The 144,179-nt window shown below is 44.0% G+C and overlaps 1 protein-coding gene across 6 annotated transcripts; it reads left to right on the forward strand.

Annotated features, from left to right (window-relative positions):
- The first annotated feature begins 13,259 nt into the window (after nt 1-13,259).
- On the forward strand, nt 13,260-110,469 carry BCL11B (BCL11 transcription factor B). Of its 6 annotated transcripts, none has more exons than XM_074584040.1 (4): nt 13,260-15,219; nt 28,945-29,313; nt 57,207-57,422; nt 103,241-110,469. In XM_074584040.1, the coding sequence occupies exons 1-4, from the start codon at nt 15,162-15,164 to the stop codon at nt 105,250-105,252; spliced, it is 2,655 nt and encodes an 884-aa protein (XP_074440141.1). In that variant the 5' UTR covers nt 13,260-15,161; the 3' UTR covers nt 105,253-110,469. The 6 variants fall into 6 exon arrangements, with proteins under 6 accessions (XP_074440141.1, XP_074440142.1, XP_074440145.1 ...); XM_074584041.1 differs by having other exon boundaries at nt 28,948-29,313; XM_074584042.1 differs by lacking the exon at nt 13,260-15,219 and adding an exon at nt 16,971-17,913.
- Nucleotides 110,470-144,179: the final 33,710 nt, after the last annotated feature.

The raw sequence follows: 144,179 nt of genomic DNA on the forward strand, positions 1-144,179 counted from the left end.
GACATGTCTGAACGCCTACACAAGGTAGCAGAGAGATATGAATCAGGTCCAGAGCTTATATGTCCCTGTTTCACAAAGTGCACAATATACTTTACAATAGATCTTATGCTGCTAATTAACGTAATCGTCAAAATTTGTTTCTTCAGCTTGTACTTTTAAGAGATAGCTAGACTTGCGGTTTTCCTACTGTGCCAAGAGCCTGGCACGTGGCCACGTGCTTTCACACATCTCCTTGCAGATATGGGGTCAAATTCTAAAGCCAGCGGTGCCGCCCTACAGCTGAAGCAACTCCATCTACGCCAGCTCAAGTGCCATCGCAGTGGGATCAACTGCCTCTTTGTTTGGCATCAGGATGTATAAATACCTGACACTTCCTGTGCAGGTATCCATATATTTTGAAGTAACTGACATGCCGGAATTATCAATAAAAGACAGATAACTTACATAATAATCATCACTTCCTGACAGCTGAAATTTCAGAGGAATCAGCTGTGCCCTTCTTTTAAGCAAAATGAGTAACAAAACCTTACCTATGTGAAGTTTGTCTCTCACTCTCAAAATAGCTCAGCTGACCTGTGTTAAATACTGTGTAAGACTTGTTGGGAAGTAACAGGAGAGGAACAGGCAGAGATTTTAAGCGGGACATTCTCTCCAAGAGATATAAAACAGCAGAGATGACCTAGCTTTAAAACACGGCCTTGTTGAACATCCGCTTTTTTATTCCAATACATACAAGGTAAAGCATAAAACATATATTTGAACGTGTATTTCTTTTGCAAATAACAATTTTTGAAGCACAACTTGAGATAAGACATCTGTGCAACAACTGTAGGTAAAAATACAGTATTTAATTCTCTTTGAAAAGTTATGCTTCACAATCTTCTTCAGCAGGGAATTGTGGACTTTTTTGTGCTGGCAAGGTACAAGCAAGATCCAAGAAGACAATCCCTTGCCGAAAGTGCTTCCACAGCACAAATCAGTTTCTTGTGAACTGAGGACAGTCACTTCGTTCTGCTCTAAGTAACACTTAAGCTAGGAGCTAAGGGGAAAAAAAAGAGAAGTTTGTTAAGCTGGATGCTGATGCTGACAGCAGTTGTTACTACCTGCACCTGCCTCTCCTTAGTCCCTTTTGAAAGGTATGTCCCTTAAAAATGTAATTAACGCCTCAGTGGAGTCTTCAAAGGGTGGAAGCTCCTGGTTGATAGCTGTTCCAACAGAAACAGAAAAACACTGGGCATCCTCTGGTTTGAAGTGAAGCGGGGATAATAACCAAAGCAGAGGGAGGACAAGGGTAAACAGTGAAACCACCGGGATGTGAGGCAGCAGGGAGAAGGGTATGGGGGCTCTGCAGTGATGTGGCAATACCCTTAGCCTGTGGCAGGAATACCTCTGGCTGATTAGAGCTAATTAGGGAGGATGAGGCTTGGGCCTTTTTGTCCTCAGTAAATGTGCCTTTGATGCAGGCTGGTTATAGCACAGCTCTGGTTCTAAAATGGGTGTCGAATGTCCTTCCTTCACCGGTCCATTTAAATAAATACAAGCAGCTTTCTGCGTATGTTATGCACAATAAATCTATTTTGGGTCCTGATGACTGATTTCTTTGGCTCTGCGAATGAGGTGAGAACATCAGTTTTGTTTCTTTTTAGCACTGTAAAGGAAGTCTTGTGTAATTCTGTGAGTGCTGGAAAAAGTTTAGAAAAGAGGTAAGGAGGAGATTTGGATTCTGGATTCTGCACCTTTTATTGAGGGACCACAACAGATTTATTGGTGGGAAAGTTTGGAAATTTCATGAACCAGAAATTGGGAACGAGTGGTAATGGGGAAAGGATTCAGTTCTCTGTGCTAACACAGACCAGTTAGTGAGACCAGTTGGTTGGAAGCTGATGCTGGACAGGCTCAGGTTGGGCAATAACGCGCTTTGCCTTTTTAATAGAGCAAGCAATACGTTATCGAAACCAGTCACTTAAGGTTGTTGCGGACTTGGCTTTAAGTCAAGACTGAGTGGCTTTCTACCATTCAAATGGGAACTGTGGTTCAGTTGCTCGAAAGCCTGGGTGAGGTTCTGCTGCCTGCATTGTGCAAGTGGCCTCTAGCCTTCAAACCAGCTAATCCAAGTGCTCCAGAGCAATGGGCACATCTCCTGAAGTTGAAAGGGTTGAATTGCACATTCCCCAGAGATGTGTGATTTGAATACCAAACGTCCCAAATGGCTGCAAAATGAGCCTCCTTGAGGAATCCAAGCATTTCACCACATTCATCAGAAAAATTAAGATCTCAAGCCTATGGGAATGTGCCTGTGGTGATGTATGGTTATATCTGAGCAGTACCCAGCAGTGTACAAGCACACAGACACTGTGTCAGGGAGCAGCAGACACTTCTGCACACCACCATGCAATGCAACCAGCTGGAGAAGCCAAAGCCAGGTCAACACCTGGCTGCACCAGGCCAGCCTTGGGCCTCCCATCTGCTTTCCTGAACTCTGCAAGGTGAGAGGAGCACGGCTGAAGTCTGACCTCTCAGGTGATCCGTCAGGCTTTTACTGCCGTTCCGTTACTGTGCTCTTAATTGCTAGGCCCCAGAAGATGGTTTCTGGGCAGCCAAAGCCCTCCAGCTCTGCAGGCTTCTGCCTTGGTGGATGCTGGCCAGATGGGCTTCAGGGTTCATACTCTGGAAAGCACACTAAGCCTGAGCTGATACAGAAGAGCAAGATGGCAACCACAGGCACTCGGGATGCATGAGGTAAGCCTGAGCACTGTGCGTGTGACTGAAGAAGCATTTGCTGTTTTAGTTCCCTTTATTGTGTTTAGTAAAGTGTCCTTTTTTTTTCTTTTCTCTGGAATGCTGAGCCTTTTGGTTGGCACAGTTTGGGCTTTTGGCACATTTAAATTTTTTTTCCCTCTGTAGTTAGGAAAAGCTCTTTTTTTAACTGTGAACTTCTTTTCATGAAAAAAAAATGCCCAAATCTTAATAAAATCTGAAGGTGGCAGCAACGAAACAGTAGCAAGGCTATGGCTACAGCTTCTAGGGTGGGTTTGCGTCGTACAATGAAGAGATACCCAACCCACTGCTAAGCTGAGTTTGTAAGGTCTCATGGCTCGGCAGCTTGGGCTTGGAAGGGTCCGTGGCTGAGCTGGTACGCCCTGTCTCTCCAGCAGGACAGTCCACCCCTGCGTTGGGAAGAGCAGTGCTTGCCCACCACGGCTGTCTATGCAGAGCCCACAGGCATGCCCAGCCCTCCTCAGCCTGTTCCGATGCCCTTCTGCAAACACCAGGATGGTGCCTATATGGGGGTGAGAGCATTTATCATAGAATCATAGAATGGTTCGGGCTGGAAGGGACCTTAAAGATCATCTAGTTCAACCCCCTGCCATGGGCAGGGACACCTCCCACTAGACCAGGCTGCCCAAAGCTTCGTCCAGCCTGGATTTGCAGGTTTTGTCTGTGGAAAGTTGATGTGCACAGGGGCATGATGGTTTTATGGTGTTCATATTTTATATCCTTTATAATATCAGTAGGGTGTATCACGCTGAAACTGTAAATTGATTTGCAGAGCTTGGTCACCTCAGAACAATGTCCAGCCTGCAGCAAACAGATCTGCTGTACTTAGGTTCAGAGATAAGGCATCTCTTGGTTTGTCATAGCAGTAAAAGTGTTATCACTGGTGTTGCTGGCCCGTACCTGTGGTCCGGAGTACCCCACCTCCCCTCCTGCTACTCCCACGGCTCCTCCTCCGACTTTCCCCGCAGCCAGAGGGAAGCGTGAAGAAGTTCAACAAAGTTTACCCACCACCACCAGGAACTGCCTGAGCAGCATGGCCGTAATAGACGGTGATAAAGCAACACCTATCACCATGAGTGACCGGCACGGGGTTAACCACAGTGAAATCCACCCTGAAGAACCTGTCTGGGAGGTTTCATCCTGAAAAGGTCCCAGAACAGCTCAATTTCCCAGCGAGGTGCCGCAGAGGACAGGGGACAGTGGGTCCAAGTGCCTCATGGAGGCTGTTTGAGATTCCCTTCCGAATAGCCTGATCAGTCGCAGGCGTGGCAGCAGCAACAGCCTCGCTGGGGTCTTTGGAGGGGGGAGAGTATCCATCGGCTGCCTAACACCTGCGCCCTCAACCGCGGCGAGTCCAGAAGGTGCCCGAGCGCCCCGGCTGCGGTGCCGGCGCCTGACTTCCCCCAATTAGTTGCGTGATGGTCGGTGGGACAGGAGGCTGAGGGGGTGAGCAGGTCCTCCCGGACGGCACGGTGGGGGATGATTAGGCAGGGACTGGCAGCGTGCTCCTGCTGCTGCTACTGCTCCCGTACGGTGCTTCACGGAGGGGATGCAGAGGCGTAGCAGGCAAGCAGCAGGAGAGTAGGATGCCACATGGCGAGGAGGAGAAAAGAAAGAGGTGGAGGAGTAGGCAGAAGGGAGATTCAGTTTAACATGGCATGCCAGGCCTCCACTGCTGCTTCCCTCCCTCAGGCCTGCTCATCATGAATTTAATTTGCGCATGGGGTGAGGGGGATTTTGCTGGCATTGTTTTATTCTTATTCGATGTGCTCCTTTGCATGGCAAACTCTGGTAGTGTGCTCATCGCTGTGCAAATCGGCAAACGCGGCCTTGCATGTACTTTAGTCTAAGGCCCTGATTCTGCAAACACATGAATAATCTAAAAAGCAAGAGGACTTAGTGGTATACTTAAAATGACACCTGCTTTTGTCTTCATCTCTCTTTCATTCCCCCTCCCAATATTCTTTTGGCTTCTGGATAGCTAATTTGAGCCCAGTAGCTCAAATAAAATTTCATACAGGAAATATAGCAATTTTTTAAAAAATAATAATAATCTCCATTTAGAAACTGTCCTCATTTATTCAGTGAAACAAACAAAATTCACTTATGCCCTGTCTCAACTCAGATTCAACGTAAGACACCTTCTCCAGCAGGAAAGGCTCAGGAAGGGTCAGGCTTGGAATGGTGGCTGATGCGCAGGGGCATTGCCATTTGGAAAGATTTATCTTAACCTGACTCAGAGGAATGGAGGTATGTATGTGCTTCAATACATGTTTGTTTGTTTGCTTTGCTTACGGGCATTAACTTGACGCCTTAAAAAATGTATTTGGGAAAGCATCTATTGGATTTTTCAGCAATTTAGTGGAAGGCAATGCAATTACCTGTAGTTCTTGAAGGAGGATCAGAAAATTAAAAATAGTTAGAATGAGCATATATATATATATAAAAAAATATGTATCTATGCGTATATCTATGTTTAAAAAATAGATTTCTAAACGCATTCCTGGGCTTTGGTGTGGAGGCTCCAAGCAGCAGCAGCCATCTCCCTCTTCTCAGTAGCTGCAACATCATTACACAAAAATAGAGAGACACAGGAGCCACTATTCAAATGTAGCCCCTCCACTTCGTGACCACAAGTGGGTTCTATTTTGGTCCTTGCTTTTGAGGCTGCTTTTGATGAAGGGATCAGAGTTTTTCAGCTCCCTGCCATTACATGTTGCTGTTGACCTCTACCTGCTTCTAGCTCTTAGAACTTTGTTTCCATTTCCATTTCTTTAGTGTGAAGGTTGGGGATGGGAATCTGTATTTTTAAAACCTTGGTGCCAACCGCTGTGTGCTGTTGTACCGTGGCTGACTTTTACCTCCCTTATGTTTCCTCTTGTGTTATTAGAGCTGGATTGTTGTAAGTGCCTGCTGGAGTATGGCCTCCGGACCCACATATCCTGGGGACCTCAGACACAAACTGTTGTATGGCAAATCCCAACTTGATCAAATCGGCAACAGAGCCTGACAAATTATTTCGGTACCTAACAACCACTGATTTTGGTAGCGGGTAAGCCCCAAACTGAGAATCTGTGCATTAGTTTTATTATGGCTTGGTGTGTCCCCTTCAAAATCAGTCTTTCCTAGACTGCCTTTTTCTTTCCTCCCCTTTGAGCAGACCGTGGCTTTGGGATATTCCTGTGCTCTTGTCGCGTGATCCCTGGACAGTGTTTCCTGTGGGCTGTCATAAACCTTCGGTCCTCTTGTATTTCATGTTGTCTGCCGGCAGCCGGGGTTACAGCACAGGCCGTGGGGAAGCCAGCGAGGGAGAGAGACCCTGCTGTCACTGGGCATCTGCAAATTCAAGGGTGCGCGGGGACAGGCACAAGCCTCAGGTACAATCGACATTGGGGGAACTTACTCAAACCAACCCTCTTGTACAGCTCGGTAGCCCAATGCTGAGTAATAACATGACATTTTAATACTGACGTTGTTGAAAAAGAGAGGTAGCGATGCTATCGGGAGATGTTTTTTTCGCAGCTAAGAAAACTGGCTTTTAGCCTTTGTAATCTTGCACTTTTGCTTCTGTCCCACAGCTTGCCTGGGTAACCTGTCAAGGTGACGGGAACACCTCTTATGCCTCCTTTTGCTCATCACTAGGAGAAGTTTCCCAATCGTTACCCACTGTCATGAATCACCTGGAGATCCAAGTGAGACATAAATGCAAAAAAGTAATATTATTGGTATCGTATTATTATTTTTCCCAAGGAAATCGCTGTTTTCCACAAAGCGGAGCACGTGATTTCTTGTTTATTGTGTAATAATAGCCCTGTGTTGTGATGGTAAGTAGGACACAGATACAGCTTTTCAGTGATGTACAGTACTCTTTCTTATCTTTAATTAAATGCTATTCCCTTGTATTGGAACATATTCTGTGATCACACGTTTACAGTCTCTAAGTAACTTACCCTCAAATACACTAATGAAAATCAGTGCCCCAAAGCGACTTGTGCCTTTTGTCCTGTACTATCCCACACCTCTCTCATTTTGTATTTTTGTTTTATTATTACTTCCAGTTTCCATTTTAAAAATTAAAGGGTTGAATTAAACACTTTCATATGAATTTCCTCCAACCATCTCTGCTTTTGATCTAGGGACATGTACCTATCTAGCTCTCTGCCCTTCCCCAGAACAGTAACCCCTGGGGATACCATAGAGCATAGAGATGATACAATTTAATAAAGTCACAATAAAACATCCAAGGCCTTTCATACTTTTTCACTTTCTTTAACTCAATTTATTTTTCATTTCATGGACAGAGATTTAGTCCTGGTATTAGTTTATGATTTTGCTGAAAGAATTACCGAACACATACAAAAAGGAAATATTATTTTTATTATTTATTTTGTGCCATGTATACCATAGGAAAAAAAAAAGAGTTGAAATCACTTCAGTACCGCTGTGTTTTTCATTACAAAGTTATTACATATAGAAATTACTCCAAATTATCTGAAATGAATGGAAATTATGAGGTTTAAATTCCCCAGGTTACTGCAAGCACAGCACTGGAAATTTATTTTGTCATCTTGCTGAACATAATTGCTACAACAAAATTTTTTTCCATTTTACAACCGCAGCATAACTTATTTATACCAGTGTTGTTGTAATTTTACATCAATAAGTTGCATGGGAAGGAGTACACAGGTGGTAATTGAAAACAATAATTTGTGGTGGGGTCCAGGTGGAACAGTTGGCTCAGAAAGGACTTTACTTGCTGCTCTGTAAACACTTCGCATCTCGGCGGCCTTTGACTAGGGTGCTCTCAAACCTCTGGTCCACCCAGCGCCGAGGTGGCCTGGTCGTCCTAAATTACATTTCCAAGCATCAGTGGAAGCGAGAGGAACAACCGACCTACCATCGTGGCACTGTCCTGCAGCCCACGCGCAGGGGGCAAAGTGAGGTGCCTGGGGACAAGGAGAAATCTAAACCTGGGGAAAAGTGGCGAGCGCCGTCCCAGAGTCGGGAACAGCATCCCTGAAAGAACCAAGCTGGAAGGAAACGCAATCCGGGTCTGGGGCGCACATGAATGTGCTCACAAGCCACAAGCCTGTTCTCTTGGGGTGTTAAGGCCAACATCGGGGGTTGCCCCCGGCTTTTCAGCTCAACCGTCTTCAATGCGTGTGGCGATGCGTTGCCATTTGTTTATCGGAGGGAATGCTGTTATTTGATCATTTTCAATTAAGATGTGAGTAGTTGCCTGAGACACGAGCAATGACGTTCACGTTCATACTTTGCTCCACTCTTTATGAACAGGAATGTGTAATTTGGGTGCAATACACAAGCACTCCCAGGCCAGGCATCCGCACTTCTCCCTTCCGTAATTGTCAACAGGAATAATGAAACTGCAGAGGCTGGTACTGAATCCAGAAACTGATGAATTTCCCTGTTTGAGTTCCGTCACCCGAGTTCAAGCAATAAAAATAATAACAATAACATTGATAACAGGTTACTATGGATATACCCTATTTAAATAAAATAAAGTGGGAAGAACATAGAGGAATAAAGAACACGAATGAATGAGGCGCCGTTCTCTTCTGATGTTCAGATTCGGATTTTCATGATTCACAAGAGACAGGCTGGAACGTTTCTGTCATGAGTTCAAGCTGAAGATTTCATTGCCACGTTCAGAGTGAGAGGCCTTTGTTATTTTAAACAACCCAAAGATTTCAAATTCCTCTTAAAATCATCTGAGAAGGGGAAGGGAAGAAATCGGTTGAAACTCACACTTGAAAGCAGCAGAGAGCTGTATGAATCCCAAATTTCAGGTTGTGTAAGTTCTGAGGAGCACCTATGGAGGGAGGAGGGGTTCTTCGTCCCCTCCGCATGCAAACGGAGTTGCACATGAATCCCTGGAGAGATACAATGTTATGCATTTCCACAATGGAGCAAGTTTTAAAAGTAACTCTTCAGATGAAAATATCCCTCAATTTCTAGGAGTTTTTCAGGGATTTTTTTTTTTAACAGAAAAACTAGTGCTGGTTCACAAAACTCAGCTTATTGCACCAAGCAATGATGGCATCTGTTTTCCAAAGACACAAACAATCCTTGGACTGAATTCGTTAGGAAAGATGTGCCAACTTTTTTTTTTTTAAAAAAAAAGCCTCCCCAGCAACAGTGGATTTTGCCCATCTTCCTTCATTTTTTTTTTTTTTTTTTGGTAAATAGCAATCCTAACCCGGGTGTTACACGGACGCCCAAGTGGCATCCTTTGTGGGATGGCGCATATCGAGCAGATGGGATGCTTGACTCCTCTCTGGATGCTTCTAAAGCTTCTTCCCCGCTACCTTTGCCTGTCGGTGTGTGCAGGCGGATGCAGGCGGTGAGGGACGACGCTGGAGAGAACTGTTATCTGACTTTTAGAGAAACCCACAAGTTACAGATGTAGGGGCAGGACTTGCTCTTACTGTAGTCCCTGAGGGTCCTGCAAGTGATTTCAGGGGGGACACTACTACTGTCGGAAAGTTTAAAGCTTAAACAGGCCAAGCTCTGCTTTTAGGAATGCACCTTTTAAATGATGCACCTGGAAAATGAGACCAAATCCTGCATTTTATCCTATTTAAAAAAAAAATTAAAAAAAATCTGTTTTTCCTCTGCTTCTTGCTTTCTGGTTCTGTGATTATTCCTTTGGGGGGTGGGGGGAGAGGTGTTGTTTTGATTTTGTTTATTTTAATTGAAAAAAGGTGTGGGAGAAAACTGGCCCCCAGCATTTGGACTGTTATCTAGTACATTTAACACTTGGAAAGAGATGGAAAAAAGGAGGACTCTGCAGGAAAAAGAGAAAACTACCATCACACACAGAAAAAAGACCAACCCAAAACCCCACAGACCATTGACTGAGCAGGGCACTCCAGGGAAGGTTTAGAATGTAAATGTTGAGGAAATCTCGTTTTCTAAATTCGCTCCTGGAAACATGAGCAAGTGACAACCACCAAAAATAAGGGGACACCAAATGTCTTGAAAACACAACAAAAATCTGCATCTCTTTTGCCTCTCTCCAAAAAGTCTCGGGAATGGGGCAAGGGATAATACATTATCCTCTTAAGCCTTCGTTTCACTGCACTCTCAAATATACCAGTGTCATGGAAAAGAAAATCAAGTGAATAAATGTTGCAATTTATATATATTTGAATAGATAACAAGAACAATTTTACTGTTTGCCCTAAATGAAAAACCCCACCAAATCATTCCTCTGATTGAGGTTCTGAAGCTCTGTTTATGGCTGCAAAGTGATTTGATACAAAAAAAATACACATTTTGAGTTATTATATCACCCAGAAATTTGATGCCACTTAACTATGTAATTTTCAGAAATGATATAAAACCGCTGCAGAAAAATATTCAGGGAAGCCCAAAAGACCTCTTTTTATCTTTTTTTATGGGTCTAAAATGAGAACTCACAGAGATCCTTGCACTGTATGTGAAGGCTGAACTGCCACCTCGGGAGCTTTATTAATATGTATGTAAATATGATCTGGTTAGATCCTGTGTTTCTGTGTCTTTTCACAAGGTGGAGCGGCTAACTAAGCCGATCAGATCAACGCCCTGTGTTTATTCTTTTTTCTTTTTTTTTTTTTTCTTTTTCCAAGCAGCAACGTTTAAAGATTCAAAGAGAATGAGGACAGCAGCCTCATTTATGTCAACATTGTCTCAAACCTCCTTCCTTCCTTCCTTTCCTCTCTTCTCTCCTCCCCCCCCCCCCCGCAACTCCCAGATCTGTATCAAAAACAATTTACTTCTAACTTAGCATGAGCTTTCTCAGTAAAGGCTGGGGAGAAACCGAAATCACATCACACAGAATCTGCAGCTCCAATTTTTCTTCCACTGAAAAGTTATTTGAGCAAATGGGGAGAAAGTGGAAATGCATTCGAAATGTGTCCAAGTGACACATCAAGCTTATCCTCCGTGAGGATATTGGGACTTCCTCTTTACACTGAAGCCACTGTTATTTATGTATCTATATCCGTGCCAAATTTTAGCTAAAGACATTGCACGATTTAAAAAAAAAAAAAAAAAAAAAAAAAAAGAAAGAAAAGAGAAACCCAGAAGCTGAACATGTGTGCGCGGAGAGTTCTTGACTCAGCATGCCTTGTTGTATATAGGATAAAATGGAATATTTAACATCATATTAGCTTGTTTTCCCCTATGATAAGGACACTGTTTCTACATGAGAACTCCTCAAACCCCTAGTTTACTATGAAGACAGAAAAAATTATTACCTTAACACAAGATATTTTGTGCATAAGACTCCTTTCCCTCCCTAATTTAAAAGAAGGGACTATAGCACCTTCAGAACTAGTGAAAAGCTTGTTCTCTTCTTGCGGGTTATGCTCCCGTTTTGCCTGTTTCTTTCTTTCTTCGGGGAATTTTGTTTTGTTGTTGTGTATTTTTGTGAGGTTTTTTGTTGTTACGGGGAGCTGCCACCCCAGGTTTGTGGGACAGTGGCGGGAGGCCGGCGCTGTGCCGCAGCCCCCGGGACGGTGAGAGGGCGACACAGGACCCCCTTTCCCAGCTGCGGGAGCCCATCCCTCTCGCGCATCCCCGGCACAAAGCGGGGCGACGTCGGGGGCCGCCGCCGCCGCCCGGGGCAGCCCCCGGGGACCCCGGCCCCACTTGCGGGGCTGCCGCCACCGGCTGCAGCGGTGGGGGGGGGGGGGATCGAGGAGCGGGGGGACGACACAAGAGCGGGGCCAGCTGCAGATGGAGGCGGGTCGAGGGATAGGTCAAGGTTAGAAAGAGCCTGCTATTGATCTGGCTTTGAACGCGAGACAGGGAGAGCAGAGAGACTAAAGGGGGAGCTGTGAGACAAGACATTAACAGCTTTCAGTGCTAATGATCACAAGTGCCAGACAGGGGAGGAAAGAGGAGACTGAGAAATCACTTTGGAATTTTTTTTTTTAATTTTTTTTTTTTTTTCCCTCCCCCCTATTGGGATGTATTTTCGGCGGAGGAGGAGGAGGAGGCAGGCTGGGGGCTCGCCCCCCGCAGCCGGCCAAGGCGGTTACGGGCGGGAGGGGGCTCCATCGGCCCCGCCGCCCCCAGCAGCCGGGCCGGCCGCCTGGTCAATCATTGCCGGCCCTTATCTCCTGCTCTCGGTGCCCACTGGGAGCCACTGGTTAATCAACAGATGATGCCCCGTAACTTCCCGATAAGCCGCGCTCCGAAGGGGTGCAGCTTCCTGCAGCTCGCTGAGAAACGGCCTCAGCCGCTGCCAGCCGGACTTTGCACCCCCGAGCGTGGAAAGCGACACCCGTGACACCCTCGTCCCCCTTCCCCCCAACCCACCCGTGACCGCGGCCACAGATTCGCGGAGCGGCCCCCTCACCCGGGCCGGGCGGCGCTTTGCAGGGCAGGCACAGCCACACAAAGCCTCGCCAGCCGGGAGGAGAGGGGGGATCAAGGCGGGGGGAGAGAAGTGAGGGCAGCCCCCTTCCCCGCGGGTGCGGAGGCCAGCGGAGGGGAGCCCCTTCCCTCCGTGCCCCCCCCCGACAGAGTGCGGCATCCCGGCCCCCGCAGGCTCGGACAGCGCTGCCCACCCAGGGCCGGCTCCGGGGAGGACCCCAACGGGGCCCGGGGCTCCCGCACCCCCCCAGCCCCTGCCATCCCCACTCTCATTTTTCTTTGCAAACAACCCAAAACACACACGGCGAAGAATCTAAACAGCCTAAGCGCCGTTAAATGTCTTTTAGGCGTTTGCCATGCGGAAATAGAGGCGGGGGGCTGAGCCGGGGCACAGGAGGGCACTGCAAGGCTGGTCCAGCGCCTTTCGCCCGGCCTGGGAGCTGGCAGGGGTGGGGGGGGTGGAGGGGGGGTGGGGGGCGGCTGCCTTCGCTGTGCCGTCGGGCCAGGCTCCGGGGGGGGCCGGGGGCTGGCAGCGCCGAACTGGGAGCTGTGAGCGGGCGGGCGGGTGTGGGGAGGAAAAGGCAGATTTGCTGGAGGAGGCGAGAGCGTTGCTGTTTAGCCAAATTCTACTCAAAGCTGATTAAGGGCACCGAGACGAATTCTGGTCCCCCCCTCCGGGCTCTCATGCGATTTAATACCAAAAAAAAAGAAATAAATTAATGTATTCATTTAACGTGGAAAGTAAATGACACGACTGCAGAGCGGCTCTCCTAGCCTGCTCCGCGTGGAGGCTGGGGTTTCTTGGGTTTCTGCTCCATCTGCCTTCAAGCCCCCAGACACACCACATCCCCCCCCCCCCCCCCGCCCCCATTCCCCTCGCCCTGTCCAGACCTGGTGCTGAAAAGCTGTTTGCACCGAACAATTTCCTTGTCTGGGGAGAGGGGGGGGGGGGGGGGAATTAATAAATAATGGCAAGAGATGGGCTGGGAGAGCGGAGGCAGAGGGGAAAAAGTTGGTTTCCAAGAATCTCCCAAGTTAGCAGCGCACGCAGTTTGTGGGCATTTACCTGCGTGTGAAACAGGAGGAAAAGTGCACACCGAGATACGGTCCCTGGGAACTCGGCGTCTCTCGCTTCGTAGCTGAGACTTAATTCCTCCAAGGAAAAAATACTCTCTGCCAGGATTTTAAGGGAAGGGAAGAAGGGAAGGGGGGGCGGGTGTGGGAGAAGAAGGTCGGAGCATGTTGTGCGTGTGCGGATCGGGAGTGTGTGCGCGCGTGTCCCGCCACCATCACGCTGCGGGTAGGGAGAGAGGAGGGAGGGAGAGGAAAAAAAAAAAAAAAAAAAGGCACAAAACCAAACCCTCTCCCCAACCCACACAGATATTTGTGTTGTTGTAAAACTGTTCGAAAGAAATGCCGGGGGACCGTGCTTGCCGCCGAGGAGCTGCGGGAGGGAAGAGAGACACCACCCCCCCCCCTCCGTCTCGGGAGCTGCCGCTGCCGGGCTGGGACGGCGGGGAGCACGACCCGGCGCCGAGCCCGGACGGCGGAGACCGGTGGCCGCAATGAGTAACGGCGAGGCGGCGGCGGCGGCGGCAGCGGCAGCGGCGGGCAGCGCTCCGCAGCCTCCCGCCCGCGCCTCCCTCCGCCGCCGGCCGCGGAGCCCCAGCGCGGCCCCCGGCGGCCGCCCCCTCGCCGCTCCGCCGGGCGCGGGGAAGTTTGGCCGGGCGTGAGGATGCGGATTTATTCCTTTCCCCCCTCACACACACAACCCCCTCCATCCATCCATCCATCCATCCATCCATCCATCCATCCATCCATCCATCCATCCATCCATCCCCGCTTTCCTTCGCTGCCGACACTCCGCGTACCGGAGAAAGCAGCGCTGCACAAAGCGCGGAGCGGCTCCCCCAGCCCCGCATGTGCTTTAGTTTGTGTGCGAGCGTGTGTGTGTTGTATGTGTGGTGTGTGTGTGTGTGTGTGTGCGGGTGTGTGTGCGGTGTGTGCGAGTGGCGTTTCTTGTTCTCTTGCAGGGTACAATGTTAAAAAGCCACCGCTAGTCGCCCCCAGTGCTCCTACTCTCTGGGTCTTTTTGTCTCTAGTGCAGATTAAACGTCACGTCCGCACTTGAACTTGAATTTTATCCCATTGTACAGAGGCAGCCCCAGCCATAGAGAGACAGAGCGCTCCCAGAGAACCAGGACTCCGCCATCTTCACATTGCAATATATAATAGTAATAGCCAGCACCAGCCCAGCTGCACTGGGGGCTTCCTTCCTTCCAGTCCCAGTGCCAGGCGAGGGGGGAAGAGTGCAAAGTGGTGCAGGAGCACTGGCAATCCAAAAGCACCAGGGCAAAGCAGTGCCACTTGAACTGGGAAAGAGGAGACACAGTTTTGGCTACCCCTTTTCAAAAAAATTCTCTCTATATATCTACCCAGCAAGGGTCAATCTCTGAAAAACATTTTTCTTTTTTTGGCAATTTTTGTGTGTGTGGGCAATCCCAATTCCAGTACCTTTTTTTTTTTATATTACTGCTTTTTTTCTTTTTTAAATTTTTTCTATTTTTTTTTCTTTTTTTATCCTCCTGGTGGAAAAGCGCACTTGCCAATTTGCCAAGCACTCTGGAAAGAGGGAAAGAGAAAAGTGTCACTGGCGGTGCATATCCTCCTAAGTTCAAGAAGAGATCTGGAAGTCCAAGTGGCAGAAGCAGTGGAGAAAAGACAGAGTGTGTGAAAGAGAGAGAAAAAAAAGAGCGAGAAAGAGCTTCTCCTGATGATGATGATGATTTTTAATTGAGAGGAGATCCCATCCAGTGCACCACAGCAGCAGCAAAAAGGAGGCTTTTTTTTTCTTTTCTTTTTTTTTTTCGAAAGAAGAAGAACTCGATAAAGAAGAAGAAGAAGAAAGAGGAAAAAAAAAAAAGACGAGGAGGATCGCCCCCCAACACATCCCCCTAAACCAGTGCAGCTCTCCAGGCGATGCCAGTGTAAATGCCAGGGCAATGTCCCGTCGCAAGCAGGGAAACCCGCAGCACTTGTCACAAAGAGAGATTATCACACGTAAGTTTGAACTTGGAACCAGACCGAGCCGAAATCGAGGAGCAAAATTAGGGAAGGGGAGGAAGCGGTCGGGGGGGGGGGGGGGGAGACTCCAGGAGGAACCAAAGCTGGTAAATGACTTCAGAGAGAGGGAGAGGAGAAGGGAATTAAAGAGGGGAGGGGGGTGTGTGGCTAGGGGGGGGATGGGCTGGGGGTGGAGGGGGGGGGAGAAGCCCGAAGTTTGCCGTGCGTTTTTGCAGCGGTGCGGAGGTGAGGCGGGCGGCGGGGAGCGGGGAAGGCGCTGCCGGCGGGGCGAGCGCGGCGCGGCGTGGGGGGCTCTCCCCGGAGAGACGGGGTGCGTGTGCGGGGAAAGGGCCGGGGGTGGGGTGGGGGGGTGCGGCGGTGCGGGACGCGCCGCTCCGGATCGGGTGACCCCAACCGGGGCTCCGCCGCTCGCTCCCGGCCCCGCTCCTCGTTCCCCGCTCCGGGAAAAGTTGGCCGAGCGTTTCGCCTCGGCGTGACAGCCGGGCCAGGGGGCTGGGGGGGGGGGGGCGGGGGGGGAGGATCAAGGTGGGCAGCGTCGGGGGGAGAAGCGGAGCGGCCCGGGGAGGCGGGGGGAACACACACTTAACGGGAAGCACATGGTGGGCCGGACGGCCGAGCCCCCCGCTGCGGGGACGCGGGGCAGGTAGATGGGCAGGCTGCACCCTGCCCGCCCCAGGTGCATCGCCGGCGGGGGGAGAGAACTCTCCTCCAAAGCTGAGGGGAAGGCAGGCTTGGTGCAGGGCTAGAGGCAAGGGCAGGGGCTGCAGAAGGGCCAGGGGCGGGCGGGGGTGTCTGGCGGGGGGGTGTGTGTGGGGGTGTGCGGACGTGGGGGCGCGGGTAGAAGCGAGTTGGGGGAACGGGGCTGCAGGGGACGAAATGCGGCTCGGGTGGCGGGGCGGGAGCGGAGGCTGCACTTTGCCCAAGCTCCCATTGTGAAATGAAAACACACACATACACCCCAGCCCCCGCCCCCCCCCCCAAAAAAAAAATAGGGAAGGAAAAGCGGGGGGAGGGAAGGAGGCGCCCCCCCCACTCCCTTTCCAGCTCGAGCATCCCCCCTCCTCCCCGTTCCCCGCCCTAGAGCCCCGGGAGAGGGGCGAGCGCCTGCGGGCAGAGCCGGGGGCAGGTCCCCGCGCCGGGCGCCCCGCTCCGCTGCTCCCGGCCCCGCGGGGCTTATGCCGCGAGGTGGGGGGGGATGGAAGGGGGAGGGGTGTGTCGCCTCCCGGGATGCGGGGTCCCCCGCGCTCCCCGCTGCTCCGCCGCCACCGGGGTACGGGGGGTGATTCAGGGGAGTCCCCATTTCTCTCCTGTAGCATTGTACCCGTTTTGAGGGGGGGTGATGGAAAATACCCGGCGCACCATGGGGAGGTTTGGGGGGGGGCAGCGGAGGCCGGGATGTGGCCCCGCACCCCGCCGGGAAGGCCGGCCGGACATCCCACCCCCCCACCCCCCCACTTCCCTAAGAGGAGTCCGCAAGTTGCTGTGCTGCGGGGGGCGGCGGAGCGCACAGAGCCAGCCCGGGGCTGAGCCTGAGCCGCGGCGGATCCGAATATTTATGTTGAGATTTTAAAGAATTTAAATAAATAAATAAAATATTCCCCCGGCTTCTCTCCCCTCCCCTGAAAGCCAAGAATAGGAGCCATCTGCCAGGAGCATTTGGTGCTTGCGAGCTCCTCTCTTTCTTTGTTACCGGTGATAAATTTCTGTTTGTAAGATTTCCTTGGGAATCGAGATATATATGTGTATATAATTTTTCCACCTCCTGTGAGATTTTTTTTCTTTTCGTAGCGGCGGGTTGTTGGGGGACGGTTTGTGTCCCGAAATTTCAATTTCTTTCGCTCTCTCTTTCCTTTTTTTTCTCTTTTTCTTTTGGTGTGCGCTTTTATTTTTTAACCCGTTCCTCCCTCGCCCCCCTCTTCCCCCCCTCCCAGCCCATCAGCTGGTGGAACACAAATGAAGATGCATCTGGTATTCATCTCTTTCTGGGGGTTTGTTTTTAATTCATTGTTATTTTGGAGTCAGATTTGCATCACCATAAAAGGTGGATTCCCCCCCCCCCAACTCCCTCCCCTTCGTTAATTGCATTTTTGTTTTTAACCATCCGTTTTGGAAAATGCATTTCCTTTTTTTTGTTGGTGGCTTCTTAATTTTTTTCCTTTTTTTTTTTTTTTTTTTTAAGAAAAAGCAGCACCAACCTAATCCCTCTAAATCGCCCTGTGCAATTTTTCCCACTTCTTTTCTGTCTCAGTTGCGAGGAGATGTGGGGTGTTGAAAGGGGGTGTGCGGAAAATCTGGTTTGTTGCGCACGTCTGAATTTGTTTAAAGGGGTGAAACATTTTCTTTTCTCGCTGCTGTTGCTGCTGGGGGGGGGGGAGAGTTGAGGAGGGGGGGAGGTGGGGTGGAGAAGAGAGCCAGGTAGGTTTGTTCTTCCAATTTGGTCTCCTTTTCTGATGGCTTTACTTGAAAGTAAATAATGAGGCAGGAGAGCATTAAAAGGTGCCGAGGAGCTGCGTGTAGAATGGGTTTAGCGGGGAGGCTGGGGAGGAATGGAGAGCAGAGCGGTTCGCAGCTTCCCTCCCTCCCCTCTGGTCTCTATCTCTCTCTCTCCATCCCGAGGAAGCTGGCGGAGAAATCAGGCTGCATACTGAACAGTGGCAGAAAAACCCCAAGGTATCCAGGGGAGGAGGGGGTGGGAGCCGGGGGGGGGTGTGAAGCTGGGGTTGGGGCTGGGGGGGGTGAGCAGGAAGCGCAGGCATTTCAGCGCACAGGCGCTGAGCCCCAGCTGCAGGCTGTGCAGGAGCCGGGGCGGGGGGCCGCGATCCTCGCACTCCTCGGGAAGGTGTCACTCGTGTGTGTGGGGGAAAAGCAGCCAGGGAGACCGTCCATTGGCGAGGGGGAGTTTGGAAAGTAGCGGGCAACGGAATAGGAAACCAAAACACTTGCAACTAAATAAAGCCAACCCCAAGCCAAGCCCCCAAAGCGGGGATGAATTGAGACTGCTTTCTGAAGTCTTGCTTTTATGTCATGTTTAGCTTGGGCTCTTTTTTCCCCCTTTCTCTCTCCCTTTTTGGCATCTGTCAGGAGAGTTGCATTTCAGGATGGATTGGCGGTCTGTGCCAGGCAAGGAAAGAGAAACTGGGAGAGAGATGGGGAGAGAGAGAAGGGTTTTCTGACGCTGCTTAGCTGGAGTTTATTGGGTTTCATGCTCTTGGTGTTCAGAGAAACGTTTAGATCCTGAGTGTAAGACAAACAAACAAACACAAAAAGCAGAGAGGCTGCAGGGTAGTTGTGCTCCGGAGTTGCAGCCTCTCATTAGCCCAGTGGTCTTTAAGACTGCAAAGCGGAGTGGCCTGTTTGTCCTTGCCAGGCTGACCCAGGCAGCCTTGGAATGGACGGGTGTGCGGGACAAAAAGAGGGGAAGCACATGGAGAGAAGAGACCTTTCCTCGGTGGTGGTGGCCAGAACAAACTTGGTAGCTGAGCTCACTTAAATGGGTGGACAAAGCAAAAGAGGGGCTGATGGAGAGAAGAGGAGGCTGAGCTGTTGAGCTGCACTGTGCAAAGAAATGTTATTTTGGTTTGATTCAAATTGCTGATTTTCCAGCTTTAAGATCTTCTTTTTTTAACTTGAGAAATCTGCTTTCAAACTGGCCCCACATTTTGCATTTGAAGGAAATGTGAAAGGCGAGAGCATGTGAAAAGCTCGCTGATAGCAGTTTTGCAGAAGGCGGCAAAGCAAGAACATTTCTGTCGAGCAGCAGCAGCAAAGATTGGGAGGGAAAAGCACAGTAAAATCACACAATTCCAGGTAGAGAGCCAGGTTTCCCAAGCAGGCTCCTCAGTACCTGGTCAACAGGTTCCCTAGGAAGAGTAATAATTTCCTTTATCGCTTTCTATTTGTATGTAGTCATTAAAAATAATTAAAAGAAAAACCTATGATTTTTTGCATGTCAAAGTTTGGCAAATTGCTTCAAGGAGCTTCTCTTAAAATGCATTTAGATTTAGTGCAATTAATGCACTTTTTTTCCTACAGAAAAAAACCCACACCAATGTAATCCACTCTAATACAAAGAGAAGTAAGCTGTGACTGAAGAATTAGAGAGGAAATTATTATTGTTTTGGAGATGGCTGACTTTTTCATACTACCCACATAGTTGTGCACAGAACAGCTTAACGTGCTTTTAAAAGATGATACATGTGTTAGTTTTAAATAGGACAGGGAAAAAAATAATGTTGTGTGCTGTCGACTTCCAGGTTGCCTTTCATTTGAATATATTTGTATCAGACTTTACAAGATTAAAAAAAAAAATACTGGCACATTTTCATAGTTTCTGGTCTTTTAAAATATTTTTTGAAAACTGGTGCGGAGTAACTAGATTGTGGATGTAGGTTGTTCCGTCCTTTTTGGTTGATGTGCTCGGTGGCTTAAATAGAGGTACAGCGGGTGAGAAAACATTTTGCATTTTCTTTCTGGTCGGCAGATGCAGAGCATATTTTGTCAGGCTTATTTAAATATTGAGAAATAAAAGTCTTGAAGATTTTACAACCTGGCTGCCTTTAATGGGAATGGTTGGAGCCCTTGTCTTGCACGAAATGTATGTTTCTCTGCAGAACAAAGGGTTGTCTTGTGGCATATTTGACAATAATTACGACTTAGAGGAGTGCGCGCTTGTAGAAGTAGTACAAATTATTGATATCAGTTACCGACTTCAGTTGACACCTCTTCAGCGGCTCTTCCCGGGGCTGAGCTTGCTGCCAGCACATCTTTTCGCTAGAAAAAAAAAAAATAAAATGCCTCGCAAAAGACTTTATCTTCTCTTCCACACATTTCCTACCTGCATCGCTTTGCGCTTCGCGTTGTTTGCGGATGGTGGTGGTGGTGGTGGGGAATTAATACAAGCCAAAATAAACTTTGCTGGCTTTTTTTTTTTTTTTTGTGAGTCGCTTCGCCAGCCTGCTTGCCTGCCTTGTGGCCCGGCTGCCAGTGGCGGGTGTTGGCGACTAGGGGGAGCTCACAGCCTGTCGCATGGCAGGGCTGGCTCCGGCCCGGGATGCTCAGCCCGCGGAAATCACGGCCACCGCTCCCACCGCTCCCGGGGCTGCGAAACATTTTCCCTGTAAAGTTGTACTATTGATTTTCATGCGGGGATCCATGTAGCCCTAGCCGAGAGGGGCTGCGAGCGAGGCAAAGCTATTTTTAGCCAAATCGCGGTGATTAATCGACCGGGGCGGCCAGGAGTTTTTAATTAAAATTAGTTTCTAACAATGCCTTTTATTGTCAACATGCAATGTTTAAATTCTCAATTTGTTGTTGTCAGATAGCAATCGGGGTAATGATACCTGTACATGAGCGAGTCTGTGTGTGTGGGGGGAGGAAAAAAACCCAGGGAGATCCGTTTGTTTGTTCCAGTGGATGTAAAAACACGGAGGGAGGAAGCTGGAGTTCTAGGAGAAGGTGTGTACAGCAATAAAGCAGACATACACGTACATAATTTGGCATTGATTACATGTCAGAAAGCCACACGTACCCCTGCTGAGAGGATTTGATACTAGATAGTTTACCGTACTTTGATCCTCAGGTCCTTACAGCAAAAAATCTGCAGTTCCTGCAAATGAAAATAAGCATTGTTTTGGTTTTTTTTTTCTAGAGAAACAAACACAAAATCACATCTGTAATGTAGAAGTTGCTGCTGAGCAGCGCACGGGCTGCTCCGTCAGGCTTGTGCCGTTCTCTGCTGCAGTCGGCTTGCGCGTCATGGACAGACTTTAGCGGGACGCTTTCTTGCTCAAACCTATAATTTCATGGCATACACGCGGGAAGCTTTGATCAGTGCATGTTTATTTCACCCAACCTGAGAAATTCATCAGGTTATGGTATTGGTAACATCGCACAAGCGTCTTCTTATTTTTAGGGTGCATTGTGTAGACTGAGGTTATCCCGTGACAGGAAAGCTCGCTTTATTCTAACCTGAAAGAGAAGTAAATTAGGTCAGACAAAAGATCAGGGCTGTCATCAGCTGTACAAAAACCCTTCACTCTTGGGTAGAGAGGGCCAGCAATTTATCTGATGATTTCTCTACTTCATTTAATGTTTGAATTGAGCTAGTTGGAAGCATATAGATAGCAGCCAGCTCGTTTGACAGACCGGTAAGCTGAGGAGCAGAGTGCTGGGCCGCTGATGATGCCAATGTTCCCCAGCCACGGGGAAAACCTTCCCTTCTCCCCTCCCAAAACCTCAAACTTTGCCGATCGTGGCTTTCCTTCCATTCCATGACTGTTAACTTTTACCAAGAGAAACAACGCTCCCCCTTTCCTCCTCCCCACCGCCTCTGCCCACCCGGTGCACGCACACCCGTGCTCCCCTTCCTCCTGCTCCCTCCTCTGCCTCCCACCCACCCCACTCCCCCAGGATGAAGCCTGGTGGAAAAGTCTCCCCGCGGAGACCTGCTACCCCAAAATGGCTCTCTGCCTCCTTGCCGGAGCATTTCCTTCTTTTTGGTTGCAGTTGGGTTTCTCCAGGGTTGCGTTGCAGTTCTCAGTTGAATGTGGTCTCCCCTCGGCAGTCTCCAGAGAAAGTGTGCAGAAAAATAAACGGGGGCTGGGGGTTACTGCCTGCTTTAAAGTTAGCGATACCATAAAAGTGCTTGGTGAAGCATCAGCATTGGCTGTGGATGGATTTATATATATGTATCTTTTTAACGAGGGAGGGAAAAAGACACCAATAACTGCGTGCATTGATAAATGCGTGATTCATTCAGCTGCTCTTACTACAGCACCTTCCTCTTTCGTGTTTATTTACTTTCTCAAAATGTATCTGGGCAGGCTGCACACCGTTCCTCAGCACCCACGGTTACAGCCTCAGAGGCAGTTGTGTGTTCAGCTCCTGAACACCAGTTAAATTTGCTCACTTTCTGTTTTCTCTTCCAAAAAGCGGTTGCTGCCTTGGTACTGTAGACTCTTGCTGGAGCTTTAAGTAGTAGCTTCCCCCCCTCCCCCTTTTTTTTTTCTTTCCAAGGAATATATAAAAAATGCCTAAAGCAGGCTATTCGAAAACAAATTAAAGCAGAGGGACACACTTCACGCGTTGCAGGCACGCGCCAGTAGAAGGGGGTTAGAAGAATATCATCATTTTACTGGCAAAAGTGACACCAGATCGGGGATTTGATTAATGGTGCAGCATTCACAGGGACTTAGTTCTGTATTTTTGACATATGCAAGTCTTTTGTGTAGTTGCCTCAGTGCAAGAAATTCCTTTTTTTTTTTTTCGTGGAGCAGCTGATAATTTGTGTGTGTGCTGGATATGCCCAAGGTACTTTCCAAAGACTAAGCACTAGACAGCACAGTATAAAAAAGGAATCCAAAGTTAAGGGAGAGGAAAAAAACACACTGGTTTACTTAACTTTTTTATGACCCCTTTTACTAAGCCACTGGAAGAATCCATAAATTCGCTGAATGTTATAATGAATATGCTTCAATGAAAGTAAAAAAGAAAGGCTTAAGAAAATTGTATATGAGCAACAGTGTGCCATACACAATTGAGAAACACAGTCTCTTTTGAGCCTGATATTTAAGGAAAGAACAGAGCTGTTGTGTGTTTAATACATGCTCAAAACCAATTACTTAATCTTGATCATGCCTTTTAAATCCTTGGGTAAGAATCTGTGCTTCCAATATCTTTTTCTACGCCAGTTAAAAGCCGGTACCCAAATACTGCTCCTTCTCCTTTTGTGGCACTGAGCGCTCCTTTCTCTCCTTGGTTGTCGTTTAGTTTTAAATAAAACGAATGTATTCACTGGGGAACAAAGAATGCTTTTATATCACATCATCACATCCCATTTTATCTGCGGAGATTTACAGCTTCTGCAGTCTATAGAAGAGCCTATGCATTTTCCGCTCTCAAAAGCAGTAAATATTTTTTTATGAACGTATAGTTTACTTAAGAGGAGACACGCCACTCCCTTCTTTAACACTGTACATAGTTTCTGATGAAATAACATCTGACAAGTGCTGGAGATTCGTGCGGATCCTTGGATATTCCTGGCTTTTGTTCCATTTGGGTCTGGCGTGCTTATTGTCTTTTCCCTAAACCCTGCTGCATTTTCCGGCTCTTTGTGGCAGTGCCTGGGCTTGCTCCGTCTCAGGTGTGTACAGAGGGTTAAACCGCTTTCTGAGAAGATTCGGGCTACTTCTGCAAACGGTGTCTGTTGCAGGAGAGTCCTCAAACTCCCAGCCGTGCGTGGGGCTTGTTAAGGCGTTGGAGCAAAACGGGTTATTTCCCTCCACCCTCCCTCCACCGCTGGATGCTGCTCCCCTCACTGTCGGTACCCAGTGGGGGGCGGCTCGGGGAGGGGGGACGGTGGGCTCCAACGCACCGCTGCGGGTGGGTGGCGATGGCCAGCCCAGCGTGGCCACCACCATCCTCGGTGCCAGGCTGCCGTCCGGCACGCGGAGACAGCGGGCTGACGTGCGGCGGTGGATGGCCGGACGGCGGCGGCAGCTCGGCAGCTGCTCGGCGGATGAGGAGGAGGTTTGCCGCTGCTCCGGCCGCCTTTGTGCACTTTGCAGATGCCTGAGGGTGGCTGGGAAAGTGAGGCAGGGCTGCGGGCCCCTGTGCTTCTGGGGGCTTCCCCACCGAGTTGCCTCTTTTTGGCCAACTCAGCCTCAGACTTTATTTAAAAAAAAAACAAAAACCCCCAAAAAACCAAAAACTACATAAAATTGTTTTTCAGTCCTCAGAAAAATTAAAAATTGATGGTGGATAAGCAGTGCCTGGTACTGCTGAGTGTGATGCTGATGCAATACGCAGCCATAAGTTCCGCTCTGCACCTCGCAGCTGCAGGGAGCTGTGGGGGGGGCTCTGGAAACGGGTTATTGATAAACTTCGACGGTGAGGAGCCGCGCCGCCCGCTTTGAGCAGCGTTAGTCTTTGTGCAGCGAGGATCCTAACACCGATCTCGGCGATAACCCAGCTAGAGATCGTGTGATCCGAGCTATTTCCGTTAAGCATGTTGATGTTACAGTAAATGTGACATGTGGGTGTTGATTGAAGGGACATCATTTTCAGGCCTGCTTTGGGCCAACACCCTGAAGAGCGAGTCACTTCTTTGTGCTCGCTCCCCAACTGGGCTGAGCTCTTTCTGGATGTGCCTTCAAGACAGCAGCGACTGTGCGCAGAGAACAGCGGGCTCGGCGTGCTGTGGCACGCTTGCGGGTGGCTTCCCATGCCCGGGCACCATGGTGGATCTCGGGCAGCCCCAGTTCAGTCCTAGAGATGGGTGGCCCCTGGGGTAGCCCATGCTTCACCCCCTGGGGTGGGCAGCAGGGCAGGCGGTGGCTGCGGTGGGGTGCCGGGGGGCAGGCAGGGCACCCAGCAGCACCCCTGCGGCAGAGGCACTGGCGGCGCTCTCCTTAACCACCCCGTTATCGATTTGTGCAGAAACCGCCTGTGGAGGGGAGGTTTCGCACGCAGCGCTTTGGCCCGACACCAAACCGTTCCCTCTTCCCCCTTTTCTCTCTGCCGCCTTTTGGTCCTGTGGGATGGAAAAAATAAGGAAAGAGAATAGGTTGGCAACTTTTTGCTCCCTTCTTACCGTGGTTCTGCAGTGTAATGAAAAGGCAAGAAAATAAATTACTGCTGCCTGGACCCAGCCTCACCCAAACCCCGTGAACAAGCACCCACGGTTTTGTCCTTAGAGGCCTTGGAAATGATTTTGAGTAACCCAGTCTTTTTCACTGTTACTGGGTACGATTTTGAGACATCTGACAGGCAGAAAGTAGTCAGCATGTGCATTCGCTTTAATACTGGGCATGAGAATATTGTTTGCATGGGGCACATATGCTCTAATGATGTCACCGCGCTGAAGTAGGAGCGCTGGTGGTTTTGCGACAGTGCCTTTATGGAATTAAGGAGTTTGTCCGCTGTATTTTGGCGTGGTAGGCAGCCAGGGAGCTGGGAGATGCTGCTCAGACTCCAGCCAGCAAGCGTAATGCTTTTCGAAGTAAAAGAGCAAATGATTTAAATTGTCCGGCTGCATTAATTTTATGAAGCCATCGGATAACAAGAGTGTCACTCCATAGATCACCCATCCCCAACTCGCTGTGCTCCCTTGGCAGGCAATGCCAAGGCAATCCTCTTCGGAAGGAATCGCTGGGTGCAAGGAAAATGCTGGGCACACCTTAACACACCTGGAAGAACCAGGGCACGAGTCTTGGCTGGAAATAGCTCGTTTGCATTTTTTTCCTTTTCCCACGTAAGGGAGATGAGATGTTTCCCATCCTCCTTTTTTGTGTGGCTTGATTTCTCCTTCTTAAAAAAAAAGTTATAAATTAATTTTAAATAAATACTCGTGAGGAAACACCCTCCTCCCCCCCAAAACCCAGCTACCAACAAACAGCAATAAAACCACAGAGTTAAATTCAAATACTGTGAAGCGACTCATTTGAAACCCACAGACACAAGTGGAGTCAGAACTTTAGATTGAGACTGGCCTAAATTGCCCCATTGGTATTAAAGGACTCCTTAAACAGCCTAAGATCTTGGCTGCTGTATTAACTAGGCATGACCCGATGCGTTATGGGCTGGACTTGCAGGCTTTTTTCTCTTTTCCTTTGTGGGTTTTAAATCTCTCCTGTAATGTTACTTGAATGTAGGTTTTTAATGGCTTAATTGAGTTGTCAATAGGAAGCCTTTTCCTTTTTTTTTTTTTTTATTCCAGGCAAAAAAAAATAAATGTAAATTGACATGGATAAAATGCATTTGAAGATCTATTCAGCATTTTGTTTTTCATTCTTTTATGTCTGTTTTCCACATCCCGAATAAGGGGATGTTAATATAGCTTCTGCATTGTTGGGTGTACGGCTGGTCTCATGCTTGATGATTTATTAAGCTCAAATCAGAAATAGAGTCGAGTAAAAAAATCTTTTGATAGTTTGAAACCCAATTACTACTGATCATGAGGGCTCGGCGTACCAAGAAAACGAAAAGCTGATTTTCAGTAATGTGACGACTGCCAAAATATGAAGGAATACCAGATGTTATTTTAAAAAAGTGCCATTGCAGAGTCCTTGGAAAGAGAGAGCGAGGGAGTGTAAGTGAATAGGTGTATGTGGATTTAACTAATATTCAAATGAGGCGTAGAACTGAAAAGAAAGAATTCGCAACAGTTTAGCTGTTTAAACCTCCTCCATGTTTCCACAGACGCCTGGTCGGGACTCTTATCAAATGCAGCAGTTTCGCTATGTTTTCTGAAGAGCACAATTTAAATCGCAGGCAAAAAAAAATAAAAATCCTCACATCCAAAAGATAATAAAGTTGAGATCTGTGCTTTTATTTTTATTTGTTTTATATCTATAAATGCCAAAATTCAGCCTTTGTAATCGCAGAGACAGACTTTAATGTGAAGGCTTTACGGGAATGTTAGGTGAAACTGGTAACAAGCATTTTCCCTCTCTGCCCCCTTTTTTCCTTACGACCCTCGGTTCAGTTCCTGTTTTTGTGTTGTCTTTTCCAGCTCTTTGTCCCATCTCCCGCGTGTGTATCTGGGTGCCTGTGTGTGCCTCGCTGTGTGTGGGGTTGGTTTTTTTTAATATTTTGACACTCTGCTCCCCCTTAATAGGAATTCTTCCTAGAAATAGCGCGCACATTTCTAAAGGACCCTTTTCACAGTCCTTTTCTTTTGGCTCTAAAATGATGTATATGTAATTGGTAATTAAAGGTGCAAGCTCTCTTCAATATAAACAATATTGCTCAATGTTAGATCATTAAAGGGAACCGCAGCACTAAATAATTACCTTTTGCATCGTGACACGCTGTTCGCAGGCATCCGCTCCCTTCCCAGCAGTCCCTGTTCAGCACAGGGTTACGGTTACATTTTCACTAAAGCAAGGAGGCATCTTTTCGTGATATAAATCGGTGAATTAATTACGTAGTATTGTCTTCAAACTCCTTTTAAAGTTAGATTAAGGGGGGGGAAAGGTAATTAATGGTTTTCAGAACGACTATTGTGCCGTGTATTTGGTAAGCTTGGTGTGAGTTGGGAAACCGAAGCTTTCCCGTGCCCATCGTCTGCTCCAGCAGGACAGTCCGTGCTCGGGCACTTCTCGGGGGTCCTCTTCCTTTTCCTGCTGCCGCTGGTGCTGCTGCTCTCCCCTTTGCCGTTACTGAGCTGTGATGCAACTTGTAATACAGCTGGTGGATACACCGATCAATTATTTATTCTGGAAGCCAAAAGTGGGCGCGATTCTTTTTCTAAACCGCCTTTTTCAAGGCTCAGCCATTTTTGTTGCCAGGTAATACATGTCACCTCCTACCTCTTGTCCCTTTCCTATGTGTTTTGGTTTTTTTTTTTGCAATCTGGTGAAGAGCGGGACAAAACATTTGTTTTCGGCCAGGAGGAGAATCCAAATCTGGATTATAACATCTGTTTATCTCAGTCTCGCTTCTTTTGAGATATTTGTGTGACTTGCTTTGCCCAGGAAATCCGTAAGCAAACCTCTTGGGTTAATAGAGAACATTTTTCCTCCTATTCCTTTAATCCTGATTCGATTAGAGGTCTCACTCGCTGATTTACATACTGTTAGTTCCTCTGTTTTGTTCAGACCAAATCCTATAGTCCTTGCAGAGGCAAAACAGCCTTAGGCAAAAGTCAGTGGAAATTTTGCCCGAGTAAAGACCAAGGTTTGTATGATTTGGCAGTTACACGGCAGAACAAGAGAAAACAAACCAAAAAACACGTTTTGCCCCAGAAATAGATTGTGATCCGTAATTATTTTAAAATGTAAAAATTATCTTCCAATTACTATTAAAAACATACTGTGTTTTATTAATTGTGAAATGAGAAGTTACTTATTTCTTAAAAACTGATGCAGGTCACTCAGAAATGCTTTCCCAGTCTTTAGGGGTGAGGGTGTGAAATCCATCAGGTCCGAGGGCAAAATTTAAAGAAAAAACTTTTATTAACCTATAAAGCAACTGCAGGGGTATTTGAGAGCAGGCAAATGGGTGGAAGATTTCAGGCTCACCAATATTCCAATAAGTGCCTCATTCTCTTTCCCCATGTACAGACTTTTGAAACCCCTTACCTTCTGAGACTGTATCCTGCTTACCTGCCTCTTGCAAACAGGTTGCTGTAATTTGTGCTAATGGGTGGTCATTTAACCTTGCCGGTATCTTTGTAATGGGACAAGGTGGTACTAATTTTGTACACCACACGGAGCCTGATCCTGCTTGTTTGGAGAATGCAAACAATTTCCCCCCCCCTCTCCCTGAAACAGGAGAGGCTGGGGTGCATAAGCTTTGCTGGATGGGACTTTGGCCAGATGGCTGGGAGGTGCGGTGGGAATGAGAAGGTGGGATAAAAGGAGAGGAACTATTTCAGAAAGTGACTCGGGGCTCGAGCGTTTGCAAAATGGCTCTTTGCTGATATCCTTGCAGGGCTGGCAGCAGTGGGAAGGAGCTGTCAGGAAAGCTATGCCAGGTCAGCCTTTCCATTTTGTTTCAGGCAGGCTTGGTTGCAAAATATATTGAAATCATTCTGGGAGAGCGGAAGAGCTGAAAAAGAAAAGAAAGATCTAATCAGGCTTGGCTTCTTTGGGGGGGGTGAGGGGAGGCTGGGCCTCTTGTGATGTCTGTGAACATTCAAAGCAATCTCTTTCTCTTCTCCCCTCGTCCCTTTCCTCCCTCTTTCTCCTTGTCCATGTAAAGCAGAGGCTGACCATGTGGAACCGGCACTCGCCGACGAGGATGAGAGCCTGGCAATAGCAGAGCCGGGCGGCATCAGCATCGCCGCAGGCGGGACAGACCCCGACTTGTTAACCTGTGGACAGTGTCAGATGAACTTCCCGCTGGGAGACATCTTGGTTTTTATAGAGCACAAGAGAAAACAGTGCAATGGCACTGGTGGTGCCTGCTATGAAAAGAGCATGGATAAGAGCAGCCCTCCCCCCTCCTCACGCGCCGAGCTCAGGAAAGTGTCAGAGCCAGTGGAAATCGGGATCCAAGTCACACCCGATGAAGAAGACCGTCTTCTCACGCCTACAAAAGGAATTTGCCCCAAGCAGGAGAACATTGCAGGTACAGCATGTTTTACACTCAATCAACTGCCTAGGTAATCTTTTAACGAGAGCCCTCTAGAAAGTGCCATGAAACAAAGGTTTCAGTAACAGGTCTTTATAGGAGCCATCGGTCTGGAGGATCCTCACCGCTATGCAGGGCTCAGCAGGGCTGCCCACCCCACGCTTAATTCAGTGTAGCTATCTGCGCAGGGCCAGCTCCTGAAGAGCGGGGACTCTCGATCCCCCAGGAGAGGCCGGTGGCAGCCTGTACACACAGGAAAAAGCAGAAGGTTGGGGTCAGAAATTATTTCAGCAGTGTCTTTAAGCAGGTAGCAGTGGTGGAGGGATAGGGATTTTGGTGAGATGCCCAGTTCAGTTCGCTTTAGACACCCTTTGCAACATGCAGACCCTCTGGGAAGGACCAAATCCCAACCCCACTGAAGAGAGTGGAAAAATCCTCTTCTCACTGATTGCAGCAGGAAGAGGATTTGGTTGCAAGGGCTGAAGAAGGGCTTCATTAAGTCCTTGCTTGTTCTTTCTACTGGGGTAGATGTCATCTTCCTTGTCTGCGTTGCCTCCTGTGCCACCCGTGCTGGGGCTCTGCAGATGGCTGGAGTTGGGTGGGTGACACCTCCATTCACATGCACACCCCAAATGGGGCTTTGGGAAGAGGAGACAAGAGCACAGGCTAGCCCCGGTGAGCAAATTGCAGGCATTTCTTTTTCTAAAACTCTCGGAAGTGGTGCAGTTAACTCAGCGGACCCCCCCGCCCCCGGCTCAGAGGTGGGCAGGCGGGTGATGGCATCCACCTGGGCAAGCTGTGGTGCAGTGGTTTCTGCAGAGCACCTGGTGTGGGGCCGCTTCCGTCGTGCAGAGCGTTCCTCCCCTCTGCAGCAGGGAAAGGAAGGCTGCTCTCCCTGCTAGTGAGGGAGAGTTTATGTTATGCAGCAGGATCTCCCCTCAAACAGGCCTTTTTTGCTCAAATGGACTGTATCCCATACAGAAGACCAGTGGCAATTTGTCTTTGCTGCGGCTATCACAGTTTCTCTAGGAATTGTCATATGGGATTAGGTCTGACAGTCCAGGATCCTGCCTGTAGTAGAGATGTTCCCACGAGGGGCTCGTCAGAAGACTTGTTAGAGGCTCCTCTTTTTACAGTTGAAGCTTAGGAGATGCCTGCTTTTAGCATGGGAGGTCTCTGAGTCAGTCCCCAGCATCTCTGATGGGCTCGGCTATCATATAAGTAAGGATCTGGGCTTTGAACTGCTGCAGTCTTCAGATCTCCAGATGGTCTGCCGCTTAGGAGAGGGCATATGCCATCCATTGACTACCTTGTAGGCTTCTAGGAATCTTTTTTGGGTGCAGCCACTGTCTTGGCATGGGGCAGCTGGTAGCTTTGGGGGCATTAGCAGTGGCAGCCTGTGCTGTAGTGTTGTAAGCAATGCTACTGCAAGACCAGACCCCGTCCTTTCCTCATCCTTTTTCAGCTTTCCCCATCCTTTTGCAGTTGTGAACACATTTCTTGGCAGAGATGACTACCTCATGGTGTAGCAGCTTTGAAGGCTGGATTTCCTTCCCATTTGGTGGGAGCAGAAGAGAAGTATTCAGGACCTTCTCCCCCAGTCTACTGAAGGCCTCCTGAATGGTGCTGAGCACTCTCAATAGCCGTTGATCACTGCAAGCTGACGGTGCTCAGCCCCTTGCAGTGCTTAGTGATGTTGGTCCAGGAGACCTATGCTGTAGTTGCAGTCGAGATCTCATCTTTTACTAATCTCTGCCCAAATTCAGTCCACAGTGAAATACCCCAATGGCTATACCCAGCGCAGAGGGTGCCATCCCATCCCAGCTTCTGGGGATCACATCAATATAGCACTTTGGTCATGCAGAAGATCTGCTGTGGGAGGGGGTGGAGAGGATGTTCACATGTGGAAAAGACATAACAAAAAATATATAAAAGCCAATCTGGAGCACCTAATCTCTTTCAGACTAAACTGAATATCAAATGAAAATATGTAGGAAAGATTTTGAATTGAGAAAAAGAAAAGGGTTTATCGTTTGATTGGCATTTTCTCAGCAGTGCATGGAGATAGGGACATCCACTAAATAGTGCAGTAATAATGCTTTCTCAATTAGGAGCCCAGCTCCGAGATAAAAAGGTGCAGTGTCCTTCCATATTTTTTTTAATAGCAGCGGATAGTTTTCAATAGTAGGATAAAAGCCTCACATTACAGCCATGGAGGGTAGCCATGAAAAACCCACAGAAGTCATTCACTGGAAAGGCTTTAGTGGGATATACCAAACCCCTTATTTATATTTCAATAGAAAGGCTTTCTGCATTAGCCAAGAAAATCAGAATCTGCATTTAACATTAAAGGTATTTCCCAGTGAGCGGCTGTAGAGCATTGTTGTTAGATTTGTTAAAAAAAGAGACTAAATACGATTTCATAAAAGGGAAACTTAATCTCTAAGGCAGCTTTCTCCCACCCCGCCACCCCCTCCCTTTATTTTTTTATTTTTTTGGTAATAATGCAACAGCCTACAGTATTTTTACTTTAAATGTGACGAAAGATATTCTTAGCCTTTCTGTACTGCGACAGGAAGAATGAATTTCTTTATTCCACCAAGAAATATGTAAAATAATCCCTTAGAAGTATGGGGAGATATGTTTGTTCAAAGCATTTAAAATGTTATTTTAATCAAAGGCACAAAACACTCTACATGCTGTGTCAGCTAAAGGAGACCATTACATTTTAACAGCAAATCATGCTCTCTTTCCCCCTCCTAGCCAGCGCCCCCCCTTTTGAAACTAACTTTTTTTTTTTATTAAATAAAAAGGCGAAAAAGATTAAAGAATAAAAAAACTTCAGTGGCTCAAATGTATAAAGTAATTTAATATGGTGGAAGCATTAATTATTTTAGCTTAATTGAATTCTGAGGACTGCAGTAGTTGCATTTTTGTAGACAAGCTCTGTTTATTATTTCTTTGTGTAGATTAACAGTAAAGGAAACATAGATAACTTTCAGTTATTTATTGTAAAATAAATGTGTCAATTCATGTGTAAAGCAAGCTGTTCAAAGATAATTGAGTCTTTATATTTGAAGAGGGAAACCAGAAATCACCCACTCGCCACTCCGGCTCCCTGAAATATGCTGCCACCGCTGCTGCCCTCAAATAGGTTTCAGCTCCTCTCCTTGATCTTGTGTTATTTTTGTAGACCTTCTTATTTGGTCGAAATGATTTGTGTGGCCTTCTGCGGTGTGCCTAAGCTGACAAACCTTACAGCTTCCCATGGCTGAGTGTAGTGAGGGTATGTCAAGCGGCTGAGCTTGGCTCTGCTGTTGCACCTCTCTTCCCTCTGGGCGTGAGGATGCAGCACCGCGCTGAGCATTCACCCTGACGCAGGGTGCTCCGGATTCCCGAGGTCTTCCCTCCTCTCTTGCCTTTTTTTTTCTTTCTTTTTGCCTTTCTTTCTTGGTAACTCTGCTTGCTCTGGTCACGGAATGTCTCTCTTGACCACACAACACGCCTTGTGCTGCTTTGAGGGAGGCAGGTAGAGCTCAGGAGTCTGCAAGGATTTGCATGCACATAACGCAAATCTCCAACTGACATTTCTAGATACCAGTAGAGACAAAGACAACTTTATCTCTGCAAGCAGCTTTTAAAGACCACCTGATAATGAAGTCTGTCATCTTTTCCTGACTTGTAACTTGCAAATCCATGCTTTTCAAGGTGCTTTCATTTAGTTACCACTGTCCCTAAGGTGTGTGGTAGCATGTTAGCTGGCACTGGAAGGACGTGACTTGCTTAGGAGCAGTCTGTCCTGTAAAGTTGTTTTTTTTTTCAAATTGGCTGACCTGTTTGAAATCAGTTCTCGTACAGAGGGTGTGATAGTATCAAACAGATGTACCAGATTATTGCACAGCAAAACACAGCCAGGCCAATGAGTTGGCTAGGAGTTATCAGTCGCTGCTTCTTTTGCTTCACCGCTGGCAGGTATTTTGGAAACAATTAGGCCACCGTTGTATTTTATACCTCTTTTTATCTTTCATATTTATCAGATCTTGGGCGTAACCAGGTGACCTGTCCTGGCTGAAGAAGGCCCTGGGGAGGTGGCTCCTGCTGTCTTTTGAGTGATGATATCTCCTGTCCTTCTCACAGGCCCTGCTGGACTCACAGGCCACTAGGCTGTTTGTTAGCAGGGCTCTCTGAAATGATCCAGATTAAAAAAAAAGTACTGGTCAGCTTGTTCTTAACGCTGGATGGTTTCAGGGAACTGCGGCAGAGAGGAGGGAGCCTTGGTGGGGCAGGCACCACATGGACCAGACCTTCTCCAGCTTCACTGGCTGGTCTGCATGCTCCAGGCAGCGTACCCTCATGGACAGATAACCACACCAGCAGCAGAGGTTCATTAAGACAGCGTAGTTAATTTCTGCAAAGACGGTGCTAGGAAAGGGGAGGGAGTTGATTGGAATTCCTCATTCATCCCGTCCTGGCCACCAGTGCTGGGCTCCATACATTATGTACTTGAACTAGATGTGCATCGTGAAAAAAGGCTCCCTGTCAGAGGCAGGATTTAACTGCAACCCCTGCTCCATGAATGTTCATTTCAGGCTTTTGAATGGTAAAACTGCCAGTGAGAGAAACTAAATAACTCGCATGTGCTGGAAGCCAGAGATAAACACCGCCGCAGGTTGCCATGAAATAGGCTATTTGATATATTTAGAATTGTTATTTTTCTCCAAATTAAGATTAGTTAAATCCATGTGTGTTGTGTGAGTGATTGTTAACTCAATGGCATGGATTATCCTTTTTTCAAATCATGACAGCTAATTATTATTGCTGTCTACCCTGAGACATTCACTTACAATGTACCATTATGGACCCGCGCACCCATATTAACTGTAGGACTCAGACAGCCATCATGATGCCTTCGCACGTGAGGGGAGGAAAACGCAAGCTGAAACAACCCGAGGCCGGTGGCAGCGACGTTGGGCAGGCTGGGAAGAGTTGTCCTGAGCGGCGGCAATGTCGGGCAGGTTGGGAAGAGGTGTCCAGAGCAGCACTGAGCTGGCACGGGGAACGGGGGCCATCCATTCCCAAGGCCGCCATGGCGCTGGGTCCTGCTGCCGGCATCTCCCCAGGGCGCTGGGTCTGGCAGGAGTGACTTGTCAAAGCCGGCCTAGGAAAAATGCTACGTGAGGACGCAGAGGCTTCCAGAAGCGTGTGGTAACGCAGCCTGAGAAACTCAGGTTGTGGCTGAAATCCTTTTTGTGAGGCTTTTCCAGGCTTGTTTCTTCCCTTGCATCTGCCACGCTTTCCCTCAGCATGGAGGAGTTACCTGGCCGCCGCCGCCTCCTCCTCCTCCTCTGCTGCTTCACCAGGTATTTAGCAACGTGTTTTGCTAATTGGTGTGGCTGAGCAGCATGGGGGGGGGGGTCACGCACACAGGGAAGGTGTCAGCCCGGCTCCCCTGAGAGTGGGGTTAACGAGCAACCCTCCTGGCCCCGGGGACCTCAGCTGAGGTCCTGACTTGGGTCCTGGGGTGAAAAACAAGCCAGGTGATCTCACCCAGAGCCCTGCTTGCGCCGGGGGAGCCTGGCTCTCCCCCTGGGACAGGCCACCCCCAGCCCACGGCAGGGGCCTGCGATGGCAGCTGCCCTCCCCTGGCTCGCTGCGGCTTCAAGCACGGTGAAGGGCTGCCGGAAGATCGACGGCTTAAAAGTTTTAAGGCTGGCCGTGAGGCCAGGTGGAGGGGATGTGATTTTCGGGATCCTTAGTGGGGGCCATCCTGTGGTGGCTTGGTAGCCCCCCATCCTTGGCCTGCCCCCCCGGTTGGCCGTGAGGGACAGCAGGGCCATGGCTGCTGGGCGCTGCACGGCGTCTCCTGCCAAGGCCACGCTCAGCACCCTGCTAATCCCGGCAAGAGTTAAAGGTGAGAAACCTGCCGATTACAAAACCCTTTCTTCCCCTTGCTTGAACTCCACCGCACCCATGTGGCTCGGCTCCAGCGCCTGCTGCTCAGCCTGGGCCCCAGGGCCACCGGCCACCCTTTCCCCGCCGCCATCTCAGCTTGCCCCCAGCCGTGTCCTGCCCGGGGTCCGGCTGGCTTTCCCGGCATCCCTGAGAGTCAAGTGTGAAATTCATCGCACTGAGTTTTAACAGGCTAAAAAAACTCGCTGAGGAATATTATGCCCGTGGTTCTCCCTGCCGGTTTTAGCTTGTTGTTTTGTTCCTCTCACCGCCCTGTTTTTCAAAGCCGTTTTCTGGGCCCTGCGTGCGGCTAGCTGGACCCCCACCCAGCAGGCCAGTGCCGCAGGAGCAGCGGGGGGGTCCTGCTCACCCCACTCCGCCCCGGTGTCACCCCTCAAACTGGCGGTGCTATGCCACATCCATCGGGTGACACCAGAGGGGACCTGCCCACGAACACAGAGGGTGCCGGTCTGTTAAACGGGAGCTCACTGCTGCTATTTTTCTCTCGCTCTAACCTCTCTTAGTTATAGTCATCTTCGGTTTTATGTGTGACACTGCTAGGTAAAACCTTTTCGACAGAAGTGCCATTTTGCAGGCTGATGAGAGGGGATTTAAGAAGGTCATTCAGTACACGTGGCCAGAGTCTTCTCGCTCCGGGGTGGATGCCTATCAGCAGTCACTCTTTTAAGACCAAAATTTGCTCTTTTGCACCAGCTTGGCACTGCCGTTACCCTCGTTTAATTCAGTGGAAGAAGGACTCTGGACTTTCTCAGAGGTAGAGCCCAGTCAAAATGTCACACAACAAAGTGGGTTTTTGCCTTTCTTTGTGCTCTCTTGTGAAATTACTTGGGCCACGTGTGGGAGACAAGAAACCGTGTGTCTATCTGTGATTATTATTAGCATGGAAAGACTGGTAGATTTTCTAGACAACAGTAGTGGTAAATGATAAAAAGGCACCATTCAGCCAGTCATTACTCATTTTCTTTACGACTTTGCAAGCAACTGTTTAGGGGCAAAGTAAAAGTAGTGCCTAGCCAACCTATAGACTGCTTTGGCATTTGTGTGGATGTGACTAATAGCAAGAGGCTTGTGCTCGGTGGAGTATTGATTGCAAGAGAGGACTCTGTGTGGTTCGCAGGGGAGTTTTGCGCTGGGATGTGGCCGAAGGAAAGCCGGTTATGTGGAAGTACTATAAAACAGAAAAGTGCCCGTATAGATAGAAAAAGTTGCTGTTCCTCTCCGACACTGAATAAATACATAAAGGCACAGAAATGGTTCCTTTGCTTCAGCAGGACAGAAGTGCTGCTATAACATGAGGCTGCCTCCCTTCATGTCTTTTCCATAGATTGTTTTTCTTTCTCAGCCCGTGTTTGAACTGCGCTGCCTAGACACACAGTGACCAAATCGGCTGTGACATAAAGGTTGAACCTTTCTAGGGTTTTTTGGAGATTGGAACATTTTTCTATCATAACTGGAGAAAAAAAACCCTGTGAAGTAATCATACTTTTTGTACAAGAAAGGCTTGGATTTCTATGTCATGTCACATAACTTCAAAGGGCATAGATTTGGGGCTGAGTTTCAGCGCTGCCTTCAGTGGCTGAGAGGGAAGATGGGAACCTGGAGGGTGAGAAATAGAGGAGAGAGGGCAGGTACAGCAATAAAACCATGTTTCTCAGCGGACAACCCTGGAAGCCCAGAGAAACTGGGTAGCTCTCGGCTTGGGAGATGTGTGTGCTCGCTCCAAGGAGAGCATCCTTTTCAGCATGGTTCCTTCTCCCCGTTCCCTCCCACCCTCCAAATGGTAATTGGTGGGCCGTGCAGTAGAAATGTTATGAAAAAGAAAAAAAAAAAAAGAAGAAAAAGTGGGTGGGTGGGGTATCTAGGGATTTGGTGTCTAAGCTCAGGAGTTAAGCCGGAAATCCCAGAGATGTAATGAAAACAAAACGGACTTTTCACTCGCGCTGTGGCATTCTGGCAGTGAGAACGCTTTCGTGAGCCAATGTTTTCATTGTAGGTTTTCTCGAGAGAAGTAGTGGAAACGAATCGTTAACCCCTTAACAGGAACGAATGTGGTTGCTGCAGCCGGGAGAGGAGGGCCGTCTTGGCTCCTAGTTGCCACATTGGAGAGCTTGGGGGTGTGTGTATGTTTGTGTGTAGTGGGGAAGGTGGGGTAGATACCGCTTGTAAGGAGTTTAATAATCTTAATGGCAGATGTGAAGTGGTTACTTAGCGGTTGTTGTTTTTTCCTCTTTGCATGTATGCCTTTGCAGAAAGATTTGAGCGCGATCAGCATAAACCACTGTTAAGCCCAGCAGCTCTTAAATTCACTCTTTCTACTGGCATTTGGAAGCATATTTCTTGAGCGAGAAAAGGGGGACACTGCTCGCCGGTCCCTTGGCAGGGTCATAAAAGCTGCAGATGGAAAAGACCTACCAAGTAGCGGATCCCAGTTTTCTTGGAAAGTGGAAGTACAGGATGCATGTCTGTCACAGGCGTGTTACGTATATAGCTTTAAATGTCCAGCAGCCTTGGACGGCGTTCAGCATTAGAGGAGTAAGCCCCTTCATTAAAAGCAAGGGAGTTTGGGGAGGAAGGGAGGTGGGAGTGATTAATCTAATTTACCTTAACAGCCACTTTTGGTGAAGAGATTGTGTATCCCTGTCCTCCATGCTCTGATTAGGCTGCATTTTATTTCGATATTTTATTTCACCTTTTGATCACGGCTGGCACTTACCATATTTTTCTCTCCACTCTCTCATTAGGGTATTTTAACTGCACGTATTCTTGCAAGCGGTATAGAGCATCAGCTCCCTGCTCTAACTAAAAAGCATCTCATCTACCCTTTAGCATCTTGGAAGAGCAATTAAAATCATTATACACCTTCTTCCAGCTGCCCCAGATACTCCGGTCCAGCCCTTGCATGCAGGTTGTGGGACTCTCGGTGCCGTGCCGACTTCGGATGTAATTGCAGAGCTGCTGCAAGGGGCTGTGTCTCTGCAGCTGACCTTGCTTGGCACGTCTGGCCTCTGAATAGATGTTTGCCTTCTTTCTTCCCACTTTGACAGCTCCCCCTCTGTGCACTCCGGCCCCTCACTCTGCCCCAGCCCACTCCTTGTCTGCTCAAAGCTGGGAAAGCACCGCGGAGGCAAGGTATTTGTGGCTGAAACTGCCTTGGCAATGAGCAGAGGCTGAGGAGAGCGTCGGTTCTCTCGCACACCCCTGTTTGAAGAGGGGAAAAATAAGAAAGGAAAGAGATACTGCTGAATCAATGACCGTTCTACATGTGTTTTTTATACCACGCTGCTTTCGTAATGGTCATTTAAACAAGGTGGAGTGGTGGGGGAGGAGAGAACAAGACGAGACTGCAGACAGGGATTAAACAGCCCTCTTCTTCTAAAACATTTATTATTTTCAGAGTCAAACCTGTAGCCAGCTAATGTAACTGTAAAAGTCTCCTTTGAATTATTGGCGAGGCGCTCTGAAGTCTTCTGTTATAGCTGATGTATTTGCGTGCAGGCAAAATCCAGATTTGAATTTAGCCCCTACTTGTTTTATTTTCTTTATTAAACCAACTCCCGGCTCATTTTTTCCTTTCAATCCCGGCCTTTCGTTTCCCGTTTTCTAGAGTGCCCTATTACTAGCTCATAAAAAGAGTTAGAAACTGAAGGGAAGTTTCCTGAGCAAGAAGGAATTTTTTTTTTTTGGCCTTTTTTTTTTTTTTCCTCCCCCTATGGCTTGGCCTGGAGCCAACCTGTCTTTCAACAAGTAGAGAGCCATTCCAAGTTGAAATTTATAGAGCAGAGTCCAGGTTCAAGGGCTGAAGCCCGCCAACAGCTCCAGCCTCTTTGTTACTGATTAATTCTGCAAGCGGTTCAGCTGGTTTGCTCACTTCTGCCTGCTCTTCACAGCACTGCAGCGCTTCCGAGCCGCCTGCCGCTGCTTCCCCCTCCCCTGCTTTTCAGCAGCCCTTTCCCCCTTCACTGTAGAGCAAGCCCCAAAATTCATTTTAACCCCATGCAGTCCAAACTGCACCACATCAGCTTTATGGTAAAATTACAAAAAAATCCTTTCCCCTCCGCTTTTTCCCCCCCTTTTTTATTTTTTCTTTTCCCTACAGCTAATTTTAAACGTCTGGAGCTTCCCATTTAACTTCAACTCATATTAACGATTGCTTCTTGGCATTGTTTGGAACCCAAGTTCCCAGGTTTTAATTAGTTTACTCGAATGCACGCAGCGGGGCAAAATAGTTTCTTTCAGCTTTACCTGCAAAGGATGTTTCCCGTCTCAACGAGGGGGTTTCCCTCGCGGAGGGATTTGAAAGGCAGAAGTTTTCAAGTGGTCTCAATATGGGGCCCCACAAGAGTAAGTGTGGGAGGTGAGGGGGAGAAAGAGCAGGAAGAAAAAAGGAGAAAAAAAGCAAAACCCAACGAGTTTGGGAAAGTACCTTGAAACGAAGATGGTCCCAATCCTGCAACAAACTGGATGTCAAATCATAACCTTATTGACGTCAATGGGGGTTTTGCCATTGGCTTTGGCGAAGGCAGGATTTCATCCTTAGCCCGCGCCGAGCTGTAGGTACGCCAAGGGTCCTCTCGCAGTCAGCAGGATTACTGATGTGCCGAAAGTTAAGCATGTCTGTAAGCGTTGGCAGGATTAAGATCTGTGCTGGTATTTTCAGACCAAGTGAAATGCATGTGGGAGGTTTTTAAAGAAGAAAAGTGCATGGGAGTTTTAAAAAAAGGAGAGTATAGCAGAGCCTGCCATTTTTAAGTGCCTTGGGGAAAAACCTGGGTTGCTATTAAAAATATCGGAGGACTAATGTGTTACTAATTGTGACACAATTAACTTCTTACACTTATTCCATTGCAAGTCCCAAGAAAATAAAAAGATGGGGATGAATAGCTAGAAATTCAGGCCCGTGTTTCAGTTTAAACATTTCTTTTTTATTAACTAGAAATAAAAGCAAGCCTAGAGGTTCACTTTACCGTGCATCTTGAATTACTCTGCTCCTAGAAGTCTACTTTTGAGTAGGTTATTTAAAGAATTAAAAAAGGACAACAACAAAGAAAAGAAGCTCAAACCCAGTAGCTGTCTGAGACCCCTATGTGGCTTTACCACAAAGCTCTTAAATTCTTGTTTAAACATTTCTCCAGAGCTGTTACTCAGGAAATAAAAATGTGTGCTGTTTGGCTATAGCAGATTAAAAGTTTACCTTTAATGTGACAGCTTCTCAAATCTAGTGTCGGAAACGTGCCTCTATTTTATGGTATTATGAAGCAGGTCTGGAGCAGAAACAATATATTTAACGAAGAGGGAACGAGATAGAATTTGTGCATTTCTTTCTTTAATGGTTTATAACCAGAGACCTTTTCTGTGTCTGTCTCTGAAACTTTTGTGCATACAAGTGGCCAGCACATGTAAACCACACTTTGAAATTTAACAGTTAACCTTAAAAAATCTTTAGTTCAGCAAAATGGAACTTTTTTTTTTTTAGACTACGGACAGCTCTTTGTAATGATCTGGCAGAGGATTCTAACGTTGTTTTTTTTCTGCAAAACATTCATAATTTCAGCAGCAGAAAACTGAAGCACACCCGAGCTCCGAAAAGGCTCTCTCTCACATCTGCCTCCGCCTGTGCGCTGATTCCCTGGGGTCCTATTTATAACAATCTAACAAGATAGAATCTGCCTTTGAGTATCAGTAAATATGGCTAAAGATCACAAAACCGTACTCATAATTGTTCAAGACTAAAAGGCAGAATATAGTGTTTGATTAATGTTTATGGTACAGGGCCTTCTTGCAGAAAGAAGTGAAAACGGTAACCCCCAAACCCCCCTAAAAAAAACCCCTGAGCTCCATTCCAGCCCCCTCAGACTCCCCTGAAGGATGTTTGACTGAAAGAATGAAAGACTCCCATTTCAGATGATGCACTTTATTTTTGATTTTGAGGTTGATCGAGGATACCCGATCGGAGCTGTTTCTTGGAAGGGATACACAAGGTAGTTTTCTGTTAGCAGCGCTAGTACACAGGAGCGAAGGACGTCTTTGCTGGCTGCCATAAGCACCCATCCCTCAGGTCGGGGGGCTTTTGACAGCGTGTTGTTTTGGACTCACCTCATCCCTACCACGTCTGATCTGTGGGTGAAGAAAAGCACCCTCAGTCCTCAAGGCTCCCTGTCTGACAATTAGCGCTCATTAGAAATATTTAAGCAGGGGAAGGTTATGGATGCAGCGGTGTCTGTCAGAGACCCCTGCCAAAGGCACCTGCTTGTTTTGGAAGGACTGATCAGCTGGATTGATGAGGTCTGCATTAGCCTTGGGGCTGCTCAGGCTAGGGTTTGTGCTGGGTGACTGGCAGCTTGCAGCAGGCGTTACCTAGGTGGGGTGATGCACCCCTTGTCCTCACTCCCTTGTCAGGAAGCTTGGGAATTCCTATTGTCTTTGCTGTTGGGAGACTTCCCTGCTGTCTGGAAAGGTTTATTTTTTTTCGAGCGATAGTGGGTGGAGAATACAATACAGATGGATCCATTTCTCTTTCATTAGCTCTTTTAAGACGCTTGTTTAAATGGGTTCGCTTTGCTTTTCAAATGGTAAATGTCAGTGTTTCAAATATCACTGTTAACCAAAAAAAAAAATATAAAAAAATAGATCTTTGAAAAAGCCCAAGCCAGGAGTTTGTTAAAATGCTTGTCTAGAAATGGCAAAGGTGACTCTGGACATGCACAAAGAAGGGAAGATGCGGGGAAGAGTCAGGGCTCGTTTACATTCAGGACTGGTCCCTCTCGGGGTCAGGTCCTGGAGGGGGGAGCCAGCGGCAGGGGGAGAGCTGCGGCCAGCAAGTGGGGCTGGGTGCTGGAGAGGGTGCCCGAGGGATGTGCTGAGCGTGTGGCTGTGACTTTTGCAGTGAAACCCCCATGTTTTGGGGAATAGGGCAAGGGTACAGAGGGAAAACCTGGAAGGGCAGATGTGTGTATGCTCCAGCGGAGTTTGTTTCTTACCGAGGAAACTGTGGCCTTTAGGGCGAGACAGGAACTGGGATGTGCAGAGCACTGCGCTAGCAGAAATACCACCCCAGCATGCCATTGCGGGAGAACCTTGGCACTTCTAAAATCACGCTTGAATACTTCTGTTTCCCACCCTCCTGTCCCTACACTTCTCCCAGCCCTGGCAGTGTGATGGCAGAGCCTAAACTCTGTCCCCTGTAACCCTTCTCTAGGGCAGGTCTGTGTGGTTAGATGGTTAAAGCGCAGGAGACCATCAGCCCTTTCTCCAACCTTGTGATCCCACCTTTGTTCCTGGGAGTGGAGCGAGTCCAGTAATTTTTAGCACTCGTTTGCTGTCGGTTTTAACCCTCCCATCTCTTTGCCAGCGCCAGCTTTAAACCGCCCACAGGAGATATGCAGATAGGCACTTTCATTTCTCAGATGAGGTAGAAAAGATGTGAATGGCTTGATTTTCCAAAGTGCCCGGCTGCATCCGGCGGGGGCTCAGGGCAGCCTGCCGTGCTCAGCACCCCTCTGGATGAAGCCACCAGTGCTACCGTCCAAAATGACAGCAGGGAGCAGGTGACGGCAGCGGGGCTATGGCCGGGAGAGCCTGCCCTTTGGTTCACTGCTCACGGCCCTGCCCTTTTGTGTGTGCATTGGTATTTTTGAACAAGCCCAAATCCCTCCGGTTCTCTCCGCTGTTAGCAAGTTCCCCCCCTCCCCAAACTCCTTGGCAAAAAAGGGTTGGATTAAACAAATGTGAAATCATAGGCAGGGCAGCGGGGAGGGCGGCGATCTCACCCATCCCCTCTCGCAGCCTGTGCGATGCCGGTGGGGATGGATGGAGGATGAGAGGCTTCGTGCCACTTCCCGGAGCCTCGGCAGCATTGCCACCGCAGGCATGGTGCCAGAAGATGGCTTCTGCCTTGTAATTGAATAAGGATCTAAGGAAATTTCACTTTGGAGCGTGCGATAGGGCCCTTCCCGGCACGGGGAGATGGGAGCCCCATAGCCAAATGCCTCGGGTGAGATGCTGTCTGAGTTTGGGTGGGTCGGGACTGGGCTGGGTGCCCTCACCTCCCCTGTGGGTGCCAATCCCAAGAGGAGCTGGGTCTCCTCCGTGCAGCATCCCTATAAGTGGGTACTGAGGAAGAGGAGGAGGCAAGGGGGAAAGAGGGGGAGGGGGGGAGAAAAGAAAAGATCTGTGACAAAATCGTGCGACACCCACGTAAATATTGTTTGTATGAATTGGGTCCTTCATCTTTTGTTAGCGGCAGCTTGTTAATTAACAGCAGATTAGTGCTGCTTTCTTCTGACACATGAATATATTTTGGGCTAGAAAATACTTGTACTCAATAAAACTGTGTGACTGAACAATTCAGAAAGTACCAGCGGAGCGCCGTAATGGATTCCCTTTTCATCCCCTCCCCCCTGCCTCCTCCTCCTCCTGCTCTAAATGCAAGCAGATTTCTGCAGTCTAGTGCAGAAGAGACATGTTAAACACAGCTAAATAAATCATGTTTACTCTTGGCGTTCTTGGTAGTGAAAAATCTGTTGGCTGTTTTTACTTCCTTATTTCTCAGCATTTGCTTCCTACCTGTTTTTGAGCCCGTGCCCAGAAATAGTAGTTTTGTCAAACGAGTGGATTATGCCAGCCAGCAGTTCCCTCTGCCAAGGAAGCTGCTGGATCGCAAAACCCGGTGACTTCTTTCTTACAGTGACACTGAGATTCTCCCCCTTCCTCCTCCCCATATTAGAATATAAAATAAAAGTATTAAAATCTGGAAGAAGGAGAAAATGTAACCAGATCCTGGCAGTTTAAGAGCCCAGATTAAGGAAAGTTTAACTTCTGTTCCAGAAGCCCTCCTTTAAGCTGTTTGTGGAGGTGAAAGCACTGGAGATAGCAGTAATAGGAACCAGACATTTTCCTTTTCTTGTTATCATTCCTTGTCCCATTTTCCCCCACAAATTGGGTGTGGGTTTTGTTTCAGCTGTTGGAGTTTTTTTCCCCTTTACCGAGAGCTTTACAGCTGAGAGGGAGAGGTAACTAAGCCTTTGTTTTAACCAAGTCGGCTCGCAAGCTCTGCTGTTGCAGGCAGCGGGTGAACTCTGGTTTTGGGGCTGAATTCTGCTCCTGACCCTGCACTCCTGGGTGGCCCCATAAACCTCTTGCTTGAGTGAGGGCTGCTGAAGGGGCTGAGCTCCCTTTGCAAGGTGGGGTGAATGCAGATGCGACAAAGCGTGCATAGCTATATGTGCATGTATATATTTTTATATATATATATATACGTGGCACATCTGCTGTCATCAGCAGAGTTGCGTTGAGTGGAGGGGAGCGTAGGCCAAAAGGTAACTAACTCAGTTTTGATGCAGTCCTGGGTATTAAGCACTCCTCTTTGACCTCAAGTGGCCACTTTTTAGCCTGGACCATCCTCCTTGCTGCTGGTATCCCAGATGTCAGCGATCCCAGATGTGACTGTAACATGGATTATGAGCCTGGTGGACTCTCCCTGTTTGGTTTTAAAATTAGAAAAAAGATCCTTTTTCCCATCAGAGCTTTGCATGTATTTACTCTCTGATCACATTGGAAGGGCCTTATCCTGTCTCCAGAGGAGCTTTAGTTCTGCTTTCAGCAGTAACAGGGATCTGGCCCGTGCTGAATATTAGCATTTTAATGGCTTACTTAAAACCCCGTTGCTGGTACACTCACAGGGCTCCCGGCACGACAAAAGTCCAGCTCTGGGGTTTTGCAAAAGCGATGTTGCAGGCTGCAATGCCTGCTGAAAAAGAGGAGCGGGGATGGCCCATTTGTCATAGACTATTAGTATTGTCAATAATAACATGTCTACAGAAGCCAAATTAATTCCTTCTTCCACTTTACTAAGTCCAAGAAATGCCAGATCAGTTTCGGAACAGGGGAAAAAATAAACAGAATCAAAGTTTGTATGTTATGATTCCTCTGAATTTCTGGTGGGAATACTGTGCGATAGAAATGATATTTCCACAGAGGCTTTGGCTGCCAGTTTGCTTAATTACATTAAATAGTGGTATAAACCTCGGCAGAACATAAACCTCTGTTACAGCCAGTCATTAGAATATTGAATCATAAGGAATAATGATACCAGTGCTAACGTGTTATAACAGTCTTTATTATATTAGTGATTGAAGTGTTATTTAAAAAATAAGGTTTGTTGTAGCGGTTTAGGTGTGCATGCATATTTTCTCTGATCACCTATTAAGAGACTGAAGACTGGATTTGAATTTATTACAGGGAAATAAAAGGCTTGCTTAGAGGAAGAACTACTAGATCGCTGCTTATGATTTTACAATTTGATTCCGCTTGTCCTTAAGGAAGGTTCATAACGCTTACTTCGGAAATGCCATCTACATCTAGAAAATTAGGGTTAAAAGGACTACTTTGTTGAAACTAATTACAGGCTAGTTCAATTTTTTAGTTGGTGACATTTTAGAGATTTTGCTTGTAATGCAAGAGGTTATAGAAAGATTTGGTTAGGCTGTGATATACAGCAATAAGCTGCCGTTTGAGAGTATTGACATTTTCATCAGAAACTAAACAAAAACCTACTAGCCTTTATTTTACTGGGGTGATAGGTATGAATTTAATATCACTTGCTTATCCTGAACATGGATGTTTGCAGGAATTCTGTTGCTTCACCTCGGTTTGTACAGTATCTCTGTTTGTTCTCTCTCTTTTTTCTTTTCTTTTCTTTTTTTTTTTATTTTAATACACTTTCCTGGGTAATCAACTTCAGCTTCCATTTTAAGCAGATCTGATAATAAAAAGCCTTTTTGTCTCTTATACTTTTATTTTATGGAGAAAGATCCTATTCTGTACAAATAAATGGGTGAATTGGGAGTTATGGGAGGATCTGGTCCAGAAAAATATACCTCAGAAAAAACGTCATGTATGCAGAATGGTTCTCGGTTTCTTGTAGTTGGCTTTGCTCATAGTTTTCTGTCATACTGAAAGGAGTAAGGAGTTGGTTTTATACTGTACTTGCATTTTACCTCTCCTGGTGTAAGGTTCAGTTATCCTGTCTAATTAGCAGTTGTGACTGGCCAAATTCTGCTCGGATCCAAGTCTTTGGGTGAAACTTTTCATTGTGCTATTTAGCAGCAGGATGGGGTGCAGGTTCGCAACATGCTTCCTTGTGCAAATGAAACGTCAGTTTATTATTTCCATTTTTTAACTTACCTTATAGTCTGAACTAGATTGCTGGTTGCTGGTTTATTTGTCTGCTCTCTTTCATTATTTAAAAGCTAGTTAATTTTCTAGCCTCTTTTCCATTCAGAGAGCGTTATTTACTCAGTTGTGCTGGTGTCCAGTAAATTGAGGACTGAAGCTTTAGATCCTCAGGGTTCCCCTCGCTTGGTGGATTGTTTTACCATCTCCAGTTGATTGCTCCGCTCATTTAATTTGACAGATTCAGTTATCAGACTTGGGCCCGTTTGTACACATGCAGCTGGATTGGTTTTCCCCCAGAGAGATCCAAAACTCAAAGGGAATCCTCATTTAAAAAATCTCTGTTGCTTCCCCCCCTCCCCAATCACTTGCCGTGCTTTGCTTAAGTTTGCTTGGTGTGAGTGAAACACTACACTGAGTGTGAACGTGCTCCGTTCACCAGGGAAAATTTGGAAATTATAAAAGTGTGTATTAGTGGGACACCCCCCCCCAAATCCTGTTATATTACTTGAAGTGTAATGTATATATTCATACTAGGCAGGTAGACTGTTTTACACATTGAAATTCAGCACTTCGAAAGTGGCTACACTTACATTGCTTTGGGCAAGGGGTGAGCCAAAAAAACAGGAGCTGTGATTCTCTCCCAAAGCTAATTGTATCTGTATATTAAGTTTGTCCATCTGTGCTTTGCAGGGACATCGGCATCACCTCATGGTCCTTCTTCGTATTTTCAGCAGTGAAACAGTTAACAGTGCTGCTGCTTAATATATTGCTGTTACAGAATCTTTTTTAGTTTCCAGGACATTTAACAAAATCAGGTGGATGCCATTAGCTGATTTTCACAGATGGGGAGACTGAGGCACAGAGGGGCAGAGTGACTTCATCTGCCTCTCTTTCCCCGAGTTCCTTTCCCTTCCAGGAATTGTTTTTGCTACCAAACAGCTGAAGAGCTGCTAAAGCCTCATCCTGCCTCATTCCACCAGTAATTTTATGTCTTTATTATTTATTTTTTTTTTTAGCGTGGGCTAGAGAAAAAATTCAAAAATACTAGTAGAAGGCAAACTTTGGAGCAAGGAAGAGATACTGGAGCAGCAAATCCTGCTGCAGGGGTAAGCAGGGCTCAGTCCCCAATGACCAAGGCAGAGAAATCCACTGCTGTAACTGACTCCTGACTATCTGGGCTCTTCCCTGGCCACTTCACTTCCTTCATTTTAGCCTCTTGACAATGCTCTTGTGGTCAAGCCCTCAGATTATTTATAGTGGTATTTCTCTCTGTAGCTGCCTGTATACATTATTTTGCCCTTTGGAAACAGTTCTTTTCATCCACTGAGTTCTTTTATTAATTCCAGGGACTGTTAAATTGCTGCAGTCATCTATTGGGGTGGTTATATGTTTCAATTGCATCAGGAATATTTGCTGGTATATGGAAATATTCACGGTATAATCAGGAATAAAAATTTTAATCCCCACAAGGATTTTTACAACCATTGAAACTCCCCAGGACTTAATTACAAGAGTTGGGGAACAAACTTGGGAAAATTGATGAACTGTTTATTGTCAACCCTTTATGCTTTTTGGAAAACAAACTCCACAAATCAGGGTGATTATTGTTATTTGTTAGTTTATTGCGGTAGCTTCTGGACATTGCAGCTCAGAACAGGGCACCATTGTGTTAGGCACTCTGCACCCCCGGAGCGGGAGCCAAGCTCTTCTTGGAAGCGTTATGGGGCTGAACAGACCAGATGGGTGGGAAGGGGAATGCTGAGCACCAGGAGGGGATATGTCCTTGGGTGTACGCGCCGGCACCCTTCCCAGCCCAGAGCCCTGTCTGCAAGACCACCCTCCTGAGATGAGGAAACGCCTTGGTTTCCTGTGTTGTATTTGTATGCCATCTGTTGATACGCTGTGTTTACTTATGCCTTATGATGCTTTAGGCCCGATCCTGCCCTTGTTTCCCCTGCTTTTGCTCCTGGTTGCTCTCACAGCAGAGGGATACGGTTCTCCTTGCGTCGGTGGGGTGGGCAGAGGGCATGGCGGGAGGAAGCGACGAATGCAGCCTTGGGGTGGGTGGGAGTCCTTTTTCTTGTGTGGTTAATCAGGGTGAGCCAAGATATTTAGTTTTTTCACTTAGCTTCGTGTTCAAAGCACAGACAAGGGAGCAGGTTTGGATGAGTGTCAGGTGTGAGGGGGGACAGGGGACGGGTGGTCCTGGAGGACCCTCCATGGGGACGTATGGATGCTGCTATGTGGCACCTGGATGCCCCCATGGGCCTCCCACCCTGGCCCTGGAGCCAGTCTAGTGGCAACACCCCCCCCCCATTTCCTAAAAGATGGGTTTTGTCACTGCGTAAGCAATCTTCCAGGCATAGTGTGGGCTACTTCTGGGAATCCACATGGTCTCTTTAGGTAAGTAAAAATCTCCACAGTCTGCCCTCGCTATCTGAGCCTCCAAAATGCCATGCGCAAATATGTGGACGATCTAAAATGTGGACTTCTATGCAGTGAGAAGAGTTGCATGCTCAAAACAGGATATTTAGATAAATTAGGATATTTATTAACCACACGGGGTGTTCCAAGTTCAGTTTATTTATCTTTGTAAAGTGCTTCCAGATCTTTGCGTGGAAGGCACTAGAGAAATGAAAGGCATATTATTATTATTATTGTTATTATTGTTGTTGTTGTTATTATTATTATTACAGCATCTAACTACTGACAGGCAACCACAGCTGCATGCTCAATTCAAGCCACTTAAATTTAGGGGCTGATTTTTACAATATTGACTCTTAATACTTTTTCCTGTTGACTCCATATGCTGAAATGTGTGTTCACCTGCCCTGCTGAAGTATCATTATTCTCCAGAAATACGTAAATGGGGTGCTTTTAAAGAAAGGAAGAAAATGTGGTGTAAATATTAAGTATTCACATTTATATGGCAGAGCTCAACTGCCATTTAAGAAGGGCTCCAAAGCAACCAACTGTATGAGCTGGTAGTTGCTTCTCTGTCATTAAAAAAGAAAATGCATTGATTAAAATAAAGCCAAGGAATCTTGTAGACAAAGGATAACATTTACGGTGTTCAAGGGTCTGACACGAGCTACGACCAGCCCAGGAAATGGAGAGCTGAGTTTCACAGACAAGCGCTGTGATCAGCACGGTTGTGCACGGCCGCTGCCGCCTGTGTGTTGTGTAATATCACACTTCACCCGCCCACGCACACCTAGAGACAACAGGCATCTTCGAAAGGTCTCGGCATTATTCAGAGGAAAGACTCCCAGCAATACCCTTGCATGGTGTTTAACCTTATCTTTACATATGTTTAGGCATTTCTGGGGGTTTTTTTTCCTCCTTTCCTTTTCCTTTTTTTTTTTTTTTTCCCCTTTTCTTTCCTGTGGTACATCAATAGTGGGTATTTTTGTATCTCCAAAAATGGAGCAGATACGGGGAGAAAAAAATCCCATTAGCTCCATGATGTGTTTTCACGGCAGCTCTGAAGGTTCCGGTCATGGCCGTTTTGTGCATTTTGTAGCATTGTCCTCATGCTGTTATTATTGCTACTATTTTATTTTTTTAAAAAAGTAGAGTTGAAATGTTACATTCTGAAGACACCAGCTAATTATTAAATGGTACCTAGACTATGCTTTCTTTAGATTTTAAAATAGGAAATAATTAACCAGAGGTTTTAAAGATCTGCAGAAAAGCCAAACAGGCCTGTGAAACCCCAGGATCTAATAACAAAGAAGGTGAGTAGGTTTTCCGATGCCATAAGAGTTTGAAGACATCCTTACCCTGGCTTTTGAGTAACAGACCACATTTCATCCTGGTATAAGGTAGCCCTGAAGTTAACTGTTTTTCCAAAAAAGACAAAGAAAAAAGGATGTCGCTGGCTGCTAATTAGATGTATTTTAACTGCAAAGTCATTTTAGCAGCTAATATTGTTATTATGTGCTTCCGTGTGAATCCTTAGTGAAGCTATTAAACTGTGAGAGCCTGAACTTATCAGACATTTTGTAATGTGGCTGGATTTTTGTATCCTCGTTCAGAAACCTGTGGGGAACGGAGGACCTTTCTGGCTCAGACATGGAAAACACATTTCTTACCAACTGATTACCAGGGTGGGCAACTGAGACTTCCTTGCACCCTCCTTTGGCACTTCTTTTTTTTTACTTTTTTTTTTTTCCCCTGGTAATAATACTTCTTCTTTCTTTTGCCCTCCCTCACTTGCCTCCCAGACCGTGGTCAATCCCCACAGTGCACTCTCTAGCCGAGGATGGGATTTAATGGCAGGGACTGGTCTCGGTTATTTCAGAATACTTTCGACTCCTGCCTGTCATATACAACAAGTTGGCGTTTTTCAGTAGCCGGTAGGCTCTCAGCATCAGGCAGGCTCCTGCTTTTGAAAAGCAATAGCCCACAGCAGACAGTGGACTTAGCCATCATTTTCCTATCGCTTTCTCACCCAGGATTCTTACTTTGTAATTGCCAGGTTGGGCTTCTCAGGGTTTGGATTTCCCCCCCCGTCTTATTGCATCAGTCGCTTTTATTCTCCTTTGCACTCTAAAACAAAGTGACTGATACAATATCCAAACTGATGAAAAAGAAGGGGATATTTTCCCCCTTTATTTGCTCAGATTTGAATTGGGTTATCTGCCTATCTTGTTTATGAAATTTTGTGCTGTCTTTTCTGCACAGACTGTGACTCCCAAATCTTCCACAGCTCCATTTCCATATTCCTGCGTGCTTGTTCTTTGTTAATCACTTGGCAAGCGCTTATTTGAATATTAAAAATTTCTTTAATCATCAAAGGCAGGAGCACAGCTTCATGAATATTCATATTTTTTTCCTCCTCAGACTGGATTCTAGTTCATTACCCTGCAGTAAAGCCAAACAGTCATCAATCGCGCTCATTACAGCCGCTGGCGTTTTGATTGGCTGCCTGCTGCTGGTAGCCCGCGTCCCCCATCCTCCCGCTCTCCTCCATGAGCTGTCGTGTACCTGCCAACAACAACAAAAAAAAAATATATATCAACAATGCAAGAATAAATTTCTCCGGTTGAAAAACAACTTTGCAAACTTGTCAAACAGTCCTCGTCACTTTTTTTTTTTTTTGGGTTTTACACCAAAAAATTAAAAAAAAAAAAAAATAGAAGGGAGAAACTTGAGCTTTAGAGATGAATATTTGTCAAGAGAGTTGACGTAAGTTTCATTTGCATAATGACTTTGTACTTCTGCATTAATAAAATTTGCATATGAAGCCATGTTAATTACTCCTGATCATGCTTTTTGCATTCATGCATAGTAATTTTCTCCGACTTGTGAGAATTAATGTCTTGGCATGGGGGGAGGAAGGGGGGGAGTTGGGGTACTGTCAAATTTCTGTGCCAGTGCCCCTCACTCACACTCTTTCTCCTTCTTGCTCACCACGTCGCTGTTCTTGATCTATGACTCATTTATGCATTATCATTCGAAATTCTTAGGAGAAAGAAATGTATCAATTCAAAGGGAATCCTTGTCTGCCAAAAAAAAAAAAAAAAAAAAAATCCCTGAGTAAAATATAACAAGAAATCCCTTCCCTGCCCTCCTTCTTTTTTCCCCAGTGCAGCCTTTTCGTTTCTAGCAAAGTTTTAGTCTTAGCGTCGTAAGTCGGTGCGGGGGAATTGCTCCCAAACCGCTGTGTGTGTGCTGAGGGAAGAGGTAAAGGCTGGCGTGCAGGTGTGTCTGGCTGAGCGCCGGACTCGTGCGTGAGTGTGTATAATAGCGTGTCTGCCTACACCACTGAGCCCTCCCGCCTTTCCTGGGGGATGTTGTGTGTGTCCGCCGCTTGCAGGGTGTGCATGCTTGCTCTGCGAGCTGCTGTTGGAAATGTTTGTGCCTCTCTACGCTCTGTGTGTGCACACGCTTGTGCTTGTGCACATTTGCTTCATCAATGCTGTTGGTGTCTGTAAGAAAGACGTGGTAGAAAGATAATAATATCAGGTGGGAACAGCCTGTATGGTGCAGTACAGATGAGTCAACTTGTTTTAGGAAAAGCTTGGCAAAAAAATCTGCTGGAAAGATTAGTGAATAGATTTGTCTTTCACTTTTGGATGTGTCTGTTCAAGGCTGCTGCAATGTTAAATGTAAAACCCATCTCAAAACATCTGCAGTACTCTCCCTGAAGATGACGGGCACAGGGCAGGGACGAGGCTGCAGCCTGCACTGGGAATTTGTAGCCATACACTGTTTGAACAGATGTTTTTTCTTTTTATTGAAAGAGAGTTTTTTAATAATGGAACTGAGCTTTAGTCTCTAACCAGCTATTGATTGATTTTCCATCAGCAGACAGGCACAGAGAGACACGCAGAAAAACTTGGTTTGTGCCCTGTTAAGTGGCTTAGACGTCTGCCTGTGTACCTGCCTGTCTGCCTGTGCACAGACACCCACCCAGGCAAGCACACAACGCCTCGGGGACGCTACACAGCTTCGTCTGGGTGCATTTACACCCGACACAAGATGGAAAGCAAGGTCTCTTAAATTAAGATCGGGTTCCCCTGCTCTGAACCGTGCTGAGGTGGGACGTTGTGGACGCTGCTTGCGACTCCATCTTTGTGCTTTGCTCAGGGACTTTTCTGCAGATGTGCCAGAGGAGTGTGGTGTTTTACATATACCATATCATATGGCCAGTCATGCCTAGGCTCAGGGAGAGGGACAACAAAAGGATGCAATTTATGCCTTGATTGTGGCTTTTGTCATGTTCATCTAGGCTCTTATGCTCATTTCCATCTTCTGGGGTCATGTCCAATTTACCTTATTTTCTTCTTTGCAAGTTTAAAAATAGCAGAGAGCAAAAAAAAAATGCTCTTAGCAGTGCCTGGGACTCAACGTAACCTGTGAGCTACTGCCATGTACAGGCACTGGGTGTATGCCGAGACTGCTTAAAGCACGAGGACAAAATCCTCCTTTACTATCAGCAATGCAGATCTTTTATTTACACGGTGACAGTCCCTGTGCATGCCTCACACCCATGCTACGTGCAAAACTCCCCTTCGCATCCGTGCAGAATGAATGCAGAATATATAATTGAGATCTGCAGTGCAGGTGAGTGATTTCCCGGTGCTGACCCAAGAGGAAAATCAAGCCTCACACATTGTGTCAGCGATGTCCGAGCGGTACAGAGCTGCATGTGTGTGCCCACTCAGCCCAAGTTGGGTTGGATTTTTGCCTCTAAGATTGCAGCACAGTTTTTGCGGTCTGCTTTCCTTCAGTGCTAGTTGCGGCTGGGCTCTTTGTGGCAGTCAGGGGCTTACAGGAGTGTTTTCTTTTTGAAGCCTGTGTGCAACATGATGTGGTCAATCGGCTGTAGAATTCCAGGGACTGGCTCCTCTCCCTCGCCTGGTGCTGTGTGGGTTGAGCAGAAAACTCTCAGCACCACCTTAGGATACCGTCTGTCCATCTACCTATATCTGTTTATCTTTTTATCTGTTTGTTCATTTTGTGTTTGTCTGTCACCTGTAGCAGTTAAGGTGAAGAAGGGTAGAAGCGCTGTCTTAATTTTCAGCTTTAAATAGAGCCTTTATGTGGAAAAATCCCACAGAAGAAGAGCTAGAGGTGTAAAACATGGGCACGTTCTTAGCAAACCCAAGCTGAGAGTTTCTGAGAGACGTTGTTATTCGTTTTATAGCTATGAAGAAGTATCGGATACCTAACAGTGGAGCACTCCTTTTCTCCATACCTTTCCACGGGGCCAGTGGATACAATTTCCCACTTTATTATTTGCCACTTGATCTCATTCTATAGGACCGTCCTGATTTGTGACAAAGAAGCAAACCCTAAAGTGGTGGCAAAAAGGAGGAATCGCCTGGTTTGATTTTGCTTGTGGGGCAGACTCAGCCTCCTCGTCTAGCAGCCCCACGATCTTTATGTCCTAGCATTAGACTTGGGAGTGGTGGTTGGACTCCCTGAGGATCTGCCGGAGTCTCTCTTTGTCCATTCTTCTTCTTCTTTACCAACCCTTTCCTTTCTGACACTAGGTTAGCACTTTTTAGATTTCCTCATACATACATCAAAAGACAGAAAAAGACCTTCTGAGTGATACATTCAGTTCCATCCCTTCCCTGGCAACTGGTTCATATAGTCCTTCCCATAAATTTGTTAGGCACCTTGTTAAAGTGGATTGCTGGCTTGCCCCCAGCACCTCTGGTGGAAGGCTCTTACAGGATCCCTTTGCCCAGATGGTCAGAAACCTCCTATTTCAAACCTTAATTCCCTTTCCACACTAGAGGAGACAGATAAGAGCAGGGAGGGCCTCCCTGTACCCACTTGGTGAGCTCTTAGCCTCTTCTCGGACGCCTCAGGGCTGTGCAGATTGTATCATATTCATTGCCAATGGAAAGACGGGGACCCACCTGGACTAGAGGAGAGGCTGTTGCTCTCAGGGTAGTGTTGCCTGCTAGGACCCATGCACCTCCCATTAAAATCCCATGCCGTTGTGGTTGATGGTGCACTTGAAGGACTTCACACAGTTCCTCTGTGTGACGAGCTCCGTCAAAACCTGCAGGATGACACCATGATGTGCAGAGGGCCAAGTGACTGCAGGACCTGTCCCCCTAGTCATTATGGGGCCGCAGGCATCTAGATGTAACCTGAAATGTAGCTGCCCTGTGGCCCTACTGTAAATCCTGATTTCAAGCTCACAAATTTCCCAGCAAGGGCGAGTGCCCAGGTGGCTCAACATAGCCTATGCTAGTTATTTTTATAATATGAGGAATATGAGATACCATTCTTAAGTCATTGGAGGAAATCTTTGTTACTTTTTGCTTGTTCCGTGAAAAAAACCAAACTTGTTATTCGTGTATTTTAGAGTGGCAGTAAAGTGGTTCGCATACACATAGAAATCCATTCTGACATCAGTTTCCACATGTCTAGGGCACAGTCCTGCCCAAAATGCAACATAAGTACGATCTGGACAGTAGTTACCATTACCTGCTTGTGTAGTACTTCCAGGGAGATCAAACAGTTACAAAAGCCAAGCAACTGAGCCCCCAAAATAAAAAATCCTTCCTCGTCCCAGGAGCCACAGAGATGGCTTCTATTTAAAACCAGTCCTCACAAAAGAGCACAAATTTTATCCTTGATGCTTGAAGCTCAAGTATTTACACAGGGAATTTAGACTCTTCACTTGTGGTTTTGGCAAAAGCTTCACACAAATGTTTTGCACTGGTGGTCTCTTAGCCATTTAAGATAAACGACAAAATCAAATGCAGTCCTTGCAGACTGGAGCGCTGGATGCTGTGCCAAGGATGAAGTATCCCCGTTTGCCTCACATGTGTAGCTGTCAGATCAACATGCAGGTCTACTTTCCGAATCGGGACTCTCGAGGTGGAGAGGCTCCCTTGGAAAATGTTGTTTTTCTAGGGTTGGAAGGAACAGGGATAGATACTTCTCCTTGCTGCCACGGTGTAAGCGCCCTTAGAAAATGTTGCTTTTCTAAGGTTAGAGGGAGCACGGATAAATATTCGTCCTTGCTGGCATGGTGTTTGCATGTATCTATAAGGCACGCACCTATGCACAGACAGAATTGCTACCATTAAAAAAAAGAGAGCATTTGCCAGAAGATACCCCACAATTAACACACATATTTCCTGATCTCAATATAGGGGGAAACTGTGGTTTCTGATCTACCACTGTGCGGTAACTGTTGGCAAATGCCAGCTTTTTAATGGCCACCACTCCACCACATATCTTCATTTAGAAACTGCCCTTGATTAGTAGCTAACCTTTATTTAACAATTAAGTGGCAGGCATAGATTTAAATGAAGGGGGTGGGATTCTCGGTGGATGTAAAGCAGTGCCGTTTGCTCAACTTCCCTTTAAACTGCTAATTCCTGCCAGCCAAAAATTTGTCTCCTACCTGACTCTGTGTGTTTGTGTGTATCTGTATTTGTGCAGGTGTATATCGATATTTAAGACTTGTATCTTAGTTTTTTCAAAGCCGTTGTGCTCAGTTTGGACTAGTGCCAGGAGGAGCGCGCGTTTCCAGTGAAGCAGGAGAAAAACTCTTAAATACAGCTTTTTAAAATGGCAGGTGATTCCTAGAGGGGTTAAAAATAAATAATAGGGTTGGGAGGTTACAGTATCATCTTTTAGCTACCAGGAAGAAGGTTGCTCTCTTCTTTGCAGGCTCGATAGGGAAGCAGCCCGCGTAATCGGGGCATGCAAAATGCAGAACTGGCCGCAGCTCAAGGGGGAAGGCAGCAGGGCGGCCGCCAATGCTTCCTTCTGGGAGCTCGGCTCCTGGCACCTCGCTGAAGCCATTTGAGCTCTAAAGTCACCGTGCTTTGTCCAGGCTGGTGTGTGGAACCCACTTCAGCGCCGGCTCGGCAGAAAGCCTGTCCAGTTTCGTGTCGGCTCAATGCATTAACACAGCAGTAAAACAATAATCCCCCTTTTGATTCCGTCCCTCAGCAAGTGCCGGTGGCAACGTCCGCCGCCTCGGGTGCTGCTCCACGCCAGGGCCGGCCGACCCCCCCACTTTGCCCCTCTCCGTGCCCCCCGCAGACCCCAGCCTGGGTTCGCGGGTCCCCCAGGTCTCTTCTTGCTCTCCCCCCGCCCGACCTGAGCCCGCCATCCTCAGCCGGGCCTGGAGAGGGGCTCAGACCCCGCATGTCGCGCGTTAGGCAGCCAGCCCCCGCCTCGCCTGTTTGCCCTGATGATGCCTCCTCTGTCCCTTCAAACTTAGGTCCGACTGACAGTTTTTTCTATTGTTTTTTCTCCAGGGCCGTCCAGGCCTGCAAACCTGCCGGGGGCTCCCATAGCTGCCTCCTCCCACCCTCACACATCCGTGATCACGTCACCTCTCCGCGCACTGGCCTCCCTCCCGCCCTGCCTTAGCCTGCCCTGCTGTGGTGCACGTGCAGTCTCAGTTGGCGGGACTCAGACTGAGATTCAGACTGAGACGTCAGGCACATTTGGATGTCATTGTCAGTTGTCAGGTAATAGAAACATCTTTTTTTTTTTTTTTTTTTTTTGTTGCTATCTGAAGGTCAGTAGTGCTGCCAAGTGATGTCGTCTGTGCTGTGGGAGAGCTGCCTTCGCTGGGTCGCGTGGGGAAGGCAGAGAAAATGCCCTAAGCCACCCCCCTCCCCTTCCTCCTTCCCCCTCCATGCTGGCAGAGGATGGGGAGCGGGAAAGGGCCTGCGACTCCCCCCATTTCCCCATCCCTCCCCTCCTTCCTGCCCACCTTCAGCTGTCACCAGCAGCCGCTCCCGGGCCGTTAGTGCCACGTTGTGAACAAATGTCTGAGACTCCTCGCAGAATGTGATACCCCAGTATCAAGATTTCATCTCTCTGGGCTGTTTATTTTAAGCTTAATTGGATAACATTTAACATCTGAGGTATTTTTTTTTCTTCTTCCCTCCTTTTTTTTCCCCTCCCTCCCCAATCATTCGTATTAAAGGCTCTCCTCCGCATCCATGTGCACACAGGATGTATGTGCTCCATGCCGTTTTCTCCTTTGCTTTGAGAAAATGCTCCTTGGTAACTTGCCACGCATCCCTCGCCTCTCCCCCGTCAGCTTTTCTTTTCCTTTTATTCCTTTTGGATGCCTGACTTTTGTCACCGCGAGGAGGGGAAAGTGATGTGGAAATGAGGGCGCACTGAGCTAGCCAAAGAGGACACGGACATATTGTCGCCAGACCCCATCATTTCAGACCCAGCGATCTCTTTGAAATCAGTGGGTGTTTCTGAGCGTGGCTCAGTTGCAAGATTGGGTCTATGGTGAACTGTGGGCTGAAGAGGTGAAAATGGGGAGGGCTTAAAAGAAAATACAGCTGTGGCAAAATCCGCAAGCGTTTATGGAGTCTCACTGTGGTGGGCCAAACCCTGCAGCCCTCGTTCATGCTAACGTGTGTGGAGTTTTAATAGGGAGTTCCCAGAATGATGCTGGATAAGTAATGCATGAGGACCAGAGGATTTAGAGAGACAGCAACCACTGTCAGGAATAAAACCTTTGGGAAATGACTCCTTGTGTCCTCCTGAAGCTGGCAAAACTTTGCTGTGCTCAGCTTTTTCCTTCCGCAAGCAGTCTTACCACCTGGCTGCAGTACGCAATGTCTCATGGGAATGTCCCTCTACGTCTCTCGTTGTTGCAATAAAAGGAGACAAAAAATTTTGCAAGTAATTTATACTTGTATCTTGGAAACCCTTGGTCTTGAAAGACAAAATGTTCTTGGGAGGAGGCTGAGAGCGCTCGGTGGGGTCTTGTTTTGACCTTGGGTGAAGCTCAGGGCATGTGAGGAAAGCTCCTTGTGCTGTCAGTGCCTGCAGGGGATTTGGTCAGATTTCCTATCCAAGCAGCCATACGCATTCTGGGGGGGATGCTGTTTTAATTAGGCTCTGCTTCATCAGCCCCAGCAGATTGCCCAACTGGCCTGAGACAGGTGTAGAGATGGGCTCTTCCGAATGGTGAGTGCTGGATCAGAAAGACAGATAGCTCCCCTTCCCGCCTCTCCCTTCCCTCCTCCCTGTAACCAGTAAACCAAACTGGAACTGATCTCATGCTTTGCTGTTCTCTGTCTTCCCTGGTGCAGTATGCACGCAGGTGCCTTTGGTAGGCAGGTAGTAACAGCAAACTGGATGCCCTGGTTCCCTGTTGCTTCTGATGCCAGCAGCTAGTGGGGAGGGAAGCAAATACAACTAAAAATAGAAAAGGAAGGAAGGAATAACTTATTAAAGAACGTGGGAAGGCGAGGCTTTTGTACTTTGCGTACTTTGAGTTCTCACTTTGGAGTTGTGCGCTGGGAGTTTTCAGAATTGCCTGTTTGCTGGGAGAGCGATGCCAGCTCTGTGGAGAGAGAGACCTGTTATCATGGCTTCCTGTAATTACTGCTGCAGTCTGCGGCACTTAGAGAATAGGTTATATCAAAGTGCATGCTACATGTTTATGACAGTAGTTGGTCAAGTTCTGCTTGAAAGAAACATTTCTTCCCTTGAAAAAGGAGATTATGTCTACTTAACCCTTTCTTAGCTCCCGTAGTATTCACTATATGTGAGCCTGGGCATGGTTTAAACCCTGTGGCAAGGGTTATGGGATCTTTCTAGCTCCCAAAATATTTTGTGGAAATGAAAGAAAAGTGAGTTCTTTGTGTTGACTAATAATCTCATGATGATCCCTGCATTGTGCCCTCTCTTTTAATAGAGACGTTTACAACAGTCACTTGCTCCAGCTTTAGAGATCTGCTTGTCTCTCTGACTTGATTAGCCTTTTATTCTGTCATCCCTGTTCTTGCTTCTGAGGAATTGTTTCCTTCTTTGAACAAAAGCCATCAATAGTTCCCGCCTCTCCTCCTCCTTCATCATTTCTTACCTTTCCTGTTTTTCAGCATTCATTTAATTCAGGACCCGGAGTTTTTCCATGCAGTTCTCAAGCAGGCTGCGACTCTGAAGGCTTGAAGTTGATGGTAGTCCCAAATCTCTGCTGGGCGCTCCCAAATCAGGCCCTCAAGAGTCCCAGCAATTTTGTGCTGGAGAATATAAACTTCTGGCTACTGGTGGGATTTGGGGTTATGCACATTGAAAACTGCATTTGGAAATCTCCGACCTAGATAAGAGTGATGGCCCGGAATGCTGAGTAGCGTTCAGTCATGCACAGGGGAAGTCACCCTGCCTCATCCAGAGCTGTTTGCGTTCTTTAGAAAACTTGCTGCTAATAGTAGTTTCAATCACAGTAAATGATGCTGGGAAGTCCGCTTGGGGGTCTGCTGTGTCGCTCAGCCGGTGCTGGTCATGGTCCCCTCTGTCTTTGTACAATTCTTTGTGTTCAGGGCACCACAGGATGAGGAATTTGCGAGTAAAGGTCTATGTTTCTCCATGTGATTTAAAAAAAAAATCTACCACTGGAACAATCTCTCCCTCAGTCTCTTTATTTATTTATTTTTTGCCTCAGAGGCTTCTGTCTGTTGAATTGGGTTCTCCCGTTTAAACGTTTTTAGTGCCTATTTAATTAGAAGTTGGAATAGAGTCATGAAATTCACAGGGTTGTGTAGCTTGGATCTAAAATATAAATGGGCAAAGCATTCATTTTGCTTTACCCCTTGCCAGATTAGGGTGCTTTTTTGAGCCTGCTTTTTATTTCATTTCAATGAATTGCAACTGCTCAGAGTAACTGTAAAACACACACAGGTTTTTTTGCATAACAGAGACATGCAAATGATTGTTGAGAGACATAATTATGTAAAGAAAAGTATATGCCCGTATGCATGCACACATACACTGCAATGTTTTTTGTGGGGCTATTTTTTCACAATACATCTTCATAAGGCTCTTTTTATGATGCTGATTTATTAATATTGTACATTAAGGCTTAAATTGTCAAAGCTGCCTAAGAGATTTGGATGCCCGTTTCCCATTAAAGTTAACGAGAAATGAGCTTTGAAAATCTCAGCGCAGAAGTGCGTGGCACTTTACAGTGTGCTCTCCAAAGAAAAAAGTCCCTGCCCTGAAGATGCTACAGTGCAAAAGCCTTGGAAATGGAATTGTAATCGCCATAAAAGAAAGGGAATTGTAATGGCACAGATAATAATTTATCCCTTACGCCTGCATTCAGATATAAACCTGATCCAAAATCTTTGGACCTGGGCCCACAAGTGAGGGTTTTATATACCTCTGTAAAGATAATTAAATCTGTCCACCACACATATATTCAGCTAACCAGTGAAACGGCTTCCTTCCCACATGTAGGCTGATGGAAGGAGGTGGAAAGCAATTACGATACTTAGTTGCATATATAAAAACAGCAAGTGGGCATGGACAGCAGTGATTAATGGACAGGGCTGTGAACTTTAAGGTCTAAAATAGAGGAAGGCGTGGGGCCATAGCTCAGAAGAGAGGAACAAGCTCCTGTTAATTCAAGGAATCAGCTGTATTAGTCATTAGGACATTCTGAAAATCACACAGTCATCTTGTAAAGTTAATATCAATTTACTTGGCTACTGAAATTCTACTTACTGCATCATTTAACTAGTCTGGTGTTTTCTTGGCAAAGGTTAAGGTGACAGTAAAGATAAAAGAAGTACCTGTAAGTAAATAATAGGTTTTAAAAGAATACTTTTCCCTCCTTCAATTATATCACCGTATTAATTTTGTGTTGGTTTTATAACTGGAGTCAGCCAATAGGAAGAGCTAGATTAGACCACCCTGCTATAAAAAGCTGATGCAATTCATACAGTCTGTCTAGAAAGCAGTATTATTTCAAAAACTTTTATGTTAATGATATGGTATGCACTCGGCACATTTCTTACTAGAACAAGAAGCAAGCTTTTGTTCACTCCAGACTGGGTCTTATTAACACAGGAGGATCAATGGAAAACAAAACAGTAATCAGAGGGGAGAATGCAAACTCATCCAGCAAAAACCTCCTAACTCATCAGGTCCCAGGACGATGGCTGATACTCTACTCTTTATTTTCTGTTGAGCAGAATCTCAAAAAAAAAAAAAAAGTCCACTAAACCTTGATTTCTGATCAGCACTGGGTGCTTTTTCGAGAGGTGAATGAAGAACTGGTTATATGTGTCTGAGGGCAGACAAAGACCTATAGTTTCCCCAGGACTCTTTGTAAATGTATCTTTTCATTTTGCTGCATAAAGAAGAGGTTTGCATAAAGTACTGGCTAACATTCAGGAGAGATGTCCCTATTAGTCATGGTTACATGTATTTATTTATTTTAGTGAAATATTTAATGCATGCTGTAGTAGAATTGGCTTTGTGGACAGTACTTACAGAGTGCAGGGAAGTGTGAGAGATGTATATACTAAAGCCAGTAATGCATCAGTCTGAGTGTATGCATCCATCTTTTCATCTATCTATCAATCTATGTGTTCATCCATCTATTCAAGTATTAAAATCATATGTGACCTGTCTGTCTATGCAGCTCTCTGTCTCACCAGATATTAAAATCAGATCCAAACTCAAAATAGATGGATCTAATCACAAACTGTTTTTTTTACCAAATAGCATGTTTGTCAAGAGGCAGCGAAGAGACCTTAAGACTGTAAAGAGGCGGCTAAAATTAGGGTGCTGCATGGGGCAGCGGCGCTGGCAATTTGAGCGTGGCTGAGGCTTTGTTCTAGACAGACGCCCGATCACTATAACTTTGTAAGTCCTAATTATGTTAAGTTAAGAACCAGCAGGAGCAATAGCGATATTTAAAGGTGCTTTAAAGTGAATGCCTGCCATTGCCAGACATCCCAGGAAAAAAAGAAAAGCCCTTAATTGCAATATTAATGGTGGAACTGAATCTGGTAGTCTCGGGACAAAAGGGTTCAAGGCAACATTGCCTGCAGTAAAGACAATGGCTCCAACATTGAGAGAGTTAACTCGATCGCATACCACTACGCTGAGCCCGAGAGTCTGAACTCTTCAAACGCTCCAAATGGAGAGCTAAATCAAAGAATCCTGTTTCAAATCCATCCAAGATGTTGCTGTTTTTCTCCTCTGACAGGAGAAGCATTTGGAAGTGCAGTTTCTTTCTTTTTTTATAGCTGTCTTAAAAAGGAGTTTGGATGTTTAGCACAGCTGGTGCTCATTACATTATGCACTATCAATAAAATAGCATGTGTAATTAATTTTTAATGCAGTGCTGTATGCAGCGCTTTAAAGCAGTTACTGTATGGGGAGAGCCGACACCGGTCACTGACATCAGAAATATTGAAATAGAGGGCTAGATTTTGCATTTTTAAAGGGTGTATGTGCGAGTGGGGGAAGGGTACTTCCCAGCCAGCAATTCTCTGGCCGCAATCAAATTTAAAAATATAGGAACAAGATGGATGAAGGTGATTTTATAATTTGCTTATTGGAATGAACGAATTTATTTCCTTTTAGAGTTTGCTGAGCGATGGCTGGGTTAGGGGTAGGTGACTTCAGCATATAGGTAAGCGCCAGGGGACCGCACAGCAACTGATCCATCTTTGTTAAGGCACGAACAGGCTTTGGTGATATCAGGTGAGAGACGGAGCAAAAGGGGAGGTTATGGGAAAGGAAGGCAAGGACATTTCTGTTCTATCTTATTGAGCAGGTTTTATTTTACAGAGCTCCTTTCTTGTGCCTTGTTTTTCCCGTTAGTAAGAAGCCCCATTTTTTCCCCTTGATGCAGTAAATATTTGGGAGTATCAGTAGTTTGGAAGGGAGAGAGTAGCTTGGTTACAAAGAGGCACTGCTGATGGCAAGTTGCCTGCTGCTCTGACAGAAGACCCAAACAAATCACAGTCTTCCCTTTTCTTGGCATTTGTGCAGTACTTTCCAGAAGACACCAGTGTAAATAAAGACTGCGTTAGCGGGGCACAGTAGGCAAGGTTTGGGCACCGCTGTAGCTTTTGGCAGCCGCTATGTCCAAAAACACCTTGGTTGTCCAGAGGAGGAGGAGCAGGCCTATTTTTGAAGTTGTAGTATGATGCGTTCCGTATTCAGCAAAGGGACAGGAATGGCTTTCATGTTTCTGCAGCAGAGTAACCACCAGGGATGGTGCGCAGGATAGGACCAGCCTCTCCCTGCTGCCACCTCCTTCCCACCCTTTTCAGGGAGTTGAATGCTTCTTGGTGAACACTTCCTAAAAAGAGAAGAAATCAACTGCAGGAAGAGAAGGAAGGAAGCAATCACCTACAAAGCGACAAAATTAGGGGTAGTGTTTGTCAGGTGCCTTGCCTTTTGGTTGGGCAATGCACCAGCTCTCTAAGGGCTGATTTATTTTTTTTTTATACAAATGCACGAGGCATAAATGTTTGCAATTATTCTTTCTTTCTTTCTTTCAGTAAATTGCCATTCATTTGTACATAGCATATGCTAAACAGTTCGCTTGTACAGCCTCACCTGGCATATTCAGGATGGAGTTTTCTCCTGCCCCTTCAGCAGTAGCTTTTTGTCATCGCTTTTCTTCTCGCTTTCTGTCAGATACATGCGGATGTGTTTGTGTGTCTGAGCCAGGAAGTGAATTGGGCTGTTCAGTTTGTGAGAACAGAACGCAATCTCTTGTGCACAAATATAATGCTCAGCATCAAAGGAAGTAGGGCGAGCCATGGTGTATGGTGTAGGTAGTTGAGTGGAGAACCACTCTTTAGTTCACAAGCCAGAATGGGAAAGGTGGAGGGACCAGTGAGATGGTGTACATTTTGTAGTGAAATAGCTTTATTTTATTTTTTTTAGAGGAATTTGATTGCATATTCCTGGGGTGGCTCAGGTTTAGGCCAGAGAACTGCAAAAAAATTGCCCCGTGTCCCTCCAGAGCTGCCTAATTCAGAGGACCTGGGTTCTTTTTTCTTTTCCGAGTGCTTCATAAAAATAGATGAAAAGAAGAGTGCTGTGCTCAGATGGGTTGCTTTATGTTCAGAAAGGGATTTGAGTCAAAGAATCCACGCTGATGCACCTCGCGTGTGCCCCACTGGGCTCCTGTGCGCTATATGTTGGTCCTTCTTTCCACTGAGCAGTAAACAGCTGAGCAACTGTTAGCAACATACGTTTTTATGCTGTTTGCTTTCTTTTGGACAGGCTTTTTCCAAGCATTTTTTGCAGTATGTACAGAAATCTGGTAGGCTTGAATGTGGTACATGCCTCTGCTATCTTTATTTCCCTCTTGTTTTTGTCTGAATCAAACCGTTTCCATGGGTCCCCGTTCCAGCTAGTGCGACCTGCCGCAGCACAAGCTGGGGAAGCCAGGTTCAATGAGTCTGTAAAACATGCACTGGGAAGGAAGCAGGCAAAAATCCCACATAGTGAGGGCTTACATTTTTTATGAATTCAGCTGTAAGAGTCAGAGGTCCGGGGACTTCTGGAATGAGGTTAATGCAGGCACTAAGAAGGCAGTGGGGAGACACAGGCACTGGAATCACGCCATGAGAACGGTGCTTTCTAAATTATTGTCTTTGCTATTAACATAAAGAATCTCTGGTTAGAGAGGCCAGTTTGCACAACATACCCACAGCTTTTATGCTTATTTAAGCATCACTTGGCTATTTGGAGCCAACTGTATATGTATTCTTTTCAGTACATCCCCTGGCAATGCGAGGGGAGCATCCTATCCTTTCTGTGTGTCAGACTGTCTCCTTAGAAGTCCTATATTGACCTAGATTACTTCACGTGAGGCCCAGATCTGAACCTGATCCTTACATCTCTTCTGTGGCTGTATGACAAGCACGGTGCTTCCAGGGCATGCTGTACCGTGCCAGCAGTCCACTGAGGGATGGGTTAGGGACTGCCTAGGGATACTTAGCTGAGCATCTTTTTACGAGGTGTTTCCTGACTTCGGTGGCGTTGGGCTGTTATGCCAGCTGTGAACATGGTCTATGGAATTCAGGGCCGTACAGAGATTTAAGTAAGAATCACTGTATTGTTGGGAGATATGTACCATTTTAAACTGTCCATGGCATTCAGGGTGAAAGACAAAAATTCCTGGAACATAGTAAGACCTCAATATGGCAGCAGCACCCTTTGCCTGCAGGGGAACTGTTTTTTCAGTTTGCATCTTCTAACAGAGATTTGGGTTATTTTCTTCTCTCCTCTGATTGAACAGGGAGAGAGTAAGTTCATTTATTACGGCACAGACAGGCTTATAATGCAAAGTCTGTCCAAAAATTTGGTCTGAGTGTTTACGGATTGATTAATCCAAATCCTTTATAAAAATGTGTGAACTGTTGATTAAACTGGGAATAGGATCATTGTGGTTTTGTGCACGGTGAGGACAAGATTAGTAAGTAACTTTACTTTTCTGCAAAACCTTATAAAATATAATAAGAAAAGATGCTCTTTCACTATTTTTTCTGGATTCTCCTTAAATGGAACTAGTACCTCCATTGTAAAGTCGAGGTAGAATCTTAAAAACTCCGTAGCTTGCTGAAGCCAAACCCTTCACTGTTGTTATCGATAGATAAGTAGAACAGTTGTACAAAATCTTGTGAAATTGCTGTAAACTCCCTCCCAATTTCCTTTGTAGTTTGTCTGCGTGTTTTCCATGGGCAGCGGCGTGAAAGCTACAGCGGTTCTAGCCCCTGCCTCCACCACCACTGTCAACGTTCATTAGTGCAGTTCGAGCACACTCGTAAATGTCTGAGCTCTTCCCATATTTAGAGCCCTCTAGCCAGCAAATCCTTCCTTCTGCTCGCCCTGTTTCGAGGGAAAAACTGATGGTCTGGGTTTGGGGTGGGCACCTGAGGTTTAATTTTAATTCTGTGGCCTGATATCATCCAGAGCTGTAAGAGAGAATGAGGGTGTGTGGGAGACAGTACCATCACTGCCTTAAATGGTTTGCCCCTTGCCCTTTCCTCTTAAATTTGCCAGGTTGTGTCTTGTGATATAAACTGGGATTTCTTAAATTTGTTTCCTCCTTAATAGGTAAAGATGACTGAATGCTGTTTCTCACTTTCTCCTCACTCTTTCTTCGCAGATTTCTTTATTCTGGGTTGCATTGCCCCTCTCCACGGCAGCACGGGGCTGTATTGCATATAGCTCCCTCCCAGCAAGTCCCAGTGAGTTACCATCCTTCTTGCTGGGCTGTCTGATGGGAACAGGCTGCTCTGTCCACGGCCACCCTGGACATGGAGCTTTCTCCCCATCCACACCTTTCCCTTTGCCTACTCTGCCCCGAACTTTCATACTTCTTTATTTTTTTAATATATCATTGCCACTTTGCCATCAGGTAGGTCCTTCATTCGTTTCATTCATTGTTGTCTCTGTCAGTGGTCCTTGCAATAATAATTGCATCATTTTTTTTTCTAAAAATCACATCCAAAGTTAATGTTCTTTTTTTTTTTAACTTCACTTTTTTTTTTTTTAATGGAAATGACTGCTGAAAGTAAACACAGCTTGCAACGTGCAGACTTATTGGGCCAGCATGAATTTCCTTAATAAGCTGGGGTATGCGACTGTGTGCGCGCGCGCGCGTGTGGTTTTTCCCCCCTTAAACCTTGGAATAAGAGTGCTGTCTCTTTAAATCCTAACTCAAACTTTACTGGCGATTTTACAGAGCCTGGTTTCATTTATAGTGGAGCCAGACTTGCTGTGTGAGAGCCGTCCGCATGCTGGAATTAGTCTTAAGCTCGCTTCTGTGGCGTTGCCAAATTCCATGTTTGTGTTTTATTTAGAATTCTTTTCACGGCCAGTCGAATCTGTTCAGGCACACATAGGCAGTGTTGCGCCCCATGGAGAAAATAAGCAAGTTTGCGTTTTCTTTGGCATAGGCCATGGCCACAAAAGACTGCGGTCTAAAAAAACATTTTTTAAAAGCTATTTTAACCCATAACAGATGTATAAAGTAGGCACACGCATGCCAGCTTCCTTAGTTTTAATTAAAAAATAATTACGGCTTTAATGGGATGCTAGTGACAAATTTGGATGAATGGTGGGTGACATTATCTCAAGGCTTGCTTCAACTTATAAATTAGTGCATTTCTCTTGGCCAGTGGTACAGATGAAATTAAACGAAGGAGCAGATTAATATTTCTTAAAGTTACATTGAACCAAATGAAAAATCAAATCAAATAAAACCCCAAGACCCCTTCCACCCTCTCTTGCTCAGATTCCCGTTTGCATGAGATCACAGAACATGGAGGAAAGGTTATTTTTTCTGGCTGATAAACGATCTGGCCAATGATAAACTGGGCTTAGCTTTGTAAGGTACCTGTCCCTTTTGTAATTTCACATCGGTAGCCACATCGCCAAATTATTGTGATTAATGTCAGCAGGCGCTTCTATTTATAACCACATCTAACTAGCTAACACAGTACCTCTGAGCCAGGAAATCTTAAATATAAAACCATCCCTACATGCTGCATGTTGCAATGGTTCTCTCTCCATACCTCGGCTAACTGGTTGCCTTTTGGGCTGCGATGCCGGCCGTGATTCTTCACATCTTTAGGCTATTTTCAATTTGGGGCTTTTAAGGCTCACCAGAACTGGGCTAGATGCACAGGCTTGCGCAGGTAACAACAGTTTATATTTATGAAGAAATAAACAAAGGAGTAATAAACATGTAATGAGCTAACCCCAGATGGTATCTCTGCTGTTATTACAGTCAGGTGTATGCAGAGCTGTGGAAGGGGAAGGGAAGGATCAGCATGGGAGGCTGTGAATATTGAAGGAAGAGGAGGAGAAATCTAATGGGTTCACTGGAAAAAAGTGTCTTCCTCCTTCCCATGCAAGCCTCCATCACACCCATGGACATCCTGAATAGCTGCTGAGGGGAGACACGATAAAGCAGCACATTTTTCCATGGCGTGCAGCAGAACCACATTTCCTCTGGACCTGCTCGTCCCACCCTGGTGCTTCCCAGCAGCAAAGGCAGCCCAGCACGGGATGGGGCTTTCTGGATGGGAGCAGTTGATCAGTTTCATGATCTATGGCACAGGCAGATGGGGATCATTTTGTGTGTGGACGGCCAAACCCTGCTTGCCGTTCTCAGACATATTCTTTCATGAAACTTCTCAGCTGCTTGACATTTAGCCCTGCTTATGAAGAAGCCTGAAATGTTGCTGATACATGTAATCTAGATGGTGAGAGCTCTTCTTCACTTAAGCATTGCCATTTTTCTGTAACAAGCACATTACGTTGTTTCCTTATTAAAAAAATAAAAGCAATTTTTGGAAAAAGCAATTGAAGGAAAGATAGAGAAAGCAAGTATCGGGTGTTTGGTGGATACCTGCGCACCTTCCTCCAGACCAGGACAGATTTGTCTTGTGATCTACAGATGTTTTGCTACTAATTTCTACACAAAAGTGTCAGTGTCCCCCACTGCGTTCTAGCAGGTCTGCCACATTAAGCCAGGGAAACCCACCAAGAGGAAGCCGCTCTGCTTGGTTCGAGCTAGTCTGGAGAATTTGAGCTCCTCAGGGTGATCCACTTGATCCCTCAGGAAGAGCAGTGTCTCTCCTCGTGTGCAGGATGTCCTTTACCTGAAGCTGAACCAAGCCAGACCCTCCAAAGATACAATTCTTAGGCTTTGTTTAACGGCAGCGAAAGAGGGAGAGATTTTCCTTTGTCGATTGAATGAGGATTTCTGTGGTAACATTTCCCTGAGCTTGAATTCCTCATGAGTGAAAATGAAGTTCCAGCATTAAAAACATGAGTCACGCAGTGCAGATGAGAGTCATTTTTGCATTCCTGGAATTTTTGGAAGGGAAACATTACATTCACGTTAATCCTTTCAATTATAACTTATTGCTAAAATAATCCATGAGGCATTCTGCAGTTGAGCCCTCTGCTATTTGGTTACAGTTCAGGCTTTGAAAATAGCACCTGAAAGCTTTTAGACTCCTGTGTGCCAGTATGTTAATTCTCTTTTTCTGTTGCTGCACACAGGATGGTCTGGTGTCTTTTTTATTTACTCCTTAGGATTTTTTTGTTTAATAAATAAGGCTAATTTGATTTGTTCTGATCTGTCTCAAGTATCTAATTGCTGCTGTAGAGAATGATTAATGTCCAGTTGAAAGGATTCCACATCTATAAATGAGAATTGAAAGCAGATGTTAGTTTGATGAACGTGTGCTGCCCATTCCTTGTCTGCACTGGCTCAGAGAGCAGGCTGCTGAGATATCGCTATCTATCAAAAGAGAGATGTTAGATGCCAAATACAGTTCAGAGTCACACACCTATCATGAGCTGAGTGAACAGTTAACAAATAACATATCCCAGGTAGTTTTTTTTCTCTGCTTGTGAAATACCTATACACAAGACAGTGTTATCCTCAAATTGTCAGAAATACTTGACAAACTCCAGTTCAGGAGAATGCACTGTGGATTGATTACAACCAGGAGTTTGTGTCTCCATTTTTACTCACAGAGTAGTGTTGGTATGTTGTCTGAGGGCAGGTAAATTCAGTTTCCAGTGCTAATTGCATGCGCAGTCCTGATTCTGAAGTTGATTCAACCCATTTGAAAAAAAAAAAAAAAAAGAAGTTGATACTGTTCTCTTTTCTATTTGTGGACTGGCTAGGTGCTCAAGCATTTCTGGCAAGCCAGGCGAATTGCTTCTCAGAGTTCGCTAGCTCGAGTTCATGCCGATCTGTGGAGAGCAGACAGTAAAAGGAGCAAAAGACTGAATTGCCTGGGCACAAGATCAGTTTTTGTAGCGTCCAGCCAACTTTGACGTACACCTGCACACAATAAGCGTGACAGCTTTTTAGATAAAAGCAGGTACAAACAGGATCTTTTCACGTGGGCTCTCTGGTTTAGTAATGTGTGATGCTTTACGCTCCTTTCACAAGCGGTGCTCTCTTGGCCATCGGAGTACGCCTTCCCAGCCAGTGTGTAACAGCAGGTTACCAGCCAGTGCGTGTCAGAGTGGAGAAGGAGAGATTTTGGCCAAGGGCAGGCATTTCTGATAATGGCAGTAGGATTGTTAGTGTTTCCAAAAAAACAGAGAGGGCTTGCTTTTTAAAGCCTCTTTTAAAAATCTTTCCTCGTCTTTTTAAATGTTCGCCAGTGTTACTGTGAGCAAAAGAGAAAAAATAGTTAGCTTAACAGATTTAGTCACTTTGCTTTTTTTGTGAAATTACCTTTGCATTTTTATTTTTTATGAAGTCATTGTTCAGATAATACCAGACTAGAAAAGTGTTTCACAGATGGACAGAGAGAGATGTAAAGACCAACACAAAACCTTAATTGCTGTCTATAAATCAGGCTGCTTTGGGATATGCGTGTATGGAAGGAGAGAGAGAGAGCAGAGGAGAGGAGATGGACGATGAACGGGACAGAAAGAGGACTTGGAGTCATGGAGAAGCATAGGTACTGGCACCCGAGAGCTCTGGCTACATCAGCTTCTGTACTGTAGTCATGTAAAAATTACAGCAAAGAAGAGTACTTCCAGTGGGACCTTCTGTTCCCCTGGTACTTGAATAGGACTCTACATACAGCAGGCAGGTGAGAACAGAGGAGAGACTGGTTTTATATTTAGCTGGCTTTTCCATTTGGGGTTAACTATAACGACATTAATTTAAAATATAATTATTTCTTGAAATCTTTGGTTTTTATTTCATAGATGGTACTGAACTGAGCAGCAAGACTTTTTCAATTAAAGTAACTACACTTTACTGGGGTAAAACCTGGCCTTTTAGATTATTTCTGATGATTTTTCCTGACCTGTATCTACCTGACTGTGCTATAATATCAACAGTTCCCAACTGATATATCTCACAAAGTGACTGGAAATCTGGAAGTGGCCCAAAATAAAGTAAACAGTAGCTCTCTCCCTATCAGGTCATACTTTCAGTTATTAAAAAAAACCACCTGTTTTTTGTCTTCCTTTACTTCTCTTTCTTTCTCTAGTCTTTTCTTAGCTTTCTTTTCTTACAGGGAAGAACTGTAATTGCTGCAAATACAACTATCCTAAATTAAGCTGGTGAGATACTCATGTGGCTGATGCCATTACTGGTCAGTCTGCAGTGCATGGCAAACTTCCATTTCTGTGGAGGAGAGCCAGGACTGAAGTCAAGAGATGGGGCACAGCTTACAGAGCAGTCTGCAAAATATGTTGCAGTTTCTCTTAGCATAGTCTTCTGACTGGTTGGTCCTACGTCCTTACATGGGGTAGAAGAAAACATCCTTGAGAAAATGTGTAAAGGAAGCTACCCTTTGTAACATGGTGGCTTTCCTCATTGCAATGACCCCAGCCTGCCAAATGAGCTGCAAATGTGTAATTTTTGCAGGACAGGGCTTGTCCGGAGCATTTTACTGTTTCTGGAAGTGGTCAGTTGAGCAAGTACATGTGTGCTATGAGTCAGTATTGGTTTGCTCTGGCTGCTTCTTAGCAGGTTTTCCTGTGAATAAAGGTGTGCTTGGCCCTGAGCAAATTGTGGAACTCCCTCATGTTGGCAGTAGGAAGGTGTAAAGGGGTTGGGAACTTCACGTGGAGCACATAGCTCAATGCACATCAGAGGCTCAGCATCAGGAATCTCGTGTTTGCTCTGCACAGGCAGAGACTCTGTTGGCCTTACACAACTGAGGGCATGGCTGTGAGTTTTAATCATGCGTCTAAAATCAAAGGAGAACACTGCACAGGGAGCACACCTTGGAAAAGGCAGCTTTAGGAGACCAACAACAGGCTGTCTTTACAACTGGGAGAAAATAAAGCATTCCTGTCCAGAGGTCCCCAATGATATCAGTGAATCTGGCTAAAAAGGGAAAATCCTTTGTTGAAAAGATATTGAAAAATATTGTGAGTGGATCTGAGTATTTGCTGTATGCTTTTATTGCTACCTGGTGAAAAGTATTAATAAGAGAAGGAGATTCTTGTGTCTCATGTTCTGTTCCCTACAGTTTGGGAAATCTTAATCCACGCTTTGTTTCTCCATTGGATTTTCCCTGTGACCCTGGAAGAGTCCCTTAATTTCTCCGTGGAAAGTCTCCCACCAAGTCAGTAAGGAATTCCAATTTGTCACTCTCTGACGGGATTATATGAGGATAAAGATGTGGAAGTTTCTGAGATGCTCACATACTAAAATAATAAAAAGCTACAGTAGTATATAAAGTGAATGAAAATAATTTAGGCTAATTTTTGAGTAATTGCTCATCCTGGGTTTTATTGGATGTGATGGAAATGAGTCTGAGGGCCATTGGTGGCGCTTGATGTTTGTCCAGCTGTTACTGTGTTTAAAATACTCACAAGTGTATAAGAGGTACTGCTGTTACTCCTCTCTGTGAAAACGGTGGATGAAATTGTGCTCTCAGGTACAGCATCTCAAGACCATTGCAAATTAAGCCATTGGAAATCAATGGGGTTGCACATTTGTAACTGAGATCAGAATTTGGCTTGGCCTTGTGTGGTGCTCTGCGTGTTAATTCTTGCATCTAAACCTGGAAGAAATGGCTTTTTTATTACAGCAGTGCTTGAAGAGACCCCAGGAAAGTAAGGTGTAAATATTAGAGGCTGCCAACAGCTAGTGGCAGTTTCGGCCTAATAAACTGGAAGTAAATAACTCGGTGATTAGCTGGAATTGGCAGGCCACTCAAACACAGCACTGACTGGGTACATGGTTTTCCCTGTTCACACCTTAATACTATATAACAGCACGGATAGATGCCTGGAAGATATATGAGCCTCAGCAGAACTTGTTCTGAATCTACCTTGACACTTCTATTTGTGAATAATCTTAATGATAATAACAACAACAACAACAATATGTACTTAACTAGAACCTTTCATTCCAAGGAGCCCAGAGCACTTCTAATTTGAAGAGTGAGCAAGCAATAAACAATAAAATACGAGTCGTTACAGCAAGGATAGTTTTGCAGCTCAAATGCTGAACTGAGAAGCCAGTGGAAATTGAGGTTTCTTGCTGTTGTCCCCACCACACAGTCCCTCTGTGAACCTGGCCAACTCCCTTTCCCCCTAGTGTGTCTGTCTTGTGGGGACGTGGAATGACTAATAACACATGAGGCTTAATCTCAGGCAAACAGGTATGTGGATAAAGCAAGCAGTGCAAGAACCTAAACAGAATTATTATGAACAGACTTGTACATTCAGAGAAATTCAACCCTTGGAGATCCACTCTAGGAAGAAATACGATCAAATAGTGAGGGAAGAAATGAACTCTTTCAGGGCAGGACATAGACGAAGTCCATGGGAGTTATCAGAAAAATCAATTGGTATTGATTCAGTGAGCATTAGATCAAGCTTCTTGCTTCCTGACTGCCATTATGTTGTATTTCAGGAGACAACAGGGCATTTTGGGAAGGGTAGTAAGAGAAAGTTTGGCACAGTCCACTCATTTTTGCCATTGCCATGCACCCATCTCACTTCTGTCCCTTCTTATGTCTGTGTACCATAAGTAGCAAGAGAAGATTCTGGTTCAGTTGTCTTTTGCTGCATTTCTGAGTCCCACTTTAAGCTCTAATATACAGCCTTGCTTTAACATTTTGTTGTTCCTCTGGATGACTTTACTTTTTCCTTTGCAGCCGTGAGGTTCCTGCTGCAAGGAGGAATTCCCCTCTCCTATGTAATAAAATGACCAGACTTGGGTTGGCATTGTGTTCCCAAAGAGGAAAGGATATAAAGTACTCAAACGCTGCCAGGCTCCCTGACAGAACTAATACTTCACAGTATTGTGTCACTCCTTCTGCAGTCTCTGCTTTTCAGTTACCCATCCCTCTTAGTCATTTCATTACTCATAATTTTTGGCAAGGGGTGCAGTGGTCCGTTTTGATTGGAAAGCACCAGGGTACAGTGGCCAGGTCTGTTACTTATGAATAGAGGCCATCACGTTGACATGTAAATTCCAAAAAATTAAGCTGTGTAGGGGTCAGGGAATGTAATAATTTTGACTCCTCTGCTCTCTGGAGTGTAGCCTTTCGGTGGTTTAGAAATGGAGCGATAATCCTTAAAAATGCTGCAACTTGCCTGAGATTGTGTAGCATAGTTCATCTTTGTGGTTTCTGCTAGTTGGCCCTCACAGGTGAGTATGACCATTTTACAAGCAGGAAAGAAAAAAACAAAAGGGCTTCGGCACAGACTTGGTTAGTGAGTTCCCAGTCTCTAGAAATCTGGTCTGGTCACGTCGCTACATGAACAACAGCCGTAAAGTGAACGTACGGTTGAAAGTGATTTGCTTTAGGTTTGGATTAGGCCCATAAACCAGGTCAGCAGTTATCAAGTTATCTTGCAGAAGATAAGAGTATTTTGGCCCAAGGTAGTCAGAATTGAAATGTATGACAAAAGTACGTTTAAAATTCCTACTTAGGAGGGCTAAAATGTATGCATGGAGATACTGGAGCATTTCGGGTGAAGTCATGGGATCTGCTAAGCTTTTAACTTTTACTGTAACTGAAAACAAGCAAAAAAAAATTAAAAAATGAGGGGACCTGAAAGAGTTAAATACAACTAATTTTATCTTGTTGAGATTACGTACTTGATACCTGCAGCCCGCTAGGAAAGCAAACCAGGGTTAACTCTACAGCATGAATCTCTGGGTTTTAAAGAAGCCAAGAATCCAGAATGGCTGCTTTATGTGGGATTTCTTCATTTCTTCACCCTCTTGGGCGAAAGTCAGAGCTGTGTGAAGGTAGGTGTGCGTGGTATTTTGCAAGCAGACACGAGCTTGTTCTGCCCATGCTTCAAGCCAACTGGAGAGAAGCCAGCCCTGCAGCGGAAGCCGTACAGCTGTGCGAATGAGGATGCTGAGCCCCAGCCCCGTCCCTCTGCAGGGCTTGTTCGCTCGGGTTTTGGGGTTGTACTAACCACAGCTACATGTCCTCTGCATTGGTGCTGGCTTGCATCTGGCCAGGTTGGAGTGCAGGCAGGGTGAGCCTTTGTCAGCCTGCCAAATACCATGTAGACATACCCTTCCTCACCCTAGGTAGCAGTTTCTCAGGCACTTAATTTTCGTTGAAGTCAGCATGAGCAAACGTTAGTCATCTTGAGTAACGGTTGCCAAAGGAGGTCCTTTGTGTAACGCATAGATTTAGCAATCAAGGCATTGACTTCGCATTACTAATGTTTGGTCTGCTTTCTCCCAGGCCTTTCCACTGTCTTGGTCACTGTCAATCCCCTTTCCTGCTAGCTGCTCTAGTCCATAATTGCATCTGACTGTTGTGATACAGTTGTCAGCCCTGGAGAAGTCTCTAGACTTTATCGCTACCCTCCCTCAGGCAATGCAGTTTGCCACCAGCCCTGAGAGGCTGCTTTGGAGTCTCTTGAAATTGTTGAGATCTCGATAGTGCATTATGGTGATATTGCCCTTTCTCTTCACCTTGAAGAAGGGAGTGGCAATTCAGCCATAAGAGAAGGAGTGACTTTAGCAAGCTGGTTTTCTAGAGAGTATAATAAAGGCTTCACCCTAGGGGGTATAAAATATGCTTCACAGAGTAAAACAAAAAGAGTCAAAAAGAAGTTAGCGTTGGCTTGTGTTTCCAAGTTGTTTGAGCTTTGATTGGTTTCTGTAATTCAAGGAATTGTAGCAGTACAGTTTATGTTTCCTTTTTTTGTCTGTTACTAATGCACTAGTATTCCTTCCTGCCTGGCTTCTAGCTGAGGAAACTTTAACTTCATAGTGATATAAAAGCTTGAAATTGCCCAGAAAAATTCATCTTCCTTTACTTTTTCCGTTGCTAGCACTGGTGTTCTGAAACAACCCTGCCATGATAGGTGTGAAACTGTGCTCTGTTCAACCCACTAGAAACTTCGTGTTGACTTCTGTCAGGTTTCTCGTAAGGATTTGTGTCCTAAGAATTGAGAAGAATAACAAATGTTCGCTTTGCATCATAAAGTTTCAAATTATTTTTTTTCTTCCTACTGGAATGAAACCCAAACGTAAAGATTTCTGAGAAATGGAATTGTGCGTTCAGTTTTTTAGGCGAAGCCATGGTATTTTGTTTCAAACCCAATGGCTTCTGGGTCAGTATCGATGTTGTTTCAGCATCTTTCTCCTAGATCATTTGCAGTCTGACATAAGGAGTTGAACATGGGTCTCATGACTACCAAGGGAGGTCCGTGGCCACCAGGCAACTCCCTTTCTCTCTCCACAGTCTTTCTGATGAAATTTCACTGAAACTCAGCACTTAACTCAGGTCATCTTAGCTGTCAAGAGTCTTTGGTAAGAGTGTTCTGAGCAGCTCTAGTCCCCAGTCTTCAAACTTGTTATAACTTTAACCATGTAAGTCAATTCTGTAAGATGGGATCTGTGGTGTCCTGTGAAAAGGAATGGGCTTTATACATTGATTACATTGCTTGGCTGGTGCAGTTATCCTCTGAGAGCTTTTTAAATGTGACAGACATAAGAATAGCCTTCCAGTTGTCTCTTCCATGCCCTGTGTATCCCAGCCAGATTCCAAATAGGATCTGAAAGTCCAGACATGGGTCACTCAGCCCTGGGGTGTTACGGGTGCCCTCTTAGATCTGGGAGGAAAGCAGTGGAAACATACCTTGTAGAGTGGATGCACTTCACAGTTGGAGCAATGTAACCTAGTTTGTCAGCTATCACGAAACACTCATTTCATTTCCATTGCTACAGTTTTGGCTAGAACTGTTCAAGCCCCGCAGGGTTCAGTTCGCAAGGTTGTATGTGAACTGAACCCTGCTCTCAGGTTGAGGAAGGGTGGGTGGAGAATCAAACCTTTCAAGTTTGCTTAGAGGGATGAGTCTGAGAAATTCACACCTTCAGAACTCCTCATCCTCCTCTTCTACTCACATGCGCACTGAGCCCTTTAGTATTCTTTACTCAGGACTTCATAGTGATCGTGTTAATACTTTCACTCTATTTGTGTTTCTGTCTTTCTCCGCTGAGTCACCCAAAGCACTATACAGTACTTTCCTCTCCTTTGGGGCTCTAGGTGCTGCCACTAATTAGCTCTTGCATCGTTATAAAGTACGTGCAGGATCTGCCCCGTACTGTATGTTACGTCGTTGCAGATTTGATCTTGGTAATTCACATGTAGAATCTGTCTCTCCACCCAAGTTCATGAGAAGTGTGGTTTATAATTTGTAGAAAATATGATAGGGATACACTTCTGCTCAAGCTACTGAGAACAAACACCAAGGCAAGCAATATTGTGGCTCATTAAGACTATTTAAAGCAGGATCCTCATCTAAAAAAAACCCAAAAACCAACGAAAAATCCAGTAGGCAAAATCATATTTATGTTACACAGCCTTGATGTGGCACGTGCAAGGACTCAGTGGCATTTTTAATTCACAGTCATTTCCCTATCAGTGTCCTCTTCTTGAACATTCATATTAATCCCAACTCCATTTCGGTATGTTGTCTGTATTCTGTTCTTGCTTACACCCAGTTGATTACCAGGAATTAAATACTTGTAGTGGCAAAACATATTAAAGATGAGCTAATAAAAGAACAGGATTTTGTGTATGCTCCCAATTACCTTAATGAGTATATATATTTTTACTTTGGCTGTAGAGATGTTTTAATGTGGCTCCTCAACTTGGCACAAAGTATCTCCCTTTCTTGCTACTTCCCGTACGTGTCCTAAAAAGGAATAATCCAAGCCTGTGAGTGATTTAGCTGCATGGTCCACCTCACTTTTCTCACAGTGACAGTGTCATTTCTCTGTTTAAGTGCAGTACAGAACATGTGGCTTTGAACACGTGGATTTTGGTGGAAGACAAACAGATTCCCTTTCCCCTTGATGCTAGAAATAGCAGTAGCACTGAGCAGTCAAAATATTTCAGTCTCTTGTTCTAACTGTATTTGAGCGTGCCTGTGTTTCATGTCCTGTTATCATTGCAGGAACGAATCCCCCATCCTTGATAGCTTTTTTTGGTGCTTTTTGCAAACATGAGAGTGAAGAAGTAAGGGGGAGCTCTTCCACAACAAATATCGCTGCATGCTCTGGGATCTTTTGGAAACAAACCTTTTTTTTTGAAAAAAATTATCTTTCAGCAGTCCTTATTGTTAAGATATTCATTCTTATAAAGGGATGTTAAATAATTAAGCCTGTGGAAGGGGCAACATCAACAAATGCTGGAATATATTTAAATAATGAAGAAAATCTTTAATTAGTACATGTAAAATAATTGTGGGCCGATGGCAGGTTAAGCATTCATATTTATTAAAATGTACTTGCCTCTCCTTTAGAGGAAGAAGGTTGTCGTTTCCTATACTCTCCCTCAGCCTGAGCCACTTCAAGGCTTCCTCCTCTTCAGTCAAAAAGAATCAATTATGCGTTGCGGTTGCTTTCCCCCAAAATACTTTGATTGCCTCATTTTGTTTTAGCTGAGAGCGCTCAAGTCATTCCTCTTTATACAGGAGGGAAGAGGGGTGTAGAAATTACCCAGTCTGTAACCAAATAACCTGGCCTTTAGTGCGGATTCCTAGTGATTCAGAATATTGACAGCAATCAGGAGTCTCAGGCTGTTGAAACTTCCCCTCTAATTGAACTGGGAAAGGTAAACCAGTTTCAGTGCTCTGCACGCTGTAATTGCAATAATTTAATTTAGCTATTTAACCTGTAATTCAGTGGTATTTATTAAAGAGCATAGGAGAAAATGAGGCCATTAGGAGCCAGAGATGAATACATTGAAATGAAAATGAACACTTCTAACTGCTAGTTGACCTTCGTTTTGTAGCAGTTTTTATTAGGCTGGTCACGGTAATTACTGGGACGTGAATCATGGAGAAAAGTGAATAATTCTGTAATGAACATTTTTATTCATTATCTCACATTTTCAGGAACCAGAAAAGTATCATGTAAAAGTATCTGCAATATTCCCCTTTTGTTTGTTTTTCGAAAAATAATGGTTTGTGGACAATAGCCCGGTGCAAAACATCACTGCGAGAATTCATGTCACTCTGAATTGATGGGCCCGCAGTGCTCCGCATGCAGTGTGCGGGGCTGCGGAGTATGCTCGCGGAGACTGAGCAGTTTGTTAATCGAGAAGGAATCATAATAGTGCACACAGGACATGCTGGTCTCCTGTGTTCAAACTTAGGAGGGCACATTTTGGGACAAAAACCTGAACGTTCCAGGTTGGTCGTGCTGGGCCCTCTGGACTCAAGTCCTTTCACCCTGACAAGGGATAATTTCTTTGCAAATAGGTCTTCCTGAAGATCAGTGAGCAGTTTTGGGGAGCAAAATCAGCATCTGTGGAGGCTTCCAAATGGTTTTTGTAAGGGGGACAGCAAGGTCTCTCCCAACACCACCGTGTGAGCAGTAGAGCGTCCTCCATTCCTCTCCTGCTTCATCTCACATGAGCATTTCCAACGCGAGCCTAGCTCTGGAGCGCATGAGCTGCATCCCTGGGGTTTTCTCCAGAGGAGAAAGGGCGGAGGGAGCAGGAGTGGGTGGACTCCCCAGCTGCTCGGGGACTGCCATGTCGCTGGGGAGCAGGGGAGGGGATCAGCGCCCTGCAAGGAGGTGGGAGCCCACGCGCTGCCCTGCACTGGTGCCTGCGTGCCGCCTGGCACGGTCTGCCGGGCGTCCTGCCACCGCAGCCCTTCTGGCCATGTTGTTTCATTAAGCCTGCTCCTTTGCTGCAGCAAATTGTTCGGGGTTAGTTGTCTCGGCAAGGAGGAGAACGGGTAGCGTTTTGGCAGTTGCGCTGTGATTGATATTCTGTTCGCTGCTCTTGAACACTCTGATCGTTCTTTTTACCACTCTTGTTTTCTTACTAGTGTTATTAAACCAGCCAGACTCTACAGGGACCTGGCCTCCTGCACTCCCATAGTTCACAAGATCTGCAGGGGTTTTTCTTTTGGCTTTGTGGTCTTTTTTTTTTTTTAATAATTTTCTTTAGTCGTTTTGTTTTTGTTAATTACTGCCCAATACAATGAGATGTAAATTCAGTGAGAGCAGTGCAATGGGGAGGGTTACTCCCCAAATCCCTCCAGCGTATCTGCACTATCCATGGCCACAGTAATTCTAACATGGAGGAACAAGGTGAATTTATTGATCGTAATTATTCATCCTGAAGAGGATGCTAATAGTTCCAGGTTTGAAGCACTGCATGTTGGAGGTGATCTTTGCTGGACATTCTTTTCTCTACTTAAAAGTGGCCAATAAACCTACACCAAGCAGCAGTGATAAAAAAGTCCAGCTGCACTAACCTCTTAATTTCCCGAAGTGCGTGTTTTCTTACTTGAAGCTCTTTGATTTTCAGCCTGACTTTGAAAAGCAACATAGGTCTCATTTAGCTTTAAAGGTTCCCAGGGATGCATATTCCCAAGATAGTTTTCCTAATTCCTTTCACTGTCTTTGCTCTGAGGCACATCTCAGTCCCACTGGCAAATCTCTCACTGGGGCTAATATCGACTTGAGACTTGGTATTCAAATGGCTGAGGCTATATTCTGTGGGTTTAAGGTGGTAAAAAACAAATGGTGGTAAGGTGTGAATACTTCCAACATTCGCCTGGGGTCAGAAACTGGACGTTACTTAAAAACTGAGACTGGAGAAGTGTGCTTACGGAGAGGCACCAAGGAGCTGGGACGAAGAAAGGGTATGTGATATTTTGCAGTTGACTGATTTTCCTGCCATATCCCCTTACCTGCATTCTACCTCTTCCTGCGCAACCTAGAATGCCAGCTTGGTAAAGATGCCACTGTTTGCACCAATTTTCTTTACCTGATACTTATTTAACCTCTACCTCACCGAAGAGTGAGAGATTGGAAGGCACTCACCCCTCTTTGTTATTTGGCAGTGTGGTCTCAGGGTGGCTTGCCAAGTCTTTTGTGGGGGGTTTAGTTACCTATGACTAGTTTTCTTTAGGATACTGCCACATTCTTCTGTGGCCCTGTTGCTAAATGGAGATGTACAAATGCATGTCAGACCATTCCCATTCAGTGATCAGCCAAAAAACTTAATCTTGGGTCAACCTAATAGGGTTGAGTTTTATTACTAATAGTTTTCATCTGCAGTGGCTGGTTAACAATTATGGATGATATGGGAATGCTGACTCAATATTGCCAGGATATCCAAGGATTTGAAAAGGCTTAATACAGCTCAGAGTTTGAAAACAATTAGCAGATTCTGGGCTGCGTTTCTTTTAAAGACATTTATTTGCCTTGTTTATTCAAATGGGTAGAACTGAATGTCCTTACTCTAGACATTCTGTTTGCAATGCAAGAGTTAAAAATCCTTGCTGTATATTTTTCTACATCTACATGAAAAGTACTGTAATCATGAGAGTTACAGACATACCTTTACAAATAGATATACATTCGACTTACTTCTTTTATATTCAATATGTATTTTATAAACACACACGTATCCACACGTATATGTGGATAGGCAACAAACATAATTTTACCATTAAGTTTTTGTTTGGAAACAAATGCTAGCCTGTGATAATGGTATACTTTTTCTAGCATAGGATCTTTTTAAGCCATAGACTCTGCCACTGGGGACTGTACTATGAGATAATTGACCTCCACGTGAGTTATGTGTCCTGAGTCTAAAGCAAGGGCGCACGTGGTGGCATCAAAATCAATTATCTCACAATCCATTCCCCAGTGGAAAGGGCTACTGCAGTTAGAATAGGCCCACAAAAACGATTTAGGTATTTTAAAATGTTTTCGTTGTCTTAATTCTTACAAATAATATTACTGCATTATGCAAAGAAATAGAATAATGGCGGTGGATTAAACTGTGCTAAGTGTACCTACCGATGGACTCTGTATGAGCATTCACTAGCTGGGGATGAAATCTCATTGGGGTACCAGTGATGGAGTATCACCAAGGCTGTATTAACTGGGCTGCCTCCATTGCTGCCGTGCAGGTGACTGTCACGTAGATGCATCTTCATTTTCTCGGTGGTCATCATCCTCTTGCATGTGTCAGGGAGCAGCAGAAGTAATGGACAGAGCTGCTAAGCTCCGAGGACAAAATTCTACCCCTGCCAACCCTTGCAAACCCTTGCCAGGGTAAAGCTATTCCGAGAGAGCAAAGGTATTTAACTCAGAAAATAGGGATGGTGTTTCCAGTCAGAGCCTGATCACCCATATGATCATAGCTAAACTATCATGTACTGGAACTTTGAAACTCTTGAATTGCCCAGTTGCTTGGTTACAGGATCATTTGTCATCTATTCTGGTAGCAGGGTGAGAGGTGGGGGAACTGGAGGGAAGGGGGGAGAAGATTACATGTGCTGTTGAAAATGCAATGAGCACATTCGATCATATCTAATTCCCATTTATATTACTGTGGACATCCCCACTGCCCAGCTGCCCTCTCAAAGACTCAGAGCTATGGGATTTTTTGATGCATGAATGAAGACTGGGAAGAGGGCCAGCTTGCTGTTCATAGGCTTCTTCATCATTTATTACCTTCTAGTTTTAATTGTTTTCCTGCTTCTCTCGAGATATTTATCTAGGAGGAATTGTACTATGCAATGCAGACACGCGAGGTGGCAACTGAAGATTGCTTGTTAGCTCAGTGCACTGTACAATAGATGGATCTTAATAAAATAGAGAAGACTATTTACATTAATAGAAGAGGCCCATTTGTAAACCTTTTATTACTTAAGTGCACAAGTTTCACTCCTGTTTGTCCATTATAAAGGTGTGGGTTATATAATAATCACCACATAACTGCATTGTCTGTATCCTTATAGTAATGAAAATCAGATCTCTCCGTATGCCACTCCATTGCACCCTATTGTGTTGGCAGGGCTACATTTATCTCTGGTAAAAGGCTCTGGTAGATTTACAATAGGGCAAAATTTGGTCTGCTTAGTTTCCAACTGGTACTTCAGCAGTGGAAAAATTAAACAGAAGCCACCAGAAGAGAGCTTGATGATAGGAGGTAAAACAAAGGGGAAGCTGGCAAAGGAGGGAAGGATAATTAGGGAGGAAAAGATAGGAATGGAGTGTATGTATCACAGAGTGAGATTTGAAGGGAGGAATTAAAATCTTTAGTTCCCTGTAGCTTCAGTGGAGCTTCACCATCCTTTTCTGTGGGCAGCTTTCAGATGTCACCCTCGCTGCCATTTGGATTTCCTTGTCAGAGCCTGGTGGCTTTGTCACAGGCAGTACCTCTGGTTACCTTTCCTGGTCCCCATGCCCCTTCCCAGCCTGGCCTCATCCCGCTGAAACTGTGTGTGCCATGGCCACAGCCTTTCCTCCTTGCAGAGCTGGCGATGGCTGTGAGGGGGTACCGCATAGCTGAGGTGCAGGGGAACTTCGTCTGCGTACGGTCAGCCTCCAGCTCCAAAACCTGACACAAACACATTGGTGTACCCAGGGGAGGGAGAAGTGGCAGTGGGGAGCCGTGTGAAATACAGCTCCAGCCTTCACTGGTCAGTGCTTTGTGTTTTCAGAGCACCCCACACTGTGCAGGAGATGTGACAAATCGCTCTGAATCTCCGAGGAAGGTCAGGCCCATAGGGTGAAGCAGAAGTGACCACTTTGATTTAAGTGCTCTTTGATTTGAAGAATAAAAAGATGCAAGTCCCTTTTCATGCTTTGAGGGCTAGAGAATTAGGGAAGCTTTCATGCCCCTGTCCCATTTTAGTCTTCAGGAAGGCAAGGTTTATGCATTACTCCAATTTCTTTTTTCAAACCCAAGAGTGCAGTTGAGAACAATTGTGCGTGCATTGGGGCTTGGAAGAATCGAAGGCCACTAAATGTAGGGGATATTCCTTGGTGGAGGAAGTGGCTCTAGAAACAGGCATTTTTGAATCGATACCTCAAAAATTATTTTATTATTTCTCTCAACACTTCAACGACCTTGGAGTGTTTATCTCACCTCTTGGGGGAGTGGATAGGGCTGGCTCATTTTGTCACTGTGAAAGTTCATGTTATTCACTGAAGCAGTCAGGAGACTTCTCTATATGTCTGGTACCTAGCATCCACTGTTAGTTAATTGGGAGAGTATTTGTTGACTTTGATGGGTCTGCTGAGCAGAGTCCATGTTGCCAAGTTCAGTAGACGAAGCATATACACCAGATTTATCCATTCCTCATCCATCTTGACAAAGGGATAAATATTGACTCAAGCGTTCAATCTTCTTTCCCTTCCACCCTCCCCCTCCCAGCAAAACCCAAAGAACATGTTTTATGGATAGAGCCAAATGACCAAGCTTAGATAAAAATACCTTGTGCTTGTAGATATGAAATGGAATCAATTAGCCTGAGTAACAGGTCATCTTGCCTGAGAAAGAACACATCATTAGGTCTAAAAAGACGATAATATGCAATTTATAAATATATGTCATATGTATTTCCTAATGAGTTAGGAAAAAACCTTTTACGGTCATATATTTTTAATTGTATATTGAACGTTAAAGTCTGTGAATCAGCTTGATTTAAAAATACAAAAGAGATGAAGTACCCTAATAATAAATCTGTAGGTGTGCGCTGGGAAAGAGATGCAGTTCGCGTGACTGATGAGATATTAACAGTTTTGACCTGATCTCTCGGTGACTGATATTGATAACGCTCATTTCTGGAGCACACCGAGGCTCCCATACGGCGCAGCCTCTGTTGAGGTTGGAGGGGGTGTGTGCAGCTCACGCCGAGTCCGGTGTTTCTAAACGGGGTGCTTGGAGCAACCCGATTCATTTTTGTGAATCACAGCTGTAAATTTAGAAAGCAGAAAATGCCTGTTTCATAATGCTGCCCCGACTCTGGCAATGCGACATTATTTTTGTCATGTACTCTCAAGTGCTCCTCCTCGTCTGAGACGTCGCCGGCTTGGGGCTTCTCTTAAGGATTTGCCGGCCTCAGAGTTAAGAAACGTCTTCCTGATAATCAGCCTACACTGTCACTGGCCCAATTAAATCCCATTACTTCTTGTTATACCCCAGTGGGATCCCCCAAACAATTCCTTGGCATCCTCACTATCTGTCCCCTGTCAGACACTCCTGGATGCTTATCTGGAGCCTCCCGCCAAACTCTGGCTATAAGTCAGCCTGATTGCTGTCTGCTCTGTGCATGTCCGGGGCCCTTCTTGCTGCTTTGCATCCCATATCCCTCAATTGCATTTTTTTTGTAAATCTGGCATGCCATGATGTTTTGGTTAGAAAATAACTTCTCAGTAGAGTTAAGCATCTGCCTGAAATTGATAAAAGCAAAACAGTCCAGACTGAAGGTTGTCAATTAATCCCTCTGTCACCCAGCTCCATCTGCCGGTCTCAGGGGTCGTAGAGGAGGGACGGCTCTTGATTACTGCTTGATCCAGGGACAATGACACCGAGTCATGGAAAATACCCTTACTTCTCAATTTGTACACTTCAGTCAGCCTTTGTCATACACAGGGGCAAATCCAGTCCTCAATTTCACCATCCCAGGGTGTTCTTGAAGTCAGAATCTGATCCACCGAAAGACTAAATGGGAAACTATTTTTCCACAGAACAATGACCCCAAGACTGTGTATAATTCTGTGCACCTCGCTAATTGGAGGATGTTGTCAAATTGGAGGTAATTCAGAGAAGAAAAACAAAAGTGATTAAAATGTTGGCAGGATTGTTTCATAGGGAAAGATGAAAAGCACTAAAAAATACATGAGCAAGTTAAATAAGGAGCAGGTAGAGGGAATATGATTCAAGTAACAAGGAACACTGGGGGTGATTCACTAGAGTGACATCCCCTCCAACCCCCCGTTTCCAGAAGGTTTGGAGTGGTTATGAAGTCCATGAAGCCAATGGCGCTTCTGTATCAGCTTGATGATATGCACCAGGTGCATTTTCAGAATGAGAACCACAGCCATGAATAATAGGTGAACTGAACTACGTGTGAAATGAGCATTAGGAAAAACTTCCAGACCATGACTGATTTTCAGGTTGTCGAGTGTTCTTAAGAGGTGGAAAGATGCCAAGTTTCAGCAACATACTTATAAACCCATCTCCTAGCATTTGGTAAATAAGTCTCCTTTGTTTTAGACATTTAAACCTAGATTAGATGTTAAACCTAGACTAGGAAAAGAACAAGAATCTATTCAGTCAATCTGACTAGGCAAAATCAGGAAGATTTCATGGGTGGTTAATAAAAATTATAATCTGGCCTGGATCAACCCCTGGCACTAATCATTGATTGCTAGTAGCTGGGAGATCTAGATAGGGTGTAGTTGTGGTCTTTTTTCTATCTTGATTCACAAGCACTTTCCCTGAGCTTCTGCTGGTGGCCATGGTTGGCTGTGGGCATGACCCAGAGGTTTTATGTTCTTATATGACCAAGAGCAGTAGTGTCTGACTGATGGGATCTCACTGATTTCACTCTGTCCTGAAAGAGACCTCGAGGTTCCAGCCCAGGATGCCATAATTTCTCTTACAGGCTTCCTTTGTGAAGCCAATGTAGCATTTGGGTCTGGCCTGAACACCCTCTTCCACTAATTTAACTAATGGGGTCTTTCAGACAGATAATCTGCAATACTTCAGGGTATAGATTGCTTTAACTGATTGCCACCCCAGTTTAGCCTACCCATTTTAGCATACCTATATAAATTTACAGTGAGAAATTTCCTGATATAGCCAGTTTTAAGCTGACAGAAATAGAGGCTACGCTGGGGTTTGCACTGGTTAAAGTGAGTCCTTTTGATTAAACTGGTGCCAAATTCTGTGTGGACAAATCCTCGTATTGTAACAAACCCACAGATCCTCCCTTTCCTCTGACAATCATATCAGGCTGGTGAGTCCTATGGACCCGATCTAATAGAAATGGAATTTTTACCATGCAAATCTTATTACCTAAAGTGCCAATGAAACTAATGGGATTTTGGATAGTAAAAAATACTCTGTATGTGATACATAGTTTGGAATATAAATTCAATGGGGGTGTGTGTGTGTGGAATGTTAGGAAAAGGAGCTGTTATTGCATGTGGTCCTTTGTGACTTTGGAGGACCTGTTCCTCTCAACACCCCTCAGCTCCCCCTTGATTTCAGGGGGACCAACGTGGTGTTCAGCGTCTTGCTGAAAACACTGAGCTCCTTGCAGAATCTGGTTTTCAAAATACACAACTAAGTGTCTGTTTGTTTTAGAATTCATTTGAGGGAGGGGAACAGAAATAAAAAATATCCCAAACGCTCCACTCCAAGCACAGACACCTAGAGGAATATATATTTATCCAAAGGGAACCATTTTTGCTGTGGAGGTCGGCTGAATGCATCAAGAACACAAGGGAACATTTGGACATATTTGGACAATCCTTGGATTAAAAAAAAAAAAAAAGGCTGAATCTATTTAGATAACATTTTAATTTATGCCCCCCCTCCATATACACACACGTGTATATGTGGTGTATGTCATAGTGTGGCAACTCTCAGGCTGAGGACAGTCTCAGCAGGTAGATCCAAAGTTAATAACCGAAGTGCTGCAAACACCACAACCTTTAAAACTCTCTCCTATAGTTCCTATATGTTGTGAAAAAACAGCACAACTTGCAGAGGGTTCAACACCCCTTTTCGCTGCTTGGGCAGAATTCCTGCCGACTTTCCCGGGAGCTTAGTTTATGTGTACGTTCAGGCCTGAAATATTTTAAAGTAAAATCTTTTTAATAACCTACAGCATTGTGCCATTTCGATGGTGATGCTGACTGCTTGGTTTCCTGTCACCTTGGAAGCAAAGATGCAACGAACGATACCTTTATTTTTGTATTTATTTTAATGAAACACAGAGAAAAGGCACTTTAGAAAAGTGGAGGAAAGAGGAGGAGGTCAGATAAAAACAACTGCAGTCTGATGTTCGTTTTTGTGGCGTTGATAGTTATTATTCCCAAAGAAAATAATGTCCTTTTTTATTTGCTTTTAACATTTCGCCCTTGGCATCTGTTCCATCCATTGTGGACTAACCTAGACTCTGTTCTCTGACGATGGGTTAAAGCGAGCACTTACTGAAAAGCATTCTCTACTTAATTACTTTTCCTTCTTCTGGAAGCTATTTTTTTTATAGTCACATGTTAATTGTGTATTAGTAGGCCTTTCTGATTAGTTGAAAACATAATGAAACCTTTGTAAACAACAGGGAGAAAGAGGGAGAGGGAGGGAGGGAGCGGGAAGGGGGAAGAAAGGGACAGGGAGAAAGAGAGGTGTGAAGTGGGGGCTGCACCGGTGCGGGGGGGGGAGGTCAGCGAATTTTAAAAGGCAGAAATAATGCTGGTGGAAATTTCTGGGGTTTTTTTGGTTTTGTTTTTGTTTTTGTTTTTTTTTTTTTGAATGACAACTTCCCTCGCCCAAATTAATCAACTTACTTAACGAGAAATGAGATGCATGGAGATGCAAATTGCTGTCGATCTCCAAAAGCAGGGTGGCAAAGGCAGCAAGTTGGAATGGCGTGGAGGGGGGCTGAGCCGCAGCTGTCCACTAACAAGTCAGTCCTATTTGTAAAGGGCACGGAGCTGAATAACGGTTTTGTTATTGGCTTTCTCTCTCTCTCAGCCCTAGGTAGAACTGCTGCGTTTGTTGCCTGTGACTATTTCAGCGAGATATATGTCCTCCTCTTTCATCTCGCCTGCCCGTTTGATTCCCACAGCGGAGCCTTGTGCACCCCGTGCACCCCAGCCTCCCCCAGACAGGGCGGAAAATTGGGATGCAGGAGGAAACACCGGCTCAGGTGCGGGGTTTCAAACACGCAAGGTAGTACCAGGAATTATCAACTTGTCTGCATGCCCCTCAGAAGGGGAGGAAAAATTAAAAAATAAAGAAAAAGAAAATAAACGGTACTCAGGACCCAATTCAGTGACGCTCGGAGCCCAGCCAACACAGATCAGATTCGGTGAATCAGCTGAATCAGGCCCTCTTCTCAGAGATGTTTTTTTTTTTTTTTTTTTTTCTTTTCCTGGAAAGCTGCTCCTTAAACACAATTCACATTGGTTGTTTTTTAAAAGGACTATCCTCTGTTTGCAGCGCTGGATTTTGAACGGCCAGAGCCTCCCCCCCCCGCTCCACGGCTCCCGTCCTCCGCCCCCACCCCCTTCTGTTGCTGCTTTAAAGAGCTGCGCTTATAGGGATTTTGCAGCTCTCCGTGTGTTATTAGAAAACGTGTGGCTGGGACGGTTAAAATGGGAGTGCTACTGTATGCAAGAGCAATGTTCACTGTAAGCAATCCAAGGAAATCCTGCCAAGGCAGTATATGAACAGCAGCCAAACAAAACACAGGCGCCTTTCCAGTGAAAACCAGCACACTTCTGCAAATAGAGGAAAAATTGACTTTCTGATTTGGAGTGTTTCTACAACTAAGAAGAATTACTACAGTGATTGTTCTAAAAATATTTTTCGGCAGCACATTCTCAAAGGGGCTGGGATGCTTAGCATTGTTTAATTATGCTTCTCTTAGGTGATCAATCTGGATTGTATAGAAATAAAATAGGAAGTTTTTGGGATCTTCTTTTAAGCCAACATTGGTATTATTTTCTGCAGTGTTACAGTGGCATAAAACACCACCTATTTAAGGAGCAAAAATTGTATTTTTATCTTTGCACTTCAGGAAGTATGATTTGAAATTAATCTTTTGCAACTTCTTAGTCATAGATCGCAATTTAACTGCTTAATCTAGAGCAACCCCCAAGATCCCTGTTTCTGTAACTGATGCATTTTATTTTTCATCTTAAGAATTTCATAGCTTCCTCCTTCCCTTGGCCCCCCCTTTGCCCCCCCGTATTTAGACTTTTAATGCTTCTGCTCATTTTGTTTCTTTGTTCACCCAGTCTGGGATTTTCCTTTACAGGACTTTTGATTCCTGTAGGAACCATTTAGTGTATGATGTGTCTGCAGACGTTCTGGCATTCAGAAAATTTCCATAATGATGGAAATTGAATGGGATTCCACAAATTTGTTTATTGCCAAGAATAAATATGTTATTTTAAAAAAATCATTTTGCTAGTCTCAGCTACAATTTTTTCGAAGAATTCTTAATAACGGAGTTTAAGAACGCAGTCAGTTTATGTAAAGTGAAGTAAAGAAATCGGATAGATCTACAGAGAATTATTAGTATCCTTTTTTACTTCCAAAACCCGATATAATATCAGTATAAGAAAAGAAACAGAACTGTCAAGGATTAATTTCAGTTTATGTATTTCTTCTATTTCAACTTTTTTTCTTTTAACTAAAGATACTTTATGAGATATGTCTCCATTTATTCCTCTAAAATATTTACAGCTGGGTTCTTTAGGCTTATAGCTGCTGTGAACTCAGTTCTCTTCTTTTAACTACACCACCACAAACCAGATTTATCCCTACACTGAAGACAGTGTCTTGAGACTAACAAATCCCAGCGTGGAAGAAGACCCTCATCCAGATCCCATTGAAGCCAGTGGAAAGATTCATACTGACTTTGGTGGGCTTTGTATTGGGATATCAAACATTCATTTCCTCTTCTTCTTTTGAATTTAACTACTCATATTCAGGGTGAGATACTCTCTACTTAACAAACCTCAAAGTTGCCCTAATTTACGAAATTAACTTGTGCCATTATCTCCCATTCAGGCAAAGCTTCCAGTAGGGTGGAACTGTTGTATCTGCTTTTCCCAAGATTAAGTCATGTTCTTGAACGTCTAGTTGGAATAGCTGGCGACAATGGACCTCTGCCCTGTACTCAGTAGTGCTGTATTCACAGCCAGAGAGCAAATCATATATAAATATATATATTTGTATATATACACACACACATATATATAACAAAATAAAAGCAAGCTTGAAAATGTAAGCATTTCTGCCTTTAATGTGAGGGTTGTCATCCTCTGTGTTCAAATTAGGACACGGAAGTTGTGGCATATGCCGTGTCAAGGCACAGAAGCGCAGTTCTGTATCTTTAAATGTTGATGCGTAACAGTGAAACCAGGTGAGATCTGGCCCCAGGTGCTGGCTGCTGCATGCATTGCTGAACAATTTTTAAAGGATGCAGATTGGGTGGTTGGAGGAGGAAAAAGTAGGTCTTTTCCCAAATAGATCTCTCTTTTTTTTTTTTTTTTTTTTGTGTGAAATATGTTGTAGGTTTAATGCAATGATTAAAAAAATTATCGACTTAAGCTTTGTACATTCCTCTAATAGCAGCTCGGTATAATCCAGTCCTGACCTGGCTCCCCCTGATGTGCAGTGCTAGTTGTCATGGAGCCCCAATTATGCCAAACTGGGGGAAGATTTTGTTGAGACCATGAAACTCATTTCACTGGTGACTGTGCACGAATGCTGAATTAAGGGTCCTTCACAGAATTTACTCTGAAGGGAAAGCTTGGATGCTGACGAGATGCTCCAAGGGCATCTGATTCTGCTGTCACGGTCTGCACATCAAGAGCCTACATGGCTTGAAAAACAGCTCCACAGCAAAGTTTTTTCCTTCATTCCTTTCAATGTAAATCCAGTTTTGAATTATTTTACCTTCAAGCCCATAGGTTCAAATTCTGTGGTCACCAGAGATGTGGCGTCCAGGTAAATTTGCAGATCGTTTGGATAGTGACCCATGCTGAAGGTGTGTGGCTTCTAAACCTAATTAGAGGTGTAGTTTGTTGCAGGCAAAAATTATTGATACACAAGGAAGGTTTTATTCGGAGACATCTGTAGGTTGGCAGCTGTGCCAGCCATGCCTGTTCTTCTGAGTAATGGAAGCCATGCAGCCGGGAATAGCAGTGTTTTGGTGACAAGTGTTGAGAATATTGGTCGAATTGCACTATGAAAATATTTTCATTATTTTTATTATTGCTGTTCTGCAGGCGGATTTGAGATGCGTGCCTGCCTATGTCTGGGTGCGCGAGCGGATGAGGTAGAGAGGGACGGCTGTTATTTTTATTTTATTTTTTTTTTTAATCACACCTCCTTAGCATTTTGTACCTATCAGCATTCTAGCTGAGCGATTTCCTAATTGCACTGGAAGACCCACTTTAAATTCAGGAATACTGAAACTTTGAAACTGTAACATTTTGACTGGCGAGAATGACCAGTCTTCTTTTCTCTTTCGCAGTGAGCTAGTTGAAGGAAGCTGGCATTGTCGCAGAGTGAAAGCTCTGCAGAAGTGCCGCAGGTTTTTCATATGGAAATGTGAAATAATGGGGTGATTAAATAGAGCTGTATATTAAAGTACATCTGACATTAGAATTAGCATAATGTGCTCTAGCCCTAGGCTGAGTACTTTATTTGCCATCTGCGTCGGACCAAAATCCCCTGGGGAAGCGCTAAAATATTCTGAATAAACTCAGCCCGAGTTCTTATTGAGAGTAAAATACCATTTGTGGCACGTCGTATTGATTCGTCTTAATTGCGGTGCAGAAAAGAACATTCAGTTGCTGATGACTTTTGTACTCTGTGACAAGTCGGCTGGAGTTATTCTAACACTGCAGTTGGTTAACCTGAACAGACTGTCGTGCTCAGAGAAGGAGAAAACCTTATCTTCAGTAGCATAAACTACAGTATCCTCTCCCGGCTTTACTCCTTTCTATCTCGCTGCAGCATCCTTTTTTTTTTTTTTTTTTTTTTTTTTAATATTATTCCCTGAAAACAGCAGCCAACGAACCGAAGGGGAAATGGGGCTTCATTGAATCAGTCCAAGAAAATTCACATTCTTACCTAGTTATTCTCCCCAGTCTCCCTCCCCACACTTCCACCCCCACATCTTCTTAAAAAAAAATCCAGAAACATCTGACCAGCTTTCATCTAAGGGAGTGAAAATCAGTGGAACTTGTCCTTGAGGATCCATCTCCGGAACCATTAGTTCAAGAGATTTATTATGTATATTTTGTAAAAAGCTGTGGCTTCTCCTGTGCATAAGCCCACAGTCTTAGTTGGTTATAATGGTTTGATTTTTGTCAACTCGCCGCTCAAATAGGTTGCTGAATACCTTTGAAAAAGTGCTTATAACATGCATAAAAGATAAATATTTCATCTGAAGGAAAATACTTTGATGCTCCATGCAATTCTGTAACATTCATAAGGTCCAGTTTTTACCCTATAATTGCCTATCATTATACACAATTTACATATTCAAACATTCTCTACAAACCTTAGTCTAGCATGTTTTTATTACAAATTCAGATCAAGGGAATAACCTTTAACTTCAGAGACAAATGAGACAAATTTACAAGTGCATGTCTGCTGTTTTCTTGTGTTTTATAAATCCCTGCAGACCCGAACACTTTTGCTATAACGCCACTCAGAACAATATACATATATTACTACTTGTTTGTAGTGCTTCGGTAATGAGTCCCCTTTGTATTAGATAACCTATATAATTCAGCATCTAGGCCCTCCATAACGTCAATTATCTCCTCATAGCTAAATGTACATTCCATTAAAACAAGATTTACAGCCTTTATAATACTTCTTAGGATTGAATGTGGAGATTTTGTGGATTTAAAGAAGCAGAGATGGGAGTTAGCATTTGTTAAAGAAGCAATGAATTAAAACAAAAATGCTATTTCATTTGCTAACTATGAATAGGCACCTAATACCCTTAAGGAATAGTTGTAGTAAAACAGACTGAAGTACTCCTGGGGAAAAAAAAACAGGAAAATTTGTATTCACCCTTTGGCTTTTTTTATTGTTTCCTAATTTACTCTTTATTTTTCCATTATATGACATGGACAATTTCCTTTATGTATCCTCCTTTAAGTTCCTGTTCAGATTACTGAGAATTCTTGCTTGTAAGATGAGAAAATGGCACCTTAGAAAAGTCTGTGGGGGAAAAAAAAATCCCAGCCCTTGCCAGTTTTCAAACAAAACTACTTACAGGAAACCGATTTAAAGGCAAGCTGCTGGCATATTTCATATGTTGTAGAAAAGACTGACATTATTTCAAATGCATTTGAATACCTTATGCAAAGAAAAGGCCTAAAAGTGTCCTTGAGCAGTACAAGGGTTTTTCATGAATGCTGTAAATGGGATCCTATATATTAAACAGCCAGCCATGGGTAGTCCTACGGTCTTTTCATTTTACGAGTGGGCGCGTTTCCCCCCTGTATTACATTCCCCGTTTTCCCTGATAGTTTTCACTGTTTCGTACAACAGGTTTGTAAAGCATCCTTTCAATCGGCTAGCTCGTGTCTTAGGTTCAGAGAAACTAACTAAAAGACACAAAGCTGTTTAGATCCTAAAGGTGGAGTCAATTGAAACTGTTGTATCACAAAGGGCTAATTTAAAAGTTAACTCATTCGCTGTTGATCTTTTAATATTGGTTTTCCTGTTTGCTCCTTACTTTTCACACTTCTCCCTTTCTCTGCTTTATAAAGTGCCTTTGTATTTTAGAATTTAACACCAATTAGAAGAAGGTGTTCAGACATGACAAACATGTTTTTTATCTTCCATTTTAATAGCGCTTCTGGGTCAAAATCCCTGTTCCATTTTTGCTAAGCATTTTTCTTTCTTTTTCTGCACTAAGTAAAAGCACTTCTTATACTTCTGTAGGCTGAACATTAACTTCCAGTAAGCCGCAAACTCTTTTAAGGAATGAGAAATTGGACATCCAGAAGGAAGTTGCCCAAAATGACTATTGACATTTTATACCTAAAAATATAATATTGCCATTTTGTAATGCACTAGAAATTAAACTGAGCGGTGCATTTGGCTCATTTATGTGAATCTGGCAGTACAGATCTGAGGTATGATTAAGTCTCACAGAAAATGGGACTATTGAACACAAGCTGCATCTTCAGCCAAAGGTCGCCTGTGTCCATTAAGAAGCAGGAAGCATCTGTTTGTGTTATGCACGGCTGTAGTCTGCCTGCAGTCTCCTTCTTTTTTGTAAGTATAAATGCCAGAGAGGACATATAAAGTGCTTCTGGGGAATGTTTAATGAAAAAAAAGGAAAGTAGTCACAACCTGGTATATTCATATAAGCCTAGTTAAGATCCTTGTTTGTGATAATCTGGTATAGCTTATCTGGAAAAATTCAAAGTCTGCAGTGGTGGTCATCGAAGCTACTTTGAATTCATAGCAGGGTAATTCGAATCAGAGTTTGGCTAAGAGTATGATTTTAAGATATCTGATATCTCTAAATCTTTCAAGGATTCATGCTCTTTGTTCTTGGCATTATGAAAGGATTGACTGTAGACAGACAGCATGACAGTCTGACTTCTCGACCATGTGATTGGTAATTAATCCGTTTGGTTTTCCACTTGTATGATAAAACAATTCATTTGACAAAAAAAGATATTTATTATTACAAGAATGATAAACTGACAATTTGCAGTCCTGCCTAATAGAAAAGGAACACTGCTGAAAAGCACAAATGGCTTCAGAAAATAAAATAGGCTCCCAAAAGTGGGGCAGCATTTAATCCACCAAAGGCAGAGTTTGGCAGTTGGTATAGAAGGTATAGAAAGCATAGAAAGAATTAGTAGTACATTACTACTAGTGGTGTAATATTAATATATTTTAATATTGGTGTCAACCAGAGCTATTGTAGATATTTTTCAACAGGTAGAAATTGCTCTCGAGAATACTCGCATTGCTAATTAAAATCAGTGCTGGGAATGAGAGGGTCTTGTGGGGTTTGTAGGTTTTCTTGGCATAAAGCTTCTTGCATAATCTCTGTAGAGAACTTGCAATCTCACTAGTCAAGGTAGAAACAGGATAGAGAAAGCTGTAAAACAGGCAGGCAGTGTGTGGGAGAAAAATATTGCATGAAGTCGTGATTTTTCTTCTGTTTGAAGATGGCACTGGAGGAGACAGGCTATTCAAGAGGCAAGGTAGGAAAAGAGAACAGGGCCTAGCATGGGAGGAAACAGGGTTCTGTTACTGAGAAGTAACACTTCTCGGTTACTTCTCCTCCTTCAGACATCCTTATTTTTCCATCCACCTCTTAAAAACATTTCTTTTTTTTTTCCTTGTCACATTCTTTCCTTTCACCGACCTCATCCTGAGATTCCCCATTTCCAGATGATGACAGGCTCTGTGGCCCCCCATGCTTGGGCTCTTGCACCTAAACCTTCATCTCCTCTTCTTGCCTGAGATGCACTTCAGGTCGGCTGAGCTTTACAGGAGAGGGTGGCGGTTTATCTGAGTGGAGAACCGGAGGTGCTTAGGTTGTGAGACTGCAGGCGTCTTCCTAAGTTGTAAACCACCAACTTTAGTTGCCAGTTGATGCTTACTTTATGAATTCTTGGTGATAGTCCTCGTCACCCTCAGCAGGATGTGCTGCAAGACTCTCTCGAACCCTTTCTTTAGACAAGGCAGTGTAGGGATGGATGCACTGTGGTAGCTCTGGGGATGGATACAGGAGTTGTGCTCATTTTACATCTTCAGCTCGTGTTGCCATCACAACAAAATTAAAATGAAGAGAGATGGTTCCTTTGGGTTTGGTGTTTAAAAGTAGTGACTGGCATTGGACTGGCAGCGGTGATCCTCATCCAGGCTTGGACAGTACTTCACACTTCTGTCATTTTTATTGCGACTGTCAGTTCTTCTGGAATGGGGGTAGCAGTGCTTCCAAACACCCCAGGGAGTGCAGGGAAGGCAAAACTCTCAATATTGGGTGTGCTCAGCATACATTTATTCAATCATAAACATATGTAAGTAAATGTTCTTCCTAACTTGGATAATTTAGATGGGTAATATGGCTTAACAAAACCTCTTCATCAGAAATACCTATATTAGAGATATTTTTGCATACCCAATCAAGCATCGGGTGTGAACCAATATAGTTCACCCTGCAGATCCACACTGCAGGCACACGGAAAGTATTTGACCCTTGTCTAGGTGTCCTGTCAAACCACCTATAACCATGTATTTTCTTCACTATGAAACACTAAATCTTTCCAGTATTTAATGCCATTCTCTTTAATGTCAGCTAGTCTTATAAGGAGACTTGTTAAACTAGTGTTCTCAATTATGGCATTTTAATTTAATAATAATTCAATTAAAGGTGTGTTTTTTATGGAGCATCCACGCTACCTTTATTGGTATTATTAGAGTAACCATCATAACAACAAGGAGTAATTATTTAAATGCTCATTAAAAATCGAGTGGTGGTGAAGAGAGTAACATTGGTGGAAAGATTGTAGGAACCCGATACATGTCTGTTCCTGAGTGCTACAATAAAAGGTGTCCTTTCTTTAAAGCTTGCAAGTTTCTGCTTTTCCTGAACTTCTAAAGGTGCAGTAAAGCGGCATTAAAATTCCTTAACATTTTTATTGCTGCTGTTGTAACTTTGTAAAGGGAACCAGAAACATTATCTGGAAAGTATTGCTAGAGGTAAAGAATGGCAGTGGTTATGTGTACCTGACTGCAGGTCCTCACCGCAGTCCTGGCAGGGGTTATGGGTGGGTGATTAAAAAGGGGGGGAAGTTCATTCTCGGTTATAGCTAATGGAATTATTCAGGCATGCTGAGGGGAGGATTCGTAAGGCACTGGATGTCACTGTAGCCCAGCAGAAAATAATGAATTCTCAACAGTTCTTATCTCTCACTGATTATTGTTTGATGTTATCCAGAATAACTGAGGATATTTTGAGGGAAATTTATCTTCAGGGCAAAGGCACTCAGCATTCAGGGTATATAGAAAGTCATGTACCAACTGGGCAAGGAAGATCTGCGTATTGCTAAATGATACAAGTCAGACTGCAGAGGACAGATAAGTTGGGGGATTCAGGCTGCCTGGTGCAGTGGGATGAATGTCCACAGACTCAGGCTACTCTTGTTCTGGGCTGGGCAAACCGACCTGTCTTTTCTCACTGCCCCCTGTAAGGGCAGAATTTGGGAGGCAGGATCTGAATTTAGCTTTGTTTTGTGGTGTTCGTGAAAGAGAAAAAAGCTCATTATTGCTTTGACATTTTGAACAGAGCATAATCTGTCATGCAGTAATGGAGGGAACACATTTTAATATTTCTGGAAAAGACCATCTTTTGTCATAATATGCAGAAAAGGCAGGAGTGTTCAGTAAGTTTATAGTTTATAATTACCTGCTTAGGGAGAAGATACTAGAGAGATTTTTAATCTACCAGATAAAAACATAACAAGATCTAACGGTTGGCAGTTGAACTCAGCAATCTGAATCGGAAAGAAGACAGTGTTTTAATACTAAAGATAGTCAACCATTGCCACAGACTACTCCGATACACAGTGAATTCTCTTTCACGTGGCATTTACAAATCAAGTTGGGAGAAGAGGATGCTAAAAGACATGAAGTGGTTCAGCTGCAAATCACTGGGCTGGTTGATATCTGTATGTGAGGTGCAGACCAAATTGATTCCAATGTTTTTCATGTGCATGTCGGTAGGACAAAATATTATGGTCTTAAATGGCAGGAAGAAAGATTTACATTAGGCATTTGGGGAACCTTCATGATGGTAAAGGAGAGAAGGAATGAAGCAGACTTTGGGAACGTTGTAGACTCTCCATCTGGCCTTTGAAGTGGGATAATGGAGCATCTGCCATAGATATGAATAGATGCATAGATACGGACATCCGTTGGGTCAGGAATTGGATAAGGGTAGCCCTTAAGGTTTATCCCAGTCCTCTTGTTCTTTAATTTCACGGTCCTTCCTAGCCTTCGAATGAATGTTTCAAACCTACTGGATCTCAGTAGGATCCAGCCCTACAAACCTGTCTCGTGTCTGAACTCCAGTGGCAGTGTTTGCTTGGATTTAGTACAACCTTGAAGCTACTAGTGACTGCTCAGGGCTTGTGGCCTGGATGTCTCATCTCAGTACGTACACCGTATTTACCAACCAATGTAAAGATAAAAAATTCAGCCCTGTTAGCCTCCAAAATCATGCCTAGTTACATGTTGACCGTAGGGTTGAATCCATGTGCAATTCATTGAACAGTATTAATGAAGTCTCGGCTTGTGCTTAACTCTAAGCACATGAATAATTTCATCCTATCCAACAGAGCACTTCAGCCCATGCTTAAGTTTCACTGATGTTGATTACTCACATGCTCAAAGTCAAGCACATGCTAAAGTGATAAAGACTGCATATGGCAAAGCCTATATAGCTAGTTGTCATAAAGTGGGTATTTAGAGAGACTTCAGTGCAGGTGGCAAGGGATTAAGATAGCCATATATCAAAAGTAGCCTTATAACAAAGACTTTTATAGTGTAGGTGCGCTGCATTATTAAATATAAGGATCATTCTTGAGCAATACGTGGCTGTTTCTGGGCATGTTTAAAATATTTAGCAAGTTTTTGAATATAAAAATGTTCGGAGTGGATCTTCAAAGACTTTTTGACATTGTTCTGTTCTTAAAAGTGAGCATCTACACTGCTCAGGGCAACTTCTAGGCAAGATAACCATGAAGTGATAATATGGAAATGAACATTTTATTTTATTTTTTTCATTTTTTTTAAACAGGGAGTCTGGGGAGAGTATTTGAGGGTTGTGAAAGTTAAAATATATATATACACAGACACGTACACACGTGACGCAGTCAGAGACTGGTAGCCAGGTAGCCTGCAGTCAATTTTGCCATAGTGTCGGGGTCTCCTGAAGAGGAGTGTTAAGGAGCATAAAAGCTAAACAAAACAAAAGGGAAGAGAAGACTGTTTTATGACTGCTAGCTTGTAAATCTCAGATCACTAATAGCACTAATTTGCTCTGTTTGAAAGAAAACTAAAAAGGAAGGGGATTTACTTTCCTCACTTGAATTTCACGGAGGTGAAGTTTTGGAGAACAAAACAAAACAAAACATCTCAGTTCCACGTAACATGTAGTAGCAAGCATCCAGCCAGCTGCCATTTTGAGGGTAATTTTTTTAATCAGCCATTTCAGTTTTAGATTGGCCTTGATCCTCAGCCTGCTCAGGAATTTTTCTCCTTACGTATGTGCCTTTGCTGTTGTTGTTGTCGTCGTCGTCGTCGTCATCTAATACACAGCTGCTTTCTTCCTCCTGTCAGCTCTTGAGCTAAGCAAGGAGAATGCATGCACACACACACACACACCCCCTCACGCACTTTATGTTTTTTAAAGAAAAAAACCCCACAACAAGAAAGAATGCGCGCTGTGACTTTAAAAATGAAAGAATCGAACAGCTGTGGGTAATAAATCGATTAATTAGAGTGGATAAAATGAAGGTGAAGGGTGCAGAGCACTCTTTAATTTGAAGATATATGACCTTGTAAGATACTGCACTTCATTTGCTATTAGATCACACTTCAGAAGGGGCTTTATTAAAATCTATTCTAGGGTGAGCTGAGGTAAAACATATTGTTAAAAAAAGCTTTTGACAGAGTATGTTATATACTTTAGTCTGCTTCAGTGATTTCTGTCACTTTTTATACTACACATGTTGCCGTTCAAGAAAAGTTAAAGGTCTAGACATTTTCATCATATTTCTGTAAGAAACAGAAATTTAAATATTTGAAGTAATAATGGGAGCATTTGCTGTTGCTTTGGCTGCAGAGCTGACATAAAACTCCCTAACTGCCTCAGCGCTGAGTAGATTTTTAAGGGCTAATGTATCAGTTCCTTCCCGTGTTTGTATGTGGCTTTCATTAATGTCAATAGCAGTTACAGGCACTTTTTCCAAGCCGAGTACACTTCCCAAACTTGTGTTTTTTTTCCAATAGCGGTTGTTAGAGATTAATCAAAGCAACCGGGTCTGTCCCGTAGGATGCAGCGTGCAGGGCTGGGGCACGGGGGCCGTGTCAGCCAGACAGAAACCCTCGCCGGGGTGTGTATGGTTTTTCTGGGCTGCGAGAGAGCCGGCTTCTCCAAAATCGGGATCTGAAGCCGCTATCCGCAGCTATAGCCCTACTAAATCAATAGAAACGTGAGGAGCTGCACCGCATTTATCACCTACCTTTGTAAATAAGTCTCAACCTGATAGATGCTCCTTCCTTTCCGCTTTTATGGGTGTACGTTAGGTGATAAGATTAGGTAGACTGACAGGCTGATAGTTAGGCAGATAATCTTCTAGCCTCCTTGTCTAAGGTTTTGTAGGTTTTGTTAGCAGCAGCTGTTCCCGAAACAGCCAGAAGAGGGGAATTCAGTCAGCAGCAATCCTGCTGTGCACTAGTTTAATTTTTTTTTCTATTTTTTTTTTTTTTTGAGCGCTATGAGTCAGGCCACTTTACAGAGATAGTTTTGATAATACGGTTCTGTTCACCTTATAAACTCTTTCATTTTCAAGCCTAAGCAACAGGTTTCTGTGAATTGCAGTCTCCCCGTCCCCTCCCCCCCACCCCCCATCTCAAAAGGGGTTGTGTAGTTCAGTTTCGGATCTGAGCTCCTGTGGAGAGGCTGGGATCGGGCTTTGTTAGTGTCGTTGCACAGGTATGGGTCAGGTGGGAAGCTTGGTTCAGGTTTTGAACTTTCAGGAAGTTTAGTGCCTTTAGGGGCAGCAGGGCCATGGCTAGCCAAAATATGTGCTTTCATAAACAAACAAACAAACAAACAAACAAGAAATTAGCTTTAAATTTTCCAAAACGGGTAGTTGTTTTTCCGGAAACCTCCCCCTCACTTAAAAAAAAACAAACAAAACCCAACCAAATCCTGGATCGTGATTTTCAAGTTGACACATATTTATGATTTATCAGAGTCTTGCAGAGGCATTGAAAAAAGGGAAGGGGAGGGGGGAAGTGCTTTTTGAAGATAGCACATAGTTTATATTGTGCCCAGGACTGGAATTTTCTAGCTAGCAAAATTATGACTGTAGTGCAGACTTGTCCACACCTGTCCTTTATGTAAAGCTGAATCAAGGTTAAAGGAATGCTTTCCACCTTTATGCAGTTGTTCAAAGAGGCTAGAAAGGCAAACAGAACAATGTTTTTGGCTCCGGTGAGCATTTCTGCATTGGAGGACAGGCTCAGGCTCAGAAATTCTTGGGACCCAGTTCAAGCACAGCCCGACATTTGTTACTGTTAATTGCAACTGTGCTGTCGGCTTTGATTACCGGATGTTTCATTTGAGTGCCTTCTTGGTGTTTTGGCAAAAAGAATGTCAAAGTGGTTTATGCAAGGGTACGTTTTCCAAGATCCTGTTGACTTGAATAGGACTTGCGCAGCTAAATACCTACATAGTATTTTAAAAATGGAAATGCTGGCATGACTGAAGCATGTATAAATTAAATTCAGCAAGATCCCAGGGGACTGCTGCATGAATTATATAAAAATATAAAATGAAAGAGTGAAAATGACACCGAAGCTCCTTGCAGGTGCCTTGTAAAACCTACCACACTGCATTTTCCTTGGTTTTTGGCTGCAGTCGTAAATCCCTTGAAACAAATTCCTTTTTGTGGAATAAACACGTGAAAGGATTTGGATCCTTATGCGTCATAAAGGAAGGTTTTATTTGCAAGTTAGAGGATATAAACGTATATAGCACCAACACGTATGTGTGATATTTGTCGTACATGTTAAGTGAATAAGTGTGGTGAGTAAATGTGCTGTTCAACAATTTATATCAGTCAATACATTGCAATTAAGTCCTTCTTTCAGAAATGCCAAGGAGGAAATGTGTTAGCAAAATAAAGCGCATGCCAACTGTATTTAAATGTTCTCCGCTGTATTATTTTTTGAGTGTTCTTTCTGTTTTTCTTCTATAGGTAAAGATGAGCCTTCAAGCTATATTTGCACAACATGCAAGCAGCCTTTTAATAGCGCTTGGTTCTTGCTTCAGCATGCCCAGAACACACATGGATTCCGCATCTACCTGGAAACAAGCCCTTCAAACAGTTCCCTTACTCCACGCATCACCATCCCTCCTCCTCTGGGACCGGAGACTGTTGCACAGTCCCCGTTGATGAATTTCCTTGGAGACAGCAACCCTTTCAATCTTTTGCGGATGACAGGACCCATCTTGCGTGAACACCCTGGCTTTGGTGAGGGTCGGCTCCCAAACACGCCTCCGCTGTTCAGCCCACCGCCTCGTCATCATCTGGATCCACATCGCCTTAGTGCCGAAGAAATGGGGTTAGTTGCCCAGCATCCCAGTGCCTTTGACAGAGTTATGCGTTTAAACCCCATGGCAATTGAGTCCCCAGCGATGGATTTCTCCAGAAGGCTTCGAGAGCTGGCAGGAAACAGTTCCACCCCTCCGCCAGTCTCGCCCAGTCGCACCAACCCTATGCATCGCCTGTTGAATCCTTTCCAGCCGAGTCCTAAATCACCTTTTTTGAGCACCCCACCACTGCCCCCCATGCCCCCCAGCAGCACTACGCCTCCCCAGCCTCAGGCCAAGAGCAAGTCCTGTGAATTTTGTGGGAAAACATTCAAGTTCCAGAGTAACCTTATCGTGCACCGGCGCAGCCACACAGGAGAAAAGCCCTACAAGTGTCAGCTCTGTGACCACGCTTGCTCCCAGGCCAGCAAGCTAAAACGCCACATGAAAACGCATATGCATAAAGCTGGCTCCATGACGGGCAGGTCAGACGACGGACTGTCCACCACTAGTTCCCCCGAGCCAGGCACAAGCGAGCTCACTGGAGAGGGACTGAAATCCAGTGAGGCAGATTTCAGGAACGAGAGCGATCCTTCCCTGGGCCATGACAATGAAGAAGAGGAGGAGGAGGAGGAGGAGGAAGAGGAGCTCGAAAATGAGAGCCGGCCAGAGTCGAGCTTCAGTATGGACTCGGAGCTGAGTCGTAACCGAGAAAACGGCTCCAAGTCGCTGCCGGACGAGAAATCCCTCGTCCTGGGAAAAGTCATCGAGAATGTAAGTCTAGGTGCCATCCAGCAATATAATGACATGCTAGCTGAAAAACAGAAGAGGAGTAGCTTCATGAAAAGGTCTTCTGACCAGCGAGACTTGTGTCCTCGAGACCTCTGTCAGAGAGATCCAGGCGATGAAGACTCAGTGGTAGGAGAGCTGGACCGCACTGAGGAAGGGACGGTCAACGGAAGAAACTTTGGCCCGGGCGAACCCTTCCCAAACTTGTTCCCCCGCAAGCCAACGCCTATCACGAGCCCCAGTTTAAACAATTCCTCTAAAAGAATAAAGGTAGAGAAAGATTTGGACTTGCCACCAGCAACGATAATACCTTCCGAAAACGTTTACTCCCAGTGGCTGGTAGGGTACGCAGCATCGCGGCACTTCATGAAGGATCCGTTCCTCGGATTCACAGACTCCCGACAATCCCCCTTCGCGACCTCTTCCGAGCACTCGTCGGAGAACGGGAGCCTGCGTTTCTCCACCCCGCCGGGGGACATGCTGGACGGGGGGCTCTCAGGGCGCAGCGGCACGGCGAGCGGAGGCAGCACCCCCCACATCAGCGGTCCCGGCCCCGGGCGACCCAGTTCGAAGGAAGGGCGCAGGAGCGATACATGTGAGTACTGTGGCAAGGTCTTTAAGAACTGCAGCAATTTGACGGTGCACCGTCGGAGCCACACTGGAGAGCGGCCTTACAAATGCGAGCTCTGCAACTATGCATGTGCCCAGAGCAGTAAGCTGACGCGCCATATGAAAACGCATGGCCAGATAGGGAAGGAGGTCTACCGCTGCGACATTTGCCAGATGCCCTTCAGTGTTTACAGCACCCTGGAGAAACACATGAAAAAGTGGCATGGAGAACATTTGCTGACAAATGACGTCAAAATTGAGCAGGCAGAAAGAAGCTAAGGCCCCCCGCCCCGCCCCCCCCTCCCCCGCCCCCGCTAGGTTAAATTTCAGGGGTCTAGGTAACATTTTATTTGTACAGTTTAACTATTGCCAACTGAGAAAAGATGACCTAACTTGCCTCCGTAAACATAACTTAGCATAACTATGGTAGGTGCCAGACTTTGGCACTTAAAATATAACCTGTGTCTACAAAGTTCTATTAAACCCGAGGGTTGATTAAGGCAGTAAAAATTGTGGAGCCTTTTAACTGTGCAATAATTTCTGTATTTATTGGGTTTTTGTAATTTTTTGGCATGTGCAGGTACTTTTTTTTATTCTTTCTGTTTAAATTTCTTTTAAAATTTTGTTGGGTATCCCTTTTTAATTTTACCCAGTCGTAGCCTGAGATTACTTGCATTGTAGGGGAGAAACATATCTTTTTAAATTATAATTTTTGGGCCGCTGCTTTGTTGAAATTTAAGCTAAGCATGTGTAATTTCTTGTGAAGAAGCCAGCATTTGAACAGAAATCTTTCTTTCTTTCCTTTTTCTTTCTTTACCTTTTTTTTTTTCCTTTCCTCTTCTTAAATAACCTTGAAGATTAGGGAAAACAAAATTGTACAGCGGATAACAATCTTTAAATTTAGCACTTTCTTTTGGAATTGGATCGAATATGTAGCACTGACAATGTCGCTGACGATAGAGGCCTTTTCTAGATGGATTTCATCACTGAGGTTATGGCAACAAAAAAGACATAGGTGCGGAAGGTAGCTACATTCAAACCCCAAAAACATTCTTAACTGTGCATTACTATCAGATAGTTTCTTCTTGTTGTTAAAAGCTATGGCAACATAATGGTGCCATTTTGTCACTTTTTGGGGTGTCTTTCCTTCCCTCTTCCCCTCTCCCTCCACTCCTCCCAGAGACAGTAAAAGTACATCTTGAGTATCGTAATATTCTTTTCAAACCTTTGAGCAGCTAAATGCCATCTTTTTTTTTTCTTTTTAAACTGCAAAATCATAAATCTGAGTTCAGGACATCGACTTCAGTCTGTGTTTGCTGTAGTTAAAATAATTACTAGAGGACGAGAAAGTGTGTATTTCTCAATGAAAAGCCTCAGCTCATAGGCATGTGGTTTATGAATGGGAACATTAGAACTATCTTATATGATGTACAAGGATGTTATTACAAGGAAGGGAAAAATAAATTCTAGTTGATTTACCTGTCTTGGCAAGATTCTGCTCCTACTGAAGTCGCTGAAAGTTTTCCCCTTGACTTAATTAGGAACAGAATGGAATTGTGTTCAGAGAAAAGCATTACGACAGAAAAAAGTAAAGAAAAATGCACCTGCTCTACTTTCAAATTCCAAATTTTGTAAAGCCTTTTATGACTAATATTAACAAACAGTGGACAATTATGGTTAGAGATTTTAATTATGTTGACCCGCACTTTAAAGCTTTTGTTTGTGGTTAAGAGAAAAAAATGGCTTCTCAACAAGAAATTACATCATATTCTTCTACTTGGCCCAAAGGTGGGTTAAACTGTAAGGGAACAGCTGAGATTAAGTGTCAGTGTTGCTAAGCATGGCATTCACAATACTGGCACTATAAAGAAAAATAAATAAAAATAATTTATTGGACAGTTTTTCTACTGCCATTCAATTTGACGTGAGTGCCTTGAAAACTGATCTTCCTATTTGAGTCTCTTGAGACAAATGCAAAACGTTTTTGTGAAATGAAAAGACTTTTAAAAAAAAAAAAGTAAAACAAGAAAAGTACATTCTTTAGAAAAAAAGAGCCACATTTACTTAAAAAAAAAAAAAATTACTGGTTGAAGATAGTGGACATGAATATGCCATAAGACCCAATCAAATGAAGATGTATACCCAGCACAACTTCGGACATCCATTAGCTGAATTATTCTCAGCCTTTTTTTTTTTTTCAGGACAACGCTGCTTAGGAAATGGAATGGAAATGATTTACTGCTGAATTAAAACTCAAATGACACAAATTACAAGTTGTTATCATTGAATGAGAAAAAACAATTCAGGAACAACGGCTAATTTTTTTAAAAGTTAAATTTAGTGCACTCTGTCTTAAAATACGTTTACAGTATTGAATACATACAAGGGTAAAAAAGAAATTGTGTGTATGTGTGTTTGAGCAATCTTTTTTTTTTCAAAGTTTGCTTAATAGGTTATTAAAAAAATGCCATAATGGCCATGTGTATATTGTTTTCTTTTGGTGACGGGGTTTTAGTATATATTATATATATTAAAATTTCTTGATTACTGTAAAAGTGGACCAGTATTTGTAATAATGGAGAATGCCTGGGCATTTTACAAAACCAGAAAGAAAAAAAAAAAAAAACTTTTCTTTTTTCCTTGAAAATGTTGCAGTAAAATTTAAATGGTGGGTCTATAAATTTGTTCTTGTCACTGTAACTGTAAAGTCTTGAGTTTTAGTAAATTTTTTTCTGCCTTGGGTGTTGAATTTTTATTTCAAAAAATGTATAGAATCCTGTATTTGGGGATTAAAAGGTGATTGCTACACCATGTAGAAAAAGTATGTAGAAAAAAGTGCTTAATATTGTTATTGCTTTGCAGAAAAAAAAAATCACGTTTCTGACCTGTACCTATTTTTCTCTTTTTTTCTCCCCTTCCCCCCTTCCCTTCCCCTTCTGGAATGGATATTGATATTGGTTGATTCATATGATGTAGGCACTTGCTGTATTTTTACTGAAGCTTGTAATTTTTTAACTGTACGCTTGTCCTTTTAAAGGGATTTAATGTACCTTTTTGTTAGTGAATTTGGAAATAAAAATAAAAACAAACAAACAGGCTGCCATAATATATTTTTTTAATTTGGCAGGATAAAATATTGCAAAAATAAAAAAAAATTTGTATGTGAAGTCCTTATTGTACAGGAAAAAAAGGGGGTTGTTAGACGACCTTTGAGTAAAAGAAACAAAACAAAATAATTAAGTGCTTTTTTATTTTTAATTTTTTTGTTGTTGTTGTTCACAAATAATTTTAGTTGTATATATATTTTTTTTGTCAGAAATGGCCTACAAAAAAAGTGCTGTTCCCACAGGGCTCTAAATAACTTCAAAGTTGCCTGGACCCCTTGCATCAAGGTTTTACCAGGTATGGTTGAACCAGGCTGGATGGTTATTGCCTATTCATGTGAAATGAAATTCAGGTCCCGTAAAGGCGTCTGGGGTGACATCCCACAGCTTTCCCCACAGATTCGAGAGAGAGAGAGGAGATTACCCCCTCCCCCCGCCCCCGCCTTCCCCCGGCCCCCTTCCAAACAAGAAGCTGCCCAACACGTCTTCCCTCTCCCGGCCACCCCCTCCTCACCGCTCCCCGCACCCTGCCACCGCCCTCTGGAAGAAAAGTCGTTTTCCAGCAAACAGTGAGAGCTGTTGCGTCCACTTGGACATAAAATGGTAAAACGGGCTGCTGTTGGTACAGCTGTAACCGGGTTGAAGTAAAATTGGTCCAGGCACAGCCCTCCTCTTCCCTGTCAGAACAGGACCTACTCCGTGTACAGGTCTTGCCAGTCCATGTTATTAGCTGCTTTGCTGCTGTTCACTCCTAATTGTACATTCCATAAATTTCTGAATGTTTGAGGGACTGGGATGAAATCCTGTGCCTTTTGATTTCTCTCTTCTTTGCTGTTCTTTCTCTCTCTCTCTCTCTCATGCTCTCTCCCTTTTGGGTCGAGGGGAAGACAGGTGGCAGAAGAGGCACTGATGCTCTAGTGAAGGGCAGAAGGAGAAAATGCTCACCGCTCTTACAGGAAATGACGGTAAAACTAAAACACGAAAAAGGAAAAAAAATATGGCCGTGCCAAATTCTTCTGCTGCTTTCATCGGTGCAGAGCTGCTGGAGCAATTGGAGAGGCATGGGTGTGACAGCAGGGAGAATTTGGTCCAGCTACCTAACAGATAGATATATGTCTTCCTGGCTTGAACAACGTACCCTTAAGACTTCTGGACAAATTCTGGATCTCAATTAAACTGATATAAATCAGGAATTATTCATCACTCTTAGTCCTGGGTTACTCCAGCGTAGCTGAGGCTGGCAGGTAGTCCCTTAAAGGCACATTTTCATTTTTTGTTGAAAATTCAGATCTCCGGCATTCCTATAAATCAGAGCCATGTCACAGAACTCAGCAGAATCCCTTGGACATGCATCGGTGTAACGAAGAGCGGAAGTTAACCGCATATTTTCAGTCCACCAGTCATTGATTTAAGAAAGTTTACCTTTTAATTTAGTGTAAGTTGCTTAGGAGCTCTGGTCTCCCTGTTGTTTTTATTTATCCAGGATAGCTAACACCAGCAGTTGTCTACTTTTGTGACTTGAATCACTGAAACTAACAATAAGTCACCCAAAAGCACAAGGGTTGTGTTTCTGCAGACTGTAGTGGCAATGAAATGGCCCTCCTTTTCTTCTTGCTTAGAAGAACTGTAGTTTACTAGGCCATAAGCACAATATTACATAGACATAAAATAGCTAGAATGCTGCCATAGTTCTCTTCACAATTTAAATAGCTTTTTATTATTATTTTAAGGTTGAATTTTATTACTTCCATTGTGTCTAGTCCTGCTCCCTTTGAAGTCCAGAGCAAAACTCCTGTCGACTCCGTTGGCAACAGGACAGGTCTGAGAACCTGGTTTTAGAAAGAAAAATATCGATTTTTAAGGAAAGGGTCAAAAAATCAGCATTTCATCCCAGTCCTATGTAAAAGACAGTCCAAGGTTTTGTTTATCACAGGCAAACTCATTTTTATGGTGCTCTTTGTATTTTAGAACTGCAAAGCAAAGTAACGTTGATTTAAGTTGTTTGCATTTGTACCGGCAAGGCAAAATATTTTTATTACCTTTTTCTATTACTTATTGTATGAGCTTTTGTTGTTTACTTGGAGGTTTTGTCTTTTACTACAAGTTTGGAACTATTTATTATTGCTTGGTATTTGTGCTCTGTTTAAAAAACGAGAGCACTTTTTTTTTTATTATGGATAAAATGTTGAGATGGCTGGAGGTCATTTCAATATGGCTTAGTGAAATATTTATTGTTCCTTTTATTCTCTGTACAAGATTTTTGGCCTCTTTTTTTTCCCTTATTGTCACAATGTTGAGTTCAGCATGTGTCTACCATTTCATTTGTACGCTCGTTCAAAACAACGTTTGTTCCAGTTTCAAGTTATAAAAATAAATTGGACATTTGACTTGATCTCCAAATCTTGTCTTTCCTGTTTTTTTGAAATTGAGGGGTGGGAAGGGGAAAAAAGAAGGGAGTGCGGAGGTGAAGCTTCAGTACAGATGATAGAGCTCGTGCCACGTTTTCTGTTGGTTCTCAAGGGAGTCAAATCAGGAGAGAATTCTTGTTTGGGGAGGACGTGAGCACCTGCATGGTGCTAAGCAGATGCTCAATTCCTGCTTACATTCCTTGGATGTAAATATAATGTATTTCCTGAGTAGGGGTCTTGAGAGAAAATGGTAGAATAATGCTTGAAACAGTCAAATTTCCTACATGAAATTGTGCGATGTTTGGGGCAATTAGCACGGTTTTCTGAAGAAAGTGAGAACTTTGCTCTTGTGCTTCTTTCCATCCCCATAAACTTAACCGCGTGCCGTATGCACCTTAGTTTGTTAATGTGTTTTGCTTCTTGGATGCCAACGCAAATAGGGAGAACACTTAGCCATTTAACCAGGAGCTGAATTTGGGCCACAGACTCTGTATTATTGTGTGAGAAGCACCAAAAGGTAACTACAGACACACATCTGCTCCTCCTCCTCAGCTAGGGACAAAGGCACGCAGGGCTAAAGGCAGAATTTTGCAGAACTTGCAGTTTGAGAATAAGAGCTTACAGCTACGGGCAGTTCACTGTCCTGATACTCTTTATCAAGCCAACCTTCTTAGCAAACGCACGGAAATCTTAAATGAGGGAATTGTTATTCAAACCATTATTGGAAAGCTCAGGAAAGATTTGGAGTGTCGAAGACCAGATTCTGATTTCCTGGAGGCCCTGGTCCAACAAACCATGTAACAGGCTTGTGATTCAAAGCAGGTGGGTAATTGAAATTCATTTCAAAGGAGCTGCTCCTGGACTTTAAAGGGCTTGGCTCAACTCAGAAGTCAGGAGGGGAAGCTAAGTGGTTTGTGCTACAGAAGAGCTCCTACAGATGGTCCCTTCCTGATCTCAGGCTCCCTGAATCTACAATCTAAATTTAGGTACGTGTGTAAGTGCTTTGCTGGATCAAGGCTTCAGAGTGATATAAAAGTTACAGGCTTTGAAAAGTTGCACTCATGAAAAACCAGTGAAAATGAAATCAGAACCCGACGCTGACAATTATATTGGGCAATAGTTCATGCTGTAATTCCCAAAATGCCACGTTCGTTTTGAATGCCTTCTGCAGTGAGCTGCAAAGGCTGTTACATTTTACTTCTAAATTTTGTACAGTTTGCATTTGAATGGGGTGTTTTTGACACCCCATAAACATGACTTCCCTCTGGTGGAGCTTTACACCGTTGTGTCTGTTTGTCAGCTTTAAAAGCGTTGCGGGCCTTGCAGATGCTGATGTGGTGGTTGAAGATCTAGCGTCAGCGTCCTGGCCTGTGGCCGGGAGGGTCTGGAGCCGCAAGGGGACCTTCCGTCCACCGCCTCTGCTAGTGAAGGTGGCATCTGCCCAGCAAGGAGAAGCATGGACCTCCTGGAAGTGGTAATGCCTTAATTCATCACAGTTGGATCTGCTAGAGCTTGTCTGTCAGAGCCCTGATTATTCACATGCGTTGGCATGAGGGAAAAAGCAGGATTAGACCCTTTTGACAGAGGAAATGTGAGAAATCACACAAACAAGGCTGCAAACAACTAAATCCAAATGAGTTTCTCTGCAGCATCCCCGGGTTGGATACTCCTGTTTCACACATGCTTGTGTCACCCAAGAACTCCATTATAATCAGTAAAAGAAAAAGTTTTAGAAAAATCTTTGTGAAATCCAAATGAAACCAATGGAGTTCAGCCTTTAGTGTGAAAGGAGAGGTACTTTAAGTCAGCATCGTAATTATTATAATGAAGAAACGTGTTATAAAGGTGATTTAATTTCTCAAGGGCCTTTTTTTCTCACACTGATTCTACATCATATTACTTCTCTGGATTCAATAGATTTACTCCTGATTTACATAAGTATTCCATGGGATTGAATCTGGCTTAGTGGTTTTACATACAAAAAATTTACATAAATGGTAAGAACATATAACAGAATAGCAGTGGCCATTGAACTCTAACTCCATAATTGAGATGTTTCCACCAGAAAGTAGAGTCATAGAGCTACATTTACCCTATCAAAGGACAGAAAGATACCATGTGATCTGTGCGTCCAACTGAAACCGCTTGAAAACTGAGCACTCGAAAGGCTTGTGAACAGACCAATAATTACGCACCAAAATCATTCAGGAAATAATTCTGAATAATGAATATATTTGAGAAAATTGTGATCTATTTGCAGACAACTTGTAAGCAAAAAAGAGGCAACGTTTGCCTGATAGTTGATTTGCTCTGAATTATTCTCCTAGCTCAGCTAAACGCTGACCTTTAGCTACTCAATGACAACACACATTTCACTGTCTGACAGATGACAGACGTTCGCTGGGATCATGCATGTTAGAGACGGAAAAGAACCTACTCACTCCTTTTGCCCGTCCACTGCCAACGCAAGATTAGTTCTTTCCATACATTTCCTAAACTGGATGTTATGCAGAACAGAAGCAAATATAATTTTATACCTACCCATCGAAAAAAATAAAATAATTGGCTGGTGAGAAAAGATTTGTCATCCAGTTTTGTCACTGCCCATTTTGCAACGGGTTTAATCAGAGGATATAAGAATATGGTACTACACCTATTTAATCACAGGATGTAACAATATGGTACTGCACCTATTGAGAGGGGACGCATGCTCCAGGGCTTGGTTGGACTGTAGTTTGAGGGGGAGGCTAGTTCCAAAAGATGTTCTAATTCTTCTATTTCCTATACTAATCAGGAGCCTATCGTGTTGTACAGACAGTGTACTGATTTACAGATGACTTTTTCTGCACAAAAGTTAGGCGTCGGTTTCCTTTTATGTGTATCTTTTTATTTATTTCTTATTCTGTCAGGATACCTGTGGAATGCCTCCTGTGCAAATGAGGACCACTCACACATTTTCATGTAGAGGAGTTGCCAAGTGCCAGTGCCGATTATGGTAGAAGTCGTAGGTACCATCAGACAACATCAAAGCTAATGAAAATGTCAAGAAAACAGTCATGTTTTAATGATTCCTATAAACTGGTGAGGAATTACAATAATGCAAAAAACACACGTTGCTTTTCAAAAGAGTTTTAAGCATAAAGAATGGATGTCCAACGACTTGTTATTGGCATATGACAAAGTTATAGGCGTGTGAGTGTGCAAAAACTATGTATACATTTCTGTGTACGCAACTTAGATTCAAATTTCAAGTGTACTTGTAGAAAGCTAGAGTATAATATTGATTTTCTTTGAATTTCTCCTAATTAACAGAGAAGCGTAACTGAGCTCATTTTAGTCCACAGCACTATATCCTTAAGATTGCTAGTTACTTTAGCAAAGCTGATGTAAAATTGATATTACAGTGATAAATGAAGATCCCTTGGTTCCCCTCTAGAAATCATAATTGGGGTAGCCACTGCACGTGGGCAATGTCCATATAACATTCCAGTAGCCACTATTAAAATCCCTAAAATGCTGTTTTTTACTAAAAACCAATAGATCATAAAGCAAAATTCAGAGATTAGCCAGACTAATCTAGGGCATGTGAAGTTTCCACAGTACCAAAGTGCCACTAGGAGGTACGTTTATAATTCTTTTTCTCACTGTATTTATTAAGTCATATGAAAAGATGGATATAACTCCCTGTGTGTTTGGGGGATGTGGGGCTTCACTTGTCATGGTGCGTGGGTCTTCCCACTGGTGTGAGATGTGGAGAGACGAGCGAAACTAAGATAAATTACAAAAGCCGAGGAGACATGAAGACATTCCAGAACAAACTCTCATCATTTAACTCTCCGTGATGTGACGGTGAGAAGAATTTTTGGAGTGAAGAAGGAGGCCAAAGGAGTAAAGTCTTCATATCATATATTCCCCAAGTGAACCATGAGGGAAAACAGAGAAAATTGATATTGATAGCAATAGTAGTTTCTATTCAGGATGTGGCTGCATCAATCTAATCAGAAACCAGGCACTTATCACAGAATACTTCGAATTCTTAGCAATGAAGTAACATAATGCAGCTTCACTGAGAAAAGCACCATTCCTGCAAAATACCCCCAAATGACTGACAGAACGAAATGATACAATTACAGAATTAGAAGAGGAGAGGGAAGGAGATGTTAAGAGATATAAACAAGGGACAAAATCATGTTTCACATGGTAATAATGTTCAGATGAAAGGAGTGTGTTGGAGGATCATTGATGAATCAAACCTGTTAGACATTTCAAAATACCTAAGTGAAATGGGAGTTCAAATCCCATGTTAGAGGTAACTTGAGTTCTAAGACCCACTGATTTTTAACAAGGCTTGCATTTCCAAATGCCTTTTCAAAATAAGGCAGTGGCCTAAAGTTATCTTAGAAAAAAATCTCCTGTCATAGATATTATTGTATTCCAATGGCTTAAATTATTACTTTTAATGTCTGAACGTTTTTGAACATAGAGAAATTGGAATGTCAGACTCATCCTGTCTCAGTTTGTGGCTTAGCCTCATCCTTACTAGTGAGAGACATAACTTCTAACTCCCCATATTTGAGGTCTAGAAACCCATCACCGTGTCCAAAAAATAGTACAAATTCAGGGTAAACAGTGCATGACCAGGACAGCGGTCTAACCATTTCACTAGGTATGAAAGACTGCAGAGTCATTTCCAGATCAACATGGCTCATAAGTGTTCCAGTAGTCTATGGAGAAACTCTTGGAATGACACCCTGGTGGAAACCCCTCTACCTGCAGGAGGTTCAGATTTAGATCCGTCATTTGGCTCATTGCAAAGACTCTTGAAGTAATAGTATGAAATCCTAGCTATTTAAAACGCCCAAACTACCAGCAACTAACAACATGAACTTTCTTGTTGAGGAAAACACATTTTAAGTCAAAAATCATGTCTCTGTCTGAAAAACGTTGCCTGATGAAAATGTTTCTATGTATGTGCTAGTTTTGAAGTTTGTTATGTGAAGTATTTGCAGTTTACTCCTCTGCCATAGTTTATCCTTTGCATAAAAGAGTTGCAGGACAGCTCGCACGGGTGCTCCTCATCAACTCTAGTGCAAACTCAGGTAGATTAATCAGTTCTCCGCTGACAGATCAAGCTATTTTGAGATGAGGAGAGGACATCAGCAGTACAATTGCAATTGGCACATCTTGTTCTGTAATGGATATTTGACCATGGCTGTAGAATATCTTGTCCATCCATGACGCTCCGATACTCCACAGCAGATGTATGCAGAACAGGCGTAAAGACCAATGGAGGTGGGGATATGTCTCTGAAGATGGATTCTCTTCCCAGCAAATTTTTTTTTTGTAGCGAGTCAGGAAGTGCATTTTATAATTCTACTTTGTGAGGGAGCAAACCAAAATGGGACATTGCCTGGTGTAATTCAGCATTGCTCTGTTGTGCCAAGGCAGCTCGGCTTACTTACTGAGTTATTTTCATAATTGTGCTATCCACCCCAGCTTGGTAAATGGTTTTAATATCTGATATACTTTTTAAAAAGACTAAGATGTTTTTCAGGGTTTTTCAAGCAAGAAGTGTTTTAAACCAAATTACCTTGATTGCTTTGTGATACTTTGTGTAACTTCCCTGGTAAGACAATGCTCAAAAAGAGTAGTAGGAAGCAGTGGCTCTCGGTAAATTAAGTAGGCTGGACATGTCAGTAGAAGCTTCTGTGATGTATGTGAATGATCAGCCAGCAGAATTAAGTAACTTTTTTGTCATTTCAGTCTGACGTAATCTCTCAAGCAGTTTTTCCCAGAAGTATGTACTTGTCCTGATATGCAGAAACGCTGGCCACAGAGTTCACATGATTTTCCGTGCTCAGAAACAGTTTCTTTTGTTAGCTCTTATTCAGACGTGATTTCATGTTACCACTTTAATCCTGGTGATGAGTGATTCCTCAATGTAAAACCAGTGTGTTTCCCTTCACCATGCTGTTTTCCCACAGATGAGGCTTTGGTCATTTTTCCTCTGGCCAGGCAAGACTGGACATTGACTTCTGCATACGCTATTAATGTGAACTAATTTGTACAGGTAATTGTGCCTCAAGGAAATTGTCTTGGTTCCTGTGAAACACTCCTGGCCCAGAGAACTGGGGATCTGCTTCTGCAGTTCTCCCACACGATAGCTGCTTAAGCGAAATAGGAGCTTAAGTAAAAATTAATTCAGATCCTCTGAGCTCAAAGGACACTAGAACAAGCTGCACACCTACAAGTAAAGTGCTGTTTGGCTTACCTCTGTGTCTACCAGCCACACATCATATTTCAGTTTGTTTGAATTCCTATGTGCTCCTGATTTTCTCTTCAGGGAACCTTTTCTGTGCAGGGAAAGAGACATTCAGTCTGAGGGGATCAAAGCCATCTTGGAGGAGCCACTCTCAAAACAGAGCAGGTTTTAGGGGGTCAGTACTGGGAGCAGTTCGGTGGAATGTTTCATTAAAACCTTAGATGCTGGGCTGGAGACAACACTTATTATATTTGTACACCGAACCAAGTTGGGACAGATCAAAAGTGTGTCGAAGGCTGTTGGTGGTGTCCAAGGTCATTTTAATATCTCACTGAGTTCACTGAACAGCCACTGGTCAGAAAAAAAGGGTATGAAGGATCACAAGCAACAGGGAGACAATGACACGCTATTGCAAAAAAGGGCAGATACCACCATGGGATATATCAACAAAAGAGTAGCCTGAAAATGACATGATGTACTCTGGCCACTCTGGCCCGCATTGGTGAGGACTTTGGACACACAGTTGTGGGTTCAGCTCTTCCAATTCAAGAAAAACGTAGGCCAGTTGGAGGATTGTCCTGAAGGGAGCAAAGGAAATGATCAGAAGTCTGCAGTGTACGTTTAATGAGGAAATGTTGAAATCATTTGGATTTTTTATCCAAAAAAAAAAGCATAAGAAGGAGCCAAAGTGAAGGAGGGAGAAAACTCTTCTCAAGTAGGGAAGAACGTATTGTAAAGATGTTCTCTCCTTCCATGGTTTCATATGGCTCCATGGTACCTGGAAGAAGAAACATATCCATTGCACCTTCGCAAGGAATTTCACCTTGTGCAAATCTCAGATCCTTTCCTTGGCAAACCTGTCCTTTCCTCACAAATCAGAGGTCAGGGCTCCCTTGATTGGCATCTTAAAAAAGCAAGGTTTTTTTTAAAAAAGTTAACTAAACAAGGGAGTTCAATGGCAACGCTTGCCTTCACCCAGGATTTATCAAACATAAGTTAGAGACCTGTGGACCAGATTCAGACCTGGTGTAAATTAGTGCAACATAACCTTTGGAAGAGTTCCTCCTTCTTCTGCCAGACCTGAATTTAGCCCTTAATTTAACTCAGAGAAAAATGCAAATTAGCCTAATTAAACATACAGTTCAAGCAATCAAGATACTGGTTTTATACTATATTGATCTATTTTAAAATATCAACGTAGGACAGTTAAAAGCAAAGGGGGCAATTAATGTCTTTCCCTGGAAAGGTGTGAAAGGTACCTGTCAGGTTTCATTAAGTGTATTTATTCTTTCCTTTCAAATTGTCTCTCATTTGAGCAGACCACTCTTCTGGGTTAATGGTGACAGAAGACAGCAGCACTGCTGTAAGCATCCTACACAGCAAATGTAGCCTATTAGTGAAAGATGGTGAATCCTGAAAATGAAATACCTTATTGATGATGCCTCTGAAGTACCCCATATGCCTATAACTCTCTCACAAAAGCAACGCTGGAGCTTGCTGCCTCTGCCTTTGAGAGATACTTGATATCTTTGGGCAGCACATATAAACAGTAAGAGAAAAAACTGTTATTATGGTGGCTTCATGAATGGGGATCTGAAGTACAGCAAGGTTATTTGTTCAAGGTCACATGAAAAAACTCTGTGAAGTAACCAGAAGTTTTGTGCAGATCTTCTGGGTCCAGCTCTGGTGGGTTTTGATCTTGTTCCTCAGTCCTGAAGGAACATCCATCCTTTGGTAGATGTGTTGTTACAGCAAGTGACATCTGAAGGTGTAAGAAAAGATGTTTTTCCACACGAGCTTCACCCAGAGCTTGTCCAAGTCAATGAAAAGTCTCCCAATGGTTTCAATGGGTCAGGTAAAAACTGCAAGGGGCAAGGCCACCCTCTGCTTTTGGGGGGGGCACAGCACGACTGTGTTGGACCACGAGGCCTGACCTCAGCCACCCAACGCTCCTGCCCACCACCGGGGGAGAGCGAGAAGGAGCCAGCGGCAGTTTTCCTCCTGGACTTGCAACAGTGGAAGGGATGGGGCTAGAGACAAAAGAAGGGAGAAGAGGAGACGAGCGAGGAGGAGGGTCTGAGTGTCTTTCCTGGCGAAACCTGCCCTGTGCCTTGTGTGTATTTCTGTGAGTTCCTCTGCAGCGAGTACTGCAGGGCCGTGATCACAGCCGTGCAGCCTGCAAATAACCAACAAATGCGAGCAGCCATAAGTCTCTGAGTTGTGACCTTTGATGGTGGAATAGATTTCCCTCGTGATGCTGAGATTCTTTGACAGCTGAGCCTGACTCCGAGTTTACATGTTTTGTCAGGGCAGCGTCTCTCAGGGTTTGTGGTTAGGGTGGCCTTGGTGACAGTCACTGTTTTCAGTTCAGGCTGTGAAAGAGATGCTGGGCCGTAGCAGCAATCCTTCGGATATTTCTCCAGCTGCAAATCTGCACATCTCCGAGCCTGACATTTTCTTCCCAGTAGTTTTTAATGTTATATGGATTTTTAAGAAGTATAATTTATGCCAGTGCCATTTAATGATGCGCCTTTAACCAAAGATAAAACACTACCCATGTTGCTTCTGATTTAGCCTTTTTGGCCCGGTTGCTGCGGATCATTTTAGCAAGGGAAAGGTTGTCTGCAGTATGAATCCCCCAACCAGTGAAACTACTTTGTCTTAATTACCTCAGGACGAGAGAGTGCCCCTGAAGCAATCATCTTTGTTTGTTAACACACCCTATCTGCTGCGCTACTCCCCATAAATAAAACATGACCAAGATTACAATGTCATGTTCCTGTGGACTCCAGACCCTGGTAACTGCTCAAGTAGAATGCACAAAAACATCCCACAGCAACCTGGTGCGTATCGGAGGGCATATCGAAGGGATGTTTCTCATTCCTAAGCAACCACATGCATACCGACTTCTAATATTAAACACCATGTTTGCTGGAATGCTAACAGGACACATAAGACATACTCTTTCTCGCCTTTGTCACGGGTAAACAGCGGATCCCAGGCCAGATCTGTGGCTGCTAAAAACCAGCAGAAGCTCCAAGATGTGGCCCAAGTGTTTGCCCTCTGCAGATTGCCTAATTGGTGCCCATACCCACAGTGTTAGCAATTACTGTGGCGTTTGTGAGAGAGGGTTGTAGGTGACGTTAAAGAAGATTTAAGGATTTGCAAGCATTTTGTCTTGGTTTTCTCTTGTTTTTCTCTGTGTTTGTCCATTAGTGCTCTGTGAGTACTGCTGTCTCCCCAGGCAGGGTAGGCTTAGGCTAGGACAAATGAATACTATAAACAAATAGTCTGGCCTCTTAAATATCTGGGAGGGGGAGGTAACAGGTATCAGCTGTGAAGTGTTTTCCCAGGCTTTGGGTTTTAGAGGCAAAAACGGAGGGTAGGGTCACTCCTGAACTGAATAGTGTCTTAATCTGTGGTTGATCTCACTAAAATTAAGGGGCACTGTAGGGTTAAAGATGGTTTAATGGGGGTTAAAATAAGGGCAGTGCAAAATCACCTCCTCTGAGAATAATTCAGGGTTAGAGTAAGGGGTGGAATGAAGCTGCCCAGGTAGCTCAGAAGTGCCCTCCTGCTCATTAAGGGGAATGTTTGTTTTGCTGCCATTTTCCTTAAGGAGCTTCAGCTTTTGGTGCTGTGGCAACTTGGACCATTGGCCACTTCTATCACAGAAATGCTATGTTACACCCACGTTGTGTATCTACGCATGTGTCTGGCCAAATAAGTTCATTTCAATGTACTCTCAACTCTCCCCTGCCTTGTTCTTCTTAAAGGAACAATGTTTTCTATTCAGCTCCCTTCTGTCCTTAAAAAAAAAAAATGAAAAAAAAATCATTAGTCCTGATATGAAGCTGCCTTTCATTGGTCCACAGATCAGCTACAAAGACCATTGGTGGTGCTTGCTTTTTCAGGTGGTTCAGCATGGCTCTTATTGAGAGGAGGTCTCCAGGGAAGATCCACGATATGGAAAGAGGACAGGTAAGAAAAGGTCTCCTCAGGCTGTGAAAGGGATATCTGAGGTCTCTAAAATCGTGTGGGTGGGTAGGGATGGATGAAATGGTGCTGGCTGAGGAAGGTCAGAAGTGTTTTTTCACCCTGTGTGCAGGTAAGCTGCAGAACTCCTTGCTGTATCTTTCTAAAAGCTTACATGCCTTAAAGGGGAGGCTTTGCAAGCTGGCGGAAGAGAAACCTTCTGAGGATTCCTGAATACCCAGAAACCATCTCTGGCCCAGGAAGTTGCTGAGCCACGAAGGGCTGGAGACTGGGAAATGTTGTACACGCCGCCTTGATCTTAGGCGCTTCCTACACACCTGCATTTGGGCACTGCTGCAGAAAGAAGGTGCAGACCCCACACGCTGCTGCTGTGGTCGTATCCAGGGGCTGACAGTCAAAGCTGCGTGGCTGCTGTTATAGGCTGGTGTATGCACGTCATGGCACCTCTCGAAAATTTTCTAAAACAGTCTTCAAAGGCCCTCCTAGTTGGGGCCATCTTGTACGCTTGCAACTGTGATGCCGTATTTCTTAATTTAGAATATCTCTGTTTCTGTGGCCGGTATTGTACAAAAAATATCCCTCTATGTCCAGTTGTCTCTCGGCATCTCTGTTCAGAGAATCAATCGTGCCAACTGCCCTGGTGGTTTTTTTGGGTTGTTTTTTTTTTTTTTTTGTGAGAGAGACAAACATCTCCTGCAAGGGGAACGAACAGCTCTTTTTATACAGGACACCAAACAGACATCAGAAAGGGCACACTGCTGCCTGACAGGCTGTTCCAGGGATTATCAAAGGCAACTGCCTGCCAATGCCTTGACCTACTGTATGCTTTGGTCAGGCCACGCATCTCATTCATTTGTGATTTCAGAGGTGCTTTTTGAAGGCAAAAAATCTTTTCTCGGCTAGTTGCTCTAGACGCAGGACTCTCAGTCTCTGTAGAATACTCCAGTCCTTTTAATGATTTGTGCCCCGTCGCTTATGGAGTTCTGTCTTTTTCCCAGCACTGCAATAAAGTGATATTTCCCTCTCTTGTGCTTTCTTCTTACTACTGTACTTTCAAGTTTTGTTTTGTTTGTTCAGTGTTGTCTTGATAAATTCAGTATTGTTCTTCCTGGTTTCCTCTCTCATCTTTGTCTTCACATCGTTGTCCTGATTTACAAAAATCTGCTTTATTTCTTGAGCTTAAATCTCCCTATCTGCCTTCTTATCTCTTGCAGTTGCCTTGTTTCCTCAGATACCTCCCTGGCTTTTATCTGGCATCTCGCAGCCTCTCTTGGCAACTTTCTGCTGAGTGTCTTCTGTTTCTTCATTTGTAGCACCATTATTCAGGCGGGTTTTGCGCTGAGGTTTGCTGGCTTTCATTAGCCTGGATGGCACACTGGAAGTTATGTAAGCACTGAAATGTTGTATTTAAAAGCTATCAGGTTAAAATGTGTTTTTTTTTTAAAAAAAATAATAAAATAATGAAGAGGGTGAAAAAGAAGAGTGGCCAAAGCGATAGAGTAATCTCTAGTCAATATTTACTGCAAGAAGAATCTGCTGGACAACAGCTTTGGCGAGCAGAGAAACACGGGGCGGGGGGGAAGAACTAATCTCCGTATTGCTGCGAATCAGTGCGGCTCTCAATCTCCCCAGCTGAGGGTTTGGCCCGGGCTGTTTGTTCGTTTACCTTGCTCGGAGACCTATCATCTACAGAACTCTTCAGTCATTTTGCGGCTGGGGAGGGAAACCTGTCGGGGCAGATCTCCGTGTCCCTGCAGAGGAGGAAGGGTGTTGTGAACCTGCCGGTGCCCAGGTGCGCGGTGCTGCGGGTGGAGCTCCTCAGCTGCTTCCCTCTCCCACGGGCAGGCGTGTGGGCAGTGGCTGGGAGGGACGGCTGGGCTGTCACAGCAGGGCTATAGGCTGCTGCTGGATGAGGCTGGTGGTAGATGGCACTTTCTGCCCCCAGGAAGGGGCAGGAGGGGGACTGTGTGCTGCCGCCGGGGCTGTCTCTGAGCTTCTCAGCCTCCCAGGGCTGCTCCTGGGCTGACTTGTCCTCATCAACTACTGCTGTCCCCGGGCCATGCCTGGAGGCGTGATCTGAGCCGTAATTTGTTGATGAAAGAGTCTCATAAAGCAGAAAGTCTGAGTTACTGACCTCTGGGTCCTGTTAATCAAAGGTTGGTAATCCAGGCAGGAGGAGGACCCCAAAAAATCACATTTTGTCCCACGTAAACATTGGTTATCGCAGGCCACCGCTTTCACATGCTGACACTAGGGGAGACTCCAGACAGACCAGTGGAGTTACAGACAGAAACCGGCCTTGTAAATCTGAACTGCCAGTTTTTGCGACAATGAACAAAAATGTAATTGTTTAACCAAATGTATGTGTCATAACTTGGTGACCTCAGTGAATACACTTTAATTAAGTCCTTTTGTTGCTTTTCACCCCTTTCCCCTCAAGCAATTCCAAGCTTTTGAAAACAGCCAAACAAAGTCTGTTGTGATTATTGTGTATCTGACAGAACTGTGAATGACCCACAACTATAAAAACACAATATACCAGCTCCCGTCTTTGGCTTTCAGGCAGGACTAGCTGTAGCCGTTACTGGGGCAATAAGAACTTCTCAGCTCTCAGTGTGACGTGCTGCAGTCATCCCCTGGGGCGAAGCTTCCTATGAGCTACTCAGCTGCTCTGAGACTGCACCCTTCCCCTGAAATCAGGGGAGACAAACCGATGCGTATCAGCTCAGGATTTGGCCCAAAGACATTTGCTTTTGCCTTGAGGAAGGGACAGTCTGTAACTGTATTATTCAAGTTGGAAACCTGGCCTAAAGGCATGAAGCACAGGAGATTATAGGGAGGATGCAGCTGGGATGGAGCTATGGAAGCCCTTCAAACAGGTGGGAAGAAAAGGTTCAGAAAGCCTGGGTGATGTGGAAGATTCAAAATAGGGGATAGACCAAAAGAAGCAAGGAGAGAACGAGGAATGCATGGGAATGAAATCCAGGCCAGTGAAATGGGAAGGCAGTGAGAAAGAGCTGGGCTGTGTGGGAGGTGGGGGTCAGCAGAGTGGTTTGGTGGGCACCTGAGTGGGAAGTGGGAGAAGAGGGAAGATTTGGAAATTGGAACTACTCATTTCCCAGTTGGCTTAAGAGCACCAGGAGGTCCCAACAAGGCTGGAAGCAGTATGATCTCAGGCAAAGGACTATGAGTGGGGCTGGTGAAGTGTGTTTGAGTTTTCATTGCAGAAGCAGGTGGAGAAAGAAGCTTGATTGAACTGGTAAATTATTCTGCTTTTGCAGACCTGTGGAGAATTTTCTAAACTCAAAAGAGGATCACAGAGAGGCAGACCATTGAAAATAACTAAGTGGATGATCTCATTCCATTATTTTTAACTCCATATACCATTGATAATTAATTTGTCTGACACCATATTGATTTTCTGTCTCTTGTTTTATTGTCAGTGTTTTGTTTGCAATATATAACTGGTAAAGTTACAATTAACCCGCATTGCCCTGTCCAAACACATCTGTGCATTTACAGAAGCACAACATGAATATGATGCCTTGAAATGATGCTTGCAATGTACAGTAAAATGCTCATGCTTGTACATGCTTGAAAAAAATTATGAGTGGGATGCTTTCAAGGATGAAGGTAGAGCTAGAACTGATGATAAACCGAGCCCTGATTGAGGAACGTAGTAGATATCTCATCATGAAATTATTCCTGTTTCACCCATATCTAGGACAAAAAGATCTGTACAAAATATTATTCTGTAGATTTTTACCTTACTGATTAGCATTTCTAAGGGAATACTTATGCTCAAGCCAAATCAGGATACTTTGCATTTCTTGAAAGAACTTCCCTTCTGATAACATTAAAAACCTTGATGTGCATATGCTAAACATGTGATTCTCTGTTTTTTCTTGGTGGCCTGACATTGTTTTCACTGTCTTAAATGCAAGCTTTCTTGCTCCTAGAACAATTAATTCTGTTTTGAGTCTTCAGGAGAGCTAATAAATGTATTTACACACGCACATTCTCCTTTTTCTTTGACTTAAGTTTTCAGTCCCACGCTGTGAACCTCAGACACTCAGAATAACAGTTCCTTTGGGTAATTTGCAACAAAATAGCCAAAAATCTAAACCCAAACAAGTAGCAATGCCCTCCTGCGTGCCTTGGCTTCTGCGCTGTCAATTCTGCGCGGCAGAATGGCTTTGCTTTGCCATCAAAACACACAGGGTCAACCGGAGACAGTTCCAGAGAAGCACCTCCCAGCCACGATGAGAGTGCTCACAGCCCCCTTCTCCTCCCAGCTGTTCATTTGCCTGCAACTGAGTTACCCGGACCCTCCAAAATGTTTAATCCATCTGCAATTTCCCTGATGACTGCCCAAAACTGTCCTTCCCGGCTGCCAACAGCTCTCAATACATTCTGGATAAGCTGACTAAGCATCCTCCTTCCTCTCATGGTATCTGCCAGCAATCATGGCCACGCGGTGCTGTCACATCTTGCAACTGCTCCTCCTGGATTTCACGTAACATTATGGTCTGGGGGGAGCGGAGTCCTTACGTTCATTCTAATTTGTGAGTAGGTCTGTGGTTAGCATTGGTGCGATTTGTGTCCTTGCTGGCACAAGGAAATCGGCATAAGAGCCCGGGCATCTGGGAGGAGGAGTAGTAGGCTCCTAGAGCATTGAACCCCCAGCGTCTGAACACACGGAAGTTCAGTCTTAGTCACCAAAGCTCCCTCCTCAAGTTAAATCGTGTGAACATTTGTTGCAGGAGTTGCTTCGGGTGTTAAATAAAGCTATAGTACCTATATTTTCTCTTGTTGTCATGGTTCATAGTATGAGGATCATTAGGCTTAGTCATTTGTGGTCAGAAATGGGCCCAAGCTGCCACTCCTCACTTGAATTCTCTAGGGGACACTTGGGGGTTATCCGCTGAAGTTTGTAGAAAGCTACATCAATGGCATTCTGGTGGTGGACACCGAGAGTTTTGCTCTCTGTCTCAAGAGAGCACTATTCCATTTGGGTAAAGCTTGTCTGTGAAGGAAAGGCAGCCTTAGGGAAGCTCTCCGGCAATTAAAACAAAAGCTGAAGAAGCTAAGGACCATCACAAGCCTCCTAGTCTTCCAGTCCAAGTGTGAGACATGCTTTGTGACCTTGCTTTATCCAGTATGCAGCAACATGTGCAGACAAAACCAGAAAAAAAAGTGCCTAGGAAAACAAGAGGCCTGGCGCCACATACTCCTCCTCCATGGGGAGATGATGAGAGAACAAAGAACATGTGATGGATGTGAGACACATCACATAATGTGATGTCCTCAGATACTCAGATGAGCAAGTATCCAAGTTTCGACAGGACAGAGAGACACCTGAATTTCCGCAACAGATTTCAATGGAAAGTGAAGATGCTGGGGTGAGTGTTTCGGTGCCACAGTACTCTTCTTGCAGTGAATGTTCATGGATCATCAAATTTAGTGGTTAGTATAGACATGTTTTCTTCTGGACATTTCATGGCATTCCTGACTTTATTAGAATCATGTGTTGTACTGCTGTGCTCTTTTTTTTTTTATTTTATTCTTCCTTGTATGTAGAATGTCCTAGTTTGACTGCTGGTCCGGTGGCTATTTTCCAGGAAAACTGTTTTGTAACAGCTGGCGCACGTTCCTTGACTTTAGCTCTTAGACTATCAGAGTTGAAAGTCTGCCTGTAATCATGTAATGGAGACAGGGCATGTTTTTAACTTACATAGTTAGGCTGAAGCTATGACAGCAAATATCACTTTCCCTACAGAGAAAGCTATAGATAGGCAGAGATGAAAAAATAATTGTGACTGAAGGAAGAAATTCTTCAGTTCTGCTCCCACATTGAGTGATTTGAAGTCTGTAGGTGCATATTGTTGGTACCTGCTGTGACGACTTGCCTGCGGGAGATAATTTTCACACAGAAGGATTAGTAATGACCGACTCCAATACTGCCCAAAGTTGGGAGCTGTTTTCAGTGGGGAAAACAAATTTCTTAGCTGCTTTTTGGAAGTGGAGCTTTGAAGAGAATCCTTCTGGAAATTAAACTTCAGACAACCAACAGCCATCACTTGATACAGTCTCATGTAAGTCACACAGGGAGAACTGAAACGATAAAGGGTTTTTGGAATTTGCTGCCCATAACCATCAGACATATTAGATCCAACCTTCAGCCATTGTGGTTGTGGAGATTGTTGAATGTGATGCTTTTTACAAGTTCTGATAATCTGGCTTTGTGATTTTTTTCAGGGCGTAGAGCAGTTCACTGGGCAAGAGATGTTTGTGATGTTTGTGATCCAATTACTGGATTTCTTTGTCCCTCTGAGTGTTGCTTCAGTTGGTGGGGTTTGGGGAGACATGTAATGGGAAGGCCTGACAGGGTCACCAGTTAGCGCAGGAGCCGCCTGTCTCCTTCATTTCCTCAGCTGATCCCTCCCACATGATTTACATTGTTCTAAAAAGATAGGCCAACAATTCAGGACATCTGCAGCAGCTTCCTTGCTTGTCTTTCTGAAACTGAGTTGAGGCAGGACAACTTCTGGCCTCAGAAGGCTAAGCCTGGCTCTAGTTACCCTCCCGTTGCAAGCTGTCCTTGCTGCCTGGGGCTGAGAATCAGAGACTCTGCTCACCAGTACGCTGCTGGGCAGGGGCGCCACGCATTTCCAAATCTACTCACCGTGTTTCCTCGTACTGGGGTCCTCAGCTCCTCCCTTTTGTTCCCTTGTGTTTCATCCTCCCCTGCAGAAGACGGTTGGCTTTCTGGGTGACATCTCCAACCAGACACCTGCTGAAATGAAACACGCTGTTCTAGCATAGATCCAGTCTGCCCAGCGTAAAGATTCAATCTGGAAAGCGGGCTCTAAGGCACGTAATTAAAAAGGAAGTTGAAAATTATTTAAACATGAGCCTTAGCAGGGGAAAGCTGTAATCTGAATGTGTGTTTTAGCTCACTGCAAATATTTAGTGGCTGTAGATACACGAAATGAATCCATTGGCTTGGCTTCCTCTCGGAGGTGGGTGCCTTGATATGGTGCGTGAGCTGCACGCTCATTTGACATGTAGGAGGACATAACCCTGCTGAGCTGCAAAAAATGGGACGCCATAAGCAGTGGGATAGTCGCCTGCCTTCTTGCAGTCAGCATATTTGGGTTCGTTATCGGCTGGGCTTATTATGTCAGGTTTAATGCTTTGCTAACTGTGCCTGAGAGGAGTGTGGTTGGCTTAGCACACTGGCAGGGTGTTCGTGCCTACCCACAATACAGCGTACAGACATGCTGCGTGATTGTTCCTGTGCTGGGAGGAGGTTGGTCTCAACAGAAAAGTTAATTCAAGATATTGGAATTTTCTGCTGTAGATAATAAGAAATGGAAGTGTTAGATTTTGGGTCACAGTGTACCAAAAACACTATGGGAAAACCAGCATGTATTGTTCCTGCAGATAAAAACAAAATAAACAAGAAAACAAAGGCCTGCAGAAGCCAAAGGAGCTGCTAGAGAAAAATGTGAAATCCACTTTAAAGAGAAAAAAAGGAATAAGTCAGCACGGTGCTAACAGGTAACACAGAAGGTGACAAGTAACATGTCTCTTCAGAACCCCAGACAATGCCTTCTCTTTTACAGCTGTTGTCGTTTCATTTGAAGGACATTAGTAGCTTCATCTTTACTGCACTCATGGGAAGAAAGGAGAAGAGGCAGCACCTAGAAGTTATACTTCCCTGAAAGGAAGTGTTAAGGGTTGTTGGGTAAGCTAAAAAGGTGGACTAAAAGTGAAGTGATGTCCTTGGTGTTTGATGTTCAAGCACAAAAAGAGAGAGAGCCAAAGCGGTGCATAGTTCAGGCTTTAGTCCTTCCTACACGTATAGTGTCCTCTCCCGTAAAGCGCTTCTTGAAAGCGGAGTTTTCGAAGATATCGGGCATAAATGTGTCACATAACCAGCCTATCAAAATACAATACCCCTTTTCGGGAAGCCGCCTTTCCTAATGTGCTTTTTACGGTACTTAAAATAGCAACGTTAAATGTGATTAGCAGAACTTTCTTATACACTTAAAATTCTCATCAATTATCTAACTCTACACTGCTTCACACCAAGTTCTTTCTTTTATAGTTTTTGTGAGCTTCCAACTCGCTTGGAGAATTAAGGTGTTTTCTTCTGGGTTTAAGAGAGTTACTTTTTTCATGCCAGTATTGTACAAAGTCTTGTGTTTACCTTGCAGGCATCTTGATGTTGGTGCCAATGCAATTTATTCTTGTGATGATAAGAGACTGGCTTGTACTTCGTTCTTCTGTTAGCAGGGTGTTTTGAAAGTCTGTTCTGATGTTTACTGGTTGTTTGTCTGCTATGTTCCTTTCCACATCCTGCTGACTGAGCCTCGGTACCACCTTCATGTTAATGTCCTGAGTTTGTAATAAGTGTGTATCCGTGATATTTGTGAATAATGCCCAGACACTGCTGTGCTACGTGATTGAAGCTTTATCTGATCAACACACGCATCTTCCTCACAAATATATTATTTCCTCTGAGATTACATTTGATCCCAACAGGGTCGCCTGATGGTAGTTTTGGGATGTCACTAGTACATCAGCTACTGTATGCTTTGAACTTTGGAAGTCTCAGTTTTTGTCTTACCTGTCCTCTCACGGTTGGCTCTAATGAAGCCCTAAGAACTCAGGGACTGTTGGCATGCATCTAGATATCAACCTAGTAAGGTCTAGTGTGGGAGAGATCCTCTCGCTCTGTTTTTTTTTCTCATTGAGGTTTTCTGTAATAGGCTGGAAATTTTTTCCTTTCTCTACTTGACCAGCTTTCACATTTCCTGGTAAATTGCTCAAACTCATTGCGAACAAACTAGCGTCTATTGTCTGAAATTACATAGTGTGGGATAACATTCGTGATGAAATGCTTTACTGCTTTGTTTGGGATGGTCACTGTGGTAGTGTCTGACAGTTCGTCTCGTTTCCAGGAGGAGGGTTTTATATTAAACAGTTTAGCATGAGCGTATCCCTTGTTTTGACCAGATCGCTTTTTCTCAAGATGCTGCGCTCTGCAGTGCCCTGGCCAGACTCCAAGTCAGGGAATAATTTTCTGTCTATAAAAATCCCTCTAGAAGTTACAAACAGTCAAGTCTGAAAGACTCTTGAACTTAATTTGTCAGATTAAGGAAATGTCAGCTTAAGATAATGGGGAGAAAGCCTGAGATGTTTATTCCTTTTTTTCTATTCTTGTAAATTTTGAGGAAACAGAACTTCAGTTTTTATTAAAAATCTGCAAAACATTTTGGAATGTTGAATATGTTTCTCCTATTTTTTTGACATATCCTCCGTTTCAGACAGCTGTTGGGGTGTGTATCTCACAAATCAATCTGTACTTCTGTCATGAAAAAAGATGTTATGGTATTGAACTCTTACATCATCCTGTAAATCATGTTTTCCAGTGTAATGGATTATTGATTTAAAATAGCTTTGTTTGTTTGTTTAATGGACATTTTGATCAAAAGTTCAATTTTTAGAAAAAAGTTTTTATCAAAAAAAATTAAAATTCTCACTTCTCATTTCCTCAGTTTTCACCAACTGAACTGAGATTTTGTTTCCATGCAAATCCTTTCAAAATAAGATGTTATCAGTTTTCTTATTGCATAACTAAAATTGCCCAATCTTTTCCAATATTTGAGTGAAAGCTTTGCAAAAATGTCTTCGATGAAGAAGGAAGTTATGATTTATAAGCAAAATTTGGCTTGCATTTGAGCAAAGACTGCATCAAGACTGCATGGAATCCCAAGCCACTGGAAAAAAAAACCCAAACAAACGCACATTGGCAGTTTCATGAGAATGAAAAGGGAAGTAGGAAATTTAAGTATGTATTGTGCTGTATGGAACAAAATAGTTAAAGGTTGACATGTTACATTTTGGAACGAGAAAAATGGAATTAGTGACAAGTCCCTTTGAGATCCTTTGGGATGGAAGATGGCACATAGTGGCAGGATGCACAGTATTTGCTGTATTATTATAATCTTTCTAATTGTTCAGAGAAATAAAATGTACTTTGCTTGCCATCCTGTCCCTCAAATTTCCAACCCCTCTTAGAATATGCATTTGAACAGTATAAAATGATGTTTTGGCAAGCCCTGTTGTAGATAATTACACAGACACTTTATTTAGGTCAAAGCAACTGGGACTACAGTTTCTTCTTCCAAGTTCCTAGAGATTGTTATTTTTGCGGAGGGGTCATCTGCATAACTTAGAAATGAAGAGGCCCATGCATTGTATATGAGGCATAATTTTGTTGTTTTTTTTTTCCCCCTGTTTGCCTTTGATCTGCAGAGAATGAGGAAAACCTCCTCCAGTTTGAATTTCAGAATTAGCCGGATTCTGAGTTTGGAGAATCGCAGTGCGGTGGGGAGAAAAAGGAGAGCTGGTTAATCTTCCATAATGCTTTCTATACGACAGGAAGGAAATATCTTAATGGCATGTTGCAACAACAAATGCATCGTGTGTGCGTGTGCACGCGTGTGTACGAGTGCACGCATGCTCATGCCTCCAACTCTGTGGTTGGAGTTGGCAGAGAGAGCCCAACTAATAAATAAAGCTCTGACGGGTTGTGTTAATCACTGCCACTCTTGGAAAACCACTTTCGTAGGCTTTAGTTTGTAAATCTCATGCATTACTCAGATGTTTTGCGCTCTCCTTCTGGGGAAACATTTTGTAAACCACATGTGTCGTTTCTCTTCTGTAAACAGAGGAGGAGAACCTAATTTTGGGGTTCTCCGGATTTACAAGGTAAATTTGCAAATTTGCAAAAGCGAGTCCCAGGCTACACACTAAAAGTTGCAATTACTGATGCATCCTAAATAGAACATGAGGCTCGTCTTAAAATAAAATTGCCAGTAAGCTATGCACCTTGTGTGATGCGTAAGCATAGGAAAAGCTACGGCAATTCACTCATCATCCAATGCAGTGATGCTCCAGAAGAGATGAATTTGGCTCAGTCTTTTTTCATGCTAAAGTAACAGCCTAAGAGTGATGGGATGCCATATATGTTGATAGTTTCCAAATAAGTTGAGAACCATAATCTCTTCATGCTTTTGTACATCTGATGTGTACCACATAAAATTATTAAATAACAGGACATCATGGGCATAACTCCTTTAGTCCCCGACATTACAGTAGATAATTTCCTTACATTTTATATAGGCCCCATAGAATACCTATAGACTTATTCATATTTATAAAAGCATAACCATCTATTTTATGTGTATATTATTATACCTGTATTTGTAAAAGATAATGTGCTTATATGTTAGTTTAGAATATATATTTATAAATACTCTAAAACGTCAGAAAAGCTCTTGCTGTCTTGAGAGTACAAGTGGAAAACAGTTTTGATTTGGTTTTTTTTTGTATTGTCACAGAACTCCAAAAAAATCCTTCTGTAAAACTGCAGCTGTGTGGTGCTCTTTGGCTGGCAGCCTGTGCAGTGGAGGGATGGCATCAGGCTCCTGTCGTTACTTACCAAATGATTCCCTCCTTGGCTCAATGCTGGGAAAATATTCTCCTTCAGTTATGCTAGATATTTTATATATATGTAAACATAATATCTTAATTTTTGGAAAAAAAATGGAAGCTTTCCTTAATCAGAAGCAGGAGAAATTTAACTTAATTTTAAGTTAGGGTATCTTGGGGTGCTTTTTTGGAAAATATTATGTGCCAGAGGGACGCTGAGATCCATAACCTCTTACGTTACTTATTCTTCAGAACTGTCTTCCATTCTTATACTTCCTACCTTATGATAGGTGTAGATGCAGAGGGATCATCTAAGACCAAAAGGAAAAGAAGAAAAGGGAAAAAATTTGCTGAGATGATGGAAGTTTGTACAGTCCTTTATTTACTCAATCAGAGGACTATATGGCTGTCCTGTGAAGTGGAATCATTTAATTAGGAGATGGTACAAGTATTCAACCAAAGTGCTACAGCTAAATTCTGTAATTGCCACATGGAGCATCAACTGTGTCTTCTTGTATGCTGTCTGCTCCTATAAGATTGCATCAGTGTGATCTATTGTGCCATCAATATTACTTCTCGTTTTCAGGGGGAACTCCAGTGGGACTCTGCAACCTTGTCAGACTCCTGAATAACTTGGAGTTGAGTTGGTTACAATAGGACCAATTATTATAAAGGAAAATTATTAAAAGTTTCATCTGCCAAAATTAACTTTTGACTGGCATTCATTTAATAGCTTTGATTGAAGTATCCCATGATCCAGAGAGACCGTGTTTTGAGACGGCAAACGAAATTCAATGGTAGTAACTGCAAAATAGTTATATAAAGGGAGGAATCCTCCCTAAAATCCTTGTCTCTTCATGTCTATATATCTAGGGACAGGATGGTATAGGCACCTAGAGATGTTGAAATAGTTTTGGAGAGTTGTTCGAAAGGATCAGCTCAAGAAAGGCAAAGGGAACATTAGGAATGAATAGGTAAAGGACAGAGGGAAAAAACAAAAGCATCATTATGTTATTACGCATGTTCATGACATATCTGTATCCTAACTCAATCTGCATCGTAACTCAATGCATTTACGTTTATCCTGTCTCAAAAGAGACAAAGGTAACCTGAAAGCGGTATGGAGAAACGGGATGTGTTTTCCCAGATGCAGGAATGCATTTCATACAGTGTGGACTGGAAAGAGTTGGACGTTTTAACTTGGAAAAGAACTTCTGAGGGGATATGACAGAAGTCTGTAATATAACTAATATAGCAGAAAACGTGATTGGGGAAGGATTAGGCTCTGTTTTTCACAATCCAGTGAAATTACTAGGTTTATAATAAACAAAATCTTCCATTTTTGTGCAGTCCATGATCAAAACAGAGAATAGGATACAGTGAAACCTTCTGTTTGCTGCTCTTCCCACCCTCTTAGGTCCAGTCAAACAAATCAGGGAGAGTTAATGGGCTTGAGTATAAAAACAAGCTGTGGGAGAGACCACAGGTTCCTGGAGAAGTGATTTGCTCTTGCTCGTACAAGCACTGAGTGCTAGTCAGGAATAACTTTATCTATCTGTGGTGAATTCTTGACCTTGTTAAAATCAATGGTATAACTACCTTTGGTTCCAAAAAAGTTAGCTCTTCGCCCTTTGTAATGAAAATTCTGTAGACGTTAGTTAGTATACTGTATTCTGAATTATGATATATATTAGAATAGGCTAGTCCAGGCTAGAAAAGTAATTAAAGAGTGCTCTTTCCAATTAATGGAAGACTATTTACCTTACTTTCAGAAACTCTGAACTGCTTCCATCACTGTGCGTGATACTTATCACAAGCTGCCTTGGTGATTATCCAGTAAGGAGCCGCGGCTCTGAACTCACAGAGAGTTCTGGGAACCCAGGAGAGGCAACAGACAGCCCTTAAGAGAGAGTGTGCATCTAGCAAAAATAATTTTTAAAATTAGTTCATCCATTTTTTCAGGTATATAGATTCCTGCCCTGCATGTTGGTGTTCCAAGCCTCGCTCTGTCTAAATTTTCTACCCGCATAAGTTAAATTCAGCATGGAAAACCCCTGGGGCATATAGCAGTGCCTGTGAAAGGGGGACCTGGATGTTCTTGATTACGAGATGTATATCTCAAATAGAGTAGGAATGATTTTAATCCAGATTATGACATTTGTATTCTTTTCAAGTTAGTCTGCATAAGGGAAAACTTATTAACATCTCAAATCTATGGTAGAAAAATTATTTTCCATATTAAGATAAAAATCTTCAAGTTAATTTTAAATGTTATGTATTTGTTTTTTTTTTTTCTTGGTTTGCTTTTTCTTTATAAGATTTTTCTTGTCCCAGTGCATTTCATGAATAATAATCTTCAGTCTTCAAAATAACAATAGCACTTGGATTTTCTTCCACATTAACTGGACTGCATTTTTTGAACACATGCTAGAGATTTGGAGTCACATCCTTGTGAAAACTGAATCAAAGGAGCTTTGTTGATTTACACAGTCTGAAGATTTTTCTCTGTGTTCTGGGCTTTGCTGCTAGCCCCAGATTTCATGCTACAAGAAACCATGAGAGTTTCCATCATCACTGTATAACTGGCTCTATGCTTCCAAAAGCCAGGAGAAGGAGAAATACAAACGGTCGGGAGAATATTAGGACTAGAAATTGGTTTAAATTTAGTAGTACAAAGTGCAAAGTACTTCACTTAGGAAACAATAACAAGCATTTTTGCGAGAAAAAGGAGACTCATTTAGATAGAAAACAAATGTCTGCATCTCAAATGCTGCAGACTAATCCACAGAGATGTGCCTAAACCATTGACAATGATGTGGCTGTGAAAAAGGCAAATGAAATCCCAGGTAAGACATACCTAGTAGAAACAGCAAAATATTAATGATGCTACATATGGCACGAGAAGGATCTCCTCTGGAATAGGGTATACAATGTAATTCTGTTCCCTCTTATCGAGTAAAGATAGCATAAATGGGGGAAAAATGTATATGTGCATCTACTGGGAAGAAGATTGGGAAGCAACCTGTCTCAGGAAGAGACAGAAAGAGCTTGACAAGGGAAGCTAGTGTCCTGCCTCGTCCCTCCTGCCCGAGAGCATTATTTGTAGTTTCACAAGCACAAATGGTATAAAAATCATCCAGACCACCATTCTGTGGTCAAACAATGGCTGAGAGCTACATGTAGACCCTAAAACAAATCACTTCTTATGTCCTTTGAGATTTCACAGCTTGCTTTCTCACAGATGAATTTTAATATATCTGTCAGCCTTCTTTAGGTAGGAAAAGTAGCATACAGTATGCAACACTGAAACTATTTCCTATCCGCTCTCCATATGGATACCGTCAGAGTAAGCTGCTTCACATAAAGATATTCTTAGTGGGAGCATAACAGCATCCACGTGAGGATGGAACAGGGGATTAGTTCTCCCTAACTGTAGGTGCCTGAGGTGCTTCACGTAGAAGCCTCGTCATATCCAGAGGGCAATCAGATCTTAGATGGGTTGAAACACCCTGGGGAGGTGTCTCTTGACTAGGCAGTGTGATTTGGCACTCGGGTTTGGTGTCTCAGATGGTGTCTCTGTAACATCTCATAGGTGAATCCCTTCCCTTCGTGCAGAATTCCTGGTGTGCTGCAAATTCTCACCTCAATGGGGATTGACTTCAAGATGAAGACGAGGCCAGCATCAAAGAACAAAAACAATGGTTTCTTTGTCACTGATTTGAAGGCAAGAGGATTGGGTTTAAATTAACATTCCTACCCAGAATACAGCTTCTTAAAACATATATTCGCCATGAATCCCTTCCTCTCAGGGCAAGGAGACGGTAGTTAACTCGTTCTAAGTTTCTTTACTGGTCGCTTCTACATGATTAATTCAAGCCTCTGAGGAAGAATTACTTCCAGGTTGACTTTTCCACCAGTTGGAATCTCTCCTGTCAGGATTATGAAGCTGTCTCCCACACAATTTAAAAATCTCTTTGATGTAGCCTATATCTTGCTCTAGCTGCACAGTAAATATCTGGGAAATTAAACTCTCCAATGGGGAGGGTATCCTGTGGTTACAAGTATCTTGAGAGTTGGTCCAAGAATTATTATTCTTGCTTTCCTCCAGTCTTGGTGATCTATAGCGTTTACCTCCTGTAGATTCCCCTTTGATTTTCATTCCTTTTGTCTTTATCCAAGAATTTCACTACACTATTCTCCATTTTCATATTGTCGTCTGCTGGCATTGGAGATGTTTTTCACATACAAAACCATCCCTCCTCTGTCTCTTCCCGTTGTATCTCTTCTATATAAATTGAACCTGTCCGTACTGATATTCTGGTTATGAGAATCATTTTACAAGGTTTCACTTGCACTCATACTTTCCATTATTTAGTGATACTTCTAGTTCTTCTTGCTTGTTTCCCATACAGAATTTCCATTCACAGAAAGCCACTTTATGACTTTAGTACTTTTATTATTCATCTTCTATTTCAGAGCCTCAACTTCTGTCTTATTTTGTGTGTTAAAAGCACACGCTTGATTCTTTGGATTAAGTAAAAGCTTCTCCTTTCAGCTTATTTTAAAGCCCACATAACAAGCCAATTTTGTACCTGAGTTGTCGTCACTCTCTCTGTTTCAGTGGAGACCATCTAAGCAAAGCAGCCATCTCTCGTCACAGAAGATAGCCGAATGCTCTTTGATTCTAAAAGCTTTTTCTCTGTGCTGTGGGAGAATATAGTGATCGGTGTCTCATATCTGTCTTTGCTTTTCCTCGCCACTGCATTGTATTGGAAGGCTCTGTGAAAAAAAAATCACCTGGGTTGATTTCAGCTTCGTTTCTTTCCCTGTTTCTTTTCCTTGATCTCTGAGGAGGTCTTTCATCTTCCCTAAACAAAATTATAGCTGTTCCTTAAGTCAGAGATTGCTTATCAGAAAAAAAACCCTTCCTTCTAAAGAAATAAATAAATAGAACAAAACTAGACGAATGTGAAACAAATGTTTCACACTGCTGTAGTTGTCAGTATGCTAATGTCCGTGCTCTGCAGTATTACTGTAGAAATACTGCGGTATTACTGTGGAAACAGCGATGTGGGTTACTAAAAGAAAGATGATCTACTGTCAAATGGCTGCCAAAAAAAAGAGGGGTCAATTTCTTTATGAGCCTTCCCATTAAAAAGAACAGTAGAAAACTGAAAGTCCAATCTGATTCATATTGCTGCAGATTTTGAAGGCTGAGCTCAAGGCATCATAGCAAAATTTGCAGCCCCAGCGCTCTGGGAGATGTTCCTGGTCTGCGCAGGATCACCGAAGGGATAAGCAGAAATATTTGTATTTTAACAGATAAATGTCAGTTTGCTGTTTTCCTGTTTTAACAGGGAATTTGAATGACGATTCCTGAGTTTCTCTGAGGTTGGTTCACTTAGCAGCACTCTTTGATATTTGTGAAATGCCAGCTTTCTATGAATATAGGAGTTTGGCAAAGAACGAGAGAACTATTCATTAAAATTCAAAAGTACATAAATGACAAATAAGGAAGTAATTTAGAGGATGTATTTGGCATGTGGGGTGTGGAAACCAACCAAGTAGCCTACTGCAACTTTGACTATATTTGAAGTTATGCATTTAACTCATCCTTCTGATCCCAGGCTGGCTGGAGTCCGCAGAGGAAGCGTTCTCAGTCCTGTGAGAGGCACCAGGTGTGCTTCGTACCATGGTCAAGCCATGGCCTCTAGACACGGTGAGGCCAGGGTAAAGGCCAGAGAGCTGGGCCATCTGCTGCCCGTGCTCCATGGGGTTGATGGAAAGTGACAACGCTGGCGTAACCAAATGACAAATAAGGTAAATACAGTGATGTAACCATTATATCTATTGCCACTTGAGGCCAGGAATGGGTGTTGTCTAACCAATGGCAATTTTTTCCCAAGAAAGGACAAAGGCAACGCGTTGTTATCTTTCTGCAAGGATTAGAAGAGCTTGCTTTGTCTCTGCTGTGCTGAGAGCTGGCCTGCCTTCGGGTATCATCTTGAGCATCCTGAGGTGATGAATATTCATTTCTATTTGTACTTGGAATAGATAGATGAAACCTATATTCTGGGATCACCTGTACATGTCAGCTGCACTCTCGGCACGTAGAAACAGAGTGACTTCCACTCAAGCTTGCGTCGTCCGCCAGGCAAAAACCATCTTGGAGACGTCAAAGCTTCCTTTGCACGAGCATGCCACGCAATGCTTGTGCAGACTGCATTACAGGTCTGTGTTGCTGCCTGGAGTTTGCAAACATGCCTTAGCTCCCTTTTCACAGGCAGTTGCTTGCATGGGGAAAAGCTAATGAGTTTGGAGGCAAGGTTTGAAAATATGCCGTACCATGAAAAGATACTGCAGAAGCTATCAACCCTACTCACAAAGAGAGAGAAATATCAGTCTATTATTCCTTCTAATAAGCTCATTGGTACATGCTAAAGCCAGGAATTACCTTTACTGGCTTGCGTGCCATTTTAAGGTACACAAACTGCACGGTAACTTCATTGTTCACAATGGTAATTAAGTCACTACATTATCTCATCACGGTGAGTCACTTAACTGGCATCACTGTTGCAAGATGGGAAAATTTACCAAGCTGGAAAATTATGGGTCAGATTAACTCCTAGTGTAACATTCAGAAGTGTTATGCCCTGAATACATTTGGCCCACCCTTTATAAATTAGATTGTGTTTAATGTGCTTCGGAGAGGAGATGAATCAGACCTGCTGTTTGGAGGGGGAAAAAAAAAAAAAAAAGAAGAAGAAGAAGAAAAAACCTGTCTCATGCTTTTAGTTTGCCCATTCCTTAGGGCAAATGGCTGTTGAAGTTACGGAAACAATCCCTTGTTTTTCCAGAAAAGGCCTACCTGCAGCTTCAGCAGTAGATCACCAAGAGAGCGTATCTTCTGTACCAGGTCATGGGAGTTCAGCGCAGAGTTGTACAGTAGAAAGAGCATGCCTGCAGTCTCTTAAAGACATCAGACTGCTGTAAGTCAGCCATGCACATGGCCCTGAAGGGATCTCTACAAGGTACTTAAAGCTATAACATCACACACAAAGGTCTGAGACAGGAAGCGAGCCTAAAATATACAATTACGTTTTAAAGTGTTTTAAAGCAGGCCATGAATATCTGTTTTTGAAAAGCCCCTGTGACTGAATTTTCCTTTTGGCCATTAATTATTATTTTTTTTTTTTTAAAACGAAGGAGAACAGAAACTGTTGATACTGTAATATTTTTTACTGACGACTCGCATGATCCCTGAGTGTCAGCTCCGTAATTCAATTGCAGGAAAATACGGACATCATGCCCAGGTAAACACTCATTAACTTTTCTTGACAGCCCTTTTTAAATTAAAGGGGGAAAAAAAAGGAAAAAGAAAAAAAAAGGCACTCCAAGTTGCTGCTAAATTTGGCGGCTCTGGTCTTGCCCTGACTCTAAGCCCAAGGAGCATTTACCAGTTTGGTTTCCGAGGACCCTGGTGCCCTCAAAGCGAAGTGGGTGCCGCTGTCTCCGTCTGGGAAACGCGTGGAGCAAAACCCCCGGGTGGGTGCGGAGTGGTGCTGGCGGGGTGTAGTTTTGTGGCAAGAGTTGAGCGCTTAAAGACGGAGGGTTCAGGGAAGGAGAGTCTGAGCCTGTTGAACTTGTTTTTCTCTCCCCCGGAGCTGCCCAAGTTTACAGTCTGGCGCTATCTGTAGGGCTTCAGACGGCAATAAAAGGGAGGCAGAGAGGTTCCCTGACAAAAGCCTGAAACCCTGGTATCTCTTTTGTTTTCACCCTAGTCTGTGGCCACTGACATTACTCCCTTACACCATGGATGGATAATAAGCCCCCTTCTCAGGAATAGAAAAGCTCTTATACATTTTAATGTGACCTTAGACAGTGCTTTTCAGAAATCACAGGCACATCTGACTACACTTGAGGTTGAATTGAGCTAATGGCATTCACCTCATCTTTAGATGCAAAATTGGAAGATAAAAAGACCTTGATGTGAAAAGGAAAGGGGGGTTGTGGGGAGCGGGGGTGGGGGGAAGAGAAGCAGATTAGAGATATTGCTTAAAAATCTTATGATTGCTAGTTGATAACGAAATGTCTCCTTCTCTCTCTAAAAACCCTATGGGCTTGCAAGATGTCCTTGCGCTTTTATTTTTAATGATAGAATCTTTTTATTCCCTGGCCAAGGAAATTTCAATGTTGCTGCATATGTGGCCAGGAGATACGTTGACCTTTAGCAAATCTTATTTTTAAAATCAGATGGAACAGTTATTGCAATATTCCAGCCCTGTAAGATTAAAAAAGAGCTTTCTTCCTCTGTAATCAGACGTGGATTAAATTTATTAAAGGTGCAGTATCTCTTTTTTAAATGACACTTGCCAGTCATACTGAATTCTAATAAGCCATTTGAAGATTTTGTATCCTCCTGCTTTTATTTTTTTTTAAAAAGCTGAAACCAAGGCATTATAAAAAGAGTGGGATAACTTATTTGACTAGCAAAGAAACTTGATGTTAACAGGAGAAGGGCAGCAGACAAAAGAAAGCAGCTGAAACGTTAATGAATGATAATGCTGAGCAATGAAACATGCAAAGGAACATGCAACGAGGAAATTCAATGAGGAAAATACAATTTAAAGACCAAAGTAAAGCCACTCAGTGAAAAGGTGCAACCGGCACAGAAAAAGGCTTAAAAAAATCAAGTGGTGAGTTGGTTATAATAATTTCAGTTCTATTCCTGAGCAGAGCTGTCTGCCTGTTGGATGCATATGCACATTTGAGAATGCGAGACCAGTCAATCCTATTTGAATGTGTTTGTATTTGCTAAGTACGAAGAGTTGCGCGGGGTTGTCCAAAATATAAGGAAAGCTCTAATCCTTTCTCTTGGGAGCGTACAGACTGACTAGATGGGTTCCTTGACACCGTTGTTAAAATTTTCAAAGCAAATTTGGAGAGTTATTCAGCAGCTTCTATTAAAATGAATCTATTTTGAGTCTTCCTTGAAAATCTTAACCTCTAAGTGTGGGTGCAAAAACACTGATGGCGCAGGAAACGTGGAGTGTACAAGGACACTCAGCAGAAGTTTCTTGTTAAGCATATCCACCCTTTCAAAATAATTAATGGAGTCCTAATTAGGAATCTGATCTATGCTCTCTGATTGTGCCTAGCAAGGGAGTCTTTCTGTCTGACCTTCCCACTCCTACTTAGTCAAAATTTTCGTTGGTTCTGAACCTGCCTGGATGTGTGATAATCATGGATGGCCTCCCCCAAAAAAAGGCAAAAATCCATTTTTTGCATGGCTGCGTGCCAAGCCCTGGATGGCGAGCAGTGCTTCAGCCCCGGGGTCTGGCTGGGGGTCTCGGTCAGGACGGTGCTACGGGTGCATCAGGGTTACTGCCCCTTCCACACCGGCACCTTCCAGCATCCCACCCTGAACTTCCCAGTTCTCTTTCTGGTTTCCACCTCTTATTCCCCAGGCGATGCCCGTTATTGGAATTATATACGATACTGTGATACATAGAGCCAAATATATCCCCAGGGTAACTTTGCTGACAGTAGTAGATTGGCATGTGCGATAAATTTGGCCATTCCCGTGACGCAAAACCTCTTCTTTTTTATCCCTAAATAAATATTAATTAAAAATTTTACATACATAAAATATATGAAAGGAAAAAAAAATAAATACCCTGCATTAATATTATAAGAAATATCACTTACAACAGGGAAAGCTAGGAAATTAAGTAATTCAAACTAGTCTGGAAAATTGAAGCATCAATGCCAGCTAACAGGAGCTGAGAATTAACTACCTGACTGCAATTTGTTAGTCATATTATTCCCTTATGATTTTCATTATACATAGGAAAACAGTCCTACTTTGAATGTGTGATTTTTTTTAAGCCCAGATGCTTTAGGAGCCTTAGAACTTGTAAATCAAAACCAGAAGAGATTTTTCTCTTCTTTCTCCTCTTTCTCCTTTTTCTCCTTCCTTCCTTCCTGCCTGCCTGCCTGCCTTCCTTTCTTCCCTTTTCCCTTTTCTCTTCTTTCTTCTTTCTTATTTTTTCCTTTCCTTTGTTTTTCTATTTCTTTTTCTTATTCCTCTCCTCTCTTGTCTCCTGTTTTTTCCTTCTTTCTCCTTTTTTCTTTCTCCTCTGCTGTAGCTGATGGGAGTGCCTAACATTAGGCCAGTGTTCTTGTCATAATTTCCTAAATAAAAATTATTATTATTAGAGGGTGGTCCATTATTTCCTATGTTTTAAAATGTATTTTAAATTGCTTTTATGATATTGTACAATGCCCCAAGCACTTCAGTGGGGGAGCACTTTATAAATAAAATTATTATTATTATGCTTAGTGCACATGTCAGCAAGTGTTCATAAGAAATAAGTGACTGGTACCCTTGCCCTCCAGAGACTGAGAGCCTTATTTCTTTAACTTGACTTTCACCGGCCTGAAGTCTGGGTAAGAATTAGAGTCACTTCTAATCTTGTTCTTCCTATTGGCACAAGAAAATGAGCTGTCATTGAATAGCACTGGCAATGAAGGGCCATTTTTATAATTCCTTCTACATCACATGCTATAACCACATTCCCCCTTTTTAATTTGAGGATGTAAAGTTGTCAAATGGGGGAAAAAAGAAAAAAAGAGCTCTTTAAAATTTCAGTGGGACCTTCTGGAAGATTCATGTGTGTTGTGTGCATGGAAGTGTGGGTGGACTGGCAGAAAGGCAGGAATAATCTTAGATTGTGTTGATGTTAAAGCTTAATAAGCAGTTTGGTGCAGTATATGGAGAAGGTGTTGGTCCTAAGTTCTGATTGTGTAGTTTTTGAAATCTGCAATTCTGTAATAGATATTTTTTTTTTCCCTTTAGATGAACTTTAAAGAAAAATGATAATGTAAGCACTGCTAGTTACTCTAGGTTGGGATTTAAGATTACAGCACTTAGTAAGATTATATATTTGATGAACAAGGCGAGGTGGTGTGTGTCAGCCTTTGAAGGGGTTACCTCGCTTAGGAAGTGAGTATTAACAGCATCTCAGCCCTACCAAGATTAATGTCAGTGGAATCAAAACTGGCATTAGCAGAGCACTGTTGTCAGGAAGCTCGCGACAGTTCAATAACTTTAACACACTGGGTAGATTTCAGTGTGTGTGTCAAAGACTAGTACTGCTTAAAAAGGCATGTGGCAAGTAGGAAGTTTTAATATAAAGATCATAAGATTTGAATACCAAATGTACAAGTGTTGAGTATTACTTGTGGGTACTTGGAAAAAAAAAAACCACAACTTTTTTTTTTTCTCTCCCCCTCTCCCCCCCTTTTTTTTTTTTGGTTTTAGATGGGGATTCCCATCTATGAAGAATTAGTACAGGGGTCTAATACAACTTGTATGTCTAATCTCTCATGTACAAATATAGCTGTCAATGAACCTAATGAGGAACCATGGTTTGTTAGCTAATGATAATAGGAAGGATATGTAAGAGAGGGATGGAAACTGCTTTCGATGGGTTTGTTAACCACGGTGCTGTATGTCTTGGGCTTGATTTTCACTTACTTTTATGTTTCTTTACTTTTTCTGTGGCAATATTAAGGAGCCCAGGCAGCATAAAAAAAAATAACTGCACATCACCCTTTGCTAACTATAAAGGCCCTCCACTGATCTTTGAAGCCAGAGGAAGACTGATGAAAGCCGATGATAAGTATATATATATATATATATATATATATATATTTAAGGGCACTTAAAAGAATTGCATATGAGGGCCGTCCTCTTTTCCACCTCCTTCCCTGAAGGAAGGAAGAAACAAAACAACCCAGAAGCAGCACACAAAGGCCGGTGGTTCCCCATCGTCCCGGCGGAGGGGAGCGGAGCCCCCGCGGCCGCGGCTGCCGGCCCTGCCCGCCCCCGCCCCGGGCTGCGGGGGTGGGAGGGGAGGGGCGGGGGGG

This window comes from Larus michahellis, chromosome 4, assembly GCF_964199755.1.
Source record: "Larus michahellis chromosome 4, bLarMic1.1, whole genome shotgun sequence".
In the NCBI taxonomy this organism is placed as follows: domain Eukaryota; kingdom Metazoa; phylum Chordata; class Aves; order Charadriiformes; family Laridae; genus Larus; species Larus michahellis.

Excerpts from the sequence above, each read along its gene's own strand:
- BCL11B (XM_074584040.1), top strand. The coding sequence starts at position 15,162 with ATGTCCCGTCGCAAGCAGGGAAACCCGCAGCACTTGTCACAAAGAGAG. Across the intron at positions 29,314-57,206 it reads CAAGCAGGAGAACATTGCAG|GGCCGTCCAGGCCTGCAAAC; the intron begins GTACAGCATGTT and ends TTTTTTCTCCAG. Across the intron at positions 57,423-103,240 it reads ATGTCATTGTCAGTTGTCAG|GTAAAGATGAGCCTTCAAGC; the intron begins GTAATAGAAACA and ends TTTCTTCTATAG.